This window comes from Myodes glareolus, chromosome X, assembly GCF_982192425.1.
Source record: "Myodes glareolus chromosome X, mMyoGla1.1, whole genome shotgun sequence".
In the NCBI taxonomy this organism is placed as follows: domain Eukaryota; kingdom Metazoa; phylum Chordata; class Mammalia; order Rodentia; family Cricetidae; genus Myodes; species Myodes glareolus.
Window position 1 is genome coordinate 28,377,965 of NC_142053.1, and position 144,179 is coordinate 28,522,143.

At 44.0% G+C, this 144,179-nt stretch overlaps 4 protein-coding genes, 1 long non-coding RNA gene and 1 other non-coding gene across 9 annotated transcripts in view; 4 read left to right on the forward strand and 2 right to left on the reverse strand.

Moving 5' to 3' along the window:
• Positions 1 to 30,875: 30,875 nt before the first annotated feature.
• Positions 30,876 to 65,292, forward strand: Slc25a43 (solute carrier family 25 member 43). Of its 3 annotated transcripts, none has more exons than XM_048450405.3 (5): positions 30,880 to 31,225; positions 36,950 to 37,191; positions 42,536 to 42,708; positions 62,611 to 62,745; positions 64,005 to 65,292. In XM_048450405.3, the coding sequence occupies exons 1-5, from the start codon at positions 30,951 to 30,953 to the stop codon at positions 64,137 to 64,139; spliced, it is 960 nt and encodes a 319-aa protein (XP_048306362.1). In that variant the 5' UTR covers positions 30,880 to 30,950; the 3' UTR covers positions 64,140 to 65,292. The 3 variants fall into 3 exon arrangements, with proteins under 3 accessions (XP_048306363.1, XP_048306362.1, XP_048306361.1); XM_048450404.3 differs by having other exon boundaries at positions 30,882 to 31,225; positions 63,939 to 65,292; XM_048450406.3 differs by lacking the exons at positions 62,611 to 62,745; positions 64,005 to 65,292 and adding an exon at positions 60,144 to 62,582 and having other exon boundaries at positions 30,876 to 31,225.
• On the reverse strand, positions 56,130 to 78,120 carry LOC148117241 (uncharacterized). 2 transcript variants are annotated; one of them, XR_015737085.1, is made up of 3 exons: positions 77,975 to 78,120; positions 56,959 to 57,100; positions 56,130 to 56,592 (listed from the first exon to the last, which is right to left on the reverse strand). It is a non-coding gene; the product is annotated as an uncharacterized LOC148117241 (long non-coding RNA). The 2 variants fall into 2 exon arrangements; XR_015737084.1 differs by having other exon boundaries at positions 56,130 to 56,600.
• Positions 63,339 to 63,465, forward strand: LOC125410748 (small nucleolar RNA SNORA36 family). The gene has a single exon (XR_007235175.1). It is a non-coding gene; the product is annotated as a small nucleolar RNA SNORA36 family (small nucleolar RNA).
• A 100-nt stretch (positions 78,121 to 78,220) lies between the features above and the next one.
• Slc25a5 (solute carrier family 25 member 5) lies at positions 78,221 to 81,757 on the forward strand. Its single transcript, XM_087903200.1, has 4 exons — positions 78,221 to 78,422; positions 79,374 to 79,860; positions 80,665 to 80,805; positions 81,336 to 81,757. The coding sequence occupies exons 1-4, from the start codon at positions 78,312 to 78,314 to the stop codon at positions 81,491 to 81,493; spliced, it is 897 nt and encodes a 298-aa protein (XP_087759326.1). The 5' UTR covers positions 78,221 to 78,311; the 3' UTR covers positions 81,494 to 81,757.
• Positions 81,758 to 107,239: 25,482 nt separating this feature from the next.
• Positions 107,240 to 107,551, forward strand: LOC125410671 (histone H4-like). The gene has a single exon (XM_048450303.3). The coding sequence runs from the start codon at positions 107,240 to 107,242 to the stop codon at positions 107,549 to 107,551; it is 312 nt and encodes a 103-aa protein (XP_048306260.1).
• A 24,623-nt stretch (positions 107,552 to 132,174) lies between these two features.
• Steep1 (STING1 ER exit protein 1) overlaps positions 132,175 to 144,179 on the reverse strand; it is a 12,785-nt gene continuing 780 nt past the window's right edge. Inside the window, exons 3-7 of the mRNA XM_048450408.3 lie at positions 139,319 to 139,360; positions 137,246 to 137,384; positions 136,329 to 136,418; positions 135,563 to 135,655; positions 132,175 to 134,469 (exon numbers count right to left, since the gene is read on the reverse strand). Of these exons, the coding sequence (XP_048306365.1) occupies positions 134,407 to 134,469; positions 135,563 to 135,655; positions 136,329 to 136,418; positions 137,246 to 137,384; positions 139,319 to 139,360 (427 nt within the window). The 3' untranslated portion in view covers positions 132,175 to 134,406. The remainder of the gene's footprint in view (positions 134,470 to 135,562; positions 135,656 to 136,328; positions 136,419 to 137,245; positions 137,385 to 139,318; positions 139,361 to 144,179) is intronic.

Genomic DNA, 144,179 nt, shown 5'->3' on the forward strand with positions numbered 1-144,179 from the left:
CAAGCTCCCAGAGGAATGCATTAATGAATCATTTCTAAAGCTGGACAGTTGCGTGTGTAATCTGTTCAAGGCATAGGAACAGTGTCTTTTCTCAATTATAGCTTTCTAAAATGAATATAAATACCTCATTAGTCTGTTCCCAAAATGGAAATGGCCCGTTGACATTATAATAATCAATGTTTGTTGGAAGAAATTAACGCATTAACCTAGTGTGAAAAGGAGAAATGAGACACGGAGTTTCAATTTTGCAAAATTAAAGATGTTCTAGCAGGGAGATGAGTTGCAACTCAGTGAAAGGCACTTGCCTAACGTGTACAAGGCCATCAATACTGAGAACACAACAAAAACAAGGTTCCGTGCCATGGATGTGGTAATGGTTATACGGCTAGGTAAATACATTTAATGTCACCGAACAGGGCACTTACAGTAAATAAAATGGTCAAGTCTCATAGTACCCATTTTATTACAAATTTTAAAACATTTATTTTAAAAGGACCAACAGTTTGGAAGCTAAAGCACCAGGATCATAAGTTCGAGGCCAGTCTAGGCTATATAGCAAGACCCTGAAGTTAGGAAGAAAGAAAATTAGGAGGAAGGCAGACAAACAGACCCTCTGGGTATGGAAAAGGACAAAGAAAGAGAAAGAGAGACAAAGAGAGAAATATCATCCTCTGGTTCCACTGCGTATATCATGTAAAATTCATCCATCCATCCATTCACTCATTCAATAGGCATTTATCAAATGCCAGCAATATGCAAAGCCTATGTATTGGTGCTAAGAATAAAATTTTTAAAAAGCTCTTTTGGTGCTTACTTATACTTGTAAAGATTTGTTTTCTTTTTATTTATGTGTATGCATATGTGTCTGTGTGACTCTCTCACATGGAGAAGGGTGTGGGTGCCCATGGAGAAACAAGTGTCAGGTCCCCTGTAGCTAAAGTCACAGGTAATTGTTAGCCGCCCAGTGTGGGTGTTGTGAACTGAACGTGGGTCCTTTGCAGGAGCAGCAAATGCTGAGTCATCTCTCTAGCCCCTGGAACTAAGTTTTAATGGTAGAAACAGAAAATATACAAAGAAAAAGACAAATATGAAATGTCTCAGATGGTGGTGTAGAAAAATAAGACAGAAAAAAAGACGTAATGTGATGGGGAGGTTGTAGGTTTTTTTGGAGTGCTGGGCATCAAATCAAAAGGCCTCGACATTCTAGACAAGTGCTCTAACACTAAGCTATGTCCTCAAGCCAGGGATACTCCATTTCTGTGGGCTTCATATCTGCAACATCAATCAACCACAGACCGAAAGTATTCCCAAAACATAGCATCTAGCTTGGCTTGATGATGTACAGACATGGCATTCCAGCACTGGGCACCTAAAGTCAAGAGGATAACAACTTTACAGGCCATTCTGAATTACATAGATACCCTGTCTCGAAAGCCAAATAACATGAAATGGAAAACAAGAAACGATGGGGGGAATGTCACATTGCTACCCAAAAAGTCCAGTTCTTTTTTATTATTTTCTAAGCAATATAGGATAACTACTCTTCAACTAGCAGTTATATTACACTGAGAATCATTAGTCATTGAGAGATTATTTGGAAGCACACAAGAAGATGCCTATACTTGTATGAAGACACTGTTGTTTGCTATGGTGGACTCAGTCATGGATGGGTTTTGGCGTTCTTGGGGAGTTGCGCAATCAGTCCACTGCATACTAAGGGATGACAGCATGAGGAAGGATTCATTGACTAAAGGGCATTTGGATACAGCTCTGGACAAACAAACAAAAAGGAGCAGGCCATGCAGACATCATCAAAAAGAATCATTTTAAGCAGAGGAAAAAAGTAATGATGGGTTTAAATGGATCTCTCTGGCTGTTGTGTTGGGATTAGACTAAAGTGGGTCAAGGAAAGAAGCAGGACAGAATTAAGAAGGCATCACAAAGCCAGGCAGTGGTGGCGCACACCTTTAATCCCAGCACTTAGGAGGCAGAGGCAGGTGGATCTCTACCAGCCTGGTCTACAGAGAGAGTTCTAGGACAGACAGGGCTACACAGAGAAACCCTAACTCTAAAATAAAAAACAAAGGAAAGAAAAGGAATCCATGACTTAACCCAGGCAGAAAATGATGATGGCTGGAACTAATGTAGTGCCAGTGAAGATGGTGTACATATATTGAAGATGGAGCCAACGTAATTTTCTCAAGAGCCGTGTTTAGAGAAGGGTTGAATTTGGTTGGGTGTGTCCTGTAGATGAAGATTGCTTGTTTGTTTCCCAGCTGCCTAGACCCAAATAATCACACAGAAACTATATTAATTACAATACTGTTTGGCCTATTAGCTCAGGCTTCTTATTAACTAACTCTTACATCTTAAATTAACCCATTTCTATTAATCTGTGTGTCGCCTTGAGGCTGTGGCTTACTGGTAAGAGTGCAGCATCTGTCTCCTTCAGCAGCTACATGGTGCCTCTCTGACTCTGCCTACTCTCTCTATATATCTTGGCTCAGATTTCCTGCCTGGCTTTGCTCTCCTAAGCCACTGGCCAAAACAGCTTTATTCATCAACCAATAAAAGCAACACATATACAGAAGGACATCCCACATCAGTGTCCTTCTTACATAGCTTACAAGTTCTCTGTTAAATAGACTACAAAATGAAGTGCAAAGGTATTTGGGGTGAGTGGTAGAATATTTGGGTAGCTTATATAAGGCCCTGAGTTTGAGGCTCAGCACTAGAAAAAGGGTAGGGAGATACTTATGGAAATGGAAAAGGCAAGCAGGAATATAATATTTATTTATAAAAAGCTTCAAATAGGTCTGGAGACATGGCTCAGTGCTTAAGAGTGTGAATACTACTCATAAAAAGGGCCTGAGTTCAGTTTCCAGTACCCATGCCAGGCAACTTAAAATCATCTGTCAACTCCAGCTCTGAGAGATACAAAACCCTCTCTGTAGGCACCTACATGTATGTCACACACACACACACACACACACACACACAGAGAGAGAGAGAGAGAGAGACAGAGACAGAGAAAGACAGAAACAGAGAGGCAGATAGATAAAAATCACAAGATTAAATCTTTTTTAAAAGTTTACAGCTATCACAAATATCAGAAAATGTTGAAGAATGGCCTAACTGTCCTGGTACACCCTTAACATAACATTTTCTATATTTGGGGATGTATACTATTTGTCTCTCTGGCCATATGATGACTTTATAATATATTTAAATGAAAAGAATTGAAAATTAATTCTACTTTTCCCTCTGTCATAGTTTATCCATATTTGTACAATTGATGCTTTGGTCTTGTTTTCTTCTTTGCTATGATGAAGTTTTTAATTAATGCTGCAATGATATGAGAAGCTTTTGACAGGTTCTTCTTTTTGTTTATATATTTGGCTTTTTCCTCTCGTATTTCTATTTTGGTTCATCAATAATTCTGGTAGATAAAACACAAAATTGATCTGAAAATGAGACATTCAAAAGAATGGGCAGATGTATTTAGCAATTAATATTGCATTGCATTAAGTCATGCAATAACATAAGAAAATTGCTATTAACAATTCAGACACCGAGTTGATAATATTTTTAGGCTTTTTGTGCCTTGAGCATTTGTTTTTCCAGACTATTTTCCTGTGTCCGTGATAATTTCATCTATCATTTAATCAGAATCTGTCAGACTTCATCAGAATAAGATGAGTCAGATACACTAAAATATAACCTAATATGCTCAAACACATAAAACATGCAAATTCACAGACAGGCAAAAATTACTATTTGCAGAACTCTTCCTGGCTTGGCTCTGTAAACACAAGGTCTCTGATAAATTGTATTTTATAAATTTTCTAGAAAAACTGTGCAGTCGTTATGAAAAACTGTATAGAGTTTGAATTATCATATAAACCAGTAATTTAACTTTCTGCATATTTATCCAAAACAACTAACGTTGAGATCTGAAAGCAATGTTTGGCCCCCATATTCATATCTGCATCCTCCACAACAGCCAAAGTATGGAAACAACTGTGGATAAACGGACTTAGAAAAGGTGTTGCATTTATATGGTGGAATGCTCTTTAGCACCAAAGAGGGTATTACCAGATATGTGACAACATGGATAAACCTGGGCTTGAAGATAAGATACATAAACCAGCCACAGAGGGAATACTGCAGGATTCCACTTATATATGGAATGCAAACTAGTCAAATGCATAAAAGCAAAGGCTAGAATAATGGCTGTCGGGGGTTAAGAATAGTGGATGCCAGGGACCAGAGGGCAGAGGATGTGGGGAAATGCTGTTCAATGGTTATAAAGTTTCAAATATGCCTGAGCTATAGAAATTTATTATATAACCTTATAGCTACAATTAACAATACTATATGTACTATGTGCTTAAAACTGTTTAAGAGGGTATATCTCACGGTCAGAAAATACTTGTTCTTACTAGACAATACTGAACCCTTCATATATAGTTTTACATGTCCAGTGGATAATTTTTCACAGGCTAGTTTCTGGGTGTGTTGATTCTGGACCTTATTTCTCTTCAGTTACACATTGGAAAATGCAAAATTCTGGCTGCTATGCACTTGTTAGATCAAGATATGATCTTCCATCCTGCACCATTAGTCGGCAAACTGAGAAATAGGAGCATTTCTGGAAGCCATTTCTATGCTAAAGTGGCTGGCCATGGCACAGAAGTAACTGCCAGTAATGTTAATGTATTTCATTAAATCCCTCATAAATGCAAATTTGATTCAGTTTGTCCTCTGAATGGCCACAAGAAATGTCCACAGCTACTTCAATGACAACCTCACCATGAGCAAAGACCAAAGGAGCAGTTGAAATGAAGGGAGAACTTGGGGGCTGATTTCATTCTGTTTTGGTTGATCTTTTGGTTTTCTTTTGAAACAGTCTCTCACGTTGCCTGGTTTCACCTTGAACCTGCTTAGTAACTCCGAATGACTTTGAAGTCCTGTCTCCAGCTCCCAAGGGCTGAGATTATGGGTGCACACCATTACATCTGGCTCTGCTTTGACTGATTTCCACTAAACTGTTTTATTTTTGCAGATTTTACAAAAACACGCAACCACGTTTGTGCACTACCAGGACCTCGTAGGGAGCTGCTGTAGGGAAAGAGCTGTGCCGTTTGACTCCTTAGCTTCCTAGTAAATTCAGTGCTAGATATAGTGTGTGCAAGAAAGAGAGCAAGGAAGTGGGTGTGGCTTCCTGGTAGAGAGCACTTGCCTAACGCATATGAAGCCCTGCATTTGATCCCCAAGTCCAAATTGTAAAATAAAGGAAGCAGTTAATAATAATTCCAAGGTTTTTAGCCTGTGCAACTATGTGGGTGGAGTTACCATTTACTAGGACACAGAAGATTAAGAAAAACCTTCAGTTCAGATCCAGCTTGAATCTTCCTAGCCAAAGTACATGGTATCCCATGATACTTCTGCAATAGGGCTCCTTAAACAAGACCTGAACGATGACAACACACATAGACATGCTAATGTGGCAAGGAGAAATTTTGAGGTCCCCACTCCTAGACAAAGAATGACAGGCAAATAGGACTGCTAAGAAAGAGAGCGAATTAGCTTCTCCCTGGGATGAGTCCCCTAATTGGCCAGCCAATACCAAGTGGTCGGCTCTAAAATCATAGACACACAAGCAACACTAAACAGACTCAGCAGGTTATAGTTACATATTTATGAAGACATGTAACAATAATCAAAGAAAAGGAGGCCATGAATTTGAAAGGGAGTAAGGGGGTCTGAGAGGGATTGAAGGGAAAGGACACTGTAAGGATTGCCAGAGGAAAGGGAAGGGGGAAATGATGTAATTATAGTTTAATTGAAAATTTTTTGATTTTTTTAAAGATTTATTTATAAGAATCTTTATATATATATAGTATATATATATATATACATAGTATGTATATAGGTGCTTTATCTGCATGTATGCCTGCATGCCAAAAGAGGGTAGGGTATCAGATATCATGATAGATGGTTGTGAGTCACCCTGGGAATTGAACTCAGGACCTCTGGAAGAACAGTCAGTACTCTTAACCGCTAACCCATCTCTCAAGTCCATTTTATTTTTTAATTTTTAAGAAAAAAATCTTCAGGATCAAAATGAGAAAGCCATGACGGCACATGCCTTTAATCCCAGCACTCAGGAAGCAGAGGCAGGCAGATTTGTAAGTTCGAGGCCAACGTGGCCTATACAGTAAGTTCTAGGACAGCCAGGGTTACACAAGAAAGCCTGTTTCAAAAAACAAGCAAGTAAAAACCTTAAGGTAGGGACTAGAAAGATGATAGTTCTATACATAAGAACACCGACTGCTCTTCCAAAGGACCCACGTTCAATTCCCAGCACCTATGTAAGTATGTATAACTCCGTTTCCAGGGGATCCAACCTGTCCTTGGCCTCCAGAGGCACTGTACATACCTGGTATATGAACATGCACATGGACAAAACACTCCTAAACAAAATATAAACAAATTGTTTTTAAAATCTAAGGCATCCATTGGACAGCTAAGGGGAAATAACAAGTAGGTAACTGACTATGCGTTTGAGAGAAGTTGGTTAAAGGAAAAAATAGGAAGATCATAGCTGGAAATTGCTTTTGAAAACATGAAATTAGATATGGCAGAGTTACAGGTGTGGCCCACACCTGTAAAGCCAGCACTGACGTGGCAGAAGAATCACAGCCTGAGCTACATAGTGAGACTCTCAGAAAGTGTGGGGCAAGAGGTTGTCGGGGTCCAACCCCAACATAAATTATCTCTCTGGACCAGCGTGGAGGCGTGGGAATAATTGAGACACAGTTCACACAGCAATATCGGAAGGGAGTCTTGGGGCTCATTCAAATTCTGAAGATCACCCGCGTTTATTTTCCAAACAGCTTTTATCCCCAAAGGTAAACTGAGGGGGGAGTTCATTAGCATTCTGTTTCCAGGGTAGCCGGACTAAAGTCCTGTCCACTGCTCTGTCACTAGCTTGGCTTAACACCTCTTTCCAGGCGATCTCCTTAATTACAAAGAAGGGAGCAGAACAACATTAGCATATCCTGACCCAGGCGGCAGCCAGTCTGTGAGTGCTATTGTGACCACCTCAGGTTCGACTGCGACTTGAGCGCAGAAATGTGTGGCCTGTATAATATTGCCCCACAAGAGGTTGGGGAGATAATTAAATTGGTAAAGTATTTGCCACACAAGGTTCTGAGTTCAATCCATTCCCAGCACTGGCATCAAAAAACAAGACACTATGGTATAAGTCTGTAATGCCAGCGCTGGAGTGGCAGAGACAGAAAGATCATCCCTGGGGCCTTATGGCCCATCAGTGTCTCAAGAAAAAAATGAATAACAATATTAAAAGACATAAGTCTCAACCTCTGTCCTCCATAGGTGCACATATATGTATGCACACACATACAGGACAACAAACAAACAAAAATAAGCAAATGAAGAGAAAACAGGCCAGAGCCCTTGGGAAATTGTGTAGGAATTGCAAATGGAGCTAAAGAAGATCAAGAAAGGTAGTGATGAGGTCCAAAGAAGCCTGGAGAGAACAGATGTCCTGTAAGCCAAGCAAAACAGTGTTTCAAAGTGGAAAGAGTGATCAGCTATTCCCAATAATGTGAGGAAAGAGAGTTGAACATTGGGATCGACTGCTGTGTATCAAAGAAAACAAATAAGAAAGCTGGAAAACAGTGATCACGTTTCGTGGTTTGGAACCTGCTCTTTTGCCCTCGAAATTCTTCCCTGTATAAGTTTGTTTTAACTTATTGAATGTAAGTGTTGCCATCATTTATTTACCCAATCACCAACACCAGTCCCTTTTTTGTGCAGTACTGGGAATAGACTGAGATCAAGTCACACGCTAGGCAAGCACAGTACCACTTAGCTGTATTCCCAGCCCCGCACCCAGTGCCTTTCGGTGCACACTTAGGTTGTTCTAAGTAACGCTGTGATGATCTCCAAACACACTTTTGTGCAAAATACAGATTAGGTTTCTGAATTCTGGAGTTGCTAAATAAAGACTATGGGTACTTTCAGTTTTGATGGGAATTGTTATATTGCCTTCAATTTATTTTTTTTAAAGTAATTTTATTAAATTATAAAACTTCAATTTATTTTTTCATCGATAATATATAAAAATGCCTCTCCCTCCATCCCCCACCCCCCATCTTTGTGGCCCTGGATGCTAATCATCTTTTAGTCCTCACCAATTTGACAGATTTTAAAATAACGACTTAATTTGCATCACTTTGATGACTGAAGGAACAGACGGGTTTTTTTCTTTATTTCCACTTGTGTTTCTTCTTTTGTATGACAACTGCGTCGTTTGCCAAGTTTTCCATTTGAAAATGTGCCTTCCTTTTATTTTAATCAATTTGTTAGAATCATCCTATATAAGTTGCAAGGCTTTTCTCTGAATGCATTGTTTGGCTTTCAACATTAATTATGGTGTTTTTAATAGAGGGTTTTTTAAAATGTGATCTAAGCTTTCATTAGTCCCTTTTAATGGCTTCTGCCTTCAATGTCCCATCTGATTGTTTTTTAACAAGAGCTACAGAAATGGATTTTAAGATTATTAACCCAAAGCTTAAAGAGGACACGTTTTCTTTTCATAGCTAATCAGGCATCTGCAAAGAGGACAAAATTGCTTTTCTCTACTCCCAACTTTATATTATTGGCAAAAACCATTACCTAATTGAGACTTCTGTGTTTTCGGTGAATGCTGCTGTGTGTTCACCTGACAATGCCCAGGGACTAATGGGACTGTGTGTGCTCTCTAAGGGAAATGAGCACAAACATGAGTAAGGCAGCCTGATAGGAGACCGTGTGTGTCTTTTGTAAACTATAACATTCTCAGCATATGACGTGCATGAATAGGTGGAAGCACAATTTTCTGGCTTTCAATGCATTTTGGTTGATTACACTGAAAAAGCAGTATTGAAATGAAGCGATTATGTTCCACAGCACTTTGAGTCATGAGTTCTTTAAAAAAAACTCTTTAGGTAAGATGTTTCTTCCTTGCTTGAGTCACTAGGAATCTATGGAATGAAGTAAATTCCAAAGTAATTATACATCGAAAGTCAAACTTTCCTTTCATCTAAAAGCTCACGAGTGTCCATTGCCTGCATTCTGGCCTTCCTCATCACCCAATACTCCCCCCGTTCCTGTTCTCTTTTCTACATGTTATGCTATACTCACATGCATTTTTACATGTATATATACATACTGAGATCTCCCTATGAGGGAGAACATGCAGGGTTTTTTCTTGGGTACTTGAGTCACGAAAGAAGATATAAAGTTCATTTTTTTCTGGCTTTAACTCACTCGTGCGTTTGAGGGTGGTAGTGCTGGACAGGCGCATGGAAATGTGTTTGATAGTGGAAGTGTCAAGTCTATTGTGAAGCTCCACGGCTTCAGAATGGCTGTTCTCAGAGTAGATGTTTAGAGACGGCGTCACTGTGTAATATCTTTGTCTCCAAGTTCTTTATAATAAGGTTTTAATAAATACAAAAGTATGCCCAAGAGAATTTTGCTGTGAACTAAATGTGACTTTTTTAGTGATTAAGATGTCAACTTAAAAAACAATGTTGTCAATTACCTGTGGAATAAAGTTCTCAGTCTTTGTTTTCTCAAAGCAGTTAAGATTATAATACATAAATTTTGAATTCAATAAGCGTCTAAAACAAGGAAAATAAAATGGCGTGTCCAGCCTTCAAATAATACAAAAGAAGCTTATAAATTTAAAAAAAGTTTGTTAAAGTATCACAGTGCTGAAACAGTGCCAGCGAGACGGCTCAGTGAATAAGTGTGCTTCCAAAATTTGAGTTCAATCTCCAGGGCCCATATGGTGAAAGGAGGGAACCAACACCCACAAATTGTCTTCTGACCTTCATATGTGTACTATGGCACACAAGTACACAGACAGAGGGGAGAGGGGGAGGGAGAGATGGGAAAGGGAGAAATATAAATGTAAAAAAAAAATAATCCAGAGATACTTCAAGCATTCCTGGTAGAGGAGTAGAGCAATGTGGGTCTCTAGAATTGTTTCCTTTATCCTTAATATCAGAAATGGAAAGTTATGAAACTACCATACATAAAACTGATAACCAGCCAGAACTGATGACAGAACAAATTATTCCATTCATAAGAACCATAAACATCTAGAACTAAATAAAAAATATACTTGGTAAGCTTTGTGAAGAAAGTTTCTCTGTAATTCTACATGGATCCTGGCCATGTGTACATATGTATGTATACATGTAAGCTATATAACACTACTATAGGGCAGAAAACAAGTCTACACAAGCATATACCTTACAGACATAATTTTGGTTGTTGATTTGTTGTTATATGAGACAAAGTTCTCACTATACTGTCCCAGCTGATAACAATCTCTTGTGCTCAAAAGATCCTCTATCTTAGTCTCCCCAGTGGTTGGGACCAGTTAATGGCACGCCTTAGTCTTAAATAGGAAGATTCAATGTAATAATGATGTTAGTTTTCACAAATTGATCTATATGTCCAATACTGACCTAACCAAATTTCAAAAAGAAATTCTCTGAAGGGCTAAATGAGGGACTGGACATCATTATCATTAAATGCACTAATTTACGAAAACACCAGGGTAAAGAGTGAACTGAAACTACCTATTCTCTCAGTGAAACGGGAAACGATGTCGGCAGCTGAGAGTGAAGCTACGGGGACAGTTGCAGGGGCTTGAAGACAAAGTGAGTATCGGGAGGCCATTCCCACAGGTCTAGAATTAGCCAGGGATATTTTACTAAGGTTCTGCATGGCCCTTCATCAAGGCAAGAAATATATGGGTTAGTAATGTTGCTTTGTCACAATAGGTCTCGTGGTGGGTCACACCAGCTTGTAATTATTGTATAGTAACCACAATGAGATTGAGGACTTCCAACTGGGGTCACTGTGACACCTTCCCCACTAAGGGTTCTAAGTTGAGACTGAACTATGCCTTTGTGGCCATCAAAATATTTTTTAACAATTCCATTTTAGACTCTCCAGTTCTTAAGTGTTTCATGGACATTTCTCTAGATTTTAGTACAAGAGAAGTGTCTTCTGTCATTGCCTTTATAAAGGAAGTCATTTGGACAACACACCTTCCCACTGTATCTTTATCCTGAAATAAACTGCACATTTGGAAATATGACCTTTTGGATTCTGTGGTCTCCATGAATTACTGAACCCTGTTTACCTTCAATAATTAATGCATTGTGAAAAGTCATCTGGGAGAACGGAATAGAGCATTAATGGGAATACATCAGGGCTCAAGGGATGGCTCAGTTGGCATGTAAAGCACACGCACGCACACACATCTGCACAAACACAGAGACAAATGTATTAAAACAAAGGGTGCACAGTGCTGTGTCCCAATGACTCCTTCTAGAAGGCTTCCACTATCCTCTACGTGCGCCTATCTATAGGGTTTGAGGGGTGAGTGCACAACTCCTCCAGGTCTGTGCACAGAATGGCTCACGTCCCCCACCCTATGCCAATTAGATCAAAGGTGAAATCCTGGCTCAAACTAGAGGAGTTAGAGTCTCTTCCCTGATGGAGAGCTGGCATCACGGAGGGAAGAAATTCCAAACTTTAGTTGATGGATTGTGATAGGGCCAGCCTCCACCAACAGGACCAAGTGGCAGAGAAATCCAACCCCCAAAGAGGAATGAAGTCAGTTCCCAGAGACAAAGCACGGAAAGAGCCTACTCTGCATTCCTGACACCACTTCCTTCTCAGATGCTAGCCTCTCTGCAAACTGACTTTCATCCTAGACCTGGAGACTCAGGGAAATAATCCACAGATTCATAATAGATACCCGTCTTTTCTCAACAGGTTGGTTTGAGTTAGCGCCTTCATTAAGAACTAACTATCCTTGACTTGCTCACCTTAAAGAAATAGAGCTGCCTGGGCATGGCGCCATTTTCCTTTAATCCCAACAGTCAGGAGGCAAGCAGATCTCTGGGAGTTCAAGATCAGTCTGGTCTACAGAGCAAGTTTCAGGCTAACCATAGGTACATATAGAAACCCTGTCTCAAAACAGAATGAGAAAGCTGGATGCCTATTTCATTACCTACGCAAAAATATGTTGCAGCTAGAGGAAAGAGTTCAATTTAATGGTAAATCAAAATAGCAAGTAAAATAAAATATCAAAGGCTCATTCTACCATCTTGGGATACTGGAATACAGACTTCCAAAAGGAAAGTTTTAAATATCTGTCCCTGTCCCGTTCTAGATAAAGAGCTACAAGTAATTAACGATTGCTGAGAGAGGGAAATTAGGAAGAATCCCACTTGGTTATTTTATACCAAGTGGTCATCCCTAAAAACAAACATATTAAGAGCAATGCTGAACAGAATCAGCAAGTTGCAATCATATATGTATTTATATGTAACAGCAGTTATATATGAATCTGAGAAGGAGTTAGGGGATTATGGGAGGGGTGGATGGAAGGATGTTTCATATAATTATATTTTAATTAAATAAAGCTCAAAATTATATATATATATATATATATATATATATATATATATATATCCCTGGAAATGTTAAAACCTGACAACAGTCAAAATGCATTATAAACAAAGGTAAAAGGATGATAATTGAGGAAATATTTATAACAAATATGAAAAGAAAATGATTGGTATTAGTAATTGCTATTGTTTCATCCTGCTTGCCTATAAAAACCCATATACTAAAGGCTCAGTTATAATCTTGGGACACTATTAGGAGGTAGGGCCTAGTGGGAGGAAGTTAGGTCATTCACAACATGTCCTTGAAACTGATATTGAGAACCTGGCTCAGCTCTCCTCTCTTCTCTTTTCCTCTTCCTCTCTACTTCACTCTCTTCTCTTCTCCCTCTCTTCTTCCCTCCCTCTTTCCATGTCGCCGTATTGCCTTCCAGGCTGACATGAAGGAAACAGGTTTACTCCAGCATTCATTCCCCATCAAGGTGCTCTGCCTTGCCTTAGACCACAAAACCATAGCACCAAATGACTGCTAAAACCATTAGGGAATCTTTCCCTCTTAGAAGCGGATTATCTTGGGAATTTTGTCACAGTGATAAAAAGATAACTGACAGTAATATAGAAAGGACTATTACAAATCAATTGTCTCTAGGGGACATTTTCCATTCACTCCTTTAAGCTCATCAGATACGACGCCATGCAATAAGCAACTAATGCAGCAAGCAAGCAATCTTTTCACTATGGACTCAGTTCCAGTTTTGCTGCTACAGCCTTAGTCCTTTGTCTGGTCTGGTCTACTACCTTGCACTTCATAAGGAAAATCCTGACACAAGCCATTCACTCTAGTCACTCTGGGAAAGCCAAGATCCAAATCAGAGGTATTTGACTCTCAGTAACAGACTCCCTGTCTGGGCTCTAAGTTGCTACCAGTTCCCAATACTTTTCTCTGATCTCAATACTCTGGCATGTGTTTTTCTCAGTGCAAATTCCCCCAATAATATTTCAGACTAACAATGAACTGCTGACAAATTTCCTTGGGATCATCCCTTCTCAAGACCTAATGACTCCTGGGGAAGCCAACAAAACAAAGTTTCTATATCCTCAAATGAGAGTAAGAGCCACTAGACCCCTTTACAAAGAGACTCTGGGCCTGGACAGCTCTGTGAAACAGCCAGTGAATTTCTTTCTTTAACATTTCATCACCGCAACAGAGGCTAAGGAGTGATTCCGAAATACAGGAGCCTGTCAGAGAAGGCAGACATAGAAAGCCCTCCAGAAATGGTTCTAGACAAAGCATAAAAGGTGTGTGATCAAACATGGCTACGAGAAGGGGCCAATGGAAAGAAGACAGGTGTGGACTAGCACAGCAGTTAAGACCAAGTTCAACAACTGCAGACACCACTGCGGAGCTCCCTCACACAACTAAAAATAGTTCCCGTAGAGAGCACTCAGTGGCTAAGGGCACCTGATGCTCTTCAGAGGACCCACAGTCAGTTTCCAGTACCACGTGGTGACTTACAATCATCTGTAACTCCCACCCGATGCGAGCCAAAGCCCTTCTTCCGGACTATGAGGGCACACTACATATCACACACACACACACACACACACACACACCACATACCACATACACAATAAATAAAAGCAATTTTTTTAAAAAATCTAAAACTAGAACAATCATATGATCCAGCTATGCCACGCCTGAATATATGTCACTAAACTTTAGACAGTTACACATCTATGTTTATGGCACTATTCACAATACCCAGGCTACAGAATCAACCTAGATGTCTACAAACACACACACACACACACACACACACACACACACACACACACAAAGAGAGAGAGAGAGAGAGAGAGAGAGAGAGAGAGAGAGGGAGAGAGAGAGAGAGAGAGAGAGAGAGAGAGAGAGAGAGAGAGAGAGAGATCATTTGCAGGGAAGAAATGGATAGAAATAGAGTTAACTGTAATAACTAGAATATGCCAAGCATATTGTTACCGTGACTCTTTCAAAACCTAGCAGTGGGAGCGGTGAGACTGGGAGAACTATGGAGCAGACCAGGGGTGCAATGCTGCCCTATAGTAACACAGCTCCAGGCCGTCTCTTCATGAATGTCATACCCCATGGACACAGGTCTACCTTGTACTGCTGAACTGTTGTTTCTAAGGGTCCTACCTGCTTTTATATGTCTATTTCCAATTTTAAAAGTTTAGATACAGCTCTCTGAATTGCTTATTTAGCAACTTATTTAAATTATAAAAATTAATGCATGATATATCAGATATTTGGAAATATGAATTGCCAATAGATTAAACACAACATTCACACTAATTGATGTGTCTTAGGAAAGGCCATGCATATTTATCAAGTAGTTAGGATTATACAATCAAAGGAATAAAGAATACTTCCTTGGGAAATATAAAATAAGTAAATAACTACAATAGCTTCATTAGTTGTCAATGTTCCTTTGAGCCTCTTTGAGTGCTAGCAATTGATATATAAATTAAATGGTTCATATTTGGTATTTAAGAGTTTTAGCACATTAGAAGGATTTTCTAATATTGCTATGTGGGCGGGAGGGGATGCTAGTGTTAGAGCTTGTGTTAAGGATGTGTCTCCAGCACCAATAATTTTTAAACACATGTATGTTTGGAAAACCCCTGTGATGCTTACAGTACTATATGAAGAAAATGACCCATAACTCCTTTCAGATTCTGAAGAGAATGTTTGGAAAAACTCATTTCCAGACTAGTGAGACATGAAAATTTCTCAAAAGTTTAAAGAGAGTTTGACCAAAGAAAAACACACCAACTCTTAGATCAAGAGTATCAAAACTATTCGTACAACTCATAGTCTGCATCTCTCTTACTGCTGCTTTTTGTTCAGCCCATGAGCTAAAATTAACTTTTGTATATGTATTAGTCAGGGTTTAAGGAGTAACAGAACTCATAGATTGAATCACTCTCTCTCTCTATATATATATATATATAGAAAGCGGATTTATTAGAATGATTTACTGGATGTGGTCCAGCTAGTCCAACAATGGCCGCCTATGAATGAAAAGCCTAAGAACCCAGTGGTTGTTCAGTTGTGGAGGCTGGATGTCTCAGCTGATCTTCTATATATATACACCAGAATCCCAACAAAGGAGGCTCTAATACCAGTGAAGGAATGGACTTGCCTGCAGAGTGAGGAAGCAGGCAAAGAGCAAAAGCTTCCTTCTTCCATGTCCTTTTAGACATTATTACCAGAAGGATAAGATTTAAGGTGGTTCTTCCCACCTAAAATGATCTGGATTAAAAGTGGATCTTCGCACCTCAAAGATCTGGATTAGAAGTGGGTCTTCCCACCTCAAAAGATTTAATTAAGAAAAAAACTCCCTCACAGGTGTGGTGCGGGAGAATAATCTGTATTCTGTCAATCATATTTTAATAAAACGCTGATTGGCCAGGCGGGAAGTATAGGTGGGAAAACCAGACAGGAAGTAGAGGTGGAACAATGAGAACAGGAGAATTCTGGGAGGCAGGAAGCTCCCTCCGCCATTCCTGCTCAGACCACAGAGAAGCAAGATGTAACCTGCCCCGCTGGAAAAGGTACTGAGCCACATGGCTAACATAGATAAGAATAATGGGTTAATATAAGCTACAAGAACTATTAAGAAGTCTGAGCTAATGGGCCAATCAGTTTATAACCTAATGTAGACTCTGTGTGATTTTCCTTGGGGCTTGCCGGCTTGTTGGGGTACCAGGCAGGACAGAAACCCCAACAAGCTGACCCCTCATTTGGGTCACAGGTGTACCCAGACATTTGGGTTTTAGTTAATTCTGTATGTAGTCAAGTTGACAACCAAGAATAGCCATTCCATATAAATAATAAATGACTTAGAAGTCCTAGAGTTGAAAGAAGTGGATGCATGCTCCCATCCTTAACACAGAAGCAATCCCCAGTTAATAATCGTATGCAAATGAAAAATTTAGTTTTCTCCAAGGAAGTCTCGCTGGAGAAACCAGCTACTCTTAAGGGTAGGCTAGCGCCCAGCAATTGATGGCCAACAGAAATGAACTGAACAGCATCTTCAAAGGTTCCTTGTCTCATGTCATGTCAGGGCTCTTCCTTTTTGTGTTTTGTTTTTGTTTATCTTACTATTTTTATTTTATTTATATATTTTTCTTCTCTCTTATACCCTGAAGACCCTTTCCATATTTATTACATCCTCCAGTTCTCCGTTTTTATGGGATTTTTGAATGTGTAGATAGATGAGTGGATCTCTGTTTCTCGTACCTTCTCTTGGACTGTTTTCTTTTTCTGTCCAATTCCAGTGTGGAAGTTTTTGTTTTGTCTTACTATAGCTTATTATTAGCCCATAGGAGCCCGTTTGTTTTCTAAGAGACAGAAAGAGGGTGGATCTATATGAGAGGGAAGGTGGGGAGGAGCTAGGAGGAATAGCAGGAGGGGAAATCATAATTGTAATATGAAAAAAATCCATTTTCCATAAAAGTGACTGTCTCTTACTCACTCATGTATTGGTATCTGTTCTTATCCATTTCCTATAGTATAACAAATTATCACAACTAAGTGGCTCAGTACAACACGGGTTTATTATCTCACTGTTTCTCCAAGTCTCGGCAGGATTTAGCAGAATACTCTTCCCAGGGTATCACCAGGCTAACCTCAAAAGTGTCACCTGAATCTCAATGTATCTTTTTTTTTCCTTTCTCCTTTTTCTCTTTCTTTTATTTCTTTGTTTTCTTCTCTTTTATTTTTTGGCACAAGGTTCATTCTGTACCTTCCTCAAGCTGTCCTTAAACTAGCAATCTTCTCACCTCGGTCCCCCATGTGCCAGGATTAGAGGTATGTGCCAGCACACACTTCAAAGATGAAGTTCACATAGTTGTTTCCAGGAAGTAGCACCTTGCGCTGGTACCACTGAGATGCACATTCTCATATTGGACTTCAGCCCAGACCCACTCCGAACTCTTGAAAGCCACCAGTCTTCCTTGGCATGTATCACTTTTACCTTCTTTAACAATTTGAATCTCTCTTCTTGGGAGAAAGAGAAAATCTTATTTCCTCTAAAGATTAAGATATATCAAGCCTACCAAGGACAATGTAGGTCAGCTGATTGGGAACCTAGTCACACTTCCAAATGGTCTTTGCGGCAGTACCTGTATTATTGTTTGATTTAACAATTAAAATAAAGGATGCAGGCATCAGGGGTCAAGAATCTGGGGAGTCATCTTAGAATTCTGCATAACACGTTATTTTACCATACAATGAGAGTTGTGAGTAAGTGTAGTGGAACCTGTATTAGTTACTTTTCTATTGTTGTGATAAAACAGATGACCAGGCAACATATAGAAAGAAGGGTTTTTTTGAGGGGACTTACGGTTCCAGAGGGATGAGCCCATCGCCATCACAGTAGGGAAGCATAGCAGCAAGCAGGCATGGCACATGGAGCAGGAAGCTGAGAGCCACAAACAAAAGGCAGACGATGAATTTGAAATAGAGAGTCTTTAAACTCGCAAAGCCTGTCCCCCATCAATGTACTTCCTCCAGCAAGGCCACACCTCCTTCCCAAACAGTGCTACTAACTAGGGACCAGTATTCAAAAACCGAAGCCTTGGAGGATATTCATTCAAACTACCACAGAGTCCATATAGCCTACTTATTATCTGGTTCTTTAAAATATGTCCCCCTGCTTCATGGGGTTTTTGTTGTTTTGTTTGTGTGTGTGTGTGTGTGTGTGTGTGTGTGTGTGTGTGTGTGTATGTCTGTGTGATGATAGCTATATGGAGGGCAGAAAACAACTCTCAAGAGTTAGAGTTCTCTTTCCACCATGTGAGTACCAGGAATGGAACTCGGGTCATCAGACTTGGCAGCAAGCAACTTTACTCAATGAGCCATCCCACTGACCTACAGCATGTATTCTGACCCCTGTCCCAAGTTAAGCTGAGATTCAAACTCAAGAACTGTGTGATCCCTGTTGAGCAAATAACACTAAGGATAATATAACAGAAAGAAGATAGCATAAGAATGTGGAAATAGTATCAAACCGCTTAGCTTCTTTATTTTTATTTGTTTATATACTTATTTAATTTCACAACAGGGTCTCATTAGATAGACTAGACGAACCTCAAACTCATGATTCTCCTGACTCAGCCTCCCAAGAGCTAGGAGGCATGTGCTACCACACCTAGTTGTGTTTAGACTCTTCACAACCCACACACTAAATATATGATACTGAACTGATGAAAACATTTGAAATGAATCATTACCAGCACACACTTCAGGGAATAATAAAAGAAGCCATGTCCTAAAGTTATCTGTGGCTATCCTTATTGACTTGTGATCCATTTGCTTCCCTGGGTCATTTCTATTTGTTAGTACTGTTGCTTGCTCGCTTGAAGAGCTAGGGATTAAAGACAGGACTTTGCTCAGACCAGACAGACACCCTACCAGTGAGATCTGTCCCCAGGCCTGTTTTGAGGGACGGTCTCCTATGTAACCCAGGCTGGCCTTGAACTAGTCATCATCCTACTTCCGCTTCCCACGTGCTGGAGACACAGGCATGTTCCACGTCCAGCTCAAATACTGCCTTCTTCCTGAAGTGCTAAAGAACATTGACTTCCCATTCTACTGGTATTGGGCATTAGGGCTCTACCCAGTCATTCGCCACTACAAACAGTTTCACTGTAAACAATCCTGTCTACTCTCTTCACTCAGATATGGAAAAATGCCTCTATCATATTTTCCAGGAAGTGCAATTTCCATTTCCTTTTATTTTGGAGCTGAGTCTCTTCCTGTAGTCTAGGCTAACCTAGAACTCACAATTGCAGGCCCATATTTCTACATGATGTGAAAAATAGTTTATGTTGGGTCATGGGACCCTGACACACAATGTAGCCCAGGCTAGCCTCAAATTCATAATCCTTCTGCATCTGCCTCCAGAGTGCTGGAATTAAAGGCATATGCTTCCATATACCACCTTCAAAGTAACATTTCTGGGTCTGAGAAAATATATGTAAGTTCATCTTTATTATATGCTACCTGTCAGGGCCCACAGATGTGCGTCTGTTCCACCTTGACTAGAGGTCAGCGAGTTTTATTCTTTCAAAGTTGACAAGTGGCTACAAAACAAGAGGCTCTGACCTAGAGTGGTTGATTAGTATTTTGAGTACAGAGGTATATCAGCTCCATCTTGACCAAAGGTCAGAGATGTTCTGTCTATTCCTTTGGTCATGTTGCCTTCCCCTCTCCTTTAGGACTGGGGTATAAAAAGACATGTGGAAAATAGAGGGGTGGTTCAGTAGTCCCTCCTGATGCTGTTCTGTGTTTCATCTCTTACTTATCTGTTCCTTTTATAATTTATTTTATGTACATTGGTGTTCTGCCTGCATGTACATCTGTGTAAGAGTGTCAGATCTTGGAGTGACAGTTTCCTTTTCCCCAAAGTTCTTACAGATAACAAGCATTATCAGGTTTTGATTTTTTTACCAATCTCATGGGTATGAAGTAGTTGTTATTATTTAATTTTCATTTTTCCTGATTATAAGTCATATTAAATGTTTCCATATTTTCACTGTCCCTTCAGATTTCCTCTTCCATGAACAGCTTGCCCACAGCCCTTGACAATTTACCTCTTAAGGCACTTGTTAGTTTTTAATTGATGCAACTCTTTACATATTCTGAATACTAATTATTATCGTGTATATTCATGCATTCAATCTTGTGACAAGTATGTATTTCATTAGTATATGCTATGTGCTGGACATTATTTGAGAATCAAAGGATATGGCAACCAGAAAAACAAAGCCCTCCCTCTCAAGGGGATGATTTCTAATGCAGAGACAGACAACAAATAAAAGAGCAAATGGGTTACGGACAGTTAGCATAATAAGGGCTACGGAGACGAAGCAGGGGAAGAAAGGGAAGCAATGGCGGCATTATCAACAGGCTGCTCAAAGAGGGATTCTCCGAGGTCGCATTTGGACAGAGAAAGCAATTAACTGAAGGAGAAAGTCAAATACATATTTAGGTACCGACTGCTCTATGCAGAGAAAGATGGAGTGTCAAAGGGCTTGCACTTGGGATGTAGCTCAATGGTAAGAGTGTTTGCTTAGAAGGCACAAAGCCCTTGGTCCCATCCACAGAACCACAAAAAGAGAATTGTAGGTAGCAGCCAGCATCTTCCAAATGTCTTTTCCTAGTCTATGGCTTGTTTTTAATCACTCATTATTTATTTCCTTATACACAAACGTTTAAACTTTCTAATGTAAAACAATATTTCAAGAGCTTACTTTATCTATTTGCATTGTATGAAGCCTTTCCTAACACACAAGGTCATAAAGATGTTTTCTTATGTTTCTTTGCTTATGTCTTCCAAAGTTCACAAATAGTTGTCACATTTAGGTAATAAATCAGTTTGAGAGGCCTGTCAGCCCAGCTGGTACAGGCACCTGCTGCCTGCCGAGGCTGATGACGTGAGTTTGGTCCCCTGGAACCCACATGGTGACAGGAGAGAACTGATTCCTACAAGTTATCCTCTGACCTCCACACATGTGCCATAGCATGTTGGACCACACCCACAAGCAGACAGAGATACATAAAAACATGATTTCAAAAACTTAGATCTAATGACAGTTTACCAAGGCCAGTTGGACTGCGACTGAACGAGGACGCAATCCAACCAGATTCTCTGAATGTGGCCGGACTCTCTGAATGTGGCTGGCCCGGAGTCTTTCTGAAAAGCCATTGACAATGGCACTGGGACTTGTTTCCTCTGCATATACTGGATTTTGGGGATCCAGTCTGTCTGGACACTCACCTTCCTGGACCTGGAGGGAGGGGGGAGGAACTTGAACTTCCCACAGGGCAGGAAACCCTGACTGCTCTTAGGGATGGAGAGGGAGGAGGAGAGGGAGTGGGGGGAGTGGGAGGGTGGTGGGAGGAGGGGCGGAAATGGAAACTTTTATAATTTAATAAAATTAAAAAAAACTTAGATCACATTGCACTTGCTTCTGTCAATGATTTGCGATTAAGATGGAATTTGGGTTTTCCATGGGAATAACCAATGGTTCCAGGAATAATATCAAATAATTCTTCATTTCTGTACAGCTCATGTAGCAAGTTGCTATTTAGGTGCAGGTTTGTTTTGGGGCTCTCTGTATTTCATGGACCTCTTTTTCTCTGCACTGTCTTAATTATGAAAACTTATAGAAAGTAGCCAGGTGCTGGGGGCACAAGCCTTTAGTCCCAGCACTCAAGAAACAGAGACAGGCAGAACTCTGTGAGTTCAAGGCCAGCCTGGTCTACAAAGCGAGTTCCGAGTTCCATGACAGCCAGGATAGTTTCACAGAGAAACCCTGTCTCGAAAAACTAGAAAAAAAAAATTTCATATTGTCTTCACTATCCTTGGTCTTATTTGGAACATCAACTGGAATTGCATCAAATGTCTAAATGAATATAGAGAGTCCTAGACCATTACATTAGTAAGCCTTTCCTAAACATGAACATATTTTACCCCTCCATTAACTGAAATTGTCTTTAATATTCTTAGGATTTGAATATGAAACATCCCTCACGGACATCCCTCACAGGCTCATGGTGTGAACAGCTGGTCCTGAGGCCATGGTGCTACTTTGAAGGTGGTGAAGACTTTAGGAGGAGGAGTCTGGGTAGAAGAAATAGGGGAATCCAAGAGAGCCACTGACTCCATCCTTGCCTGCTGCGATGTGAAAAAGCCGCTATCTTAGTCACCATGAAGCTGCTCTTCCCAACCACGGTGGATGGAAATGCATCTGAAACCATGAAGGGAAAGAAGCTTTTCCTTCTTAAGTTGATTATGCTGGGTATTTTGCCATAGCAATGAAAAAAATAACAAAGACCAATATTTTTCTGAGAGAAAATGTATTGTTTTTTGCATCTAGGACCTGCACATCTTTTGTCTGGTTATTCCTGGATATGGTTTAGTTTTTGTGACTATTCTAGGTTCACGTTGTTGCAGTATTGAATATTTTATATTGCTCCTATGTATCCCCAAGCCTTGCTAACTATTCCTTATTTTTCAATCATTAATATATATTCTCTTGTGTTTTTTACATAGACAATACATCATTTGTCATTTCGATCAATCCTTATATTTTACTTATTTTCCCTTTTTGTTGCAGTTATTATGACTGCCCCTCTGTTGTAGAAAATTATTTTAAGGTGTGTTGCTTTTGTTTATGCTGCATTTGTTTAACTCTGTGGAGCTGTGAGTCTTTGCCTGCCTAGAACACCTGATGTTCCTGATAAAGAGCTGAACGGCCAAGTGCAAGACTAGGCAGGCCTGGCAGGCAGAGAGAATAAATAGGAGAAACAAGGAAGAAAAGGAGCAACAGAACAAACAGAGGAGGACATCCGGGGCCAGTCACCTCTACACAGCAAGCCACGGAGAAAGAAGTAAAGAAAGGTAAACAGAAATAGAGAAAGATAAAAGCCCAGAGGCAAAAGGTAGACAGGATAATTTAAAGTTAAGAAAAGCTGCCAAGAAACAAGGCAAACTAAGGCTGGGCATTCATCACTAAGAATAGCCTCTGCGTGTGATTTATTTGGGAGCTGGGTGGTAGGCCCCTCAAAAAGCTAAAGTGCAAAAAAACAACCCACAACACCCCTCAATACAGAATAAGATCGGAAAAAGGAGAGATAGCTCAGTGGTTAAAAAGCATGTACTATTGTTCCAGAAGACCCATGTTCAACTCTCAGCACACACACAATGCAGTTCATGAGCACCTGTACGTAACTCTTGTAATGCCTGTGTTATTCTGGGTACAGTTCATATGTCACTGTGCCGTTCATGAGCAGGGCCAGGGCCTGGAGAGTAAAAGAACACACAAGAGACCTAGGTCATTTGAGAGGAGATAAGCCGAATGCCGTTTATTCAAACCTTACAGACCTAGCTGCTGCACAATGGAATTCCCCCCAGGCAGGTAGGAAATTACCACACCCAAAATGGAGTAAACACTGGCCCTATAACTAACCACCAGGGGCGCAGAGGGAGCACAGGAACAAACAGAATGTTTAGCAGGAAAATGCAACAAGATGTCTGGCCAGAAGCTGTCCTCAAGATGAACCCCGAGAGGAGGGGTAGACCCAAGGGCCCTACAACTCTAGCTTCAAGGGACCTGATACTCTCCTCTGGCCTCTCAAGACACCTGTACTTATATGCAGATATCTACACATATACACACATGTGCGCGCACGTAAAATTAAAAATAAATTAAGATATTTTAAAATTTTTTTGAGATTATAACATAATTCTATAATTTTCCCCTTCCCTTTCTCTCTTCAAACCCTCCATATACACCTCCGTGCTCTCTTTCAAATTCGTGGCCTCTTTTTCTCATTAATTATTGTTACATAAAAAGAGGAGCTAGTTTGGGCTCCCTTATTCTATTATCCTAGTTTATTAAATTAATAGCTTTTTTCTAATATTAACTATGTTTATTACTAAACAAATGCAACTCTATTGCAAGCATTTTATTTTGGAATTCTTCATGTATGCTCATGACAAAGAACACTCTATAATTTTCTTTATTCACAGTAGCCTTATGAGTTGAATGGATATTTAACTGACTATCACATATAATATTATAACTGTTCCCTGATTATTTCATAGAATTTACCTACAGAACCAGTGATATAGGGATGATAGTGGCTTGTTTATTTGTCAATCTAGTGGATGATTTACTTTTTAAAGTTACATTTGTTAATTTGGGGGAGTATGCATGTGTGTGGAGGTCAAAAACAACTCAGACAAGTCCGGTCCCTCCTTCCATCCTGGGGATCAAATTCAGGTTGCCAGGCTTAGTGGAAAGTGCCTATACCTGCTGAGCCATCTCACCAGCCTTATTGGTTGATATATTTGGGGGAGCATGGCAGCAGGAAGGCAGGCATGTTTCCAGAGCCCTGAGAGCTCACATCTTGAGACACAACCATTAGGCAGAGAAAGTTGACTGGGAATGGAAAAGTCTGCCCCCACTAACACACCTCCTCCAAGAACGACACACCTCCTCATCTTTCCCAAAGAGTTTCATCACCTGGGAACCAAGTATTCAAATATATGAGCCTATGGGGGCCATCCTGATTCAAACCACCTCAGGGGGGGAGTATGAGACTTGACCCCCAGGGAGTCAAGAGCGTAAATAGCATCTGGTGTCCATGGAAACAAAATAAATGAATGGCAATGATGGTTAACCCTGATTGTCAACTTGACAGGATCTGGAATCAGCTAAGAGAAATGCTTCTGGGCAGAAAGGATTAACCAAGGGAGGAAGACCAACAGTTTAGAGAAAGGACTGTCAAGGAAGACACATGCTAAATACTGATTTCCCGGCTCAGTTATTGGGAGTCAATTTCGTGGGGTAATTGGGTGTCAGTTATATAAAACTAGAGCAATTCATTGAAGAAAAGGAAAAAGAAAGAAGGAGAAGAGTAGAGTGCGCTAAAAGCTAGGCAGTGAGCTGAAAAGGGACAATGCAGTAATCTGAATGGGGACTTTATAGACTGTGGTCCGACAAGTCCTCTGAAAAGAGATGACATTTCAACTTATCTCTGAAAGAAAGCAAGAAAGAGCAGGTTCTGCAAACATAGGTGGACAGAGCATCCCCAACAAAGGCAACAGCTTGAGCAGTGGTTCTCAACAGGAATGGCATTGCCTCATAAAGGTACATCTCGGGAAACTCAAAGGGAGGTGCCATGATAGGGTATTCTGCCAGCATTCAATAGAAAAGGGCCAGGATGGTGTCCTGTAATGTACAAGACAGTCCTATAACCAGGGTTTTCAAAGAACAGGAAAACCTGTTCAACCATGATCTGAGTCAAAAGCTTAACTCTGCTTTGCTCATAAAGATAAAACAAGTCTTACAGGGTGTTTCTATACTCAGTATTCGCCAGGAATGTAAGCAGTGTGTTGTCTTAGTTTCTCAACCGTTGCTGTGATACGATACCCAAACAAAAGCAATTCAGGGGAGCTGGAGAGTTGGCCCAGTGGTTAAAAGTGCTTGCTGCTCTACCAGAGGACCCAAGTTTGGTTTCTAGCACCCATCTTGGGCAGCTCACAACTTCCGGTAACTCCAGCTCCAGGCTCTTCTAGCCTCCGTGGTCATTGCATTCATGTGCAGAAAACCACACAGAGGCACTCACATAGCACATAATTAAAGGTAATACTTTTAAATTTTATTTTTTTAAAAATATTTATTTATTATGCATACAATAGTCTGTCTGTGTGTATACCCGCAGGCCAGAAGAGGGCACCAGACCCCATTATGAGATGGTTGTGAGCCACCATGTGGTTGCTGGGAATTGAACTCAGGACCTTTGGAAGAACAGGCAATGCTCTTAACCTCTGAGCCATCTCTCCAGACCCTAAAAGTAATATTTTTAAATTTTATTTTTATTTATTGCGTTTCATTTGTCCGGCTCTCATGTGACATGGTATGTGTTGAAGTCAGAGGACAACTTTTGGGAGGTAGTTCTCTGCTTCTACTGTATGACTTCCAGAAATAGAATTCAGGTCATCAGGTTTGGCTAGCAAGTGCCTTCAGCCACTAAACCATCTTACCTGCCCAAAAATCTTTAAAAGAAAAAAAGAAGTGAGTTCGAGGCCAGCCTGGTCTACAGAGTGAGTCCCAGGACAGGCTCCAAAGCTACACAGAGAAACCCTGTCTCGAAAAAACAAACAATAAATAAATAAATAAATGAAAAAATAAAAATAAATAAATAAATAAGCAAAAGAAAAGAAAGCAATTTAGGGGAGAAAGTGTTTCTCTGGCCTCGCAGTTCCAGGTTCCAGCCTGCCACAGGTGGAAAGTCCCAGAAATAGAAGGTCGGGGGAGCCGATTGGTAACATCAACTCCATAATCAGAAACAAAGAGCGAAGGGGACATGCAGTGCTCAGTTCCCTCTCTCCTGCTCATTCCGTCCATTCTCCCAGGAAAAACTGTCACCCTCATTCAAGGTTGGTCTTCTCACGTCAATCAAACCAATTAAAATCTCTCATGGGCATGTCCATAGACCAACCTAATGTAGACAATTCCACTTGAGATTCTTTTCCTAGGTGATTATGTCAAGTTGATGAAACTTCACATTTGTTTAGGAAAGATTGTATCTTGTTTCATTCAGAACTTCATTGAGAATTGTTCGACATTGAAAAATGAATCAGCTCATCAAGGGCAAGGTGGTGTTGCAGAAAACATTGCATCTGATGGGAACGCTTCAACAAAAACTGGGGGAGAGATGGCTTTTGTAATTCATGCCTATGGTGCAAGGAAAGGAGAAAAAAGCAAACAGTATAAAAGGGCACAGAGTTCAGATTTAATTATTCTTTAGTGTACAGGTTTTCTTCTCCACAGAGAACTTGATTATAAAAGGATGGCTTTAAAAAATCATTTCAGAGTACTGATTTTATGTCTCTTTAAAGGGAAAGAAGGGGGCAGAGAAAAGGGCAGGATAGAGGGAGGGAGGGTGGGAGGATAGCAAAGAAAACCACTCCACATAAATGGATATTTGAGCACAGAGGAAGCAAGAAAGGATACAGAGTGAGTCAGACAGACAGACAGACACACGCAGACACACATGCAAGCAATTACAGAAGCACGCGCGCATGCATGCATGCACACCTCTTAACTGTGGTTCCCTGAGAGCACAGATCAGAGAAGTTCAGCTTCCTTGATATATTTCCATTCCATTTGTCTTAGGACAACAGCTCTATACTGCTTTTGCAATGTATACGATACAATTCCACCAGAGTAAAGAATGCAAGAAAATGTAGAAGAACAGGAATCAACTAGTGTTGGTCCCAACAGCAAGATAAACAAACCATCATCTAAGAAGCTCCTAGTGAGCGCAGCTGAGAGGATGTGCTGAGGGAGGATTTCTTCAGAGAGAAGAGAAACTGAAAGGTGACAGTTGGAGTGACTGGGGTGACAGGAGGCTCCCTACCGACTGGCATCAGTGGGCCACCCATCTACTTCCTGCCACAACATTACTTCTACAACTTTTAGTTGTATGTTTGCTTTTGGTATAATATCTCAGTTTCACGGGCCATGCACTTCCCAAGGCTGGAGCGCTCAAGGATCGTTGAAGAGGTTTTCTTTTTTTAATAGGTATTTAAAAAGAGCAAGAAAAGTTGGAGTCTACACGTCACAATCTGTTTGCCTAGGATGTGTGAGACCCTGGGCTCCATGCCCAGGACATGATTTAAAAAAAAAGAAAAAGAAAAAAGACTGGCATGTATCACACACCCAGTGCTTAACAGATGAGCGGGGCTCTAGCTCGGGCAAATCTGAGCACATCTTGTGAGCACACTATCCTGAAAACATAGATGGCATCCAATACACACTTTGCTGCTTGTCATTTTACTGTTCACTGTTAACTGCAGAGAAATGTGCTGTGGAGGTTAAAATAGGCCTCATTAACTTTCTGGGCCTATAGCTTCCTAGACTTAAAATCCTTCCATCTCTGGCTCATCTGAACATCTTATTGGTGCTAAAAACAAAAAGAACCATAAAGAAAAAGAAATCAAGAAAACAGAATACCCAGTTCCAAGAAGGTACATTTGAAATTCCCATACAAGCTGACTTGAGAAAAACAAACAAACAAACAAACAGAGCTAAGAACATAGCTCAATGGTAGAGCACTTGCCTAGTATGTACAAGGTCACAGGTTCAACTCCACAGCACCAAAAGAAACTAGTTTTCTTTTTCAGTTGGCACTGCTCAATTGAGCCAGCTCTCTGTGCAATGTGGTATGGCAGCAGCAGCTGCGGTCCCAGGGTGATGCTTCATGACAGCTTTGGGGCCCAATCCTGCTGGCAACAGAGTGCTTAGGACAGAACTGGGACCTGAACACATCCTTATCCCGAGCCAAAATTCAATTCCTGCCGTTTTTACCATCCTACATCGTCTGATCTTCAGACTTGTAGAGCTACATTCTGCCACTTTCCACAGCTAGGAAATTCCCTCACCACAAGACACAAGAAGTCACAAGGCAAGACAAATAAGCATTCCCCAGCTGCGTAAGGCAAAGGAGTGCTCCCCGTGGAAACCCTGCCATGCTCAGCTGAACAGATGAGAAAGACTCTAGCCGAGGAAAATAAGAAAGCGGCTTGTCGGTACTGTATCATGAAAACACAGAAGGCATCGAAGACATGTTTTGCTGCTAGTCATTTTAATGTTCCGTGTGTCTGCATAGAAAAAAAAATACATTTGAGCGGTTAAAATAGACCTCACCTTCTTAGCCTATAGCTTGCACAACTTGAAATGGTTCCTTTTTTAGCAAGTTTCTTTGTCTCTCTGTGTTGAAAACATTCAAAAATCCTCTTTTTGGTTATTTGGAAATCCACAATATATTATTGTAAATGTTTAAAGTGATGGATATGCTAATTGCCTTGATTTGATCACTGTACATTGTATCCATGTAACAGGGGCCCCGAAGGATTAGAATTTCCCCTGGGAAAATTCATGCTGGGGTGAGGATAAGCCACCCACAGGAGCCCTGGTACCGGAGGATAAGCTGGCTTCTCACGAGAAAAGACTTATCTCTGGCTTCTGGTAACTTGGACTCACTGCTAAATTTATATATGCATTATTTCCAGCCCATTGCTTCATCTTTATAAACTGTAACCCTAAAATAGACAAAGCCAAGAGGGATTCAGAATTTCTGTTTGTTCACTTCTGGCCCTTCACTGATTTTGGCGCCTATGTGTGCAAAGAGGAGAGAAGGGTTGGGGAGCAAGAGGGAGGAGAAGGAAGCAAGTTTATGCATGCTTGTACACGTGGAGGCCAGAGGCTGCCATCCAGTGTCTCCCCCATCACGATCCTCATTCTTTTTCAATGCATTGCTTTCACTTATTGATTTTAAATTGAAAATGAAGGTCCCCAGTATTTGGTCTCATTTGGACATTTTCTCCTGCCTATCTTCTCCCCCATCGCTCTGGCACCACCACCTTCATTTTTGAGACAAGTTCTCTCAGCAAACCGGAAGTTCACTATTTTAGACAGACATGGGCCACTGTGCCCAGCATCTACTTGGATGCCAGGGATCTTCATGCTTGCCCACCAAGCACTTTACCCACTGAGCCTTCCTCCCAGTTTCTTAGTAGTGAGCGGGGACCCAAGAACCTGAAATTCCTATGACACATGTTCCAATAATAGACTGTATCCCATAAGTATGTACAGTTAGTATGTGTCAGCTTGGATGGATATGTCTAACTTAAAAGGAAAAGGTTCCATTAGCATCATGATAATCAATATAGAAAATAAGATGCCAACCTAAAGGCAACTACCAACCTGGGATGTCTTATAGTAACAGTATGCTTGCTAACTGTTCCTTTCTTTGTAATTATTATTGTTGTGACCCTTTAAAAACAGAGAAAAAAACAGGAAAGTTTTTAATTTATTAAAATCCTTTTTAGATTCTGGCCAAGCCACAGTTAGCACCTTTTTCCTGTCTTGTCCTATTCCTTAAGTAACAGAATCACCGAATGTCCATACTGCAGTGTTACTATGCAATCCTTGTGTGTGGCCCTAAGTAGATGTAGGCCTACATCAACCTATGTATGAACCCTGCTTCTGCCTTGCAGTGGCCACTCAGCTTTAAGCATCTCCATGTCTTAGTTTCCTCTTCTATAAGGTAAAGTCTAATCATAACCTCAGAAGCAACACAGACAGAGACTGGTTATCTGTCCTGGTCAGTGTTGATTTAGTCCTCTCAGTAACTTCTAGAAAGTGTCACCTCCAGGGTACAGGTGAAGCACCTGAGGCACAAAGAAACCCAGTGACCTCCCTACCATCACGCCATCACGTGACATCTGCAAGGCCAAAGAATCTAAGGCAGGTAGGATCCAGAGCCTGCAGTCTTAACCACACCCACACCCACAGCCTCTGCAAATGAGGCCAGATCTGCTAAAAAGTTGTTTTGAACGCACCGCCGAGTGTTTGGCAAGTGTTGTTATCCAAGGTCTGTCATTTCTGCACGCTGCACAACCTTTTAAAAAATAAAAGAGACTGATGGAAGACAAGAAAGTCAGGGGAGGGGGAGGGGAAGATAGAATGTGAAAAAGGGACAAAGAAGCAGCAAGGTAGAGGACGGGAGAATACCTAGGAAACAAGTCTTGCTGGCTTGGCCTTCAAAGAACAGGGGGAACTGTTCGCCACAGGAAATGGAAGCCCCAGTCTTGCCAGTAGTGTTGCAAATACACGCTGACTGGGCATGCCTCAGATACCTGAGAAAGTCGCCTTCGATCCCACCCTAACCCGGAGGCGCAGCTCGGGCGTGGGCCCAGCTTCCCTAGTTCATCTAGAAAGTCCGCCCCACGCCGGGCGGGGCCTGGCCGGACCACTCTACCGGTGGTGGCCCGCGAGCCCCGGACACCAGCCACGAGGTGGCCCGCGCGGGGCAGGGTCCCGATGGCTACGTGGAGGCGGGATGGCCGGCTAACCGGCAGCCAGCGGCTGCTGTGTGCAGGGCTGGCGGGAGCGTTCAGCCTCAGCCTCACGGCGCCCCTGGAGCTCGCCACAGTGCTGGCCCAGGTCGGCATGGCGCGAGGCCACTCCCAGGGGCTGTGGGCCACTGGACGCCGAGTGTGGCTAGCCGAGGGGCCGAGGGCCCTGTGGAAGGGGAATGGCGTGGCGTGCCTGCGCCTCTTCCCCTGCAGCATGGTGCAGCTGGCTGCCTACCGAAAGTAAGAGTCCGGAGGGAGGGGTCGGGAGGTAGAACTGGGGTGGCAGAGACGCCACCCTGAATCCGAAAAGGTCCCCAGCCTCCCTTCCTTCCGGATAATGGGGGGGGGGTGTGCCTTAGGGTCTTGGGGCCACAAGGCTGTATGTGTGGCCCCTAAAGCACAATACCAGTTTTTCACATGCTTTTGAGATTCCTGCCTTGCGAGCTGCAGTTTTGTGAAATCTTTAGTCTTTTCTTGGGAGAACAAGGGGAGGAGGTCGAATTGGCAAATGATATCTGGAGGTCAAGCAACGAAAAAGCTTCCCAAAGAAGTGAGGTCTGCCCATTACTAATATCCAGTAAATTGGAAATGTTTGCTTTCGCTGGCTTAGGAGAGAATGCTCCAAAAAGTGTGTCTGTGAGCCCAGTGTACTAAGGAGTAAGTGCTCAGGACAGAAAGAGGGACCAGTCGTTTGCCTCGGGAAGATTCCTGCCCATCCCCGGCTCCAGTTGCAGCCTATCTTGGCTTTAGGATCCTAGGGGGCCTGCAGTTTCCTTTTCCCCAGCAGGGACCCGGCTCCTCAGCCTACCGTTTACCCCACCCCCAGCCACTCACTGATCTCCTCCTGTGGACTCTTCTCACCTCCTCCCACATCAAGCACTGCTACTTAGGGAAAGATCTAGAGATGCAAATGATGGGTACCTGTGGAGTGACCTTAAGGAGAGCCCAATAGATTTGCATGGCAGCTGGGAAGGAAACCTAAAAGAAAGCAGCCCGTGGTGGCAACTCTAGAGGAGGGGCTACTTCTCTGTTGGGGAAGACAGTCCCTGGGTTCCTCATTAGAGAGGCCCGGTGCCAGCTCTAAAGACTGGCCTTGGCTCTGAATTAAACAAACAAGCTGGTTAAGCTACTTTTTGTTTTGTTTCCAGTGCTAGAGGTGAAGGCCCAGGCCTTGGAGCAGGCAAGTGAGGTGTCCTGCCACTGTGCTCGCAGCCCTAAGAACTGCTCAGTCACAACACGCCACCTTCTTTCCGCATTCACTTGACATTAGTTAGGACACAGAATAACACATATGATCCTGGAGACGCTGCAAGGATGAAAGCAGTGTGGTCCTCGCCTCAGTTTACAAGGTAGTTTTAAAAAGACTGGCATACCTCAGTCCACAGACATAGCATTGAATTTAGAGACTATAAATTGCCAGTGGCCCAAGAGCGATAGAAATGTACACTTCGGGTGAGGGGTGAGAAGATGGGACGGCTTCACAGAGGAGAACAAACCGTCTGAGTTTGGCCTTGGGAAAATGAGTAGGAGTCTCCTGGGCAAAGATGAGGTGTTGCAGGTAATGTCAGCACAGGCCAGAAAGAGGAAAGGCATGCAGCACAGCCAGCTGGGTAAGCGGGTTGGAATGGGATCTTGAAAATCAGACTTGGTATGTGATGGGGGCTGTGGGAAATGCTTGTGCAGGGTCGGGGCAATGCTGTGATTAGAAATTCAAGGAGAATGAGTGTCTCCTAGTGGCACGGTAGGGTAGACAAGGGGAAAGGCCGTGGGTGGTAGTAGCAGCTAGGAGCCTGGCACACCACGCAGCAGCCCAGAGTATCTGAAATGGGTTGGTGACAGAAAAGATGGAGGAGAAGGGCAGAGACTTACACAGACTAGGTGTGCTGATGTTATTTTCTGACAGATTATTTTCTTTCGGAAAGCTGAAAAGAAGCATTCTCGTGAATGACAGGGTATAGTTAGAAAGGTTAATCAGCCGTGAAGCCATCCTTCCTCCAGAAAGATGGTAGGCATGGCTTATCATCATACCAATTCATTTGCACTCTCTCCTGACCATGAATTTGCAAAGCAGGTAGCAGGGAATAATGGTACACTGTCTGATCATGGCTCAGAACAGAACATCCAGCATCCTCAGTGAATGGAGTGGCTGAAAAATTCTCCACAATTGCAGTGGCAGAGCTAGAATTTGAAAACATCCTCTGGCTCCTGAGTCCAGGGTTCTGTCCACTACTACACAACTAAAATATCTGCTTAATTGAATTGACAATTCAAAGAGATTACTGAATAGAGTGTTGGGTGCTATGTTTCTGTCACATGCAAATGATAGCTGATACAATGGGTGGCTTTCAAATGCATCAAAAAGAAGGTCCTCCTCCAACTTTATTGCACAACTGCTCATTTGTCTGACTATATATTGGTTTGGGTCCCTGCAGTTGTGAATTGTTCAGAGCACCCCCATTTCCTTATTTCAGAACCAATCGAGAGCTTGTGTTAGCATTATCAGTACTGATCGCATACATCTGGAGTGTATGTAGACTCTGCACTAACTGAAAGGAAGGGGTTCCTGCAGATCACCAGGGCCTTCAGTCTCGGTCTCACTGAGAAAAAAAGCTTGTATGTACATGAGGAAGAACAAAACCGGAACACTGCCTCCCCAGCCAATCAGAGTTTTAAGCTATAGGGACCACAATGATGTCATTGGTAGCCTAACAGGGTTATCTGCATTGACTATTTTTGAATGTGTATGAGTGTCTGCTTACATGTACATATGTGCACCGTGTGCATGCCTAGTACCAAAAGAGGTCAGAATAGAGCACCAGATCCCCTGGACCTGGAGTTACAGATACTTGTGAACTGCCACATAGGACCAGACTGCCACGTGCAGACCAAACCCCAGTGCTCTCAACCACTGAGTCATCTCTCCAGCCCCTTCACTTTACTATTCTAAGGGAAGATTAGAGGTGAAGAGGCATAGAAGAAAGAACTCCGTTCAGTTCTTCTCTTTCATTTGCTACAGTCGATAGTTAAGAGTACTTCATACAACAAACCATCATAATAAGATAGGGTTTCTCTTCCTAGCCCAAGTACTTGAGTAAGCCAAGGGCCTGTTTCCCTCTAGATGCTTCTGTCAGTTATTTCCTTGCTAGGACAGGGGAGCTCTCCTATGTGATCTATGCTGAGAACTAGCACAGTATCTGGTGCATTATGGCTCATCAACAAATGGACAATAAATTGGCCTAAGTCCTAGAATGGCTGAATGGGACAATAAGAAAAAATGGTGCTGCGTTTTGTATTCTAAACTCCAAGTAGGTTTTTTTTTTCCCCAACTTGCTGCACACAATCATTTGTATTTCATGTGTCTGCTGTCCTTCTAACTTGACTGGCCAGGGCAAGGAAACAGTATGCCAGCATTAACACAGAAGCAGGCCAGTGGCTCATTGGTGAATGCCAGCTTTGATTGTCTGCATATCATTTTCCTTCAGTGCTGGGAGCACAGCCAGGGCTCCAATTGAGATGCACCAATAACCCCTTGAAGGAGATGTTGCGAATGAACTTCAGATGGCTTCACCTGAATGCCCACTCATTATTCATCAGACCAGCTGTCATCTGAACAACAGGAAACCTCCCTCTCCCCTGGAAGCTTGAGAGCCAATGAACTGGGAGTGCTTTCATTTTGAAAAAGATGAAAGTCTTATTTTAGCCCAATTCTGTTCACTTACTTTTACTCCAAACTCAGGGTATCCTCCTTGTACCATTCTATGGCAAAGGTACTATTTTTCCTAGTTTCCCAGCCTCAGCACTAAGAAATTAACTTGCTTTTTTTGTAGCCTGGAAGGGTGTGCTACGTAGAAGTACCCTTATAAAATTTCTTCTGGGGGAGGCACTCATGACTGAGAATGCCCTGCCCCCCACCAAAAAAGGCTTACAACAGGGTAGTTTATGGTTTGCATTTAGAAAAGTCCATGCAAAGTAATTTTAACTGAATTGTAAAACTACTGAGAAACACAAAGAATAGTTTGTCAAACACTCATATACCTACCATCCACGCTTTACATACTATTTTTAGACAGAGTCTCTCTTTGTATTCTAAATTGACCTTTAACTTGTTCTGTAACCCAGACTGGCCTCAAACTCAAGATCCTCCTGTCTTACTCTCCCAAGTGCTGGGATCAAAGCCCATACCACCAAGCCCAAAATGTCTTTGTTGATGTAGAGAGGGGTGGGGGTAGGGTGGATGGTTAGCTTTTGTTTTTGTTTTTTGCAATGCTGGGCATTAAACCCAGGACTTTGAGTGTGCTAAATAATCCTACTACCACTGAACTCCATCCTCAGTCCCCTTGTTTCATTTCTGAGTTCAAGTCTTGGCCAAGCAGCCTCAAAATACTGGGCTCAAGTGCTTCTTCTGCCACAACCTCCCACGAAACCATGACTACAGGCACGTATGACAAGCCCTGCCACCCATGGATCTCTCTTAAACATAATAAAGCCTGGGTGAAGGTAGCGTCGTCCTCCTTTTCGTTCTTGGTCCTACTCCGTTTTCCCTTTCCCATGGGAAGCTTTTCTACTTCCTCCTAAGTACCTGCTTACCTTAAACAGTCCTTATGGGTTTACTGTTTGTGCCTGTCATCTACTCTAGATCACTCTGCAGCTTGTTTTGCCCGTTCATCATCATGCTTTTATGGCTCATTTCTTGTGCTTCTATGATTTGTCTAAGCGCATTCATGTTAACCAAGTGGGATCCATTGAATGACAATGCCATCATTTTTTCTATTCCCCTACATTTTGACATTAGATTGTTGGCGTTTTTCATTCTTATAAGAAATGTTTGTAGTGTGTCTTCACGTGTAGATCTCTAAGCGTGTTCCTCTAGACTATGAACTGCGAAATGGAGTTACAGGGTAAAAACTTGTTTCTCCAAATTTACTAGATACTGCAAAGTGACCCTACCAGTTTTATGGTCCTTCCTTCTAGCAAAGGGCGAGGGTGTCAGTTTCCTTCCATTCTCTCTCCATCATTCGATATGATGCCAACCTGCTGGATGAGATGTGGATATCCCATCACTGTTTGTATTTGTTACTTTTCTGATAACTAGTAAAACAGCAGCTCCACTTCTAATCTCCATTATAAAGGAAAACTCATTCTTTATACTAAGTTTAGCAGAGCTTATTCGAGCCATACCAAACCAAACCAAACCAGACACAAGTCTCCAATCAGATATCTCCCAGAACCGAGGAGTTTCCAAGAAGTCCAACCCACCACGTGACTGTAAGACAGCTTTGCGTGAGGGGAGCAAGGTTTTGAAAACAACTTAATTGGTGGCAACCTCGTCATCCAATCAGCCAGTGTTGTAGGTTAGTTAGTTAATCATTACAGCCTAATCAGCTAGCTGGATGTAGGGCCTTCTACAGAAAGCCAAAGCCCTGTGGCTATAATTAAAGTTGATACTGGCTTGAACTGTTGAGCTCAGAACTCAGTTTCTGGGATGCTGGACTTGGCATGCTCAGTAACAGAAGTGTGTACCTAATGCATAGAAGACTTTGGATTTCCTTCCCAGTGCTGGAAGAGAGTGAAATTTCTGGATTTTGCAGTTATTTCAGGAAATTCTACTCCCTTTCGATTTCAAGAGCATGGAACGATTGCATTCCAGAGAGGCAATCTCTCTGTGCCTTTACAGCCCACCAGCAAGTTAGATGCTTGTGCAGATAAAAGGGGAAAATGCTGGAAATGAAGTGGGAAGAGTTTGGGGAAGTTATAGATCAGAGGTTGGGCAGCTCCTCCTTATAGCTAGCTAGCGTTATATGAGGATAGTGGAATTTAAACTTACTACCCAGTAATCCCAGTATAATTCTATGATATTTTTCACACTGTAAAGCACTTCCAAATGCCAGGAAATATTTGAAGTGGTGGAAAGCATGCCAGCATAGTCCAAAGCTCATATCTTGAGCTTTCTCTGTTTTCCCCCAGGTTTGTTGTGCTGTTCATGGATGACCTGGGCCACATTTCCCAGTGGAGCTCCATTGTGGCCGGAAGTCTTGCGGGCATGGTCTCCATGATTGTCACCTACCCTACGGACCTCATCAAAACCAGGTTGATTGTGCAGAATATGCTGGAACCATCTTACAGGGGGCTCAGCCATGCTTTTTCTACTATTTATCACCAAGAAGGGTTTCTGGCCCTTTATCGAGGGGTGTCCCTCACCGTTTTAGGTAAGGTGGAACTTGACACCCCTTCTTGATACAGGTATTATATACCTTAGTGAACACTTAAATCGATTTTAGAGGCTTCAAGTGACTCAGAAAAGCCTGGCTTCAAAGCCCCCCTCAAAAATGCCCAGCTGACAGGAGTCTTCGGTGTGGATATCTTGAGCAGGCACAGCAGGATCTCGGTGCTATCTACAGCCTTTGACAGAGCTACACACACAGAGGCCTCTGTTTGTCGAATTCAGAAGGATTTAGTCCATCATGTAGTACTAGATGAGGTTAGTCACCCTGTCCTCTGGAGACTTGGCTTCTAGGTGCCACTGTCTCCTGGGTATCTTCACATCTCTCTGACAGCTCTCTCTTATACAATATACCTGGCCCATTTGGGTCACTTCCCTCTATCTGGGCTTTCTTTTTGTTGATGTTTATGTTTGTTTGTTAGAGAAAAGGTCGCACCTCTGTAGCCCTGACTGACCTGGAACTTACTATGTAGACCAGGCTAGACTAAGACCTGCAGTGATCCTCGTACCTCTGCCTCCTGAATACTAAAGCACATACCACCATGCCCAGCCTTCTTTATTGGTCTTCTTGCCCTGAATCCCCTGTCTAGATGACTCTGTCCTAAGCCAGTAGCTTCAAAAAGCACGAATATATTTTGACTCCCAATATCTTTAATAACAATGCTAACATTTTTAGGAGTGCTCACTGGGCACTAAGTACATTTCTAGAAGTTTTTATTACAATTTTTCATTCAAAATTTTTTATCTTTATTATTAGCTTTTAATATAATATTTTATTAAGTCTGAGAAGTTCATATAATGTATTTGATCATTTCCCTATGCCTCCCCTAACTCCTTCAAGATCCAACCCCTCATTGCCCTACCCCCTTCTCAACTTCATGTCTTCTTTGCTAATAACCTACCCACAGGATCAACCTAGCACGACCACACTCTTGAATACTCTCCCACCCCCACAAAAGTTTATTCTTATTGTTTATTAATCACATGTATATATCCATATCTTATGCAGAGGTATGTGGTCAGAGGTATGTTGTCTGAATTTGGTTCCCCACCAGTCCAGAAGAGGACATTAGATGGTGTTCTCACATGGGTGCTGAGAAACAAACTCATGTCCTCTACAAGAACATAGCACACTAACTGCTGAGACATCTCTCCAGCCCTCTGTGTCTAATTGATATATACGTGTCCACGTTTATGGGCTGTCATATGATATTTTGATACATGCATATATTCAATAGTGATCAAATCAGAGCATTTAGCATATCCATCACCTCATATCATCACCTTATCGCTTCTTTGCTGTGAGGTCTCCCATTCTCCTATCAAGAATCTCTTTTCTAGCCACTCTGAAATGTACAATACATTGTCACTAACTATAGTCAGCATGCTGAGCAATAGATCACCACAACTTATTCTTCAGGTCTGACATATCACTGTTTGTTTCATCTTTTTTTTTTTTTTTTTTGAGACAAGGTCACATTAAGTAACCCAGACTGGCCTGGAACTTACTATGTAGTCCAGGCTACCTTTTAACTCTTGATCCTCCTGCCTTAGCTTCCGAGTGCTAGAATTACAGATGTGCGCTACCTTCCCAGGGCTGTCTAACTTTCTGCCTGTTGAACAACCTCTTAGACTTCATTTTAAATATGTAGGTGCTTAGCTACATAACTGGCTCAAGGTAGCACAGGCAGTGGGATGCCCTGTGATTATGTGATTCTGGAGCCTTTTCCCTTAGCTACTGACTTAGGTCAGTTCCTAAAGGAACTTACCTCTATTGAACATGCTGACCTCCATATTTCGTAGGTGCAAAATCTGGTGTCCTCATTAGTCTCAAACTTACTCTTCTTTATGCATCTCCTAGTTAATAAGACTGCCTTCCTTCCTTCCAGTGGCCCAAGCTCGAAGAAACTCAGGAATCACCTTGGTTCCTCCTCTTACTGTTTCCCCTTTAGTCACTAAACCTTGTCACTTTGACTTCTTTTTTTTTAAAAAAAAAAAGTTTATTAAATTATAAAAGTTTCCATTTCCGCCCCTCCTCCCAACGCCCTCCCACTCCCCCCACTCCCTCTCCTCCTCCCTCTCCATCCCTAAGAGTAGTCAGGGTTTCCTGCCCTGTGGGAAGTTCAAGTTCCTCCCCCCTCCCTCCAGGTCCAGGAAGGTGAGCATCCAAACAGACTGGATCCCCAAAATCCAGTATATGCAGAGGAAACAAATGTGGCCGGATTTTCTGGATATGGCTGGCCCGGAGTCTTTCTGAAAAGCCATTGACTTTGACTTCTTTTAATGCACAAACCTGTGCCCTCTTCTGCCTGAGCTCACACCCTCGTCATCTTTCCTGCTGACTCTAGAGAGTTGGATTCTCCTGAAGACTCGTGTTCCCATCTCTGGCCCTCTGCCCAGTGCACCCTGTGTACTGCTGCCAGCCTGGGATGATCTTTCCTAATGCTCTGCCCTCATTCCACTGCAATCCTTAAAAGCTAAGAGGGAAAGCCAGCATTTCTGGGGCACTCTAGATCCTTCAGAGCTGGCCTCTGCTAGTCTGTCCTACAGTCCTATCCTGTAGCGTGCCTCCACCTGCTCTCACGTTCAGGTCATGCAGAAAGAGTGTGCTTGCTAGAGCTACACACTCATCGTACTTGATACGGAGTGCCTTTCCACTCTCTCAGTGCCTAATGAACCTACTCTTTGCTCACAACCCTTCAAAACTTCAAAAAGTTCTCTGCAATCCCAAGACTCTAGAGGTTACAGCAGGAGAATCAGGAGTCCCGGGCTCATCTTGGCCCGTGTTCCTATCTCAAACAACTATAGACTTGCCAGGTCTGTAATCCTCCCTTCAGGAGGTGGAGGCAGAAGTGAAAGTTCAAGGCCCATCTGGGCTTACACCGTTCAAATAAAGCCCAGGCAATTTACTGAGACCTGTGTCAAAGAGTTAAAAAAAATGGTGGTGGGTAGAGCAGGGTCGCGACTCTATGTTCAATCCCTAACATAACACAGAGAGATAGAGAGAATTCTTTTTTCTGTCATTCTTTCCTGGTTCTTCTGGGCAAAATCGATCACTCTGATACTTGTGTGCGTAAAGCATCTTGTACAGCCCACTATATGTACATATCATGGATGGCATATGATATGTCCCTAGCTATGCCCTGTACTTAATGGTAAATATCTATAGAAATTAGCTTGCTCTGAGCTGTCCCAGCGCTTAGGGCCCAACACACAACAAACGATCTCTCGATTCCTATTTTGGAGATGAGGTCTAATGTCACGTGGGCTGGGCTTGAGCTCACTACGTAGGCAAGGCTGGCCTTTAACTCCCGATCGATCGTCTTGCCTCAGCCACTCTAGTGTTGGGGTTACAGACATGTGCTACCACTTCCAGCTTCCTCAAACGTTTTTGAAAATAGAAAGTTGGTGAGTCTTTTCAAATAGATTTTGTTTATTAAATAGTACCTTTGCCTAAAGATAAGCGATACCCCACCTATATTCTGCCTGCCGTTTTGCAGCACTCGGGATGGAAGCTGGAGCTTTGTGAGCTCTCTGCCGCGGAGTCACACCCCAGCCAAATCCCACCTACTAGATCTCTTTTTGCACTTCCTCTTTTTACTTTATATGTAGGGGTGTTTTGCCGGCGTGCATGTCCATGAATCACATGTGTGCAGTACCCATGGAGGTCAGAAAAAGGTGTCAGATCCACGGAAACTGGAGTTACAACTAGTCCCGAGCCACAGTGTGGGTGCTGGGAATTGAATCTGGGTCCTCTGGAAGGATGACAAGTGCTCTGAACCACTGAGCCATCTCTCTATCTCATTATTGAGGGACAAATTAGTTCATCTGTTAACCAAAGATGGTTCGGAAAGTTCCCGGAAATTTGTGGGAATACCAAATAGTATGTCCTCTGATCGCCATCTTAGTTACTAGGAAGGTGAAAGTACCATTGTGTATGATGCTAACTGGACCCTAAGACATCTCAGCAAGGTCAGGTAACCTCCATGGCCACAGAATGCTTCCTTCTGCACTAGGGAGCGGTCCCTTTCTAGCCTCCCAAACTGGATCAAGTACTGCCTACTAACTTCTTTTTGTTGTTGTTTTGTTTTTTGAGACAGGGTTTCTCTGTGTAACATCCCTAGTTGTAGCTCTTGTAGACCAGGCTGGCCTTGAACTCACAGAGATCCCCCTGCTTCTGCCTCCTGAGTGCTGGGATTAAAGGTGTGCATCACCACTGCCCAGCCTAGTATCTTCTTTTATGGAAGTGATTTTTTAAAGAATTTTATTTTCTTTGTAAGTGCACGTGTGTGTGTGTGTGTCTGTGTGTGTGTGTGTGTGTGTGTGTGTGTGTGTGTAGGTGTGTGCACATGAGTGCAGGTGCCTGTGGAGGCTAGAAGATGGTGTCAAATTCCCTGGAGCTGGAGTTCCAGGTGGTCGGGAGCCACCTGATGTAGGCGCCCCTCTGCAAGAGCAGTTGGTGTTCTTATTTTCTGAGCCAGCTCTTCAGTGCTATGGAAATGACTCCCTGCAATGTTTCTTTTCGTTCTTTTTTCCTTTTTGTATTTCAAAAACACAGTAAAGCCCTAAAAATTGTAACTAACTGTATACTCACTGAAGACCCCAGTTGATTTTTTTTTTTTACTTGTCACTTGTCTATTCATCCCTCAGAGCCATTCATCTGTCCATCTTTTTCTTTGGTGACTTTTTTGTCTGATTTTTGAGACAGGGTTTCACTGTGTGGCCTTCGCTGTCCTGGAACTCACTCTGTGCATCAGGCTGGCCTTGAACTCACAGAGTTTGACCTACCTCTGCCTCCCGAATACTAGGATTAAAAGTGTGCACCGCCACCACCACCACCTGACTTCTTTGGCGATTTTAATGTAAGTTACAGCATCTGTATCACAAACCCAAGTTCAGCATCTAGTTGATTTTTTTTTCCTCTTCTGCCTGAAGCAGTGTCTCATGCAGTCAAGTAGCCCAGGCTGGCAATAAACATTGCTATGTAGCTGAGGATGAACTTGAACTACTGATCCTACTGCCTCCTCCTCCTCCTAGGTGCTGGAATTATAGGTGTGTGTCACCACACTGAGCTCTCAAGATTGGCTTATAGTTCTTTTATGTACAGTGTATTGATGGTAAACTGCACCAACCTTGAGTGGACCAATTCAGGCTTTTGGTGACCATATGGTGTTGTCGCCCCACCCCTAGAACATTCCCTCTTGCTCCTTAACTGGCAGGGCTTTAAACAGCCCCAGACCCCTGCTATTCCCATCATACAGCCCTCGGGCATTCCTTTGCTCCAGACAGTGGTTCCCCAGACAGCAACCTCTCCTTGTACTTGATCCCAGGTGCTGTTCCCTTCTCCGCTGGCTCCCTTCTAGTCTACATGAACCTGGAGAAAATCTGGAATGGACCCCGGGACCGCTTCTCTCACCTGCAGAACTTTGCCAATGTCTGCCTGGCTGCTGCTGTGAGCCAGACACTTTCCTTCCCCTTTGACACCGTGAAGAGAAAGATGCAGGTGCGGAGCACTGGGAGGGAGGGGGACTTGAAGCATTTGAACTTAGGTAGCCACAAAGAATGCTCGATTCCACCCACCCCCTCCTGCCCAACACCCCCACCACGGATGCCATGTTTCTACAGAGCTCAGGGCTGCTCATGCAAATCTATGTAGTCTCTTCTGCTAACCTCGGGGCGACTAGGTGTCTTCTAGAAAGCTTCCAGATGAGACTCCCTTTTCTTTCCTGGTCCCCAAATACATTACTTATGGTCCTACTGCCTGCAACCCCAGAAAAGGGGGACACTGCAGAGTGCAACCTGCTAACTTGCCCTCCTGATGTCACCACAAGGAGAATGTAGCACTCTTTCTTCTCACTGTGCCTTCTCTCAGTAAAACCAACTGGCCAGGACTAAAATAAACCAAGAACCATAAAACAGCAGAAAGAAACTGCATTTCAAACGGGTGCTATCTTGGGTGCTGTCCTAACAATTCCCGGGGGAAACATCCGATAGGGCACAAAGGCAAAAGAAAACAGTAAAGAATACAAATTGAAGAGCCAGCTTAGTCTAAATTGTTATCAGCAAAACCAAACCTGACCAGTGATATAACACAAAGGCCCCTGTGGGTAATCAGAACTAAGCAAGACTGGCAGGTTTGTGCCTTCCCCTAACCCTGCTCACTCCATTGGCTTGTCTGCTTCTTTGGCCTCTTTTATATAATCTGTGTGTCCCTGAAGCTCTGGGTGGAAAAGAATTTGGGGTCATTTGCATTTGCAACTTGAAATGAGTAGTCCCACTAGTTGGTTTTCCCTTGTGACTCTGACTTGGCCCTCAGGTTTTTCTACGCTCCTCCCCACTTCCTGTTTCCCTGCTACTGTATCCTTTGACCAGTCTGGTCAGTGCCAAGACCCCTGAAGGTACTTCACTTACTAACGCTGTCTTCAGACGTGATGACACTCCACTCTGCCACTCTGACCCATAAACCATCTCATCTGTCTGGGCTGCCTTTTTCCTGTCCTTGTCCAGATGAACCACTGCCACATTGGTGTGACTATAGTGCAAGTACACAATGAAGTCTCCTTAGTGCTACTTAAAATGAACAGAACTTCTGTTTTCAAAAATAATGAACATACTAAAACATGGTTAAAACGCAGTGGGATTTCACATTATGTATGTTTGGCCATAATAAAAAAGTAATGTACATGTTGCAGAAATTTTAGGAAATAAAGTGGGAAAATAATAAATTATTATTAGGCCAACATCCTTAGATTATAAGTTACTAGTTCTTCTACTATGTATGTTCATATATTGGTATATACATTTTTTTAGGAAATTGTTTTTAGACTATAAATAAAAGTTAGTAGCTTGCCTTTTTTCATTTATCACGTAGCAGATACAGCTCCAGGTCATTAACTGCTTAATTATCAAGTGTTAGTTCACCATATAAGTGTGTTAGAAATAGTTAAAATTTCTCAGGTTTATTTTTTTTTTCTTTTGGTTTTTCGAGACAGGGTTTCTCTGTGTATCTTTGGCTGTACTGGAACTCACTTTGTAGACCAGGCTGGCCTCAAATTCAGAGATTCACTTACCTCTACTTCCCGAGTACTGGGATTAAAGGTGTGCACCACCATGCCCGGCAAACTTCTCAGTTTTAAATAATGAGACTATTACTAGTTCTTAAGTATAACAACACTGTAATGAATCTTTGTGGTTTTCACGTTATATTCCTAGAGATTGACTTGAGGTCACAAAACTTGAGTAAGTCTAAAGCATCCTATTTTTAGGTATTGAGCATTGAACCCAAGGACATGTGTGAGTTAGGCAGGCATTCTCCTACTACTGAGCTACGTCCTCTGCCCTTAAGTTTTTTTGTGAGTGCCAAGATCTCCCTAAGTTACCAGGGCTGGCCTTGATCTTCTCATGTAACCCAGGAAAGGCTTCAAACTACTTGAGAGCGTCCTGTCCCAGCCTCCAGGGTCCAGGGTACTGGGATTTTAAGCATGAGCTACACACACACACACACACACACACACACAGAGAGAGAGAGAGAGAGAGAGAGAGAGAGAGAGAGAGAGAAAGGGCTCTTGGTTTTTTGTTTGTTTTGTTTTAAGACAGTGTCTCTCCACATAGTCCTGGCTGTCCTGTAGACCAGGCTGGCCTTGAACTCACAGAGCTGTGCCTGCCTCTGCCTCCTGAGTGCTGGGATTAAAGGCGTGTGTCACTAAGCCCAGGCTCTTAATGAAATTTACACTCCAAATAGAGTCTTTGATCCGCAGCAGCAGTCAGAGAGTGTAGCCCAGCTCCTATCACTGCCGTCAACTGTCATTTCTCAGGCCATTGTGAATCCAATAGTTGAAAATGTACTTACATTGCTTTAATTCTAATTCATTGTTTATAAGTGGGGCTCCACAGTTTTCAGTGCTGCCCCTTGCATTTCTTTATAATTTTTATTTGCCCCTTGCCAGTTTTGGGGGGATGTCTAGATTTTTCTATTGACTGGGACCGGGTCTTTACATATTAAAGGTATTAACCTTTGTCATGTATGGCACATTCTCTTCCATATCATATCTTCTAACATTTAGATTAATGCTGCTTATGCGGGGATTTTTTTGAGATACAATCTCACAATATAATGCAGGCTGGTCTGGAACTCACTATGTAGCCAGGCTGGCATAAAACTTGTGGCGATCTATGTCAGGCCTGAGCATTCTTGCATCAGCACCATCCTGTTTCAGTTCTCACAGCGTTCTAACACCCTCTACCTTCACTGCCCTTCTTTGCAACATCTCCTTGATTTCTCCAAGTTATTTGCCCCCCTTGTAAGCATCAAATTTGCCAAGTGTTTAGGATTGGAATGACAGTACCATACAAACCTACAATGATGTGTGTAAAACAGCCCATCTTCCCTTCAGGACCACAGCGTGTACCCCTTCTTTAGCTTCACGTCTCTCTCTTTTTTAAAGGTGTAATCACATAAGCTTGCCACTCTCCAACCTCTTTATCATATTCAACCCTTAGGAAAAGATTTTCTCTTCAGAAGTTATTTTCCTCATAAAAATCTTTATATTCTTTTCAGAAAAGACACCTTTTTGCAGGGCTGAGGATGGACTCTCGGGTCTTGTGCATGCTAGGTGGCTGTGCTGCCGCTGAGTTACAGCTCAAAAGATGCTTTTTAAAGCTTCAGAGGAGGGGCTGGAGAGTTGGTAGCCCCCTCTTTTTATCTCCTTGGGTACCCAGCACCCACGTGGTACACACACATATGTGCAGGCAAAGCAGCCGTACACACAAAACTATAAAATACACCGCTTAAATTTTTTTCAAGAGCTTGTAAGAAGTAGGAAGAAAGTTTGGAAAGTATGGCAATATCCTAAGGTTTTACTCATTATTAAAAATCCTAGATTTAGGGCTAAGGATGAAGTGTAGTGATAAAACACTTGCCTAATATATACAGAGTTCTGGATTCAATCTCCAGCAACACACACATACAGAGGCTTTAAGATTCTCTCTCACAGGTGGTGGTGGCAGCACATGCATTTTCTCAAGGCAGATCTCTGTGAGTTCAAGGCCGGCATGGTCTACAGAGTGAGTTCCAGGATAGCCAGGGTTACATAAAGAAACCCTGTTTCAAAAAAAGAAAAAATAATCTCTTTCACTTTTCTCACCTCTTATGATTCTAGCGTAGCTTATGTAGCATTTGGCAAGTTTAGCCACCTATCTGTAATGGACCTACCTAAAACCAGAACCTGGAGACCTAGGAGTAGGACTATTCACCAGAAAAGGTTTCAGGAGAAGTTCAGTGATGCCTGGATGTGAAGGAGTGAGATTTCAGTCTTCTCCATAAGTCTTCAGCTTTCCTTACTCTTCCTAGGAGCTAAAATAATGTCTTCCTCTAGGAGACTTGTCTTAGTCGGGGTTTCTATTGCTTCAACAAAACACCATGACTAAAGTAAGCTGGGGAGGAAAGGGTTTATTTGACATACATTTCTACTTCTTGTCCATCACTGAAGGAAGTGAGGACAGGAACTCAAACAGGGCAGGAACCTGGAGACAGGAGCTGATGCAGAGGCTATGGTGGGGTCCTGCTTACTGGCTTGCTCCCCGTGGTTTGTTCAGCCTGCTTTCTTATAGAACCCAGGACCACTAGCCCAGGGATGACACCACCCATGGTGGGCTGGGCCCTCCCCCATCAATTACTAATTAAGAGAATGCCCTACAGCTGGATCTCATGGAGGCATTGCCTCAACTGAGGCTTCTTCCTCTCTGAAGACTTCAGATTGTGCTAAGTTGACACAAAACCAGTTACTATAAGACTCTAACCAGTACTTCATTCTATACTAGAACATACCCTTACCATAACGGTCTGCCACTACTGAGGGTAAGACACACTGGCAGTGAAACTTTGAGTGCAGTCCCAATCATTTTTTCCCTTTATGTGGGGACCTTGTAGACAATGCATACATACATAGAACTTCAGATACTGCTGAGTATGGCGGTACATCCCTGTAATCTCAGTACTTGCGAGATAGAGTCAAAAAGACCAAAACTTCAAGGCCATCCTCATCTACATAGCCTCAAGAAATCAACAAAAACAGAGAAAACAGTTTTCAGATAAATGCAAAATCATAGTGGTTGTTTTAAAAGATACAACGTAATCAAGCTACAAAACAGGATTGGCAGTTAATTATGAATAACATCGTAAATACCATAAATACCATAAACTATAGTAAGTCAATTAAGAGGTATGTTAGCAAGAATGTTATTTTATGGGTTAATAAATATAATGCTTTGTCCATACTATATATTTTTTTAAAAAAATTAATAGCCAGGACGGAGCCAGGACCTTTCAAATGCAAACATGGCATTACCATCTCTGACCACTAGGTGGCACTGCAGTAAATGCAGAGTATCTGAGCCGTGGAAAGGTATATGAGCCCACAACTCAATGACAGTTTCCAACCTCACAATCCCAGCTGGAAATTATTTTCAGTTAGGAAGATAAGGAGCCAGAGGCAACCGGAAACACCTCAAGTGTTGTTTTTTTTTTTCTTGTAAAGCACACAATACAAAAAGAGAGCACCATAAAAACCATCTGCCCCCACTGGATTCGGCAGGGTTTACCAACTTAATTTGTCACAAGGGACTTGTACAGGGCAACCTAGCTGCTGTGACCTGAACACAGTTAATGGTAACATTTACATTCCATTGGTTTTCTCCATGGCACTGCCCAACAGGAAGCAAATCAACAGCAGGTGTCTGGTGGATCGCCAACTGCACAGGGACTTTTCCCCAGCACCCACAGAGGCTAGCGCCTTTGTCTGAGTGTCTGGTTGTCTTAATAGGCTTTTATCCAGATACTCACGCATGCTGTCTGTCTGTTTCATACCACCCCAGGTTGGAACTCTTCTGAACATTAATGACAATAATCAGAAGTCTTGTTTAACCACCTGAGCTTACAGTCACTATTGTTTTTCTTTTTCTTGCTTGGCATGCTAGAGGATGGAGAGGTAAACAATTTATGCATGTTCATGTTTTGAGAGAATGTTTCTGGCGGCGGGGGGGGGGGGGTCAGCTGCACGCCCAAGTGGAATGAAGTGCCTCTACCTGGTGTGGTTTCAGACTCTAATGCCACCCTGCCTGAAATCTTCTCCATGCTTCTGAGCATTTTAACCCAAGCTTTTCCCAGATACACCCTGGCCCTTCTGTCTGGATCACCACACCTGACTAAGAGCCCGGGCCAGAAGATACTGGCAGTACCAAGTGTATTGAAGAAACAATATGCTGGGCGTAGTGGCATGACTCTTCAATCACAGTACTTGGGTGGCAGGGGCAGGTAGATTTCTGTGAGTTTGAGAATAGCCTGATCTACCCAGCAAGTTCAAAATCAGCCAGAGCTACATAGCTACATAATGAGACTCTCTCCCCCCACCTCTTTCTCCTCTCTCTCTCTCTCTCTCTCTCTCTCTCTCTCTCTCTCTCTCTCTCTAAGAAAAAGGAAGAAAGAAAGGAAAAGGATTTAAGAAAAGAGAAAATAAGAAAATGGGAGAAGTGTTGACAAAAATGAATTTATGTGCTTACGTATTAAGGCCAGCTACACAGAAGCAGTTCTCCCAGCTTCTCTGGACTGCCTGAGACTTTGTGCTGTGTGGGCTTGCAGTGCAACATGGCTGCCTTGCCTCTGAGCATCCAGGACCGAGATTCAGCCAGGGGAAGTGGAAGGAAAGGTGCCCTGGAGCAAACACTGAACCTTAAGTTCAAAGGAAGAAATATCCAAATGATGATCTTTTTTCTAATAAACTTGATGGCCAGCTCAAAAACAAAACAAAACAAAAAACAAAGGACTAAAAATTCTGAAAATACATAATGGTTCCACAGGCAGGGTATGTGAGAGGGTAACACAGGCTGGAGAACACTGTCCTGGGAATCCGGGGAGCAGCTGCTGACATGGCATCTGCAGGCCGATAGGCTTTCTGAAAGAGGCAGGAGGGAAGGCCATGTGCACCGGCCCCGGCTCCACTCTGCCCACGGCCCCCTCTGTTCCTCATGCTGGGTATCTCTATTTCATCAAACACAAAGCCATGTGTCAGCCTGCTGGTTTGTACCCCGGTGGACTTTGCCCACATCCCAGCTCACAAGGTAAGCAGGATTGGGCCAGGTCAGCATTTGAACTGAAAGTGCAGAAAATGAAGGACAAAGGTAGGACCCAAGGGGCACAGCTGAGTGAGCAGAGCACACATGGCCCGTGAATAAACAGAGGCCCCATCCTGCTCAAACAGAGTCCAATCTGGCGGCGATGGTCGCCACCTCGAGCAAGCTTTGCTGAGTAGGACACGGTCACTTCTTTCATCCACTCAGAGTCTCTCGTGGTCCATGCTATGTCTTCAGCCCCAGCCTTCCCCCTCAGTCCTAAGCCCATGTTTCTCCCAGCCTGCTGATCAGTACCGCTGGCTATCACATCTCCATGGTCACTTCCAACCCACTGTATACCAAGTTACTATTCTTCCCCTAAAACTGTCTGCTTAGAGTTTTCCCTCTCTGAGCCATCATTGTCCCAGAGAGCCAAGCTAAGCCTCCAGAAGTTAGGTTTGGTTCTGTGGGTCCCCTCATCCAATCAAGCCAAAGCCAAGTCTCTTTAATGCTCCTGAGTCTCCCATAGGGGCCCTTTCTCTTCCTGCTCTGACGCCAATCGAGGACCTTATCAGCTCATACTATAGCACACACTGTTCTCTAGGATTGATTCGGAAAGTGATCATTAGCACTGAGCAGGAAGACATAGTAGGCACTGGGCCAACCATATATGGTCATTATGTCATCCAGGCCTTAAGAGTCTCAAAGTGCCAAGTGAACACGCTTATTACTAAACCTGTTTTATTACGGGCCACGGTGCACTCGGAGAACTTTAGGAAGTCGGTGCTCCCTGTCTACCATGCAAGTTCTGGAGCTTTCTGGAGCTTAAAGTCAAGCCATCAGTCTTGGCAGCAAACACCTTCACCTACTGAGCCATCTTGCTGATGGAGATGGGGAAACTGAGGCACTCAAAGGTTCTGTAGCTTACAAGTTCTTCTTCGAGTAGCTGTGCTGGGGTAAAGGCCAGGCAGTTTGCCTCCAGGGGCAGCGCGCATTTCGGTCCCAGCAGCCTAGTCCGTGGGCTTCTTTCAGAACAAATGTTCTTTAGCCCTGTCTGTGTGGCTCCTTCTCTATCACCTTTAGAGAATAAAGGACAGCCCATTAGTCTGGCATGTTTCCCTCACCAACTTCGCTGTTCTTTTGTATAGAGGCCCTTTGTGTAGGGAGTTGCAAAATTAAATGTCTGTAGGAATTCAGAAGCAGCACAGACAGGAGAGCTAGGGGAAACCCAGATAACAGGCACTCAGCCCCCAAACAATAAGCCTTCAAATGCATTCTCAGCCGTCGTGCCTTTTGAAAGCTTTCTGGAGAGCTAAACTCTGTGCTCGCAGAATGTGATTAGCATTTAAATATGCATACCAGAAAAGAGTGAAATGAGCCAGTGCGGGCTGCAGCTGAACTGCAAGCTTCTCTTCTGCAAAGGATGGTTGCCATTTAGAAATGCAATCCCAGTTTTCCAGGGAGCTCCTAAATCCAGACTTGGATGTAAAAATCTTAATATCTTTCAAGGTTGCAAATAAAAACTACTGACAGGGCAAAGCAAAACATGCCTTCTTTTGGCCTCTGTGCAGTTCAAGCATCCAGTTGCAATAGTGAAGAAGTTCCCCTCCCCCAAGCCCTGAAGACCAAATGTATTTTATATTCCGGTCAACAGGCCTTTGTTCCCGCAGCTACCTCTGCCTCGGCCTCCTTTCTGTCTCTAAAGGTTCAACTGAGCTTGCCTTGCTAGTAGTATTTGTTGCTTTTGTTTGCTGGTTTTTCCCATCTCTAAGGCACTTTCTTTCAGATAAAGGAGAAAGACAGATATTTGACCCTTTGAGAACCACAGTGCAGGTACTTCAGACCACTGGGAGGGAGTTCTGGGGAAGAAGAAACTGAATTAACTATAGGGTACCTTCTCTGAAAAGGTAGATGCTGTTTTTCACGAACTCACACTTCTGCCCCCGTGTCCAGGGGCATAGTAGCTGTATTCCAAGAAGTTTGTGGGTGTATAACTGCTTTTAAAGGATACTGTTAGCCTATCCATGGGTCCCCTGATTCTGACCATTTCCATTCCATAGCATTTTCTCCTATCTCAACATCATTTTCTGTCCCTTCCCTGTCAAAGCTACCTCCTGATATCACTTCTTATTTTCCCAAGCAGGAGTAATCTCCTCCATCCCAGTGTTCTTAGCTCACTTAGCTCTGAGCTCTGAAACTCTGAAATCCAAAATGCTCTAAAATCAGGAGCTTTGAGCATCCATATGATGGAAAATTCCACAACTGACCACATATAAAAGACTGCAAGCAAAACACAGGCACACTAAAAAGATTGTATATGGGACTGGGGAGACGGTTACTACATACGCACAAGGGCCTCGGTTTGAATTCTCCAAGCCCATATAAAGCTAGGCATGATAGTGTACATCTACATAATTCTAGCACTCCTATTTGACATGGGAGACAGGATTAAAAGAAACCCCAGAAACTCATGGCCTAGATAGCCTAGCACACACCGCAGTAAACAGGGTCACTGTCTCAAATAAAATGGAAGCAGGGACCACATCTGAGATTGTCCTATAACCTCCACATATAAGCCATGGCACACATGTACTAGCACACATACATACACCATATACACATATACATATGCAAATAATAATAAAAATTAAAATTGAATACATAATAAAAATTTATAGACCCACATAAAATTACCTCAATGCTAATAAGGTATATATGAAGCACAGTCAATTTCATGCTTAAACTTTGCTCCCATTCAAAGATCTCTCATTATGAACAACTATTCCAAAGTTAAGAAATGTTCAAAATTCGAGGCCCTTTTTATCCCAATCATTTTTAAACAAAGGATACTCAACCTATGTCGTGCTCTTAGGGAGCATGTCACAAGAACCCGTATATTATAAATGTCTGTTGTTTCCTTTCTCTAAACGGCAAGCTCTTTGCCTGTGGGAGTAGATGGTACACTTTTGTGTATCCCTGTAGTGCGTAGCCTCACGTAACTGGCACTTGATACTTGTTTAAAAATGAATGCTGCTCAAGGCAGGCTTAGGAGAGCTCCCTGTGAGTACAGAGTTGAACCTTTATGTCACTGAGTGACCCTCAAGTCTGTGTGCTAGTCCCTACACAAGCTGAAAGTAAGAACGCCCAAGCCTACCTTCTCCCCAGCCTGCTTCCCTAAAGAAACCTTCTTAGCTCTAATGCTACCTTCATGTGTCGTTCTGAGAATGCAATCCCCTACTCGGGGCCACCCAGGGCCCAAGCTGTGAACTCATCACGATTGGCAAATGTGCTGAAAGGACAAGGAGGAGCCAGGCAGTGTCAAAAGTTTGTAATAACAGCATCTGGGAAGCGGAGGCAGGAAGATCAAAGTTTTTAGATCAAGCTTCTCAGTCATGCCTAGGCTACAAAGCAAGTTCAAAGCTATCCTGGGCAATTTAGTGAGGCCGTTTCAGTCTAACAAGAAAAGTTGTTCTCCCTACATTCTGACCTCCCATCACTTCGCAAGGGCCTGGAGGCACTTTAGTTATCACCACCTCATCCAACTGATAGTCCTTGGGTAACGGGACTTTGGCTTTCGGGAAATGCAGGGCTGTATCTGAATCTGTGCTCGTCTTTGCTGAAGGTTTTGTCAGGGCTAGACACTGAGGACTTATCAGAGATAATGACAATAAAAAAAAGCCCGCCCTGAATTAAGGAATTGTAATGACATACCATTTGCCGGTCAGATAATATATACGAGGCAAATTCTTTAGTCCTCTTTATCGACCTCCAGAACAAATACCGTCACGACTCTTATTTCATGGGTGGGGAAATGAGGCCCAGAAAAGGGCAGCTGCCTGCCCAGGAGTCACACAGCTAATATATGTTAAAGTTGCCTCTCTCCTTCCTCGGGGCTTTCCTTTGTCCACCAGGAAGTACAGAGCTCTTTCCTAAATGCTAGACAATTAGCTAATTTAGATGTTAGTTCCCTTACCTCTCCAGAGAAGGAGGAAGTTGGACCTTGAGAACTGGCAGTTCGAAATTTCAGTGCATGAACAGTTGAGGAAAAAAATAACAGTGGGAAAAGCCCAGAAACTGACAGGCGGAAGCCTGAATCCATTCGAGTCGCTCTACAACAGTAAGGAAGTGGCTTCTGAATGACAGAAATGGATTCCTCGTACTCCTGGAGGCTGGGAAGTTCAAAGTCAAGGCAAATTTGACATCCAGTGAGTGCCTGCTTCTCATTGTTAGATGGCACCTTCGTGCTGTGTCCTTCCGTGGTGGAAGAAGCAGGACAATTCTTGATGTGGCTTTCTGGCCACAAATCTCGTTCCGGAGGGCTCTGGCTTCGTGATCTTATCACCTCCCAAAGTTTAATGGCTCTGCCTCCTTGAGTGTCTCCTGGATGCACAGCATCTATTCTTAGTAAGAAGGAGGCTTTCCCAGCAGACCACTGACCTGCCCTGCAGTACAGTGCTGAGCTCTCAGGGTGGTAAGGGAGACTGTGACCCTTGCCTTTGTTGCAGCCTCACTGATGTCTGGCTCTCTGGAGTGTCCCAGGTGAGTGTCCCTGCCTTAGCAGTTAGAAGCAAAGGATGCTCTGTGAAGCCGGGTGGATGTCTGAGCATCTATTAGGGCAAGATGGGCTTTTTGGAGCATTGGTATTAAAATGAAGGGAAGGAAAAACTGCCCCCCACACTCTTGTTTGCTCGAAAAGTATACAGTGCCCTAAATATTTTGGGGATAGCAGTTGTTGATCAGGGGAAACAAGACTGTCCCTAGAGGGCAGGCAAGGAGGGACTAGGGAGGGCCTCCCCAGTTCCACTGACCTGAACTCTGCCCTTTTCTCCTGACCTGAGCAAGCTTGTTCCTTTGAATCCATAAAACTCTGTGAGTCAAAACAGCCATTCTGTGCTAAGCTCTGTCCAAACACTAACAGCAGCTAAGATAAAGATGCTCTCCCACCTCCAGCCCCCAAAAGAGCAAGTGAAGATAAAGGAAAGGGAATAAAGGCCCTCCAGGAAACACCTGCTGTCAAAGGAGACGGTCACCTGGGAAGCCTCTGCTCTCCCAAGGGTATGGAAAATGGAATTGACTGACCCCACTGCTTGCTTGCAGCAGATCTGGAGATGAGGCACCTATTTTCACCAGCTTTCCAACCAGATAGCTGTCAGTTACCTATTTGCAGGGCTGTGTCCCCTGGAGTCTTCAATTAACAGATAAGGTCACGGGGATGATGGCTTGGGCACTGAGACCCAGCATGGCCCTTAATCCTGCATGTGGACAGAAACACGTCACAGGACCTCTGAGCCCCATCTATCCAGCATGCGGCAGAGAGCTGCGCCTTCTTCTTGTGCTGACAGACTAAATGACATTATTGAATGTTAGCAGGCACATTGCAAATGTTGTTCTCATTGTGCCTGCAGCACCTCGTCCCAGTCTATGCATAGACAGCGAGGGAGGCCTGATTAGAATGCTACAAAGCCAGCCCAGGTGTGTTTCTGTTTTCTGAACTTACTGTCAATACATACATGAAACATCTACAAATGGCAATACATGCAAAACCTTAGTAACCCCTCCATTTGATAGCTAATACTGAGTGGTGATGACAGAAGAGTTCATTATGCTTTTGTTGAGTTTGTTTAATGAGCATTTATTAATCAGGCCCAGTGGTACAAACCTGCAGAGACTGAGGCAGGAGGCAGGAAGATCACCAAGAGTAAGTTCAGAGCCAGCCTAGGTAATTTAGTGAGAAAGACTCTCAAATTTTAAGACATGTTCTCTCTCTCTCTCTCTCTCTCTCTCTCTCTCTCTCTCTCTCTCTGTGTGTGTGTGTGTGTGTGTGTGTGTGTGTGTGTGTGTGTGTGTATCATGTCATTCATGTGGTGCTCAGAGGACAACCCACAGGACTCAGTTCTCTCCTTCCACCATGTAGGCTCCAGGCCATCAGGCTTGGCGTCCTGTGCCCTAACTGGCCGGGCCATCTCATCAGGTTTTAAAGCAAAATAAAAGGAGTCAGGGATACAGCTCGGTTGAAAAGTGCTTGCCTGACACACACAAGGCCCAGATTTCCATCCCCAGAAAAACAGACATTCAGTGAGAGGCCACCAAGCACCAGTCCTGCATGTAACTGTATCTCCTCAGCCTCCTGGAAATTGCTATCTCCCAAATTTTGTTTCTTCATGTACATTCTCCCTCCTAGGGAAGATGTCACTGTCAAAGTTTGCTCTTAGAAAATTTAGTCATAGCTACTGGTTGGTGTGGGGCCACTCTGGCTCAAGCCCCTGGGCCTCTGCAAGTCTACCCATACTTTCTCACAAGCTGCTCGCCTGCATCCCAAATGCTTTCTCTTGGAGGCTCAGCTGTGCTCTGGGCTTCCCCACACCAAGTCCTCAGTAGCCACACTGGCCCTGACTGTTCCTCTCCTCTCTTCCCAAGCACAAAACTAATCCGCTGTGTTTGCTCGCTTTTCCTGCAATGATAGCAGGCTTTCCGGGCAGCTCATCGTCCCTCAGGCCTGATGCTGAAATGCAAGGCAGGTACACTGGCAGAATCGAGATGCACTCATAGGCACAACACTGCAGGGCAGCTGCCCATGCCCACTGTGTGACTCCCTCTACTGTAGAGCAAGGGCTTCCCCGCTATAGGACAACGATATGGGGCCTGGCTACACCAACAGGGATATGAGTCATGTGGGTCACAAGACAGAAAGATCTGTCACTGCAGCATGGTTGCCTTGCTATTGCTGCTGTTGTTTAATTATTGATTCTAGTTTCATTTTTATTATTGATTCTAGTTTCATTTTTGTAATGATAATAAAATATTCAGACAAAAAGTAACTCAGGAGAACGGGAACATTATTCAGCTTACAATTCCAAGTTCCAGTCTGTTATTGTGAGGACACTAAGGCAGGAACTTCAAGCATCTTATCTACAGTCAAGAGCGTAGAGGATAAACCCATCAGTCCTCCTCCCTTCCCTTCCATTTGAGGTCAGCTAGCTTTCTTTACCTCTGTGCAGTTCAGGGCCCAGCCTAGGGAATAGTGCTGCCCACGGTGAGGTGGTTCGGTGAGGTGGTTCTTCTGACATCAGTCAACAATCCAGACAGTCCCCTGCAGACATGCCCACAGGCCAATGTAACCCAGATAAGTCTTCAGTAAGCCTCTCTTCCCAGGTGATCCTCGTTTCTTTCAAAATGTCAGTGAACACAAAGCAGCACAGTGCTATTCACCAAAGGACTCGAGCATCTTTACCATTAACTGCCTTCCACATATAACGGCACAGCTTTGCATTCAAGTCGAATCCTACACATCTCCAGAAAACAAAGGTCATTTCCAAGTGACAAGTTGAAAAGTTCTGAGCTCCTGTTTGCTACCCTGACAAACCGTCTTTTGCCTACTTATTTTTCCCTTCTCTTCCCTGACCCACTGATCTTGAACTCCTAGCTTCAAGTGATCCTCCTGCCCACATCCCCCAAGTATCTGGGACTGTATCTTGGTCGTGCTATCTTAAAACTCCTACAACGAAACGTGCTCTTTTCAGCAGGCAAATGCATGCACACAAAATCCAAATGGAAGCATACACACACAATGGAAACCAAGTCTCCTCACCCTGTGCCCTCTCCATCCAGTTCCCTCCAAGACACAGCACCATAGTTCCCGTGTCCTTACCTGTATCTTTCCAAAGATGATTCATGCAAAAGTCGCATTAATGTGAAGATTTGTGTTCTTTCTGGTTGTAGGGAGTCAGCAGTATACGGTGTGTAGTCTTCTCCACCAAACAACCCTTACAAGGGGTTGCATAGCAGATATCCTGCATATTAGATGCTTACATTATAATTCTTAACAGCAGCAGAATTACACTTACGAAGCAGTGATGATGATGGTTTTATGGTTGAGGGTCAGCACAACATGAGGCACTGGATTAAAGAGTTGCAGCATAGGGAGGTCGAGAACCACTGGTCTACACCCGTTCTTTTTCACTAAAATATGTCTTAAGAGTGACACCCTATCCAAGCGATGGAGAAGCCACATATTCTTAATTGTGGCATAGTATTCTATAGCATAATGTCTTATTTTCTACCTGTGAGCATCCAGACTTATCTCCAGTCTTTTGCTGTTACTAACACTGCAGTAGCAAATATCCTTGTAACATACATCATTTCATATATATGCAGATATATCTGCAGAATAAATTCCTTAAGGTAGTAGTATTTTGACAAAAAGAGTTCATAGTGGACTGGGTATATATAGTCATTTTGTAGAGTCTTTGACATGCACAAAGTCCTAGGTTCCATCCCAGCACTCACGAAATAGAAGACAGGAGAATCAGAAATTCAAGGTCATTCTCACCTACATAGTGAGTTCAAGACCAGCTTGGGTTACATGAGACCCCTGTCATCAAAAATCATGCAAGTATATGTGGTGATTTGAAAGAAAATGGTCCCCGTGGGCTTTAGAGAGTGGCACTATTAGCAGGTGTGGCCTTGTTGGAAGTAGGTGTGGCTTTGTTGGAGGAAGTGTGTCACTAGGGAGTTGGCTTTGAGGTCGCAGAGCCGCAAGCCAGGCCTAGTGTGGCTCACTATCACTTTCTGCTGCCTTTGGATTCAAATGTAGAACTCAGCTCCTTCTCCAGCACCAAGTCTGCCCGCATGCCACCATGCTTCCTGCCTTGATGATAATGGACTAAACTTATGTAGCTGTAAGCCAGCCCCAACTAAGTGTTTTCCTTTATAAGCGTTGCCAGGGTCATGGTGTCTCTTCACAGCAATAGAACCCTAACTAAGGCAGTGTCTTTGTAAATATTGCTTAACCGTGTCAGTATTCATGGAAAGAATATTTAGCCAGTGCTACCTCTTCTGAAAGGTCTGGGAAGTTTAGAAACTTTCAAATGCTTAGCTTTGAAGTGTTTGGTTTTTTTTCCCTTTTTTTTTCAATATATAGTAAGCACCTACAGTGTGAAAGAAATGTTAGTAGACATTTGGGAAAGACCCATGTCAAGAAAGATGTGGTCCCTGGTCATGTGGTATTTGCAGTCCCCGCAGGACAGGGAGCTAGCAAGAGAACACAAGAAAGAAAGAATTATACCCAACAGATCACTACAAAGCCTTACCAAGTGTCATGAAGAACATGGTGACCAAAAAGCATGTGATAATCTCAGTCTAGGCATCTGAGAAGATTTCCCTGAGAAAAATGCTATTTCTTCCGATCCCTATGACAAACTTGTCAAGACAGAGAAAATGGCAGGAAGGCACGTGGAGTTGGGCCTGCTGCAAGGATTACATAAACTGGAAAGGATCTTCAGGGCCATTTCATTTCAGTCTCCTTAGTAGCCATGGGAGGAAACTAAAGTCCAAAGATGTCACTGACTTATTCAGGTTATATCACTAGTGGCCGAGCCGGGCCTAGTTCTCCTGATCTCTTTAGGTGATGGTATAGTGCAGGATCCAGCGTGCTCCCCCTGAGGGCTGGGGACCTGAAGCCGGTGGCTACATCTTACTTAGCCTAGAGAGTTGCCTGGGTCTGTGTAGAAGAAACCTTAAGTTCAGGCCCTTGTGAGCCGTTTACTCCATTCTGTTTCTCTTTGCTAGTAAGATATAATTTAAGAACAAGGCAATCTAGCATTCCAGTCTAGCAGGTTGGTTTGGTCTTCAGCATACTTGTCTCTTCTCCAAGTTTAGAAATGGTAATAATGACCTTAATGATGGTGGTTACTTATTTAGTGCCTGCTCTATATCAAGTACATTTCTAAGCACTTTGCATGTGCTAAATTATTTAATATGAACAACAATCCTATAAGGTACATGTTATTGTTACTCCATTTTACAGGGGAAAGGGCAGGCCTCAGACAGATCAAGGCATTTGCTGGAGGTCATAGGCTAGTGAGCTGTTGCAAGCTATCTAACTCCAATGTCTTATGCGTGACATGAAGGTAGCAAGCCCTGAGGGGAGGCACAGTAAGGATGTAGATGAGGAAATGGATGGGACAGGAAAGCTGAATGAAATCAAGGACTGGGCTATTAACGGAAACACAAAAGAGGGCTGAAGGAACCCAGAAGAGGACTTGCTGAGTGTATCCAAGGTCCTGAAATCAATCCCCAGCACTATAGGAAAAAAAGGTACCAAAGAATCAACATAAGATCACATCAAGGACAAAGATGCCTTATGGTCCTGTTCATCACAGTCCCTCGGATTGTTAATGCCTCTGCTCGCTTGCCTCCTCCTTTATGTCCAGGCCACCAGCATCCTGTTGGCTTCATGTTCCTTTTTCCCATGTTCTCTGTGTCCCTTCCTCCCTCCCTCTTCCCCCACTCTGTGAGTTTGTCTGTGTTGGTGCATGTCACAGGTTTGCCCATGTGTGTGGAGGCCAGAGGTCAGTGTTGGGTGTTGCTCCACTGAAGCCATCCACCTTGTTTTTAGTGAGAGTCTCTCACTGGGACCTTGCACTAGGCAAGTAAGCTGTACTAGCATCAGCAGCAGTAGAAGAGCATGCATCACCACGCCCATCGTTTTCCATGGGTGCTGGGAATTGAAACCAGACTTTGTACAACAGGCATCTTACTGACTGTACTTATCTCTAGCCCCTTATCATTCTTTCCTTTGACAGGGTCTTTGAACTTGGTATTAGCTGAGAATGACCTTAAAGTTTTGATATTGCTACCTTCAGTTCCCCAGTGCTGGAATTATGGATGTGTATCCCCATGCCCAGTTCATGTGGTGCCGGAGATGGAGCCCAGGGCTTTGTTAGAGTACCAAGCAAGGACTCTACCAACTGAGCCATGACTCCAGGCCCCTTGTTTTTCATTCTTGTGGCTTTCTGACTCCCATTCTGAAATCCATGCCACTTGTCCCCTCAGCTTATCCTCAACCCCACAAACTCCCTCCGATTCACATGGCTGAAGACGGACGCCTGGGAGAGCAGCTGGGGGAGCGCAGAAAGTCCATGGCCTCAAATCTGCACCGCTCCTCCGTCTGCAGAGCTAGTCTTCAAGTGTCCTTGGCACATCTTCATAACAGCTTTTCCAAATCTTACCAGACTCCTCACTGCACACCCGCCACCTCCTCCCTAGGCGAGTAACCTGGTTTGGTCTTTCATGGGGAAAGTGGGGTGATAAAGAAATTCAACCTTTTGCTTCTTTACGTGCTATTCCCTCCCTCCTGGTGGTGCCCTGGGTGTCACACCTCACCTTGGGCACCTTTCCTCCTTAACAGATGACTACATTCAAGTCCCACTCATGGAAAACACAATTTCTTCCTCCAGTTCTAACTGGGCCTTTCAGAGCATTGCCCCCTCCCTTATTCCCAAACAGTCAAATTAGCTTGTTTTGGTGTGGCATTCTAGAAGTGTTGGGTGGATGTAAAGATTTGTGTGATGCCACCACAATGAAGACCTAGAACTGTTCAGTCAATCCCCAAACTCTCATGCACTCCCCTTACAGTCAAGGCCTCCAGGAGCACCTCTAAGATGGTAACATTCCTGTGTTCTCCATCCCTGTGGTGTTATCTTCTGAAAATAGTGCACTCCGTGTCATGCCTCTGGAGTTATTCATGCTGTTGTATTCAGTGATAGCTTTATGATTTCTATTTAAGTCTATGCGTGTGTGTATGTCTGCGTGTGGCTATGTACACATGAGTGTAGATGCCTTCGGAGATCAGAAGAGGATATTACATTACCCAGGAGCTGGAGTTACAAGCAGTTCTGAGCTACCCGAAGTAAGGTTCTGGGAATTGAACTTAGCCCTCTGCAAGAGCAACAAGTGCTCTCAACCACTGAGCTATCTCTCCAGCCTCCAGCCTGTTTCTATAGATTTTTTTCATTTAAATTATGTACATGGGGGTGGGTATATCCACCTGTGGGGTAAGCTTGCCTCAGCCTCACAAGTACCATGACTAAAGAGACAAGAGCGTTCCTTTCAGGAATTGAGCATTTTGATGAGGACAGAATTTTATCAGTAGGAGGACAGAATTTTATCAGCAGTTCTGGGGTGGTTATGCAACCCATGGAGTGCCTGAAGGAAAGATGACCAAAGTTGTCAAAGTGAGAATGAGGGCCAGACTGAAATTGGCAGACTGTACTTTTTGCATTCTCTTATTCTTTGAAAAGTTTACACACATATACAAATATCGTGGTCGCATCCACCCCTCCCTCCCTCCTTCCAACACCCCCTGGGTCATCCCCGCAGCATCTCTCCCTCCTCTACTTAACATCTTCTTTTTCCCTTTTCTTTTTAAAGTTACCTAAGATGATGGTGAGGCTGGGCTAAACCCAACCACCAGGTGTCAGTCTCTAGTAAAAGTAGAAGGGTGGCCAAGGGGTCCAGAGGACAGCAGGACGAGGGTGTGGAGTAGCCTGGGCCCCAGATGGGCACTTTTGTCAGGATAGGGAAGCGGACAGCAATAGACAACTGGAAGAATGCCACAATCCCTCTGTTCTCAACCCTGTGACATTTGTGCTGTCGGGAAAAAGCCCCTACTTGGTGGCTTCCCAGGAGAGGACACCAAAAAAAGGTTAAAGTCTGGGGCTGGGGAGATGGCTCAGTAGTTAAGAGCACTGACTGCTCTTCCAGAGGACCCAGGTTCAATTCCTAGTACTCAATTTGCAGCTAGCAACCATCTATAACTCCAGTTCTAAGGGGATCTGATGCCCTCACATGTACATGGTACACAGACATACATGCAGGCAAATCTCCCATATAGGTAAAATAAATATAAATAAATCTCAAAAAGGTTAGAGGCATTGGAGTATGTAACAGGTTCATTGGACATAGGCTAGATGGGATATAGATAAAATATTGAGTCTATCCAAAATACCTACTTTCTTTTAAGCAAAATACACCACAAATATGTGAGCAAGGCATCATGGTTCTATAGCAAATCAATTATTTGTTCTAAATTAGGCATGGTGGCTCATACCTGTAATCTCCACATTACAGGCTGAAACAGAAGTATGGTGACATCCCAGCCAAACTGGGTTACATAAGAAAGACTTTGTCTCAAAAAACTTTTATTCTAGCCGGGTGGTGGTGGCTTTAACCCCAGCACTTGGGAGGCAGAGGCAGGCAGATCTCTGTGAGTTCGAGACCAACTTGGTCTACAGTTCCAGGACAGCGGACAGTCGGGGCTACACAGAGAACCTTGTCTCAGAAAAAATGGTTTTTTTTCCTTCTAAGGCAGTGGAAGAAGATGAACTCTGAAGTTACTGTTTTTTGCCACCATCTAGACACAGAGCATCCCAAGTCCATACCCGAGACCCTGCTCATTTTGTGTCGGACATTAAATTTTGAGTACTTCAACCACTCCCTCATACCTTTCATTTCCTGTCAGGCTCAAAGTCCTTATCTTCCCCATCATGGAGGAGTAGATGTCCATTTCTCAGGAGCAGTGGACTGCTTCCGGCAGATAGTGAAGACCCAAGGGGTCCTGGGCCTCTGGAGCGGACTGACAGCTAACTTACTGAAGGTGAGAAGGGTGGCCAACCTCCTGCTTCTCTGACTCTTCCGCTTCTTTCCCTTCCTTATCACGCTAGTACGATTCACATGAAAACACCCCATCTACCACTAATGGACACAGCCCTGATGGATGCAATGGGGGAGAATCTAACACCCAATCCTAGAAGAGCTGAGCATTTAGTCTGATCTAGAATTTTCCAACAGTCGGACATATGGACCCCTAAGGAGAATACAGCCCCCATCTAAAATTGTTTGCAGAAATACAAATACAATCCATGAATGAATCATATTTCTATAGACTTCCATCACCAGAATTAAGAACAAGAACTCTGGACTAGCTAGCTCACATGTAAATATGCAGTCAAGCCCAGCATATAGTGGTGAGCAGTGCCAATCAATGACATGCATATTCATGTAGACCCAGTCCTTGCCCAGAGCATGCCCTTCAGGGGCTCTGCCATCCTTCTACCCCTGCCACACAGTACCAGCTTTCCTCTTTCAACATTCTTTGATTCCATGTAGTGCTGTCCACAACTATTATCTTAGTTTACCCTGGTGCAGCCCCACCGCGGAAGAACCTTTTCTTATTAACTTGCTACATGGCTCCAAAGGGTTGGGTTCAGCTCAGGACAGCTTCCCTGTTCTGTTAATCAAACCTTGAGACACTGAAATTGACTAAAGGGAAATAACTGAATAGAGTATTACTCACCATACTTCCTAGTGCACACCAATAAAAAAAAAATAAAAATTAGCCAGGCAGTGGCGGCGCAGGCCTTTAATCCCAGCACTCAGAGACAGAGGCAGGTGGCTCTCTGAGTTCAAGGCCAGTCTGGTCTACAGAGTGAGTTCCAGGACTCCAGGACAGCCAGGGCTACACAGGGAAACCCTGTCTCCAAAAAACAAACAATAAATTAAATTAAAATTCATTTTGTAATTTCAAAAAGTTGTTTAACATGCAGGCTGGAGGGATAGCTCAGTGAGGAAGAGTGTTTGCTGCTCTTCCAGAGAATTGAGCTCAGCTCCCCAAACCCATGTTGAGAAGCTCACAACCACACATAACTCCATGTCCTAGTGATCCAGTGCCCTCTTCTGGCCCCATGGGTGCCGAGCCACACACACACACACACACACACACAGATAGGGGAATAAACTAAGTTTTTTTGAAAAAAGAATTTAACACAGCTTTCATTTTCTGTTTAACAGGTAGTTCCATATTTTGGAGTTATGTTTAGCATGTTTGAGTTCTGTAAAAGAATTTTTCTTTATCAGAATGGTTACATCCTGTCCCCACTGACCTACAAACTGACCCCAGGGGTGGACCAAAGTTTGAAGCCCCAGGAGTTACGGGAACTAAAGAAGTTCGTCAAGCCCAGAAGACTGGAATCTAAAAAACCAACTCTGTAAGGGTGAATGGACGGCGGGCAGCAGGCGCAAGTGACTGTGCCCTCCTAGCTGTGCACATCAGGAGGAATGAGAGGGTCCTCTGCCTGCTGCTCTTGGAGATGCGACCACGAGGCCATGCATCACATCAGAATCCCAAATTTTCCCTGTGAATACCTGTGCCTTGAGAAGCTTTTGTGACACTGCTCTGTCACATGGCGCTCCATCAGACTACGGAAGCCTAGTGGCAATCAGGTGCGAAGGATACGGCATCTTGTAGCCCAGTCACCAGAGCCCAGGTGGAGTAGGCCAAGTTTCTCTCACTGTGACCTGTGGCTTCCCCATTCAGACCTCCTTAAACTTAGACCTTTGTGGGCTTCTGAGAGCACAAACCACCATGTAGGTTAGGCCTTAGCAAAAATCCCAAATGAAAAGTTTTGTTTTGTTTTGTTTTGTTTTTCCAAATGATCTTGCTATGGCGTGCAGGCTGCCCTCAGTCATGATCTTCCTGCCTAGACTCCCAGACAGCTGAGATTCCAGGTGTATACTGCAATGCTCATCCTTGGAACCCTTATTCTTTATTGAAAACTCAAGCACCCCAAGCCTAGAAGCTTCTATTTCAAGAAGGCAGTTTCCCCCGTGACTTCTTAAGGATGCACTGACATCCCTGACTGACGTCATGCACAGTTCCAGCAGCCTTAATTATCTGCCTTTTTAACGTGCTTTGTAAGCCGACCCTGAAAATAAATTATTCAATCATTTTCTGTTATTCTCACAAGATGTCCTAATTGGCTAGAAAGGACAGATAGAACATATGACATGCGTACTCCCCCCCAAATGGCATGAAATAAAAATCTTTTAGGCTAATCACCCATTGGAGAAACTTTTGCTTGTTTGTTTTTTGTTTGTTTTAATGTAATCAAATGGGGATTCCATGTAAAATTCATATAGCTATACTTTCCAAATAGTACCAATCATGCATTTTAAATGCATTAATATGTTAACAAGATGTTCTGGTGCCCATCTGCAGTCATAGCCCTTGGGAGGCTAAGGCAGGAAGATCGTGAGTTCAAGATCAGCCTTAGCTACGTAGGTAAGTTCTAGTTCTTGTATGTAGTGAAATCTCATCTCAGGAAACAATAAGGAAATAAATAAATAAATGTATTTCTGACATGAATTCACGTATGTTTTCTGTTCCTTCCCTGCCATATACATGAAGGTTTTCAGAATTTTGAAAGTATTTTTCCATATTAAACTTATTTTCTAAAGGAAAAAATGTGACTGGAGAGTTGGCTCAGCAGTTAAGAGCACTTGTTGCTTCGCAGAGGACCCGAGTTCGATTCTCTGCACCTACCTGCATGGTGACTCACAACCATCTGTAACTCCAGCCCCAGGGGTCTAACACCCTCTTCTGAACTCCACAAGCACCAGACATGCACACGGTGTACATACATACATGCAGAAAAACACCCACATACAGAAATAACTCTGAAATTTTTTAATTTTTTAAAAGGGAAAAAATCAGTTATTTATTCCTAATCAAAATTATAAAACTATGGTTAAGTTCTCAGACCTTTGCCTTGTTTAAATATACAAACTAACTCATTTTTCCCACTCTGCGGCAGTCTGTTTTACAGGGAATGAAGCTGACGTGTAGCCTGATCTGGTAGTATTCGCGGGGAGGCAAATACTGCATCCAGTCAATAATCCATGTTTGTTTATTGTTATTTTCTTTAAAGCAACAAAACAAACGTTCAGAAAATGTTGAATTCTACAAGTGTGTTTTTGACAAGAGTTGCCATCTAGCCTCAGATTGTTCTCATCTAAGCGTTTCTTCTGTGCAGTCTTCCACAAATGTCGCATAAATGCTACTTGGCACAGAGATATTCTTTGAGCTGAGGGGGAGGTTGTTTTGATTTGGCTTGTTTTCTAAGAGTTACTCTTAGTTATTTGTGTGATGGAGTGAGGGGGTGTGTGTGAGCACAGGGGCTGTAGAGGTTCACATCCCTCGGGTCTGGACTTGCAGGTGGTTGTAGGCTGCTGCCCATGGTTGCTGGGAACCAGAATCAGGTCCTCTTCTAGATCAGTATGCGCTCTTACTAGTTGAGCCATCTCTGAATTGTAATTTTTTTTCAATAAAATCAAAAATATGTCTCATTTTCCTGTAGTTTCAGAACAACTCCTTAAAATTCTAGTTCTGTTCCTAAAATGAACTTAGAGCTATTTTTATTTCCTTAGAGGTGAAACAAGATGTTCTGCCTTCCTAACTTCTGGTTGCCAGTGTGCACCTCCCAGCACTAAGAACTTCAGAAGAATCATAAAGAAGATGAGGTTGAATAGAGGGGCACATCATCTGCATCTGTTTGATTGCAACTCTGGAGACAGAATCCGGTGCCTTGCACATGTCAGGCAGGTCCTCTGTCACTGAGCTACATCCTCCGCTCTAAAAGCCAAATCTTATATGGTCACATAGGCCATGTATAATGAGAAGTACTGAAGATTTTTAAAAAGAAACAACACGATCTGGTTTTCAATTTAACATACAATGCTAGTTGTTATGGGGAGGACAGAGTAGAGGGAGACATGGTTAGAAATGAGAAGACCAAGAAAGAGCTGACTCCAGAGTTATGAACAAGAAGTGACAGCTTGGCCTAGAATGGTGGCAAAAACAAAACTGGGTTCAAGGACTGAAGAGATGGCACAATGGTTAACGCACATGCTGCCCCGCTAAAGGGTTGGAGTATAATCCCTAGCACCCACTCTGGGCGGCTCACAACTGCCTGTAACTCCAGCTCCAGAGGGAACGGACACTTCTAGCTTCCGGGAGCATCTGCACTCACATGCACACACCCACAGACCACACACACAAACAAGTTGAAAATAACAAAATAGGTGATGGGGAGATTGCTCAGTGGTTAGGAGCATGGGCCTAGGTTCCATTTCCAGCACCCATAGGGTGATCAAAATCATTTGTAATGTTGTCCCCAGGGAAATCTGATGCCCTCTCTGGCCTCCTTGAGCACAGCATGCACGTGGTGTACAGACATAAAAAATAATATTTGTAAAAAGAAAAATGTTAAGACATAGTTTGCAATTGAACTTAAAGAGACTTGCTGAACAACTGAATCTAAGAAGTAGAATGGGGACATTGAGGCTGGGACCTAAGGTTTTAGCATTTCATTTAACAAACCAGATGATGTTGTCATTTGTTGACATAGGAACAATGGAGGAGGGTAGGAGTTTTGCCAGAGAAGAAATTAAAAGTTCCATTGCTAATATGTTAAATTCAAACTTCTCCAAATAAGTCCAAGTGAAGAAATAGATAGTTGACTAGAGCCTAAATTGTCCCTGTGATTGCCCAATTTGTAGTAGATGGAATAATAACCCCAAAGTGTCCATACACTAATTCCCAGAACCTTTCAGTGTGTTCCCCTACACAACAAAATGAACTTGGGGTTGGGCTTGTTTTGTTTTTTTGAGACAGGGCCTTCCTGTTATAGTCCATAGCAACCCTCCTGCCTCAGCTTCTCAAGTAGTGTGATGACAGGCATGAGGCCTCATTCCCTGAGACAAAAAGAGATCTTGAACAAGTGACTACAATTATAGCAGTGAGACAGATAGTTCTGGCTTGTCTGGGTGTTCCCAATCTATCCAGAGTCCTCAAAAACTGAGGAGATGGACTCAGAGCGTGGGGAGTAAGCTAGAAATGCAAGAACAAAAGAGACTTGACAAGGACTAACTCTGAACACAAAGGTGCCCAGGAGCCAAAGAACGGGGATGGCTTCAAAAAGTTAAGAATGACCTTCAGCTGAAAGCCAGTAGGGAAGCAAGAACCTCAGTCCTAGAAGCAAAAAGGGCTAAAATTTGTCAGTAACTTTAGTGAGCGACAAAATGGGTTTTCCCCTGGAGATCTGCATCAGAGTAGTGACTTACAGAATTGTAGCACTGTAAGCCTGCGTTGTTTAGCCCACTGTGCTATGGTAAGTCATTACAACAGCAACAGAACTCTAATGATGTTTGTTTTAAGATAAAAGGGACAGATCAAAAGTTCAGAGAAGAAGGATGGTGAAAGACAGAAACTTGGTTGTTGTCAACAAACAAAGGGCATTTAAAACAGAGATGGCCTGGTTAGGGTGGCAGACAACTTTAATCCAGCACTCCAGAGGTAGAGGGCAAGCAAATCTCTGAGTTTAAGGCCAGCCTGGTCTTCAGGGTAAGTTCCAGGACAGCCGGAACTGCACCAGGGAGTGGTGGCACACACCTTTAATTCCCCCCACCCCACCTCCACCCTACACTCAGGAGGCAGAGGCAGGAGGATCTCTGTGAGTTCAAGGCCAGCCTAGTCTACAAGAGCTAGTTCCAGGACAGGCTCCAAAGCTACAGAGAAACCCTGTCTCAAAAAAACGAAAAGAGAGGGAGAGGGAGGGGATGGAGATTTGGCTCAATGGCTAAAAGCACTAGTTGCTCTTTGAGAGTACACAGGTTCAGGTTCAGCTCCCAGCACCCACATGGTGGCTCACAACCATCTATAACTCAGGTTCCAGGGATCTGATGCCTTCTGGCCTCTCCAGGTACCAGGCATGCAAATAGGGCACAAACATACATGCAAGTAAAATACTCAAACATTTAAGATAATTTAATTTAAAAATTAAAACAGGGGGATCAAACAAGACCACTTAAAGAGGGGACAGGAAGGAAATCCTGGAGTGGGAAAGAAACAAGAAATGAAACTGAGTAGGCAGAAGCTAAAGATATGGAGAAAATGAAATTCGTGTGCCCTGCTATTAGGGCTATATAATGTATGGTGCAGTAACTCTAAGGGGGAAGGTTTAAGACAGGAAAGAAGGAAGGAAGGAAGGAAGGAAGGAAGGAAGGAAGGAAGGAAGGAAGGAAGGAAGGAAGGAAGGAAGGAAGAAATAGGAAGGAAAGAAACCTATTCTTAAAATAAGCAAAAAGCAGAAATGACCCAAATATTTACCAATTGATAATATGCCAAGAAAAGCCAGAGCAAAGGAAAGCATATATGCTGCATGGTTCCATTTACTCAAAATTCTAGGGAATGTAAACTAAACTAAAGTGACAGTATGCTGAAAACTGTTCGCTTGGATGGAGGGGCTACCAAGGGACACGTGAAAAAAAATTAGTAATGGATCGGTTCACTGTGTTAGCTGCCATGGTTTCTTATGTGTACACATTCTCAAAAATATTATCAAATTGTGCCCTTCAGATATGCGCATTTTTAATGGGTATAATGGCCCAAGCCTGGAATCTCAGTACTTGGGAGGCTGAAGCAGGAGAGTCAGGAGTGCGAGGCAAGCCTGAGCTACCTAGTAAGATCCTGTCTCAATGACAAACAAAGGTTGGGAAGCTGCAGCTCACTATTTGCCTTGCATGCAGAACGCGTGGGCTTGCACCATTCAACAAGAATGAGCAGTTCCACTGTGTGACAGCAACACTGCAGTAAAACTTGCCTGCTTTGTTTGATTGGCTTAATCTGGAGCAGTCATCCATGGCTGAAATCCATCAAATGCTTTCTCAACCCTCCAGAAATCAAAATCCTTCCAAGTACTGGGGTAGACGGAGAAAAAGAAAACAAGGGTTTCGAATGCTAATCTGAGTTCAGGTTTCATCCAATAAGCAAAGGGGAGTCAGGAGGTTTAGGAGCAACATATGTGATATAAAAAAAAAATACTATACAAGCCAGGCCTAGTGGCACATGCCAGTAATCCTAGGGGCAGGAAGATCAGGAGTTCAAAGCCAACATCAGCTATATAGTAAGTTCCAGGCCAGCCTAGGCTACATGAAATCCTGTTTCAAAATAATAATAATAATAATAAAAGAGCAAACAAACTAGGTAAAAGCAAGAATATTCTAGAAGGTCATATACCAACTAACTAGGCAGAAAGAGATTCTTCCTCAATAATTACACTGCAAACATAACGGTGACAATCAACTCCCACTGGAAATGTGACCAGATCTGAAAATGAACAGCATCTTTTCTGGGTGCCAACTAGCAATTCAAGTCCTAGCTATGTGATCTCACACATTATTACTAACTGGATTAAATACATTACCAGTACCTTGCTTAAGTAAAGTTCGAATGTTTGCTAAAATTCCGATTTGGAGGGCTAAGGGTGTGGCTCTGTGATGCAGTGTTTGCCTAGCATGCCCAGGGTTTGGGTTCTATCATCAGCAATCAAACAATATTTTCAGGATTTCTCTGTAACTTTGGAGCCTGTGCTGGAACTAGCTCTTTTAGAGCAGGCTGGCCTCAAATTCACAGAGATCCACCTGCCTCTGCCTCCCGAGTGCTTGGATTAAAGGCGTGCGCCACCACCGCCCGGCCTCATTCATATTTTAGAAAGTAATTTCTTTCTGTATTTCAATTAATTTTAGTGTACAAAAGTAATCGATTTCTTCTTTTACTTTTTTCTTGTGTTTGCCTCAAACTGTGTAGGCTAGGCTACCATTGAACATCTGATCCTTCTGCCTTCGCAATTTAAGTGCTGGGATGACCGGCATATATCATCAGTCTAGCTCATGCAGTGTTGGGATCTGAACCCAGCTTTTGTGCATGCCAAACCAGTACCCTTCCAATTGAACTACATCCCCCAGACACATAGAACAATGAGCGTTGGGTCCCCTGGGACTGGAGTTACAGGTGCTTGTGAGCCACCACGTGGGTGCTACGAAGCAAACCTGGGTCCTCTGCAAGAGCAGCAAGTGCTCTTAAGTGCATTTAACTGCTGAAGCATTGAATACAGCACTCCCAGTCCTCTCTTGCACAAGCTTCCATTAAAGCCTACCTCTGAACCCTTAAATGTCTTGCTCTAAATAGAATATTAGAATCCTTTATTATGGTCCTTTCCACTTTGTAAGCCTGTGTCTATTCAGAACTTTGCCTTTTGTGAGTCAGCTCCCAGAAGTCTATGGTATGTTGGTCTTTGTCCAACTGTGATCATAAGAAAACAATCTATGTGGACATTGTATTTTCCCATCAGAACTTCTCAAAACTGTGCAGATGTGAATTTCCTCTTTGGGCTCCTCTCCCTTGTGAGTTGTCTTTCTCTTTTGGTATCTGACCAGGACATCCCATTATGTTTTCTCTAAAATCTACCATAAGCACAGACACACGTGTGTGCACACACTTTACCTAGCCTATGTGACCATGCTCTGTTTGTTGAGGAGAGACAGATGGCGCAGTCGCGTTCTTCCAGATCCTTGCAGCTCACACCTTACTAAGCAGCTCTTTACTTATCAGCAGCCTTGAGTCCAGCCTAGCAACATGCCTCGTGGCTTCTCATTAGTATGAGAGCTATTAGTAATCAGGGAACGGGCCAAGATTTAGTAGGTGTGGACCTTGTAAAGGCACTTGCTGCCAAGCCAGATGATCTGACTTTAACCACTGGGACGAACATGATGGAGGAAAGAGCCTTCGGCAAGCTGTCCTCTGAGCTCTACACACACATACGTCATAGCACATACATGCCCACAAACATGTGCACATACATATAATAAATAAACATAACAAAATTCTGAAAAGAATGTATCCGATATGTTGCTATCTAAATAATGAAATGTCCATCAAATATTTGGATGGCTTTGTCTGTTGTCGCAATGTCTTGCCTCTGACAGCTACCTATATACAGTATTATTCATATATTTTATCTAGCTGACCAGTGTCTTATACATATCTACAACTACAGATTTGTATCTCCCTTTCATTCTTTGGTTCTATTTTTGAGACAGATTTTGGAGGTGGAGGATCTCCCAGTATAGCCCATGCTGACCTGAAGTTCACTGTTTACCATAAGCTAGCCTGAAGCTGCCATCTTCCTTCCTCGGCCTTCTGAATGCTGAGATTACACGGTATTGCCACCATCCCTGCGGGGGTGGGGAGTGGGGGGTTCTTAGTAACTTTTTTTTGAAGAACTAATTTTAGCTGAATTCAGTGCCTTTAATCCCAGAACTCGGAAGGCTGAGTCAGTTGGATCTCTCTGAGCTCAAGGCCAGCCTTATCTACATAGTGAAGACCCTTAGTAAAAGAACTTGTTTTATTACTGTGTGTGTATGCACATCATGTGTGAGAGTGAATAGGGGGACATACATGCCATGGTGCACGTGTAAAAGTCAGAGAGCAACTTACTGGAGTCTGTTTGCACCACTGCCCCGTCTTACTTGCCCTCCTTTGGTTATTTTGAGCCAGCTTCTCACTATGCAGTCCCAGCTGGCTTCAGACTCCCAGGCTTACTGCCTCACCCTCCAGAGTGCTGGGATTCCAGGTACATACCCCACGTCCAGCTTCCCCCTTGATGAATGCTTTGCACATTCCAGGCACTAAATTACTAATGACTCCCTTTTTGATAAATCATTGTGCTTCACTTCCCTGTGGCATCTCTCAGCCAGGTTTCCCTTTCCTTGACCACGTCAGCTAGAAGCTCCATCCCACAGTGTCTGAACAATGTGTGTAGTATTGTGTTTTCTGTTTGCATAAAGCTCATTTTATTACCTGCCTTCTAGGCATTGGTACATAGAAAGCCAATGCCCTCGGTATTGCTTGACCTTTTTCCTGTTTTCTTTCTTCAGAACTACTAGCCAGGGCCTTAGCTTTAGTTCCTGTTTCTTTATCACACTTGTGTTTTCCGTAGCTGCCAGAGACACAACTCCACTAACATAGAACCCACCGTGTCTCACTGGAGAAGTGAATTTTTAATGAACTGACCAAATATAGATCATCAATATACTCATCATCACTGATATTATTCTGTTCTCCTGACCTCTTGTTCCTGGGTTTTTTTTCTTTTGATAAGTTTTAACTTTCCGACTTAGAAAAAAATGTTGCAATCCAGGTGGTAGTGGCGCAAGCCTTTAATCCCAGCACTTGGGAGGTAGAGGCAGGTGATCTCTGTGGGGCCATCCTGGTCTACAGAGTGAATTCCAAGACAGCCAAGGCTGTTACACAGAAAAACCCTGTCTCAAAAAACAACAAAAAATGTTGCAAAAATAGTACAAAGGGGCTGGGAATGTAGTTCAGTGGTACAGAGCATGCCAAGCATGCATGAGGCCCTAGGCTCAATTCCCAACTTTGCAAAAAGGATACACCTAAGAGTGGGTTGATATCCACAATGCAAGGAACTCCTAATCTCAACAGAAACCCAATTTAAAAGTGAGCAATTAACCTACACTTGATCTCAACCAAAAGACTACAAAGTGAGAGCAATAAACCTAATCAGACATTTCCTAAAAGAAGATATGTAAATTGGTCAATCATCATAAAAAAAGATGTCCTACATCACTAGTTATTAAGGTAGTACAAACAAAAACCACAGTGAGGTGTTAACTGCTCATAACACTGGTGAGGGAGTGGAGAAAGGGGCATTCTTGCATGTCATTGGTCAGGATGCAAATTAACAATGCCACCCTGAAGTACTATGGAGATTCCTCCAAAGGTGTGTGTTTTGTATAATTCAGCAATCTCACTGGTAGGTATATAGCCAAAAGAAATGCAATCTGGCATGTTCAAGAGACATCTTCTTTCCCATGTTCATTTCTGCACTATTCACAAGAACCCCAAAGTAGATACAGTCTGGATATCCATCACCTGACAAGGAGGCAAAGAAAATGTGAACCATACACACAACAGAATACTACTCAGCTAACCAAATGATGAAATCCTGGCGTTTGCAATAACAAAAATTAAAACTAAACAAATGCTAGGAATGTAGCTGCATAGTAGGATGCTTGTCTAGTATCTACAGGGTCCTGAATTCCAGCCCTGGCACTACAGAGAAAAACAAGAACTGGAGCTACAGAGGTTGCTCAGTGCTTAGGGGCACTAGCAGCTGTTACAGAAGACCTAGGTTCAGCTCCCAGCACCCATTTCAGGCATTTCACACTGCCTGTAACTCCAGTTCCAGGAAATCTGACATCCTCTTCTGAACTCTGTGGGCACCTGCACATATGTGGTACACAGAAGCACACAGATATACACATAATAATAAATAAATAAATCATTTTAAAAAATTGTTCAGCTGGATATAGTGGTATATATCTTTAATTCTAGCACCCAGGAGGCAGAGGCAGGTGAATCTTTGTGAGTTAAGGCCAGCCTAATCTACATGGTAACTAACTACCAGGCCAGTAGAGTTACATGGTGAGATCTTGTCCTAGAAAGAGAGAGGCGGGGGGGGGGGGACATCAACAAAACCCACACTATTCAAATAAAATTCTCTATATTGCCTAGTATGCACTGATCCCCAGCACAGTAATAATGTTTAACTCCAAAGTTTACCAGCTAAACCTTGTTTTAACTGATGTTTCAGCAGAGGGGTGACTGTGGTTTTCACAAGACTTGCCTTACCATTATTTGACAAGTACAGGATGCTCATTTCTAAACCTGAATCACTGATACAGTCAGCTAGTAAAGAAACACTGTAGCGTCCATCTCACACATGGATACAGTCAGCCAGTAAAGAAACACTGTAGCATCTATCTCACACATGAATCGAAGATTTTCCTTAGGATCAACAAAGCTGGATCCAAAATAGCCCCTTTGGCCAGGCAATGGTGGCACACTCCTTTAATCCCAGCATCAGGGAGGCAGAGTTAGTCGGATCTCTGTGAGTTCGAGGCCAGCCTGGTCTACAAAGTAAATTCCAGAACAGCTAGAGATACACGGAGAAACCCTGTCTGAAAAAAAAAACCAACAACAACAAAAATTGCCCCTTTGGAAGAGGTCAATTTATCTCTTTATTTGTTGATGATAATACCCCATACTTAAAAGACCTAAAGACCCCACCAGAAAATTCTGACATCAGATAAACACTTGCAACAAAGTTTTAGGACACAAAGTCAATTAGTACCTTTGGGTCCACCAAAAGCCTGTGCATGAGGACTGGAGTTTAGTAGGTATGGCAACCCACCTGTACCTTGCAGGAGGAAGAGACCATGGAATCTCTGGAGCAGTGGTTTTCAACCTTCCTAATGCCATTACCCTTTAATACAGCTCTCCGCTGTGGTGACCCCCAACCATGAAATTATTTCGTTGCTACTTCATAACTGTAATTTTGTTGCTGTTATGAATCATAATATAAATATCTGATACAGAGGTTATCTGATATGCGACTCCAAATGGTCCACAGCCCTCGGTTGAGAACCATTGTCCTAGACCAATCTAGCCAGCTAGACTAGCCAGGTCAGGGAGCTCAGGGTTCCAGAGACCCTGCCTCAATATATAAGCAACCGAGGAAGAGGCACAACATCAACCTCAGGCCTCCATATGCATGTGCACATACATGTACCGTCACACACACATGGGTACACACACATCACACACACGAGAGAGACAGACAGACAGAAACAGAGACAGAGAGACAGAGAAAAAGAAGAAAGCTTTTCTAAATAGTAATAGCAAGCTTCGTAAGAACTCTGGGGGCCAGGGATCCCACTGGCAATAGCTTCAAAAATATAAGGCTAGGTAGCTTGCTCAGTGGGTAAAATGCTTCCCAAACAAGCCTAAGGGCTAGAGTCAGGATCACCACAACCCACAGAAATGTAGTGCTCAGGAAATGGAGACAGGAGATCGACTAGGTAGATGAACCAAACCAGTGAGCTCTGCCTCAGTATAAAAGGTGGAAATCAGCTGGGCGATGGGTGGCACATGCTTTTAATCCCAGAACTCGGGAGGCAGAGGCAAGCGAATCTCTGTGAGTTTGAGGTCAGCATGGTCTACAAGAGCTAGTTCCAGGACAGGCTCCAAACCTACAGAGAAACCCTGTCTCGAAAAACAAAAACAAAAACAACAAAAAAAGATACAGAAAGCCATCCCATGCTAAAGATCACCAGGATTAACACTATAAGACAGCTATATCACAAAACTAACCCATAGATTCAAAGCAAGCCCTGTAAAGATTAAAGTGGCATTTCTTTCAAGGATCCTAAAGTTTATACGAGTGCCAAAAAGACTCCAAGTGCCCAAAGCAATCCTGAGCAGAAACATAAATGCTGGAGGGATCTCAATACTACATTTTAAGCTAACTACAGAGCCGAGCCACAGTAACAAAACCACCACGAGACTGGTACAAAAACAGGTACATCTACCAATGGAATGGAATAGAGGACCCGAAAAGGAAGCACAAACAGCTACAGTCAAGTGATGTTTAAAAAAACGGGCACCATAAGCAAACCTTGAGGAAGAGATAGTTTCTTCAACAAATGGTGTGATAAAACATGTCTCAGACGCATACGGTAGATATACTGGGTTCAAGTAAGGGAGATCAATGAATCTTTTAAGAAAAACCACAACGCTCCTTCAAATGCCTACAGTCTGTGCCCATCATTTTTTTTTTTTTTTTGCATTGCTAGGCTTCTTGGGAGCTAAGAATGAACCAACTCTACTCAGAGAAAGGCCTAAAACCCCTGGAGGAGGCTGCACTACACAGACACGGTTGATGTGGGAGAAGGCATGAAAGGGAGTGACGTACTCATTACGCTGACTACTTTTCCGGCAACTTGACCCAAGCCAGAGTCACCTGAGAAAAGAAAACCTTAGCTGAGAAAATACCCGCACAAGATTGGCCTGAGGGCAAGCCTGTGGTGCTTTCTTGTTTGATGATTGCTGAGGAAGGGCCCAGCCCATGGTGGGCGGGGCGACACCTGGGCCGGTGGTCCCGGATTCTATCAGACAGCAGGCTGAGGCAGCCAGGAGGAGCAAGCCAGTAAGCAGCCTCCCTCCATGGCCTCTGCATCAGCTCCTGTCTCGACTTCCTTGGATGGTAGACTCCAAGCTTTAGATGAAATAAACCCTTCCTCCTCAAATTGCTTTTGGTCATGGTGTTTTGTCACTGAAATAGGATCTCTAACTAAAGCGCCCACTATGTCTTAGTGTAGACAGGCCTGCTGGCGTTTTGCTGTGGAATTTCTGAATATCCTAAGGCTCAGATACAGGGAAATTTTCTCAACTGTCACCTTTATTTCTATAAGTAGGGATTATTTAGAAGCAGGGTTGTGATCGCATTACCTGCTGCCGTTCTGAACCTGAGGGAGCACTCCTGATCTTAAGGTCATTTGTGGCAAATATTTACTCAGTTCCTGGATTAAGGGGCTCAGGGAACACAGATCCATTGGCACTGTAGATGGAGTTCAGCAATCTAGTCAATCCAAGAGCACTTTTACCTGGAGTCCAGAGTCAAATGTCAACTGCATTCTTAACCTTTTTAAGCCTCTTACCCTTCTGGATACTGTATTTGGCTTCCGGTTAGAATCATTTCCTCCCCTCGAGTTTGGTGCTTTGGACTCTCCTAGGTCAATTCCCTGAAAGATCTTTGTCACAGTATTTGTAGTCTGGGGCATGCTGACAGGCTCACACCCTGCTGGTACCTCGGTTTTTTCTGGCTTTGAGGACAAAGCTTCAGGGTAGTGCCAGGTCTAGGGTGAAGTTCACAGAGCTTGACACAGGACAACTCACCAACCAAGATAAATGAATCTCAATGCAATGGTTTTAAAACACAAAACAATGCAAAATCCTTAGGTTATGAATGTTCAAAACTCTACGAAGACAGGATCTCATCCTGTACTAGGATGACCTTGATTCATGAGCCTCACTGTAATTCCAGTCCTGGGTCCCCAAATAATTTTCTTTACAGAAACGGATAAGTGACCTGAAGTCTTTAGTGTGTCTAAATGGAATTTTTTAATATTCCATTTCATATTTATCTTGATTCCTGAGGTTCGGGGAAGTTTTGTCTGTCTGGAGCGTCTTCACCCTAGGCCTGGCCCTAGGCCTGGGTTTGGGGTTTTGTTTGGTTTTTTTATCCCCCCCCCCACACTTTGGATACAAAATTATCTTCAGCCTTCCTCACCTTTCCCTGACCCTTCTCAGGGTCGAACACCCAAGTTGTAGGTTCTGCCGGCGGCTGCCCCATACTCGGGCCTGATCAGGTGCCAAGGGCAGGCGAGGCAGGGAGGGCGACCTCCCCGGGCTCCTCCCGCAGGTCCCCAGCCACTCAGCGGCTCAGCCATTCTGCGCGCCTGTGCTGGGCGCCTGCCTCGGCCCGCCCCTTACGCCGGCAGCTCAGCGCCTGGCTGCCACTATATAAATCGGCCATTTGCTTTGCTCCGCCCCAGAGTCCGGGAGTCAAAGCCGGTTGTCAAGTCAGTCCCGTTCCGTGCTCCTCTGCCTTTTCTTTCTCTTTCAACATGACAGATGCCGCTGTGTCCTTCGCCAAGGACTTCTTGGCAGGTGGAGTGGCCGCGGCCATCTCCAAGACGGCGGTAGCGCCCATCGAGCGGGTCAAGCTGCTGCTGCAGGTACGTCCTGAGATCGAGGGGCCCAGGCAGGAAGTGGGGGATCTGCACAAAAAGGGGGGTACTCTAGCGGGAGAGTGGGGCTCAATCATTAGACTTGGGGCGAGGTGAAGGCCGGGCCTGGCCAGAGTCAGACCGAAAAGCAAGCTGGAAGAAGGCGCCTTTAAGGACTTGGGAGTTTGAGTGTCGCAAGTGGTCGGGGCCAGAGGGAGCGGAGGCGCTTGGGGCCATCCCCGGCACCGAGAACTAGGCTAGGGCAGCCCGAGAGACACCGTCCACCCCGGCTTTCTGGGGAAGGACAGTAGGCCTGAAAGCAGGCGCTGGCGAACAACACCTGGCCTTACCGAGAACCTCAAGGTCACGGCAAGGAGATTACAGCTCGGGGCGCAGGCCACGCGGACCGGTTCGGCGGCCGCGCCGCCTGCGAACAACGCGGTCTAACCTCGCCGGCCGGCGGGCCGGAAGTGGACGCCGGGAAGAGCATGTGCCTGCTACGTCCGCCCCCGCGCAGCCCCTCGCCGGCCTTCCTGCCGCGCGCTCGCCGCGTTGTACCTCTAGAGGGCACTCGCGAGTGCAGTTTAGTCACCCCCCTCCCCCCCCCACCGAACAAAAGTGGGGGTGGGGCGGAAAGGAAGCAGCTCAGGAGACCTGAGAAGTTGACTGTGGTCACCAAGGTGACCGTGTCCTATGCAGGTCCCATCCTAGTGCCTCTGAACCTCACGTGGAGGGAATGACCTTTCTTCCAGGTCTAAAGGTCATAGGTCCCCTGAGGGTGCCTCACTCACAGAGGTGGAGGCTTACCCCTGTGACGGTGTCAGCACTTAGGAATCCGTGTGATTCTGAAAGCTGGATTTGGGGAAAGGGGAACTAACCTTAAAGATTATATGTGTATGTTCTTCCTTTGTCCCTTCCTGTGGTTGTAACTGTCCCTATTGCCTTCTTCTTGTCCATCAGGTGCAGCATGCCAGCAAGCAAATCACGGCAGATAAGCAATACAAGGGCATTATAGACTGCGTGGTTCGTATCCCCAAGGAGCAGGGAGTCCTGTCCTTCTGGCGTGGTAACCTGGCCAATGTCATCAGATACTTCCCCACCCAGGCTCTCAACTTTGCCTTCAAAGATAAATACAAGCAGATCTTTTTGGGTGGTGTGGACAAGAGGACCCAGTTTTGGCGCTACTTTGCAGGGAACCTGGCATCAGGTGGTGCCGCTGGGGCCACATCCTTGTGCTTTGTGTACCCCCTTGATTTTGCCCGTACCCGTCTAGCAGCTGATGTGGGCAAAGCTGGAGCTGAAAGGGAATTCAAAGGCCTTGGTGACTGCCTGGTTAAGATCTACAAATCTGATGGGATTAGGGGCCTGTACCAAGGCTTTAATGTGTCAGTCCAGGGCATTATCATCTACCGAGCTGCCTACTTTGGCATCTATGACACTGCAAAGGGTAAGTATGCTATATGCTTAGAGGTTGTGGGAACTTTGGATATGTTTGCAGCACTGCGAACTCCACCTAAGGGCCTTGTGCACACTAATCCAGTACTGAGCTGTATCTCCAAGCCCTAGTTTCTTTCTTTCTCTTTTTTTTCTTTGAGGTGTCTCACTGTATCCCTGGCTGGCCTGGAACTCCCTGTGTAGACCAGGCTGGCTTCCAACTCAGAGGCATCCACCTGCCTCTGACTCCTGAGTGCTGGGATTAAAAGGTGCAAGCCACCACATCCAGCTCCTGATTTGTTTCTTTGATGAGGTCTCTAGGTAGCCCAGGCAGACTGACCTTACACTCAAGGTCCTCCTGCCTCAGCTTCCCAAGTACCTTTGATTTCAGGCTTGTACTGTTGTACAATCACACTAAGCTATAAAGCTGTTTTGGGGATGGGGTTGTCTTATTTATTTATTTATTGGTTTTTTTGAGACAGGGTTTCTCTGTACAGCCCTGGCTGTCTTAGAACTAGCTTTTGTAGACCAGGCTTGCCTCAAACTCAGAGATCCACCTGCTTCTGCCTCCCAAGTGCTGGAATTAAAGGCGTGCACCACCACTACTCGACCTGAAGCTGTTAAGAGATAATTTGAAAGATCATTGTATCTACCTAACATTCCAGCAGGCCAACATTTTTTTGTTATTAATTCCTGAAAGAAGCCAAACTCTTTCAGTATAAAACTTCTGATAGGTACAGTGTTGATTAAGTGTAGAAAATAGGTCGGCAAAACTGCATTTTGATTAAATATATATATATATTTATCTTATTTTCAGGAATGCTTCCAGATCCCAAGAACACTCACATCTTCATCAGCTGGATGATTGCACAGTCTGTCACTGCTGTTGCTGGCTTGACTTCCTACCCCTTTGACACGGTTCGCCGTCGTATGATGATGCAGTCAGGACGCAAAGGAAGTAAGTTCTGATAAAAGTTGTGGCCACAAACGGGTGATGGCTGCCTTTAAGAACTGCAGGCTGAGGAGGCAGCTCAGTGGTAGAGTGCTAGCCCACCATACTCGAGGCCTTGGATTCAATCTCCAGTGCCATAAAACACTGTAGACAGTGTAGAAGGGATGGAGGTGGTAGCATCCATGTTGGCTGCACAACTGCCTTGGGAGCAAGCAACCCTTTAGGTGCCTATCACTTGGGGTGCTTAAATTATATTAAGAGGTCATCCCTGTCCTCCTAGCACAACAGTAATACTTGAGCGTTGCCTGTGCTGTTGTAGAAATACTGGATTTAAAACTGGCACTGAGTGCTTGGAATGGCTCAAAGTAGAGAGCTTTCCTAGCATGCACAAGACCCAGGGTTCCATCCTCATGATCCCCCTCAAAAAACAAACCTGAAATTGCTTTATAAAGGTGGGACTGGTTTTCTTTAATGTTCTGAACATGGGGGCGTTCATTGGTCTTCAGTCATCAACTCCATGTCTTTATTCTTTGCAGCTGACATCATGTATACAGGCACAATCGACTGCTGGAGGAAGATTGCTCGTGATGAAGGAAGCAAGGCCTTTTTCAAGGGTGCATGGTCCAACGTTCTCAGGGGCATGGGTGGTGCCTTTGTGCTTGTCTTGTATGATGAGATCAAGAAGTACACATAATTATGTCATAGGTGTTCTCCCTGAGAACAGGCATGTTGTATAATACACCATATCTTGAACATTCTGGACAGATTCTCTGGGCTTGTCTGTTTTATCAGTGGCAACTATTTACCAGTTGAAAAGTGGGAAGCAATAATATTCATCTGACCAGTTTTCTCTTAAAGCCATTTCCATAATGACAATAATGATGGGACTCAATTATATTTTTTATTTCAGTCACTCCTGATAATAAAAATTGAAGAAATAAAAAATATCTAAAGACAATTTTGTTTGTGGTCTCTTTCCATATAAAAATCTGCTTTGTGTGTGGATAAGCACTACATTTGAATAGAGTTCAGTATCTCCCCAGGTGAGGAAATCTTTTGTTGAGACTGGGTCTGGCTTCTCTGTGTAACAGCCCTGTCTGTCCTAGAACTCATTATGTAGACCACAGTGGCCTCGAACTCTTGATCTGCCTGCCTCTGCCTCCCAAGTGCTGCAATTAGAGGTGTGCCACCACTGCCCAGCTGAGATGAGCTGCGTAACTTCTAAAACAAATTATCAATTTTTCAAGGAATACCTTGGATATGTACTTGTCAATATTCCCAATTGATTAGCAAAATAAAATTGGGACCTGTGTATCCAAACACTTGGGTCTTTGCCCGTAGCCTGGCATAGGTGCATGAGCTTTCTTCCCAAAAGTATGTACCTGCTTTTCCTACTCCTGTGGTTGTTACACAAGAACCATAGCCAAGTTCGCTTTCAAATGACTGTTAAATGAATATCACCTCATTTTAATGATTTTTTTTAATCTAAGGTAATCAAAGTTCTCAGTTTTTGTCCAATTGCCTTCTTTCATCTTCACCTGGCTCAAGCCGTTTTTATTTAATCTCATTCAAAGCAGAGGATTAAGGCTGGCACTGCTAGGTAGTGCTGAGACTGCAGTGCTCTTTAAGGTTATGGCGAGCCACAACCTCGGAACTCCTTTTACAAAGGAGAACCAGCACCCACATCTTGCCTGCCATGCTCACAGCCCCTCCTCCGGGGCGGGGGATGTTCCTGTTTCTATTGAATAAGCTCTTATTTGGGGTCCGCAGGGGAGCATGTGCAACTTCAGGAACTCTTCATTAGGGCTCAGGAATAGTGAGATTTAATTGAAGAATAAGTATTCTATCCCGTTAAGTCTCATCAAGTACAGGAAGTAAGATGGGTGCACACACACAAAGCACAGAAACATGAACTCCGCTCACTGGTGTGTGCTAAAGCTGTTCACAGACAAATAATGGAACCTACTAATAGTCCCTGGAAGATGGTAGGGTTTTTGCAGTGCACCTACTGGCCAAGCACCTGAGTCACGGTGTAACTCAATTAAGAGCTCTGTATTGATGATGAGGCGACAGGGTTCTCTCCTGTGTGAAGCTGGAACTTGGTGTTGCTTTGCCTCAATTTATTCCTTTCCGGTGGTCGTTCTTTGTTCGGGCACAAGATGAAAAGAACCATCATCTGAGATGTTTTTTAGAGGGAAATATTTTAAAGGAAATGCTGTTCTGGTATCACTGAGGCCCCAGCTAAAATCTGGACTCTAGGTTTGACAAATTACTTTTATTTTTCTAAGCCTCCGTTTCCTTATACATACGATGAGGATAATGCCACCTGTTTCGGGGGGTACTTGCAAAGGCTAACCAGATACCCCAGAACATATGTAATAAGCACCCCCTCAATAGTACCTGTGATCATCAGGAGGAAGTTGAGCTTCCAGAGTTCTAGGATCAGAAGTACCTGGATTTTCATACTATATGAACTCAGGCAAGCCAGTTAAGCTCCCGGAGGAGCCTCAGTTACCTCACCGGCAAAATGGCCATATTTTACCGGTGACGTTAGCCATATTTCTTGGAAGATGAAGAGCCCTGTTGAGTAATAGGTATGATACATGGCATCGAATCAACATCCCAATATGAGGTTTTATTTTGCCATTCAGCACCCATTTCTATTGAACAAAGTAGAGCAGTGTTATAAATCCAAGCCCACCTTTAAAAACAAAACTAGACATACCATATTGTGCAGCATTGATACAAAATAAACTTCAACCTGGGTCTACCAGTTATAAATTTTGTTCCTGACAGGGAATAAGAGGCTCTCCACTTAGGGTTGCAAACACAATACAAGAGGACCCAAGCCCCCTTTATGGTTCTTTCAATAGATGTGTACTTACTGAGCTGCAGCTATTAAAATAAACGTAGGTCTGGGCACTAATGATCAGGAAGCAAGAAGTGGCGCCTCCTGTCATGGGGCGGCTGACACAGATGAGGTGGGAGGTTTCTGTTGTTGTTGTTCCTGCTATTCTTGTTGTTCAATGATTTTTGAAATTTAATTTAAAGACAAAGTGATTTTAATCTCTCCAAGCTGTGCAGGCTAGTGCTATAGAATTCATTACGTCCATTATGCTCACGCAAACATTGGTGGTACACAATCTTAGCAACACCCTAATTTATGCTGTTGTTTAGTTACTATTCAATGCATAACAGGATCTGTGGAGCCTGATTCCAGGTGAGAGAGCCAGAATACAGGTCAGCTCGTGAACAGCGCGCTGCCTATTCCAGAGGGCCTCTCCACTCAGTCAGTCAGTCTCTGGAAGCGGTGTGCTGCGGGTGCTCCAGAGCGCCGGGAAAGACAAGGGCTGGTTTCCCAGAGGGACTGCTTTCGTGGAGGGTAAGTCATTTAAGCCATTATTTTTGTATTAAAAGAGATGCAGATGTTTTAAAAAAGAGATGCGGATGTATTAAAAGAGATGCAGACTAGGGGTTTATTAATTAGAAAGTATTTTGTAAACCTAAACTGCGAAGTGAGTTCTTGTAAACAAGGACCGTTGCTGGCTCTTCCCCAGACTCCTGGGGAGAAGTCCATTCCGTCTCCTCTGCTGTCACGGATACTTTGGGAGAAAAAAAAAATATTTTCAAAGTCTTGACGGACCAAGCAATGGCTTTTCAAGCGTTACTAGAGTGCATTCTATTTTTCCTTTGACATTTGTGGGTATGGTGTTTGCAAGTTGCCCTTTAGTTTTTCAGTGTAATTAATGTCTGCACGTCGTAATCAAAGCGAAATCGTAAAGACAAGGTATAGAATGCAAAGTAAAGCTCCCTCCACCCATCTGCCTCTTGCCCTCTCCATTCATCTGCCTCTTCCTCTCTCTGTTTATCTGCCTCTTCCATGCCTAGCATCCTCCTCAAAAGTCACCATTATTGGCAGTTTCTGGTCTGTCTATCCATCCTCATCAAATTGATGCAAATTCTTACAACAGTCGATTTATCGGAACCATATTCTCACCAGTTAGATTTTAAAATGTCATGTGTTTGGGGGTTGTTTTTTATTTATTTATTATTTTTTTTTTAGAAGGGTGTCATTCAGTTAGAACCAAGACTCCCAGATGTTGTCGAGGCAAGAGCGCGGGGAGGAGGTGGCTTCTAGGCTGAGCTCGGTTTGCTGAGTGTGGCCCCCGTATTAAAATCCCAATCCAGTCAGGCCTTTCCTTTGGGGCTTTAACCATGATCACTGAGGAACCTGGGGGCAAATCATCAAACCATGTCTAACATCAGCGCCTTAGTTTGTCATCCATGAGAGAAAGAGTCTGGGAAGGAGACAAACTCTAAAGTCCCTTCCAGTTTCGACATCCTCCGGTGCCATCATTTTTACATAAAACGCGGAGGCAATGAAAGGACTTGGGTTAGGTGATTTAATCCTCCCAGAGCACAGTTGAAAATGCCTAACACAATTGTAGCTGCATCATTTCTGGCTCACAGCAGTCATTTACAGACTGTGTGGGTGGGTAAGCAAAATTACAAATGTAAAGATTTACATCAATTTCGGGACCAAGAAGCAGAGCCACAGAATTACGGCTCAGGGTTGCAGGTCAGAGGTGATCCGATTTACCGCCAAATAATTAACATCTGTCTTTTCAAAGCCTTGTCTTATTATGTGTAATGCTCACTTCTGTATTCAGGTTGAAATTTATTTAAACAACAAATACTGGATGCTGCAATTTGGGAATGCCTTGTGTTACACTCCAAATGTTTGGAGGCGCTTTCCTATCTATTCTGGCCATTATTTGCTGTGTGTATGCAGGTGAACAAGGTCAGAGGCACAGTGCCCCTCTTAGCCAAAGGCTCAAAAGAGCCTTCGGTATCCCAGCAACAGTTATAAACACCATTCAAATGACAGATTGGGCGGTCGCTTTTACTGGACCCTTTTCGGAGACAAAACTGAGTTGAATTAAAGAAGCCTATTAATCTGTGGTTTTCCTCATGGACAATGGAAACAGGTTTTGAACATCCATCCTGGGGTTGGGGCAGAGGAGTTGATCTCTTAGGCCAATCCAAAAAAGACATTTAGTTAGATTTAGAACCTGATTGTATTAAAAGCATTTCACGGCCTCTTCTCTTACTTCCAGAATGGACATACCCAAAACAAAGTCTGTTCTAAATAGCTCTTGAGAGGTCAACTTCCAAGGGCCCCACGTTTGGGAGTGGAAAGAAAACTCTTCTGTCTGAGTGAGCGTCAATGCCTGGCAGTGGAGAAGGAAGACATGTTAACAGCACAGGCCTGCCGCTAAGGATGCTAAGGATGCATCCTCTCCACAGGCATCCCTTACATGGGCCCCTTCCAAGCCCTAGAAACTTGCTCAGACGGTTTGGTAAAATTTTCTTAATTTTTTTTTAAAGAGGCTGTCAAATCCCGTGAGGTAATATTTCTGTAAAACCTGGATCCGTTCCCGCTGTGGAGTTGGAGGAGGTGAGGGGGTTCAGAGCACAGTACACCAGGGCAGTGGCAGATCTAGGCTGGGACTTCCTTGTTGATCTTTCCCAGAGCCCAATACCACTCCTAGGTTTCCTGCTCATGACTGCTCACAAACTTTTGGGCTTTTCAAAGGCTACAGTGTTTCACTTGATATTCAGCTTTTACCTAGGGGCTTGTTTACCTCAGTTTCTCCATGTGGAATTCAAGAATATTGGTAGATCTTACCTAGGGAAAAATATGTAGCTTAGATTAAAGGAATTAACATGTAGAAAGTCATTAGAACAATGCTAGAGAAATATTTTTGAACAACTTGTTTAACAACTTGTTTTATTTTTGTGGTCATTCATTTGTCTTATTTAGGTGTGTGTGTGTGTGTGTGTGTGTGTGTGTGTGTGTGTATGTATTTGTTTGTTTGTTCATTTATGCTGGGGATCAGAACCAAGGTCTCACTTATGCTAGACACATGCTACCAAACTAGGCTGTACTTGTAAGCTTCTGTACAATTTCAGTATTATTATAACTGTTAATTGCTTTATCAAGATATTTTATTTTCGCCGGGCGGTGGTGGCGCACGCTTTTAATCCCAGTACTCGGGAGGCAGAGGCAGGAAGATCTCTGTGAGTTCAAGGCCAGCCTGGTCTACAAGAACTAGTTCCAGGACAGGCACCAAAGCTACAGAGAAACTTTGTCTCAAAAAGAAGAGATATTTTACTTTCATATCGCTGATGGGAAGCTAGTATAAACGATGCATCCTTGATCTGTACATTTTTCTTTTCCTGCAGTACCGGAGATGAACTTAGGGTTTTTGTCCATACTAGGCAAGAATTCTTCTGCTAAGCTATATCCCCAGCCAGATTTGCACATTTTTAAGACCAGTCTCAAGAAAATTCCACATGTGTTGGATAGAAAGTGAATCAGACAAAGGTTGCAAAGAAAGAAGCGCCGTTCCTGGAATGGACTGAACAGCGGGCCCATGTGGTTTTCTTTTACAACACTGATTATGAAAGGGAGCAAAGGCCAAAATTATATCCGGCTTGCTGTCCAAGCAGGCTGTGCTGCTCAACCGGCCAGCCCAGTGCCATCACCAGAGCCCTTGGAGCTCTTTGCTCTCAGAGTATTTCAAGGAATCTGTGAGGTCCGCACCTGATTGCCCAAGCCTGTGATTTCACTCCCCAGAGAAAGAAGCCGCTGCGCAGAGCCCGCCCCTGGGACCTTTAAAGGCAATAATCTCCTTTCACTTTTGCCAGCAAGCTCAGGGTTCAGGAGTCCTTTCTCGGGAGGAGCTGAAACTCTGGGAGACGTGGCAATGGAGCTCGGTGGGGAGAGTGCTGGCCCTGGTAGCCCAAGGCCGGGGTTCCATCCTCAGCACTGCAAAATCTTTTTTTTCAAAAAAAAAAAACCTTGTAGTAAGTAGCGTCGGGCTACTAAGGAAGGTCTGGATAAAAATCGCTTGACCGTAAGGGTAAAAGCACCCTTCTTGCCAATTATATAGTTAGGCACAGAAATTACAATCCTACTTCGGGCCGTGTCTGTCTTGAGTCATGTCATAGTCCATCAGTTTTTCCAACAAGAGAATTGGAAACCCAACTTTGTACGCATGTGTGTGCGTGTACATGTGCGTGGTGTGTTTACATCCAAGAAAGCAACTTTTTTCCAGGAAGGCAAATCTTATATTGGTTGATCAATTGATTGATTAGTTGGTTGGTTGAGGCAGGGTCTTGCTATGTACCTTATGTTAGGAATTTTTCCTAACGCAAACTCTCGGCTGACACAAAAATCCCAATCAAGCCAAATCACAAGCCAAATTAAGAAATATTCAGGTTTAATGGGATTCCTGCACTCAAGGGGGTACTGGGAGACTGCAAATGCGACGGGGGTGGGGACTGGGGGCTGTGGGGGGGAGTTGGGAGCTTACTTAAATACCCTGGCATGCTGGGATTCAACTCCCAGGCCTGGGGGCTACACTCCCAAGTTAACACCCCAGGTTAATTCGGAATTGACAATCTTTGTGATTATCCTGTCAGTTTTCTGAGCGCTGGGGGCGCGGGGGGGGGGGGGTGGTGGGAAATACCGGCATGTACCAGCATATCCAGCTCATTTCTTAAATGGGGCTATAGCCCTTTTGGGGGTTTCTAGAGCAAGACAGATGGAAGGAAGAAAATGTGATTCTGGTGACAAAACGCTTGCTGCTACTACATACCAGGGATTCCTCTCAAGCTTCAGACTCAGGATCGTGGGCCCATTATTTGGACCTCTCCTGCGGCAGGTGTTTCACTAAGCACACTTCCCAGGTATTCAACTCACGGGCCCTGAGACGTAGGTGCTAGTATTTGCTCTATCTCACAGCTGATAAAACTTAGGCGTAGCAAGGTGAAGGACTAAGCTCTCTCCTTCAGACTCAGCAGAAGAGTTCAAGGAGAACTTTCAAGACAGTCCGTCAGGGATGAGCCATAAAATGTTTCTGAAATGTGACAGCCAGCAAGGCCTGGTGGTGTGTGCCTGGAATTCCTCAACTCTAGAGTCTAGAGAATCCTGAGTTCAAGGCCAGGCTTAGGCTATTGCACCGGAGAGCCTGTCAAAATAAAATAACAATGAAAGCCAGATAATTTTAGCATTCACCAACAAAGCCCTTTTGACAGCTACCAAATAGAAATTGAATCACAAAGAGCATTGCTTACAGAGTCCATCCTTAGCCTGTGGGTGGGTTTCTATTTTAGCCAATGTAGGAATCATCCACCGTTGCACCAAATACTCAAACATCAAGCTCTAGATTTAAGTTTTATTTTATTCAGATGCCTTCAGCTTCTCCAAAACAAGCTTTTCTTTCAAAATTATCTATTTGTATATGTGCAAGTCCACAGGATGGAACTCAGGTCAGCAGACTTGGCTGATAAATACCTTTACCTATCAGCGGGTAAAGGCCCAGGCTTGCTTTGTAAATGAAGGGTCTTAACCCAGAATGCTAAATACCTCTGGGTGGGTGGGTGGGGGGCAGGAGACAAGCCTGAGGCTAAAGTGATTAGCCTATTGGGTGAGGCCCCAATTAACAAGCACAAGCAACTGAGCAAAGGACATTGGGTGCCTTTCCCTTTTAGCCAGGGTGACACTCAACAAAATGCTAAGGCTTTAGCTTTGGACTATTTTCTCTGACTGTAGCTCTTTTTTTAAAAACATGTATGTATGTATGTATGCATGCATGCATTTGTGTTTTTTTGGGGGGGGAGTGCATGCATGTGTACCTGTGGAAACCAGAGAAGAACTGGTAGTCAGTTCTCTCTGTTCTTTTCTTCAAGCACCCGGGATGAGAGCCATGGAGGACAGGGCAGCAAGTTCTTTTATCCACAGCGGCACAGCACCAGCACCTGACTGCATGCCTGATAGCCCTCTGTTCTGTGGCTTGTGCACCTGTGCTTGGTCCCACTTGCCAGTCCCCAGTCATGTCGTCCATTCTTATTTCTATTAGCTTTCTTTTGGGGTCGATTCCCCAGCATGTTTTTCCTTGCCTCTTTACCAGGCAGGGCATGGATCTTCATGTTCCAGCTCAAACCGCATCTCTACTGCTTCCCTACCCTCTTGCAGCCACGAATCACTGGTCTTTCCTCTGGACTTCCAAAGCACTCCATTTATGCCAGTTCCATGAGGGAGGGTAGGGAGTTTGTTTCATTCATGGTTGTGTCCGCAATGCCTAGGAAGTACAGCACTTAGCAAGTAGTAGATATTTAAGAAACATTTGTTCAACTAATTAATTATTGGAACTGTTTCATTGTATGGTAACAGCATTTCCTTGTCTATCCCCATTAGATGTTCTGCCTTGTTCCTCTTTATGTTCATAGAACTTAATACACACAGTAGCTGTGTGGAAAATGTTCCCTGGAGAAAGAAAAGAAAGAATGGGTGGATGAATAAATGAATGAATGGATGGATTGCTATGCGGTTTGTTCCCTTGGTTATTGATTGACATGCATGAGTTTCAGCAGTATCCAGCCCCTTGATACTTGGAAACAATTCTGCAAGGAAATGTTCAGAACCTTTCTGACTTGCATCTCCTATTTTTAAGCCGATTGCTTAGAGGGAAGATCTGGGTACAATAGGAGTTTGGAAATGTCATGGCTTCTGTCCTGTTGTTGCATTGTGCAAGCTAGATAATCCGAGAGGCAGGAGGATGAAGTGGCCTCCTCCCATACCTTCTGTAAACCACAGATGACTCCACTTCAAATGCTTTTACCACCCTCTAAACATATGCTGGCCATTCCTTCATGAGCTCCTAACGCAGAGCCCTCCATGTGGTACTTGATGGGCATCTGGTTGTGATGGCTACAATAATGAACACAGACTGTCACATAAGATGATTCAAGCCACTCCAAGAGGAGAAGAGCAATCATATTATTGGAGCACCTGAGGACATGGCCATTAGAGCTATACCAAATGCACACCCATGTGACTGATGAGGGCTTATTAGAGCAGGCATGTTCCTAGGCCCGAACCTAAAGTGCCCTACTCTTAAACCCAGCCACAGAAAGCAGATGAAAACCTAAAATGGATATGAGGCTCTGACCTACTTAAAAAGCCAGGGGAGTCTGATCTTTCTTGTATGCTGTCCCCTCTAGCAATGACATGCCTTGTTATTTCTTCAGCTTTTGCTGTAGGGCAAACCTTCCTCTAATTGTATGTGGCTTCTATTTAATCCTCCCCCCCCCATACACAGCCTTACAATGCAGGTTCTGTGATCACCATTTCCCAGATTGGGAAACTGAGGTAGCTGGTAACATATATAATACTCATAGCTGAAAACCCAAAAGTAAACTGTATATCAGTCAGGTTTGTTGTTGTGATAAAGTGTGGTGATATTTTGTTTGTGATCTAACAAATAAAGCTTGCCTGAAGATCAGAGTGTAGAGCTAAGCCACTAGTTAGCCATAGAGGCCAGAGGCCAGGCAGTGGTGGCACGCACCTTTAATCCCAGTACTCCAGGAGATAGAGGTAGCGGGGGTGGTGGTGGTGGTGGTGGTGTGTGGTCTCAGTTTAAGGTCACCCTGGGCAGTGGAGGCTCACACCTGTAATCCCAGTACATGGGTGTGACACACCTTTAATCCCTGCACTGGGGAGGACAGGAAGGGACATGGCTGGGTGGAGAGAGGAATATAAGGTGGGAGGACACAGAAGCTCAGGCCATTCAGTCTGAGGATTTGCGGAGAGGTAAGAAGTCTAGAGCCACTAGAAGTGGCTGCTGCTCTGCTCTGATCTTTCCGCTGTCACCCTGATATTTGACTCAGGGTTTTTATTTAGGATTGCACTACAATAAAAAAAAAATCATGACGACGACGACGACGACAACAACAAAACCTTCAAAAAGGGTTTATTTCAGTTTACAGTTTAAGCCCACGGAGAAGGGAAGTCAGAGTTAGGAACTCGAGGCAGGAGCTGATGTAGGAGGTTATGGAGGAACAGTTTACTGGCTTGCTCAGTTTACATTCTTCTACACCTTAGGATCACTGCCCAGGGATGGCGCCATCCATGGTGGGCTAGGTCCTTCCACATCAATCACCAATTTAAAAAATGCCCCACTGGTTTACGTTCAAGGCCCATCTGATGAAAGCATTTTTTCAACTGAGGTTTTCCCTTCTCCAATGATCCTAGCTTGGAACAAAACAAACAGATAAACAAACAAAAACCCTAATCATCACAGATGTCCACTTCCAGAGGGATCAGGTGGTGTCTGGAAAATGACCAGGACTTAGGAGTGAGTGGCTCAGACCAGGAAACATGGGCCTGTTTGGGTACCAAACATACATCAGGATTGCCTATGGCGAGGTGCTTGTGCAGTGGTCCTGCTCCTTTCCAGATGTGAGACACTGGACAAGACACTAAACTCTCAGCAGCACTTCGTTTGTTCTGTTGTAAAATGGCGATTGCCACCTGTCTAGTGTAGTGATCAGGATTAAACGAGTTAGTATTTTGCCAGAAGCCTGTTAAAAGACGAAGTGCTTAAGTGTTCCTTCAGTATCCGCCCATCTGGTCTCTTCAGGTGCGGGACTTTCCCTGGGAAAGTTTGTCAGGGAGCTTTCAGCGTGGTGGCGGACACGATCGCCGCTGGGAAAGTGGCGAGTAGTTGAAGGAAACGCCCCGCTCGCCACGCCTAGAACCAAGGACGAATAGGGGAGAAGGCTGGGAACGTCCCGAGCGGAAATCGCAAGTGTTTCTGGCCTCGTGGGGATTGGAAGCCGCTTAGCTCCGGATAGGACGAGAGAGCAGAGAAAGGGGCGGCAGCACAGCGTGGTGCACCGGTGGGAGCGGCGGCAGCGGAATACCCGTCACTTCCGCCTCCCTTCGGCCGTCTCCGGGCGGAAGTCTAGCCGCCCTTCCCAAAGCTACCTGCAGAGGGCGCGCTTCTTCGCCGCGCAGCCTGTTCCCCACACAGGCTGCCTGCCAGCTTTTGCTGTCCGACCACCTCTTCCATGAAGCCTTCCCAGCACTGCTCCAGCCATTCGCTTGCTCTCCTGAACCCTCACAAACGTCATCAACACTGTATAATTTAGAATTTGGGCATGTGCTGGCTGGTCGGCTAAGTGTGTGGGTTGTGTTAGGCAAGTCTTAGTTCCTCAACAATAGCATACCTAGTATTTCTTTTAATGGCACGTGTCCAACAAACGCTTGGCGCGCCTCAACTTGCTGTAGAAGCTGCTAAAGGAGATTTTCAGGGTCTCAGTGGCATAATGCCTTGAGGTGTTAAAAGAGACACCTACAAGGATGCCTGAATGGCCTCAATTGCTCCTAGGCGCTGTCACTGACCAGATGGGGTCAGTGTAACCCACCTCAGAAGGCAATGGCTGGTGCAAAACAAAACCATGTTCAGGGGAGTTCATCCATTTAAAAGACAGCTTTAATGTAGGAGCCCTGACAAACCCTTGCCCTCTGGAAGACAGCCCAGGGAAGATGAGAACGGCAAGGGACTGAGTCTGAAAAATTCCTCAGACACACAAACTGTGTGACCTTGGGCCCACCACGCCTCGTCTCTGAGCATCATTTTCCAGCTCTGTAACATAGAGTCTGAAACGGGAGCAGGGCTGATCAGAGAATACGGTAGTCATATCTGTCACTCTTTTGCTTTCCTGATGAGAATATATCCAGGAAGTAATTTGAATTTCAATTTTCTGTTGAAAGATAGAGTGCAAGTGGCTTTTGTGACAATCACGTGATAAAACGGCTGCCATGGCTCTTTGTCAACTGCAAGAGCCTCTACAAAGGTCTGCCCACTCCCCCCACCCCCCCACCCCCCGCTGTTGAAGCCCGTAATAGACACTCAGCAAATGCTTCTTGGGTCAAGAGAGAAGATCCATATATAGACTGGAGAGTTATGGACAGAGAACACCCAATGTCTGGTAAATGCATTTATCCAGACACTTGAGTTGCCCACACAAGTGTCCAATGAAATTCAGTGAGGGGAAGAAAGACTGTGCCACTATGGTGACAAGATTTGGGATGGGCCCTTGCTACTGACTTGAATTTTAGCCCAGGAGCATGAAGAGGACAAGGAGGAACTCACGGCACCGCAGGGGTTACAGTGCAGAGGCAGAATGGCACAAAGGCCTGGGAAGCGCAAGTGCCGCCAGACACAGTGTCTAATTGTGGAAAAGGCTCTGCCCTGGGCCTATTGTGACCTCTGGCATACGGTGGGTTCTCAGTATGTGTTTCTGTAATTAAGTAAAAAGGGAGGAAGGGAGGAAGGAAAAGATGGTGGGAAGGAGGGGAGAGGATGAACTTGGCTAACTGAAATCAAAACTTCCTACAAATTATGAGGGTTGGGACAAGCAGACCAGCAGAAACTAGAATACAGCAGCTTGAAGCAAAAATAGCCTCTTTCCCAGGAGATTAGATGTTCTAAAAGAGGAGACCAGAGGCTGCCTGGTTTGTTCATCCCTATAAGTTTAGCATAAAGAACAGTAGCCAGCACCAAAGAGAAAGAGAGGAAAGTAGAAAGGGGGGGCTAGTTGATAAAAGGATTAATGGAAGGGGGACAAGAGACAATAATGGGAATGAATATGATTTAAATGCATCATGCATATTTATGAAAATGTCATAATGAAATCTATTACTATGTATAATTCATATATGCTAATAAAACAATTTTTAAAAAGAACAGTAGCCATCATACAGAGAAGGTTCTAGAAAAAAATCTGATGGAGAATGTGGCAATGGTGGAAAAGGCAAAGAGTGTGGAGTCCGAGGGCCCCAAGTTTAAGTCCTAGTTGTTATTTAGTGCCTGTGTACTCTCGGACAAGCTGCTTAATGTATGTAAACCCCATTTTCTTCCCCCAAAATATATCCATCTCAGAATCATCCTGAAGATGAATGGACAAAACATGTAAGTCTTGGAGACAGTGGATGGTGGTATTTTCTTTTTTCCCCCCTCTTCTTTTAAAAAAAAATTATTTATTGTGTATACAGTGTTCTGTCTACATTTTGCTTGCACACCAGTAGAGGGCATCAGATCTCATTGTTGATGTTTATGCAATTTCTAGGAATTAAACTCAGGACCTCTGGTAGAGCAATCAGTGCTCTTAATCTCTGAGCCCCTTTTGTTTTTATCTTTTTTGAGGGGAGTTTTGAGACAGGGTTTCTTTGTATAACAGTCCTAGTTGCTCTGGAACTCACTCTGTAGACCTGGCTGGTTTCAGACTCACAGAGATCTTCCTGCTTCTGCCTCCCAATTGCTGGGATTAAAGGTGTGTGCCACCACCGCCTGGCTTGTTTTCTTTTTAAAAATATTTTTTTTAGGGCTGGAGAGATGGCTCAGTGGTTAAGAGCATTGCCTGCTCTTCCAAAGGTCCTGAGTTCAATTCTCGGCAACCACGTGGTGGCTCACAACCATCTGTAATGACAGAATATTGTATACATAATAAATAAATAAATATTTTTAAAAAAAATATTTTTTTTATTTTTATTTTTAGTGCATTGGTGTTTTGCCTGCATGTATGCCTGTGTGAGGGTGTCAGATTTTGGAGTTACAGAAAGTTGCTAGCCACCAGGACTAGGAATTGAACCCCAGTCCTCTGAAAGAGCAGCCAGTGCTCTTATACTCGGAGCCATTTCTCCAACCACTGGATGGTGGTTTTAGTTGACTTTCTATTGCTATGTTAAAGGTCATGATCTAAAGCAACCCGGAGAAGAAAGGGGCTTATACAAACCTATTACAGTCCATCCTTGAGGGAAGCCAAGGCAGAAACTCAAGCAGGGCTGGAACCTAGAGGCAGAAACTGAAGCAGAAACTAAGGCAGAACCTATGGAGACACACTGCTTAGTGGCTTGCTTTTCTTTTCTCTCTCAGCTTATTTTTAAATACAGCCCAGGACCACCTGTCCAGGGGTGGGGCTGCCCACAGTGGGCTGAGCCCTCCCACATCAGTCAAGAAAATGCCTCCAGGAACTTGCCCACAGGTCAATTTGGTGAGGGCATTTTCTCAATGGACATTCCTTCTTTCCAGATGACTCTATCTGTGTAAGTTGACAAAACAAACAAAATAAGAAACAAAACAAATAAGAAAAACCTATCAAGCACAGCAGCCTTTGTGGTCACACCTTTCTGAGCAGAACAGATTCCCGTGGAGCACTTGGGTACTTTCATTGTCTGACAGGTAGGTGCGGTGGGGGATCTTGAATCTCTACTCCCCGTAGGCAGTGAGAGCTTGGCGTTCAAAGTAGAGAATCGAATGACTAACGTGAAGGTAGTGAATCCTAAGACCTGGGTTGAAGCAGAGGGGCAGGAGTCAGGGATGAGGCTGTTGCAACGGCCAAGGGATTTGCTCCAGGCTGAGATGGTGGCCATAAGGTCAGCAAGAAAGGAATGGCAGGAAAGAGGGAATTCATAGAACAGGGTTTTATGTTTGTTTGTTTTGTTTTTGAGAATATGATTGAAAATTAAGAAAAGGAGCTAGCAGGATGATGGTGGCTCACCTTTAATCCCAGCACTTGGGAGGAAGAGGCAGGTGACTCTCTGTGAGTTCGAGGCCAGCCTGGTCTACAGAGCAAGTTCCAGAGTAGGCTCCAAAGCTACACAGAGAAACCCTGTCTCAAAAAAAAAAAACCAGAAAAGATAGAAGGAAAGAGAGAGAAAGGAAGGAAGGAAGGAAGGAACGAACGAACGAACAAACGAACGAACGAACGAAGGAACGAAGGAACGAAGGAACGAAGGAAGGAGCTAGAATGCTACGAACAACTGCTAAGTGTGATTTACTGCCAGGGCCAAGTGTTGAGTGCCAGCTCCGACACCCTTGTTACAAGACTAAAGAAACCTGGAACATTCGAGGCGGGTGGGGCTAGTCAGTAAAGTCAGAGTGGCCAATCCCCAGACTTTGCAAGGTTGTCAGCAATGATACTTGCTGGGCAATTTTGGAATTTGCATCTACTTCTCCATTTCCTCAAAGTGTCAGGAAAGCACTGCCCACAAGGGGGCAGATGATGTCTGGCTAAGTCCAGTTTCAGCAGCCATCCCTCAACTCTTCCGTCAGCTACTCAGGCAACCGTCCCTCAGACGTTCCAGCTATCCGAACAAGCACAAAAATGGACATGGAAGACATTCCTTCTCCTGCCTATTTAAAGTAACGCCAGTCACAGAGGCATTTGAATTGAGAGGTGGCGATGAACTAAGCACTGGGAAAGCCCTGGCTGGAGTAGGAGACATAAAGATTATTGATGAGTTAGTCTTCCTCCTGTCCCTTGCACATGGTTACCTTGTTGCCTCATCCCTCTAGCAAGGCAGAGTGATGTCCAGTGAACCTGAGAGTGGCTCAAACAGATCCCACAAACAGATCCACCAGGCGAGGGCACCTTGTAATGAGAAGCCAGGCTAGTAGAGTGTTATGGAAATGCAGGAGAAATGGAAATTTTTTTTTTTAATTTTTATATGTTTTATTTTTATATGTTTGTCATTCCATGGATGTTGGATCCCCTGGAACTGGAATGACAAACAGTGTGAGCTGCCATGTGGGTGCTGGAAATTGAACCCACATCCTCTGGAAGAGCAGTCAGTGTTCTTAACCACTGAGCCATCTCTCCAGCCCCAGCATCAGCTTTTTAGAAGAGCAAGGCAAATCCATGAGAGCAATCTAAGAAAGAGGTGCCCTATCTAACACTTCCTCCTGAAGGTATGGTCACTGGAGGAAAAAGAAATCTAAAATAAAGCAGTCTGAAGGTTTCTTTGGTCTGCACCTTGAGCATATACAGTTATCCCGTCATTTTCGTGTGGTTTCGATTCCAGGACCTCTTCCTAACCCAGGATACTAAAAACTCATAGATGCTCAAGTCCCCAGGGTTAGGCTAAGTGTTCAAACACTTGTGTAGCATGAATGGTGCCAGGCACACAAGAACAGGCACAATATCTGTATGTAATGTACACATATTTTCCAGAGATACTGTAAACCATCTCTTGGTTTCTTATTACATTTTAATCTTTATTTTGCTAAGATAACTTGGGGAAGTCAGTTCTCTCCTTCTTCTATGTGAGTCCATGGGGTTACACTCAGGCCAATCGGCTTGTTAGCCGCCCAGGGCCATCTTCCAAGCCCTTATTGCTGTTCTCTTGGAGGGACTACGATTGCTGCTCTGGATGGGGTGGGGGCAGTCGGGAGAAGTTTTAGCTGAAGCTCAGGCCAGATTCTTGGCCAAGGCCCCAAAGAGCCCTCCCAGGAACCATGATCTGAGCTAGATTTCCCATGCTACCTAATTACAATGTAGATGCTGTGTAGATGATGATTAAACCGTATCATTTAAAGAAAATGACCAGAAAAACGTCTACCGGTTCGGTACAGATGCAATTAGAGGGTGGGGTTGAGACAGGGTCCCATTTTTATGCCGTAGGCTGGTCTCAAACTCACTATCTAGCTCAGACTGACATTGAACTACAAGCAATCCTCCTGTTCAACCTCGCAGGTGTTGGGATCACAGATATGAGCCGCTGTGCCCAGTTCATATGAAACCCGGGAAAAACTATTTTCCGTCGACAGTGGCTGAGTTTAGGAGCCCCAGATACAGAAGGCCCATTTGCATCTAGAATTCCAAGAATATGGTCCAGTGGGGCCCAGAGGCCAGCCCACAGACATCACAGGTGCAAAACTGCCATCCCCAGGCCTGTGACTATGTCCCTGCAATTTCCTCTTCCCCAGGAATAATAAACTGGGCGGAAATTCTCTTTGTATAGCTCACTGATTGATTGACCGATATTTTTTGTGCATATGTGGTGCACGTGTGTGTATCCACACGTGTACGCAGGTGTACTCACTGGGGCATGCACCCGTGGAGGCCAGATGTCAACATCAGGACTCATCCTTTCTCACTCACCAACGTTATTTTTGAGACAGGATTTCCCACTGAACCGGGAGCCCACCATTTGGCTGGCCTGCAAGTCCCTGGGATCTGCCCATCTCTATCTCACGCGAGACTAGAATTACAGACACGCGTGGCCGTGTCCAGGCTTTTCTGCAGCTGCTGGTATCCAAACTCAGGCCCGCAGGCCTGCACAACAAGCTCTTTACCCACTGAGGCCACGTCCTCATCCCTGGATTTTTGGTGATGGTGGTGGTTTGGTTTTCAACATTTATTTATTTGTTTGTTTATTTATTTGGTTTTTCGAGACAGGGTTTCTCTGTAGCTTTGGAGCCTGTCTTAGAACTAGCTTTTGTAGACCCGCCTGGCCTCTGGCCTCAAACTCACAGAGATCTGCTTGCCTCTGCCTCCCGAGTGCTGGGCTTAAAGGCATGTACCTCCCACTGCCCGGCCTGGTTTGTAAATTTTTTAATTTATTTATTTTAGGTATGGGTGTTTTGCCTATGTGTATGTGTTCATACCATGTGCATGCCTGGTGCCCATGGAGGTCAGAGGAGAGCATCAGATCCTATGACACTTGGAGCCTGGCCTTCCAGATGTTTCTGAGTCACCACATAGGTGCTCAGACCTGAACCTGGGTCCTCTGAGGGAGCAACAAGTGATCTTTACCGCTGAGCCATTTCTCCAGCCTCCCGTTTAGTTTTTGGAGACAGGGTCTCACTCTGTGGAAGGCTGGCCTCAAAGTTACAGCTGCCCTCCTGCCACTGCCCCCGCTGCTTGAGTGTTTTCCCCACCATGCCTGATTGGAAAGGCGAGTCTCTTCATTTCGTGGGTCCAGGGCCTGCCCTGAGGAGTTCATTTCCATTTATAAGTTTCCCTTTTCCTGTTGGCAGATCCTGTTAGAGCCCTGACTGGGATATCATAAAGTTGGGACCCTTTCCTCTCTGCCCAAATGGGTTACTCCTGGGTAACCCTTGCTTACAGGCCTTAGTGGGAAGCCTTGACCTAACAGCACCAACCAAGAGATAATAGTAGAAGAGTTTTTATATTTAGCTTTGGGACATCATAAGTGACTTTTTTTTGGCATTGCGTTTTCTTTCCTAAATAAGGTTGGCTTAGGAGATATTAAAACTCCCTTTCTGGGAGGCAATAGAAGAGAGTGCAGAAATAAACGCCTTTCCAGCTCAGTGGTTATGGGCTTGTAACTACGGTTGGATTTCTGTTCCAGTCACCACCTCTTACTGTTTGTCTTTCTGGGGCTCAGTCTCTTGTGTGCACAACACAACCAGCATACTGCACTGCGTGTTTGCGTAGCCCATATGAAATCTAAGTCAGTTGATGGTCTTAGTCCAGCGCTGTGCCCAGAAACATTGCAGAAAGTAAACTTCAGCAAGGGTGTCTGAAGGACACAGTCCAGCCAGGAGTGAAAAACCTTTTGCATACAATTCAGAAGAAAGCAGCCAGCCTTCAGAGCGCAAGTCATACAGGCTGGTACCCTAAACCCACTAGTGGCTGACCTCTTGGCTGTCTTCTCAGGGCTGGGCGAATTCCCCAGAAGGTTTAGGCAAGAGTAAGCAGGTGGTGTTGGCCTGAGACCAGCTGACCAGACAGAGCCTGTTGGGAAGCACTGCTCTATGCCAAGGGCAGGGCCAGGAACAATATGTATTTCCAAGGTGAATGGCTATTACCCGTGATGAAGCAAAGACAACTCTTACCTCAAAGCGAACAAGAGAGAGTTTATGAGTGACCATAGGCCAGGAACACAGATTCAGGTTATTGCAAATAAAAATGAGGTGAGAGTTTTATGGAAGTTTTATAGTAGCAGAATAAAAGCCATAATTTTCCAGTACATTGGTGGAAACATCAGGTCAGTGGTTACAGCAATATGGGGTAATCTCTGCTGTCAGCCTCATGTTATCTGATGGTGTTCTTAGCTTTGGGTTGGCGTAAGCCAGTCTGTCAGTCTGTTCCCAAATTTTTCACGTAAGTCAGACAGACAAGCAGGCAGAGAATGACTCTGAAGGAGGCTAATGATAGCTCGTGATTATTTGGCTCTGTATCTGCTACAAGCCAACTCCAGTTCTAATGAGTCAATCGAATCTTTTTGTGGTTTTTCGAGGCAGGGTTTCTTTGTAGCTTTGGTGCCTGTCCTGGAACTTGCTCTGAAGACCAGGCTGGTCTCGAACTCACAGAGATCCACCTGCCTCTACGTCCTGAGTGCTGGGATCAAAGGCATGTACCACCACCGCCCCGGTGAGCCAACTGAATCTTTAATAGCAAGTACTCTTCCCCACTGAGTCCTCTCTGGGGCTCTCTTGGGTCTCTTGTCCTGCCCCTCACCCCTGCCCTGCACAAAGGTGGGAATTGGATTTCCCAGAAGAAATGCACCCTCTGTTAAAGACCGACAACCTGGTGGAAGAAGAGAGTTGACTTGTAAAAGCTGCCCTATGGCCTCTACACACATGCTGTGGCACACATGACACACACACACACACACACACACAATAAAAATAAATAAATGGAAGAAAGGAAAGAAGTCCAAACTTGTGGAAGGACACCTCTTTCGCTTTCAGCGGGTCTCACATGCTGAGCATTCTTGGCTAGAGGACGAAGCTTCTCCTTCATTTCCTTCCTCAGACACTGGGAAAGCAAAACCACATGAAAATGGCTGTTCTGACTAAAACCTGCTCTCGGGCCCAAGTCAGGAAGAGAAACTGTCAATTTGTTTCCTCTGTCGGCAACAACCCCAGCACCTTAATCACACCTTTGGGGAAACTGAGGCAGAAAAACTTTCACAAGTTCAAAGTCAGGTTGGACCACGTAGTGAGTTCTAAAGAAGCCCGGATAGAGTGAGACCTTATCTAGAAAGAAGGGAGGGAGGGAGGAAAGGAACCGGAAAAGCAACAGCTAACTTGCCTACGTGTTTACAGAAGCATCTCTTCCTCCTTTTCATTTCTCTTTTTGGGTGTGAAGCAGGGGATTATTTATCCTTGCATGGGTAATATATATATGCCCACAGTGCCAAAGTCCCAAAGCATAAATGGTTTACAGGCCGCTGGTACCCTTCCTCCCGACAGGTCTTCTGTGTCACCAGCCCCTTCTGGCAGCCCCTCTCAGAGGTCATCCATGCATACACAAACAGGTAGCATTTTAGTCACAACGAAAGCATTCTTACTCATGTCTCTATTCTGGGCACCCAGCAGAGTGCCAAGCCTAAGAGTGCCTTCGAAATAGTGGGTTGATTGCATGTCTGTTCCCAGGTGTGTGCCCTCAGCCTAGCCACAAACTGTCCTGTCCCAGAGAAATCGCCACAAACTTAGGAAAGCAGAAGGAGTTCAGGCTTCTGGCTCTGGTCTGGTCAGGATTTCCTAAGGCTGAAATTCACAAAACAAAATAAAACCTCCAGGTCCTTGCTTAACATAAACAAGCCATGACCTTGCAGGAGAGAACTCAAGAGCACCCTGTTTCTATTTTCTTCCCTACTCTGTCCAAAGCTCAGCTCTGGCTCTTCCGTGGTTGGGTGATGATTCCCAAAGGGGAGGGGTGAAGAGATTTGGGTGTTGCTCTCACCCACAGGAACTCCCTAAACACATCTGGAAAATAAAACGCAGCCATTTAACAAGTGCTAGATTCCAGGATTCCTCAGCCCCTCCCAGGGCTAGCTAGCTTTTCCAGACAGGAGCGCCCACGTTCTCTCTCTGCCCTGCCCCATTCCTCCGCCCCTCTCCCTTTCTCACCTCCCCCCTCCCCCGCCACTACCACAGCAAGAGGAAGGGCTGGATTTCTGCACGTGATCCCCAGTAAAGAGTCCAGAGAAGGAAGGAGGAGGCGGGAGAGACAGCTGCCCCTCCGCCAGCCCTATTAAGATGACAAGACTTGACAGCTCAAGGAGGCAGCAGGGCACAGTCAGAAAGAGAACAGAGTCCTGAGTCTCCCCAGGCTGGAATTCTGATTCTACCACTTACAAATTGTGTGATGTTGAGCACACTGCTTGGTTTCTTTGTGCTTCCATTTCTTCCACTGGAAGGCATAGATGCCAGCTGTATCCACTTTAAAGAAACACGATAAGGGGAGGGGGCTGGGGAGATGGCTCAGCGGTTAAGAGCACTGCCTGCTCTTCCAAAGGTCCTGAGTTCATATTCCCAGCAACCACATGGTGGCTCACAACCATCTGTAATGAGGTCTGGTGCCCCCTTCTGGCCTTCAGACATACACACAGACAGAATATTGTATATATAATAATAATAAAAAGAAACATGATAAGAATGAAATGAATCAATAGATTGTGAAGCATTTGAAACAGTGCCTGGCATGTGGTGAATACAATGGAAGTGCTAATTTTAAATATAATAGTGTTATTAATTCTTTGAGACACCTCCCCTAACTCTATGCCTTCTAACAGCCTCCCGGATCCATCTATCCTATTTCCTCCCTCCCTCCCTCCCTCCCTTCCTTCCTTCCTTTCATTCTTTCTTTTTTGAAACAGTTTCTCTTTGTAACAGCCCTGGCTGTCCTGGAACTTGTTTTGTAGACCAGGCTGCCTCCAACTCATAGAAATCTACCAGCCTCTGCCTCCTGAGTGCTGAGATCAAAGGTGTGAGCCACCATGCCCAGTACTTTTCTCCTTTTCTCCTCGCCCTCCTTCTCCTCCTCTTCCTTCTCCTCCTCCTCCTTCATCTCCTACCCAATAAATCCAGTTTGCACTGCCCAAATACTCATGGATGGAAGGAAATGCTATTTATTTATTTATTTATTTATTGAGGCAGATTCTCTCTGTAACTCTGGCTGGCCTAGAACTCGTTCTGTAGACCAGGTTGACTTCAAACTCATAGAGATCTGCCTGCCTCTGCCTCCCAAGTGCAGGGTTTAAAGGTGTGTGATGCCACACTCTGCTATTAATTTTCAATGCAATATTTGTATTAATTATTTGAGAAGTTCATATATGTATATAATGTATTTTGATCAGTCACTCCCACTCCTCCCCCTACTAATTCCTTCCGGGTCCATCCCTACTGCTCCGCCCCTCTTCCCACCTTCTTTTTATAACATGCTGAGTTCAATTTGTATTGCCCATATACGAATGGGTGTGGGTTTTTTGTTGTTGCTTTTTTGAAGCTGCAGTCTCATATAATCCAGCTTCACATTTACTAGATGTAGCTGAGGATAACCTTGAACTTCTGATCCTTCTGGTTCCACCTCCTGAGTGCTGAGACCACAGGGCAGCCCTCCTGGTTTATATGGTGCTAGATCCCAAATGCAAGGCTTGGTGCATGCCAAACAAGCACTCCACCAGCGGCACTCCATTCCCGGTCGCCTTCTGTGGCATATATCTTCTACGGAGAGGACAGAAGCTAAGGCATAGCCTATATATAGGCTAAAATTCCTGTCTGATGGCAGAATTGTGCAGACTGCGGGTGTAGCTCAGGGACACAGCATTTGCTGTGAATGTGCGAGGCCCTGGGTTCCATGCCGAGAGCTAGGAAAACACAAACGTCACAGGGGTTTCCTTCCTCACTTCTCCCCACCAGTACTGGTATTGAGATGGGGCATAAGGGGAGCCCCCACACTTCTGCAAACCAGAAACTTTTAAGTTAAATTAAAAAAAAATTCATGCATACACTCAGGAGCCTGAGGCAAGAGAATTGTGTTGGAGGCTAGCCTGAGTTATGTACTGAGTTCAAGACGAGTCTGGACTACACAATGAGACTCTGCCTCAAACAAAAATATTACCGAGGTTGGGAATGGTGGTGCACCCCCTGAAAAACACTCGAGAGAGGAGGTGGATCTCTGTGAGTTCAAGACCAAATTGGTCTACATAGCATGTTTCAGGCTAGCCAGAGCTATATTGCAAGACCTTGTCTCAAAGAATTAATTCATAAAAATTCATTTTTTTAAAAAAAATGGGCTCCATGCTAAAATACTTGCTTAAGCGTGCATGAGTCCCTAGGCTCCATTTCTAGCACTGTAAAACAAAACAAACAAAACGATAAGGTTCATACTTGGCTAACATTTTTTCTGGGGCTGCTCTTACAGCCTGATTATGCCTCTGGGGTGCTGAGAAGAATCCTTGGAGAGTTTCTCCAACAGTGTCTTCTGGGAAGAGTTGTTCTGGCAGCCAAGCTGAACTAAGCCCTCGGCTTCCCCAAAGATGTATGCGCAGCTATGGCAGTGGGCCTGAGGTGACATGCAGGCTTGCCCAGCAGGCATCAATCTGGTATCCATCAGAACTCTCTCAGCCAGAATGACACTCTGCAAGCAGGACCCAAAAGGTGCCCCATCCTCTTCAAATTTGGGGCTGCATTGCCACCCTGACCCCTCATAACCTGACACAAATACCCTACCTTCCAAGTGACACCGTCCTAGAAGGACTTCTGTAGTCAGCTCACCTAGGTCAGATGTCAGAGGTGAGTCTGTGGGAGAAACCAGAGACTATCAAGTAGGAAGGCTTTAGAGCTTCAAGAGGGGGCCTTGACAGTCCTCCATGTCCCTTAGAGGTTTACCCAAGTATCCTGATGACCCTGCTCACATACAAATGCATTCCCTTGGGTGCACTGCTCAATCAGGGTTGGATCTAGGTGTAGAAAACAGCTGGAGTTCAGAGGGCACCCTGGGGCTCAGATCTTACCTACACATGCTTTACTGTGGTTCTGAAGAAATGGGGGGGGGGGAATCCCTATCAACCAGTATACACATGTGCGTTCGGCAAACGTTTGTTGAGTGCTATTACGAACAAAGTCCTGTACCACGTATTGAAGGGGAGGGGAGGGAACACAAGGATGAATCAAGCATATCCAGTGCCCTTCTGAACTTCGTCTTCTGACAGCAAAGCATTCTCTACTCCCTCATCCTCTCTCTCTCTATGTATAAGATGACCCGCCAAGTAAAACTATGACAACCTGAGTACCTGAGTTCAGACCAAAGATCCCACAGCGTAAGGAGAGAATTGACTCCTACAAGTTGTCCTTTGTCCTCCACATGCACACAGTGGCACTAGTATGCTTGCACTATGCTGTGCATGCATTACATATACGTGTGTGTGTATGTGTGTGTGTGTGTGTGTGTGTGCATAAAGGCATTGGAACTAAACATTAATAGCAACAATGCAAAAGATTATTAGATGTCCCTTATACTATTTAAGTCTTCCAATGTTGTAGCAGTCTGAACAATATATCTGTATGTATGTACACACACACACACACACACACACACACACACACACACACACGAGACAAACTCATTCATTGATTTGACATTCCCTGAGCACATACTCTGAACTGGGTATTCTTAGGTGCTGCGGATACATACAAGAGAAGAAAGAGAGTCCTTTACCTTTATGGAACTCAGAGCCCAATGAGAGAGGCATAGAAATAGGAAAACAATTATGGTACAATACCACAGGGGTGACAACAGGGGTCTGCAGACAAAGCCTGGGGAACAAGCAAGGGACAATCATTAACCAACATGAGGGAAAAGTCCTTAGGAGCCTAGACCCCTGTTGTTGCAGCACATGGCTGCTGCGTGGGTGAGTGGCGCCCCCTACAGTTGTATACTTCAATTTATGCCTTGCTCCCAGACTGGAGGATGAGCAAGACTTGGTCGGCACTGGAAAACCAAAGGTGGTCCAAACTGGCTGGAGTACAAAGGTCAAGTGGTAACTACAGATGGAGTGTGGAAATTAGAAACACATTATTTTACAATGATAAAAGACACGAGTGGACAAGAACTCTATCAATTTAACTAAGTCCGGGAGGGTGGGGGAAAGAAGGAGAATTCTGCCTGATTTTTAAGTAACTCCCATAAATTGCTTATTATGTACCAAGGGAGGAAGATGTAGATAAACAGTAGAGAAATTATGCACTACTTTTTAAAAAAAGATCTTATTTTTATTTTGTTACGTATATATTTGTATATCATCTGTATATGGGTTTGTGCATATGAGTGTTGGTGCCCACAAAGGTCAAAGATGTCAGATCCCCTGGAGCTACAGTTACACACAGTTGTAAGCCACCCAAGGTGTGCGCTGAGAACTGAACCTGGCCATTCTACAAAAGTAGCACACATTTTTAACTGCTGAGCCATCTCTAAAGCCCCCACTACTCTTAACTGGTGATCAAACTGACCTCATTAGCTAGGCGTGGTGGCTCACACCTGCAATTTCAACACTTTGGAGTTCAAGGCCAGCCTTGCCTATGTAGGAGTTACAGGTAAGCCTGAGTTACAGAGTAAGAGCCAGTCTCAGAAACAGAAAAGGAAGGAAGAAGGAAGGAAGGAAGGAACATATGAACAAAGGAGCAAGGGAAGGAGAGAAGGAAGAAAAAGAAGAAAAGAAAAAGAAACATTGGCATCACCGATGAAACAGATACAGAAGAAATAAATGTGAAGCAGAGACGCCTTGTTCCAATGTAGTCAGAAAGTGCCACAAGCTCAAAATGCTAATGGGAAAGACAGCTATAATCTTCAAGAGGAATTCTCCTTTTGTTATAAAAGACCCAAGCTATGCATGCTATCAATGTGTTTCACATTAAAGAAGTTAAACAACTAAATTCGGCCTCTGACCACAGTATAACTTCTGTCATTGGAAGAAAATCTTCTAAAGGACACACTTGTGTCAGCTTAAGAAATTGCAGTCACAAGCTAGTGTCTCGAGACCACAGTCACCATGTGTGGTAGAGGAAAGGGTGGAAAGGGCCTGGGCAAGGGTGGTGCCAAGCGCCATCGCAAGGTTCTGCGCGGCAACATCCAGGGCATCACCAAGCCTGCCATCCGCCGCCTGGCCCGACGCGGTGGTGTCAAGAGCATCTCTGGCCTCATCTACGAGGAGACCCGCGGTGTGCTGAAGGTGTTCCTGGAGAACGTGATTTGGGACGCCATCACCTACACAGAGCACACTAAGCGCAAGACCGTCACCGCCATGGATGTGGTCTACGCACTCAAGCGCCAGGGCCGCACCCTGTATGGCTTTGGAGGCTAGACTGCACCGCCACTGCCTCATTACCCATCCCTAAGGGCCCTTTTTAGGGACCCCCCAAAAAACAAAACAAAACAAAAAACAAACAAACAAAAAAAAGAAATTGCAGTCAGTGGAACTGGAGAGATGGCTCAGTGGTTGCCACGGACCGGCTCAGGGGAGCCACTCAGACTGTGGGAGAAGCAGGGTCTTGGTACACAGGAAGGCACAAGTTCAGTGAATGACAGACAGACACAACACACAAGAGAGTGGTTGGAATCTGCTGCGATTTTACTGAATTCGTGTTTTCATTATATAGTATTCAAACGAAGAATAAATCAGAAGATCATGTATCATTGGTTGGCACAGCATGAAAGCCTTTTTTAGTTACATCAGCGATTTTTAAGAAAAGCATATTATCAGGGACAGGTCTTAGACATAAAGCATCCTTAGAAGAGGAAATTTTGTTCTTGGGAACGTAAACCTCAGACAAGTGGTTTCTTCTTATTAACAGAAAGTTTCTGTCTCATTATCGCTATCATGGCCCTTCCTCTTTCTAACCCTTTCTTTATCTCATCTAGTGACCAAATATACCTAACAGCTCTCTGCATCTGCTGAAATATACTTTCTTGTACCTTCTTATGCAGCGGACACCATAGGGGTTGGGATCTAGCAAGCCTATTCACAAAGTTCAGAGTATAATATAATAGTCTTTGTCCATCAACATTAACCCATCTATTCCCTTGCTCATCACACACCCCGTGTATGACAAGGGTTCTGCTGTAGTCTTATACATTCCCATACTGTGCTTCCCTATCCCAGAGCTGTTCCTGAAGAGATAATCCTTGTCTTGTAGATGTATAGAATATCATTACTATGAAAGAGATTGTGCAAAGCCCATATCCCGCATAGCTAGCTAATCGAGAAACCCGTCTATGCCTCAAGAGCCACCAATACCGGGCCATCTGCCATTGACTTCCAGGGAGCCTGGTCCCATAGGACATGTAGCTCCTGTCCAGCATAATGACATATGTCATGTCACACAGACGACACTGGAGTTGATGTGGCAAGTGGTTAAGAGCACTGACTGTTCTTCCAGAGGACCCGGGTTCAATTCCCAGCACCCACATGGTAGCTAATAACTGTCTGTAACTCCAAGATCTGACATTCTCACACACACATGCAGGCAAAACACCAATGTACATAACATAAGAATAAATAAATTATTTTTAAAAAAATAAGGCACGGTGGTGCACACCTTTAATCCCAGCACTCGGGAGGCAGAGACAGGCGAATCTTTGTGAGTTCAAGACCAGCTCTGGTCTATAAGAGCTAGTTCCAGGACAGGCTCCAAAGCTACAGAGAAACCCTGTCTCAAAAAACCAAATAAATAAATAAATAAATAAAATAATAAAAAGCTTCAGTATAGTTGATTAAAGCATTGTAAGAGTTACACATAGGAAACTGGTACTTACATAAGATTGACTATGTAAAATGAAATCTCAATTCTTTGTTGGTGGTGTTATTTATTTGTATGCCTGTTTGCTTTGGGTTTTTGAAACAGGGTTTCCTTTTTTAGGTTTATTTAACTTTTTATTTTATGTGCATTGGTGTAAAGGTGTCAGATCCCCTGCAACTGGATCTGTAGACAGTTGTGAGCTGCCATGTGTGTGCTGGGAATTGAACCCGGGTCCTCTGGAAGAGCAGTCAGTGCTCTTACCCACTGAGCCATGTCTCCAGCTCCCTAAGACAGCGTTTCTTTGTGTAGCCCTGACTGACCTGGCACTTGCTCTGTAGACCAGGCTGGCCTCAAACTCACAGAGATCTGCCTGCCTCTGTCTCCCAAGCGCTGGGATTAAAAGCATGCATCACTACTGTCTGGCACTGAATATCTCTATTCTTAAGAAACACACATAGGAGAGATGGTTCACTGATTCGGAGCAAGTGCTGCTTTTTCAGAGGACCCAAGTTTAATTCCCTCTAACTCCAGCTCCAAGGGCATCTGACCCCTCTGACTTCTGTGAGCACCTGCATTCCCATTCACAGACAGACAGACAGACAGACACACACACACACACACACACACAAAATCTTTAAAATAATAAAAATAAATATTTTTTAAAAGAAACACATATAGAAGAATAGGGGTAAAGGACCATAATATATACAACTTACTCTCTAATGTCTCTAAAAATTGTGTGTGTGTGTGTGTGTGTGTGTGTGTGTATGTGTAGGATACATATAAAATGCATATACAGTGTGTATGTATTGCATGAATGTGTACACACACATAACATAAATACAACACACATTCATCAAATGTATATACATGCTTATGTGAGTGTATCTATTTGTGGCCTTATTTATATTTCTATTATCATGTCTGCAAAGTGAACAGAACGTGTAAACACAGATGGCAAAGACAATGGGATTAAATGTTAACAGAAAGTGACCATAGGAAAGATTATGAGGTGTACCTTATACTGTTTTAAGCCTTGCAATGTTTTGTAAATTGGAATTTGTTCCTAATTAGAGGATCTTTAAAACATAGCCAGACATGGGCTACAAAGGTTCTGGGTATGAAGGGAATGAATAGGGTGAAATGCAAATAAGCTGGGCAGAAGGGCAGAAGGGCAGAAACGGCCAGATCTCTGTGAGTTTGAGGACAGCGTGGTCACCATAGCTCCAGGCTGGCCAGGGCTACACAGTGAGACCTTGTCTTATGGAGGAAAAATGAAATCAAACAGAAAAATGGAAACAGTGAGGAGATCCTGGAGGTTGCTACACCATGGTCAAAACCTGAACCTCTGGAACATTCTATGGTTCAAGGGAAGGGCTGCCTCAGAAGATGAACAAAGCATCCCAGCCGGGGCAAAGGGTGCATTGTGATCATTTTCTCAATACCTGCCCTGTTTGAGGCATATCACACTGGAGGTAGCAAGATAGGGAAGGCACAATGGGCCAGGCGGTGGTGGCACGCGCCTTTAATCCCAGCACTCAGGAGGCAAAGGCAGGAAGATCTCTGTGAGTTCGAGGCCAGCCTGGTCTACAGAGCGAGTTCCAGGACATCCAGGGCTGTTACACAGAGAAACCCTGTCTCCAAAAACAAAACAAAAACATTTATTTTGAAACATAATCTTGCCAAGTTGCCCAGGCAGGCCTTGAACTCATGATCCTCCTGCCTTAACTACTTGAATGCTGAGATTGCACATGGGTGCCATCACAACTAGCTCTGGCCAGTGATTTTACAGCATCACTTTATTATTATCCATAATCATAAGGACAATGAGAATCAAAGTTCCAGACACTCAAATGCAGAGTCATGACTTTCTGTAGACCCCTTAGGCCTCCACTCTTCCAAATGCCCTGAAACATTGGCAAAGGCATGTGCTGGAAGACCGTGTGAAGGCTGGGTTGCGTGTGTTGGGTTGGTCTTGGCAGCCAGTGAAGGGCTTCTAATTTCTGCTGAGGTTTGAGGCTTGCCTTTTGGAGCATCGCTGACCCCTTACCATCTGCATCCTCACCCTGCTCACTTCCCATCCTGTGTGCTGCCTAGAGGGCAGCGCCACCCTCCCAGCTGCACAGGATGTTCTCGGACTAACGCCAAGAGCGAATCACGCCCAATCAGCACTTCCGCCACTCTCCGGAGACACCCGGTGCAGTAGTGTGCCTGGGAGGGGAAAGACTGGGAGAAAAAATTATTGGCACCTGAACTTCCTGGTTACAGAGCATCTGGCTCATAAAAACCTGATTGTGTGTGTGTGTGTGTGTGTGTGTATGTGTGTGTGTACTAGTGAGTGTGTGTGTGGGGGGGGGTGTTGAGGTTCCTCTTCCTCAAAGAGTTAGTAGTGAAAAAGGGTCTAAAATGACAAGATGAAGGCTCCCCTGCAGGACTCACACCATTGCTTGTGCTTTGCCAAAAAGAAATCCTGACTTGCAGCCAGGCCTGGCCTGGTTGATTCATTCAGTCACCAGGGGCTGATCTTTGTACTGAGTGCTGTGTAGGGTGGAGCTGGGGACTATGCCAAGGGAGAGCTTTCAGCCTAGGTGCCAACACTGAGCGCTCATCTGGGCAGTAACCTGGCCTGAACTGCACATGGAGTCTTCAAGTAGACAAAGTTCATACAAAGCCCTCACACAGAACATGGCCAGAATGCTGGGTGGTTTTCCACCAAGAAACATTAGGCCAATCCTGACTCAGTCAGCAAGAGGCCCAGCTATAGATCCCAAACCTCATGGTTACCCACTCCTTCAGCCAAACATAACCAAGGCCTGACATGTAGACTCGGACAGACATGGTGGTTTGTACCTGTAATTCCAGCACCTGGGAAACTGAGACAGGAGTGCTGTGAATTCCAGGCCAGCTTGAGATACAGAGCGACCCTGTTTCTACACAGCAAAAATGAAATAGAACAAAAAGGTACTCTCCAAGGGCAAACATGGAAACACCCTCAGAAGTAGGTTCCTGGGCTCTGGGTAACGCCTTTGAACCAGAAAAAGGACTCGCATACTTCCTCCCCTGTGCCCTATGGTCTTCAGTACTTCTAGCCTCTCTGGAAAGCCTTCAGCAATCAACTACAGCCCAGCCTGGAGCAGAGCCAAGCCGACAAAGGGCTAAGCCGCTGCGCTCTCAACTTCCACCTACATCTTTCTTCTTCCCTTTAGGCTTGAGGGCTTGCCAGATATGCCCTCCAGAACCAGGGCAAGTGTCTTTGACCCAGTCAGAAAGGGACCAGAAACCTATGAGAGGGAGGACCACTGGTGCCAGTTGATGCCCAGCACCCTCATATAGGGTGGCAATGTTGCCCTGGTGCCAGCTAAGGTGAACTCTAGAATCTAAGCCCTGTCATCTAACGCAGTTGGCTGAAGGGGCGTGAATGAGTGGTGATGGGAAGTTGGAGCAGGAAGGAGGGTCACTGGGGATCCAGGAAAGCAGTTGGCTCGGAGTGTGCTTCGTCCTCCTGACCCATGGCAACTGATTGCTATTTTTCAGAAATCGTGTTAACCAGTTAAACATAGTTTATATATTGGTTAAAGATACACGAGGGCGGGAGAGATGGCTCATCAGGTAAAGTGTTGGAAATGAGAGCTCGAATCTCCAAAACCCATGTAAATGTTTTGGTGGGCCACCTGGAGTCCCAGTACACAGAAGTCAGAGACAGGAACAAGTTGGCTCACCTGACTAGACGAGCCTGTGTGCTCTGGGTTCAGTGCGAGCCTCTGTCTCTATGTATTCAATACAGAGAAACTGAGGAAGGCATCAGATGTCAACCTCAGGCCTACACACACACACACACACACACACACACACGCTCCCACACAAATGCAAACATGTGTTTACACATGCACAGATACCACATATACATATGTAATAAAAGAAGAAAAATCCATGGAATTGTTTGGGAAAGTACTTCAACAGCACGTTCAAGGCTCAATCTCTAGTGTAAAAATAAAAAAAACCAAAAAAATATAAAACTAAAGTCTTATTGAAAACTAAGATTATTAATATTCCCAACTTATCACTTCCTAATCATTCTAGCATAGTGTCTAATTATCTAGATATCTGAAATTATTTACACCATGATGCCTGAGAGTTGGAATGTATACTGGTGGGCAATCACCTCTTTTTTAAACGTCACATTGAAGAGGGCAGTTTGAAATCAGCGACGGTAGTAAGATTTAAAGCTCAGAAATCAGCAAGCACTATAAACCAGAACCTGACCCAATGCTCTGCCAGCAAAATCTAAGAAAGTGATGGGGGAACATTATTCAGACTAAACCGAAAGGCTTGCCATGTGTTTAATACCCTGAATAAAACAACAAGAAAGAAGAGGAAATTGGCATACACTGTTTGAAAACCATTAGCCTAGTTAGCAAAGAAATCACCCCATTGTCGACAAATGATGTTCCGCCATCTTCATCAGTGCACACATAAACACAGCACCAGCCAATATTCTCTCTGGAACTGTATCGGTCTATTGCAATTACAGAGAAATGAGCCGGCAAAAAATGGAAGCATTCTGTGAGAATCCATTTGTTATACAAAATGCATAACAAAGAATATCACATGCTTACTATATGAGATTTGTATATTATCCATCTGGTATACCAACTCCATTTGTGATTATGCACACACATACATACATAGATTTTCCCCCAAGAGAGCTGACTGTTAAACATTTAGAAGCACTGGATAAGCCCAAGGTTCAAAACCACTTTGGCACCAGAAATACAAAGTTCAAAGGTCCTAGAGGTATTTCAACCCTGACCAAAACTAGAGAGGACAGACATGTGAGGAGAAAACACGTGTGTGTGTATGCGCATGTGTGTGTTGATTTTTTTGAGACAGAGTCTCACTATATAGCCTTGACTAGCCTGGAACTCATTATATAGACCAGGGTAGCCTCAAATTCATAGACGAGTGTGTGTGTGTGTGTGTGTGTGTGTGTGTGTGTGTGTGTTTAAAGCAACAGATGAACACTTTTTAAAATGTCACTAGGCTGTAAAACCCAAGAATGCAGAGACTTTGCCCTTTTTATTCCTTGCAGTTCCTTTGGCACCAAACTGGTCCTTGGCAGACTCCATGAAAGGCAAGGACCCTTTCCATTTTTCTCGAAAACTAAATGAAACACAATGGTTCTCCTAGTCAACTGACTTTGCTCTAACTTCATCACAATGTCACCCAGAAATGGCCCTGATTGGAGAGCCAGGCCTGTCCTTGCTAGCCTAGAAACTGCTACAGCCCAGGACCCTTGCTCTAGGTGACAGCGCCCCGACTCTCTCAGCCTGACCAGTGGGTCCCCTGTGGAAAGTCTGATGGCTCTTCTGAAGGCAAGTCACCTGAACAACAGAAGGCCTCCACCTCCTAACTCGGCATGGGACACATCACTCTTGTCTAACTGCTAGCTGCAGCCTGTCTAGATGAAAGAAAAGAAATCAGGGGAGGATTGCAAGGAAGGTAATGGGGAAGTCCAGAAAACCTTCATCAAAGTGAAAGAGGTCGAGCATCCACCGGACTGCCTGACCACAAACTTCTGGCCTTTCCAATATCGTAGAGAGACCTTGAACAAGTTGCTGCGCCTTTCTGAACCTGGGTCTGCTTATTTGGGATGTGATAAAGGGGTCTACTCCAGAAGGCTCCACCCTCCAGTGTTGCCATGAGAGCGTTACTGCTACCATAGGCGCCGGTAACCTGAGAAGAGAAAGAATTACGATTCTTGAAACCACTTGAAACTTGGGAGAGGAGGGTTTTGAATAACAGAATTTCTCTTTTAGGGGAAGCAAAAGCATGTGTGAGACGTCCCTCTTGGTGAGGCAGCCTGAAAGGATGCTGTAGCTTCTGAAAGCCATGGATAAATTCCCTTTGGCTCACTAAGGGTCTCAAGGATGGTGCTTGGGACTGTGCACCCATGGTGCAGCCCTCGAGAAGTGTAGCTTCTTCCTTCTGTATTTGCTTACATTTCACCTTGTGTGTGTGTGTGTGTGTGTGTGTGTGTGTGAGAGAGAGAGAGAGAGAGAGAGAGAGAGAGAGAAAGAGAGAGAGAGAGAGAGAGAGAGAGAGAGAGAGAGAGAGAGAGAGACAGTGAATGTGTGAAGAACAGAAGACAACTTTCAAGAGTTGACTACCACATTCACTCTTGTTTGAGGCAGGGTCTTTCTTGTTTCTCTGTATTGCTGAGTATTCCACACTAGCTGACTGACCAGTTTCTGGATAACTTTCCTGTCTCTGCCTCTTGAGTATATTGCAGGTGTGGGCCACCCCTCCATATGTTTTATGGTGTTCAGAGGAACACTTACGAAAGTGATAAAGCAAGCATTGCTGAACCCTGGCTCTCCAGCAGAGCCTCCTTAATGACAGTTCCCTCCTCCCACTTGTTTGTTCAGGACGCTTCCACCTGCCTATGACTGTGAGTCTAAGTTCATGGCCTGACCTTCAAAGAGAAGGTGTCATTAAAACAACATTTGCTACGTGCCAGGCACTGGGCCTAAACGTCACATCCACTTGAGCCTGGTAGCAGCCATAGGTAGGACAGGCACCCAAAAATGGTTGTTTCAATGAACAAATAAATACATCTTCAGAACAACTTAAAAGCAGATATTATTCTTCGTGTCACCAGTGGGAGATGGGTGCTTGGAGAAATTAGCCAAGTTGCCAGAGGATCCACTTAATACGACTCAGGATCCAAATCCAGATCTTTGGGATTCTAAATCCAGAGGATGTTATTCTGTGGCTCTTCAAGCTCTGGGCCAGCAGACACAGCAGTATGATATCGTGGTTCATTATTCCCAGGGTGATGCAAGAGCCTCCGAGGAAGAGGACCAGTATGCCAGCTCCTTCCCCTATTGGCACTGCCCTCCACAGGCGGCTCATTATACTCTAGGGACCAAAAGATCAAAAGGAATTTGCACAGACTTCCTGGCACCAGCAAATCCTTGGCCACCCACCACTCTGGAATGTGGAAGAACCTCCTGGAAGTCCTGGTCATATCAGAGGTTACTTTCAGGAAGCCACTGTGACAGAGGACTCCCTGCCTTCCATTGTAGTGGGAGGTTGCTTGTTGGTTCCCTGCCGCCCAGCTAGTTTAGATCCGAAATAGTATCTAGAATTTCTTTTTAAGCCCTCTCAGGTTTTATGCCACCGTGCAGGCCTTTCTGTGCCCACTCTGCTCCTGTGGGACCTACTGACCTCTTGTGGGCAGAGTATAAATTCACTAAGTTGGACAGCCTTCCAGCACTGGAACGCAGCCAAGTGCCCTTTTGTACGAGAAGCTAGCTATCCCTAGTCAGTTGGAGTTGGCTCTGACAGTGCTGGACTTGGTTAGTCTCTCGATTTCATGGCACCTTGGCTTCCTCACCTGTAAAATAGGCGTGCACAAAGACTCCAGACCTACTTTAAAATGCAGGAAGTCTGGGAATATAGCTTGGTTGGTAGACTGGCTGCCTAGCATGCATGAAGCCCTGAGTTGGATCCCCAATACTACACACAATGGATGTGGGTGTTCACATCTATCATCCCAGCACTCTGGGGCTTGGAAGCAGGACAGTCAGGAGTTCAAGGTCGTCCTTGGCTAGATAGTGAGTTTGAAGCTAGCCTGGGATATATGACATCCTGTATCAGAAAGAGAAAAAGGAAGGGGGAAAAACAACAACAATAAAAAAGCTTGAACACATGGAAATTTGTGGAAACATTCAAGATTTCAAGGCCTCAGTTAGACACTCATGACATCCTTGGTATCTGATCATCATTATTAGGGATTCTGTAACAGTGCTACCTTTTCTCGGGTCACAGAACACACAGAAAATATGTGTCTAGCAAAACTGAATTAGAGAGAAAAGTCTGAGGTAGGTGAGAGAGCTGGTGCCTTCTAGAGCTTAGGAGATGGAGGCAAGAGGCTTGTCATGAGTTTGAGACCAGCCTGGACTACATAGTGAATTCCAGGCCAGCCTGAGATACACAACAAAATCCTGTCTCAATTACTTAGCCAGTTAATCAGCCAATAGAAGAGGCTGGTAGAGGAGGCTTAGCTCATCATAGAACACTTCCCTAGCATATATAAGGCTCAGGGTCCTATCCTCAGCGCAGGAAGGAAGAAAGGAAAGAAGGGGGGAGGGGGAGTTCTTGTGAGCAGAAAGGCTTCAGCCACTGCCTAGCTACTCTAAAAGCAGAGTTCCTGGCATCCTCCCGTGGCAGGTGGGATGACAAGTTGGCTGTTCTATTAGAGAAGCAGTTGCAGAGGCAGCAGTAGCAGCTTGGAAAGGTGTCTCTGCGTTTTGGGTACCATGATATGTAACCCAAAGGGCCAGGTGAAAACGGTCACTGCGCAGTTGAGGAAGGGCCTTCCATGCCTGTCCCTGAGCACAGGGAAGAGCTCTCTGAGCTCGGCTTCACTTCTTTACATAGTGGAGACAAACGGAGAGCTCACCGTCACAAGCGGTGGGCAGAGCGCAGTAGCAAAACCCTTGCCCAGCAACTAGGAGACCCTGGGTTCCATCTCCTCCTTAAAAAGAGAAGGGGAGAAGAGGAGGAGAGAGACAGACAGACAGACACAGACCACAGTCACATTCACATCTGGAGACGAATTGCCCCAAGCCTTTGGGATCACTTGAGTCTGTCACGGGCCTTAGGCAGGATATTTCCCTCCAGAGCTAAAGTGTGAGACAGGGGGAGCATCTGCCTTCCTCCTCCCATCACATCCCTGTCTCTCCTCCCTTCTGCTCCTCCTCATTCATACTTCAATGACTCACTCATGCAGCAAGCACTTACTGAGCAATGCAGCACATGCCAAACCTTGTGCTGGGTATGGGGATTATGGCGTGAAACTGCTGGCCTCGAGGAAGTCAGCTTAAGAGGTTCCAGGGAGGGTGTGGTAGGTCCAATAGATGTCTGCGAAGAGGAAGGACAGGACAGGGTAAGGGTCTAAATCAGTTTAGGAGATTCTGGAAAGCTGGTAAAGACACTTGAAGCTCAGTAGCAGAGATGTGAAACAGGAAGGAGCCAGCAACGGGCAATGAGGTACTTTCTGAAATAGGGGGGCATGTACAAAGACACCCTTGGGCATGGCAGAGGAGACATGCTCAATGACTTCAAGCAGTTGTTAGAGTGGCCGGTGTGGCGACGCCAGGTAGGCGAGGTAGGTTTGGGAGAGGTGGCAATTGAAAGAAACCCTACTTCGTCCTGAAGGCAGCAGGAGGTCGCGGCAGAAAGGCGCTGGAGACAATTTGCGCACAGGAACACTATAATCCACATTGCTTTAAAGCGGTGGCTCTCAACCTTCCTAATACTGCGACCCCTTTAATCCAGTTCCCCATGTTGTGATGACCCCCAACCATAAAATTATTTTCATTGTTACTTCATAACTGTAATTCTGCTATTGTTATGAATCACAATGTAATATCTGATATGCAGGATATCTGGTAATGTGGCCCCCGTGAAAGGGTTGTCCAACCCCCAGGTTGAGAACCACTGCTTTAAAGGGATGTAGCTCAGTCTGGTCTAGAAGTAGCTGCAAGGGCAGGGCGTTAAGGCAGGAGGCTGTGGGAGTCATCAAGGGTCACGTGGCTTTAAAGCCTAACTAGGGCACCGAGGAGAGAAGAAAGGCAGGAATCCGAGAATGCTTGAAGAAGCAGAGCCAACAGCACACGGTGCTTTGACGAAGTAGGTGATAAGGGGGAGGGGTCATGCCAGGGAAATCTGATTTTTGGCTTGCATCAGTGTGTACCTGGAACTGAGAAGACCCTCAGGGACAAGGGATCACGAGAGCTACTGTGGATGTGCTGGGGTTGCAATACCTGTGGGACATTGCAGTGGAGACGACAAATTGTCGCTTGGACATGAAAGTGTCCGCGTCAACAGCAAAGCCCACACTTGATCATCTTTACTAAGGTAGCTGAGGTTACCTCATGAATCTTGAATAAGATGAATGAGAAGAGGGTTAGGAATGGATCCTTGGTGATCACAAGTAGTTAAAGAATAAAGCCAAGTGTCTGTAATCCAGCACTAGGGAGGCTGAGGCAGGGGGATTGACGAATAGAAGGTTAATCTGTGCTACATGCTAAGACCACTTTCAAGAAACAAGCAAAAAAGAACAGTTAACAGGCAAAAGGGAGAAGATGGCAGAGGGGAGAAGGGGACTCTTGATAATGTATTCAAATCTGCATGTCTAGAGGACACGGAGACATTGGCATTGCCAGAAAGAGAGGAGATAAGAGATCAAGTCCAAGAGAGGTAAGGGGACCCATATCTGAAAACACGGATGAATACTGTCCTTGGGCTTTAGAATGACTTCATTAAGGAGCAGACTCTTTTTAAACATTTATTCATTTTTATTTCATATGTAGCAATGTTTTGCCTGCAGACCAGGTGCCTGCAGTACCAGTGGAGGCCAGAAGAGGGCGTCAGATCCTCTGGAACGGGACTTAGAAATTGTTTTTAGTCGTTATGTAGCCGCTGAGAACCCCAATCCAGGTCCTCTGCAAGAACAGCAAGTGGTGTTAACCACTGAGCCATCTCTCTACCCCCTAGGAACAGACTCTTAGTTAATATCAGCCACAGGAGGTTTACCAGGGAGGGAGTTCTCTGGGATCACCTGTGGGAAGGAAGGCATGGAGGCAGGCCTAGAAGAGATAGGGGGCTGTGGTGCACGTTCTAGCTTCTGGAAAGCTCTGAAGCCAGGACACTGTGGCAGGCCTTTCTATCCCTGCATCAGTGCTTGACCTGTCGAGAAAGCACCGCCTTGGGAAAGCAGTTCTCTTCAGCCAAAGCAATCCACCACACAGGCAGAGAAGTCCCCCAGGGGTCTGAGAGCTTGAGGCAGCGCTCCTGAGAAAGCAGGAACAGGAAGCGTCTCCGCGTCCGCCACAGGAAGGAAGAGGGCGCTCTTGCGCTGCCGTTGGTATGGGACGGAAGGCTTTCATGCTGTTAGCCTGAATTCTGCTCTGAGGAAAGGGAAAACAATCTTTCTGATGAAAGCTCCGGTGTGCTGGGGGAGGAGCATGAAATGTCTGCTTCAGAATACTGAAGGGGAGCTGACCAGGAACACAACAATGCGTTTGCCAAGTGGTGTTGGCATTTCTGTTGACTCCAAAGAACAAATCCTTCTAGCAGAATCAAGCTGTCCAAATTTCTAGGCCCCTTGTCCTTGGTTACTTAAGATTTGTCGCCTTCCCTCGGACTTCATTAATTTGTACCAGGAAATATTCTATATTCTTTCAAGGACAATTTATGAGTCTGTGTTCCTAAAACCTCTCAAACTTTTACCTAAGCCATTTCCTGAACAAGAATTAAATAGAAAGCCATGACTAGGGATTTTTTTGAGACAGGGTCTTCTGCATCCCAGATTAGCCCCAAACTTGCTGCTACGATCTGTGGAATGACCTTGAATTTCTCATCCTCCTGCCTCCACCTGAGTGCTGGGATTACAGGCACGGAGCAGCAAGCTTTGTTTGATGCTGGAATCAAATCCAGGGCCTTGTGCCTGCTGGACAAACACTCTAGTAAGTGAGTCTCATCTCCAGCCCCATGATGATTATTTTTTTTGTTGTTACAATAGTTACTGATGGTAATGGTAGAAATCTTACTACTGGAAAACAAGACCTGCGTGGATATTACAATATTATAAACTGATATTAAAACTACTCCAGGCTTGACAATGAAGAAGATAAACACTTGCCTAGTTGGGGACAAATAAACATGGCAGGAGTCAGGATTAACCATCCACAGAAACGGCATGCAGGCAATGACAAAGAAACACTAATTACAAAGCTACGACGAGAAACTGCACACCGGGAGGCTCATCACCAACAAGAACGACAAAAGCCAGGAACTCTGCCTAGACAGGACTCATGTGCATGGTCATTCAATGCCTCAATCTTCTGAGAAAGTTCCCCACATAAGGAGGCATTGTTTTAATGAGAATTCACTGGGATTGAAGCGCGGCCTGAGCACCCAGCTGTGCCTCTTTAAACTAGGTAGTTAGTGAGGTGGTGGTGCCACATGCCTTTAATCCCAGAACTCATGAGGCAAAGTTGGGTGGATTTCTGAGTTCTAGGTCAGCCTGGTCTACACAGCTAGTTTCAGGACAGCCAAGGCTACACAGAGAAACCCTGTCTTGAAAAACCAAAACAACCAAACAAACAAACAAAAAACCTAGCCTGTCACCCATGAGGAGCTATGAGCAAGTAACAATAACTTCTTTTTAAAGTATGTATGCGTGTTTTGCCCGCATCAATGTCTGTGAACCACACGCATGCCTGTTACAATTCAGGCAATCTGGCCTGCAGTGTTCGTGTTCTGAGCCACCATGTTCTGCATCTAGTATGCCAAGGGACTTGTCTAATCACGGCCAATGGCACAGTGAACAAGACAGATATGGTCTCTGCCTTTGAGGCATTTATGATTAAGAATGGTCAATGGACAATTCCATCATGGCATGAGGAGTTAGTTCCATGACAGAGGCCCAGGAGGCTGTGCCAAGGCTCCAGAGCATCCTGAGAGCTGGGCTCGAGAGGAAGCCAACAGCTTGCAGGGGTATAATCCTTGGGCACTAGAGCAAAGACGCCAATCAGAGCCCAGCATGGTGTTGCATACCTGCAACCCCAATACTTCGGAAGCTGGGGCAGGGAGATTATGTGTTTGAGACAGATAACACCTGTCTGGACTACTTGAGGGCCCATTGCCCTGAAGCAGAACAGATGTGGGGAACGCGAATCACTAGCTCCAAATTGGGTATACTAAGGTTTTTTTCTTTATTAGAGGGGAAAATTCACGGAACAGGAATGGGGGTCCAACATCCAGGTGTGGAGTGCGAGTGCGGAAAGAGAGGGGTGAGCGGGCGGGACCACGGTTTTTTGGTACCCAAAGCCACGCCTCAACCTGGTCCAGCATCTCAAAGGTCATTGGCTGAAGGAGGGTCCCCATCACCCCCCTCTCTGTCTCTGTGTCTTTTTGTCTCTCGATCTGTCTCTGTCTCTCTCTCTCCTAAGCAGGAGTAGAACCAGTCCCTCTGCAAGTTAGCTCTAGTCAGCTCCCACTATTGAATCCTGGAACCCAAAGAGCTATCCATGACTGTCTCACAGGGATGCAGGAGCACACAGGTTCCGTGGAAGTATATGAATGTGACTGCTAGTAGCCAAGGTATCAGAACATCAGGCCCACAACCCTGTCTCCTTTTCCTGGAGAGACTGTGAGCTCTCTGAGGGCAAGAATGAGACCTGAAGCATTCTTCCCTTTATTCTCTTTGAATGTATTGATTGCCGGATAATAGCTACGCTTACGGAGGGTTGATGCACTTCAATACACATTCTCAAATATGCAATGACCAAGGTAATTAGCACTGCCATCTTTTTGGTTATTATTATACCCACATGCTGGGAACCTTCAAACTCTACTCTCAACCCGCATCTTTCTCTAGCACACAGATCACTAAGCATCTGTCTGTTGTAGGCGGAGCCCTTGAGTCCAGAGAAGGAGTGGAGAATCACATCACACTGTGCAACACAGGGAGGGTGCTGCTGCACCGCATTGCTCAGCCATCGGTAAATGTTTCATTCATTCATTAATTCATTCACTTAATATTCATTGAGCATCTACTGCATTACCAGGAACTCTATACTCTATCTACACACACACACACACACACACACACACACACACACAATCATTCCTATTCTTACTGTACTCTAAGCTTTTTAGGACACTGGGAGAGCCAGGTAATAAATGACATGAGCCAGAAAGATATGAAGGGTCTTATGTGAGGAAAGAAAAGCAAGAGAGAAAGCAAAAATAGGAGGTGATAAAATTTTAGATATAATGGTCACCAAACACTACAAAAAAAAAAATCAAGACCCAAAGAAGTGAGGGAACGGGCCGTGCCAATTGATACCTGTGAGAAAAGTGCTCTGGACAGAGGGAGCAGCAACTGCAAAGGCTTCATTCTTTTTTTATATATTTTATTTAACTTTATGTGCATTGGTGTGAGGGTGTCAGATCCCCTGGAACTACAGTTACGGACAGTTGTGAGTTGTCATGTGGGTGCTGGGAATTGGACCTGGGTGGAAGAGCAGCCCTGCTCTTAACCATTGAGCCATCCCTCCAGCCTGCACCATTCATTCTCACTTCCCTCTTGGATTTTTTTCATCAGTATTCAAATATGCTGCTCTTTCTCCTGTCTTGAGAGTACGTGTCAATCTTACTTCCCCCTCCACATGGCACTCCATTTCCCTCCTTTCCTTTACAGGAATAAAAATATTTAAAAATCTGTAATCAAAGCTTGCAACTCCTCTTTGCCCTTCGCTCTTGAACTCAGTTCTGTCCAGCGTTGCTGACACGGCTCAATTCCAACTGTTCTTGTCCAGGTCACCAACCTTTTCCTTGCTGCTAAATGCAACAAGCATTTTCAAGTCCCCGTCACATTTCTCTGTGGCACTTGGCAGTCGGTCATTTCCTCTTCCTTTAAGCATGGGCTGGCCGTTTGCCTATGTGCCTCTTCCTGCTGTGTTGAGGGTAGCAGACAATGACATTTCCCAGGCTCCTTTCTTCTCTGATTTCCGGAGATGTTTGGCTGATGGGAGTTACTGACAGGAGACTGGAGGAGAGAAGGGTAGAAGCCGGGGCATTTCCCTTCCCTTCTCTCTGTTATTAATGATATCTCCAGCAGTGACTATTCCCCCGTGGTTTCCGCTGGGTAGCTGCTCCCTCCATGGACCAACTTCCTACTGGACTGGCATTTCTGCTATACTGGGTAGTCCCTGATCCCATGCTAGCATCCTTCCTCCAAACTTAGCCACAGCTTCTGGCCATGAAACAGTCCCAAAGAACTCAGTTCTCTAGGACCTATTCTCTTTGCTAGCTATTCTTTTATCTTGGCAACCTCATCCTGTCTCATGGCTTTCATTGGCATCTATACACTGACAACTCTTATTTATTTTATGTGTATTGGGTGCTTGCCTGAATTTCGGCATATATGTATATATGTCACATGTATACGCATGTACATGTGTACTACATGGCCAGGTTCCTGTGGAGGCCAAAAGAAGTCACCAGACCTCCTGGAACTAGAGTTCCAGACAGTTGTGAACCGCTGCATCGCTGGTGGGAACTGAACCTGGGTCCTCTGCAAGAGCAAGTGCTCTTAACTGTTGAGCCATCTCTCCCCAGTCACAGACAACCCCCAAACATATCCATAGCAAGTCTTCCACAACTGGACTGAAAGACTACATCTCTGTTATGATCAGTCTTGGCTTTCAGTTTGATTAGACTGAGAGATGCTTGGAAGATTAGTAGAACATCCCCATGGCTGTGTCTGTGAGGTCACTGCTTTTAAAACAGGACCGTAACAGACCCTCCAATAGGAAGGTAAGGGCAGTTAAAGGAGAAAGGTCATTGGGAGCATGCTCTTGGGGCTGTGTCTTGCCTGCACGTAATCTCCTTTAAAACTGTTTCTCTCCAGCTTTGGCTTACAGTGACAAAATCCATCAAGTGTTCATCTGACATCACCACTCAGATAGCCAATAACCATTTCAGAAATATGTCCGGTACATAGTCACTGGTTTTCTTACCGCGCTGTTGCTCTGCATCGAAGAAAATGGCACTTCTGGCCATTTTCATAGCTCAGTGGCAAAAGGCATTTGCTATGTAAGCCTGGTGACCTGAGTTTGATATCCAGGAACTCACATGGTGGAAAGAAAGAGCTGACTCCACATGCACACAATGGCACCCCCTGAAAGAGAGAGAGAGAGAGAGAGAGAGAGAGAGAGAGAGAGAGAGAGAGAAAGAGAGAGAGGTTTTTAAAAAGAAAATGGCACTTAATCACTAAACTATTCTATACACATAATTCAAGGAGCTATTCTTTTTTTTTCTTTTCTTTTCTTTCTTTTGAGACAGGGTTTCCCTGTGTAGCTTTAGAACCTTTCCTGGAACTAACTCTGTAGACCAGGCTGGCTTCGAACTCACAGAGATTCGCCTGCCTCTGCCTTCCGAGTGCTGGGATAAAAGATGTGCGCCACCACTGCCCGGCAAAGGAGCTCTTCTTGATTCTTCCTTTGCCCTCACTTCCCATATCTCATCCAGAAACTGGTCTTGAGAGCCGCCCCCCCCCCATCCCAAATGCACTTCCTTTCCTTTCTCCAGTTTCCCCCTTACTCTTACCTGACACTGGATAGTCTAAATGGACTACTAACTGGCCTCCCTGCTTCCATTCTTGCTGCCCTACAGGTCGTTCTCCACATTGCAGTTATGACTTTAAAGATGAGTCAGGACTACAGGGTTGGCAACAGTGAAGAGCACAGATCACTCTCCCAGAGGAAAGAGAGCACCCAAAACCAGCAGCCCACCGTGGCCTGTAACTTCAGGGTATATGACATCTTTGGCCTCCATGAGCACTTGCACACATGTGGGCACACCCACACCTAAACACGGATGCACACACGTTATTAAAAATAAATAAGACAAAAGAAAACCTGAATCAGGGGACCCAGGGACACAGGTTAGTGGTGGAGTGCTTGTGCAGAATGTGGAAGACCTGAGGATCAATTCCTAGCAGTGCAATTTTTGAGAGTTTTTTTAAAAAATTATTTCTTTCATTTTTGTGATTACTATAAGAAGGGCATAACAAGGGCCAAAACAATAGACAAACTAAGGTGAACAAGGGAAAGCCCACGAGGCCTCAACTCTATGCAATGAACTACAGGCCACTAAGGAGCGTTGAGAATGTGAGAAAGTCTTCCCCAGGGAAGGGCGCTCCAGTTGGCTATCCAGTGCCAATGCACAGCTCTGAAAACAGGCACATTTTAAAAAATGAAAGCCATAAATTGTACGGTGTTAAACCTTGACTTTAAAGCTTCTAACAGCCTCCTACCATATCTATGATTCCAAATCCTTATTCTGGCCTGCAAGGCCTACTGCTGATTGGCTTCTGTGGACTGGCTTCTGCTTGTGCCTTAAGCCCCACTGTTTGCTCTCCTGCACGCAATCACACTTGCCATCCTTCTGGTTTCTCCGAAGTTTCTTCCCTCTGTGTTTTCCAATGCCATCAGCTGAAATGCTGCACGAATAGCAAAAGCCCAGAGACAGATATTGGGGTCAAGCTGAAGATCAGAAAAGCAAAGTAGTTAGCCACTGGCTCTTACTGCTACCTCAGACTGAAATGGGCAACCGTGTCTCCAAGAATCCTCAGACTGAGACCTATCTCCTCCCGTTTTATAGTCCTCTCTAGTACTGGGATTAAAGGTGTGCACTACTGCTGCCTGGCCTCTATGAGTAACTAGTGTGGCTTCTGGGATTAAAGGTGTGTGCCACCACTGTCTGGCCTGCACGGCTGATTAGTGTGCCTGCTTGGCACGCTGATCTTCAGGCAAACTTTATTTATTAAAATACAATGCACCACTATACTGGAATGCTTCCCCTTGACCTTTATGTGTGGGCCCATTCCGCTTTTTAGATACCACATGGCTTAGAAATAGGCCCTCCCCAGAGCCCATCTCTGATGACCCATAATTCTCTATGCTATCACACTAATTTTTAAAATCTTCGTGTGTATGTGTGCGGAGTGTAGGCAAATGCACGTGGAGATCAGAGGACAACTTTGCGTTCTCTCCTCCCACCACAGGTTGTGGGAAATGAACTCAGGCTGGCAGGCTTGCTGAGCCATCTTACTAGCCCTTAACTCACACTTTATTCAGTAGTTCCTGTCGCTTTGAAAACTGTGAACCACTTTGTTCACCACTAACGTCCCCTGCTCCACAGAGTTACTAAAAGGGAGTGGATTAGCCTTGAACTTGAAGACACGCATCTTTACCCCTGAGACTGCAAAGCCAAAAGGTCAGAAGCATCTAACTATATTCCTCTGCTGTTGGTGCTTTGGAGAGAGAAGTCCTCTGTTAGGGGGTAGGGGGTCTTGCAGGGGAAAATAAAGGTTGGGAACAAAGTGGTCCTAATGTGATATGGCGGGAACAGGAGAGCTAGAGATGCTAGTCCAAAACATTGCGTTGAGCAATTGACCATCTGTGGTGAGATCTCATCTGACACAAGAACCATACATTCAGCCTGGCAGTGGTGGCGCACGCCGCACGCCTTTAATCCCAGCACTCTGGAGGAAGAGGCAGGCAGGTCTCTATGAGTTCAAGGCCAGCCTGGTCTACCTAGCGAGTTCCAGGACAGGTTCTAAAAGCTACACAGAGAAACCCTGTCTCAAAAATCTAAAGAAAAAAACAAGAATTAGAACTTTAAAAAAAGAACCAGACATTCATGGCATCAAACACCTCCTCATTGACAAGATGAGGTCACTCAACTATCGGGGTATGAGATCACAGAAAGCAGACTGACGGTATGGCTGACTCTAAAATTGAGTTTGCAGGATGGATGCTGTTATATAATCCAGTCTCAGAAAGACAAATACTACATTTTATATCTCATATGTGTATGAGACACATATATATGTATGTGTCTGTGTGTGTGTGTGTGCATGTGTGATAAAACCAGAAAATGGGCCATGAGAGGGGGAAATTGTTTTGAGGAAGGGGACAGAGTAACAGAATGCATGTGACATAAAGCCAAGAGTGAGATGGCGGGGAGTTGACTGGTACAGGAGGAGCAGGGGAATGGAAAAGAAGGGACAGGGAAGATCAACAAAAATAAATTATGTAGAAATGTCATAATGAAACATTACATCTTGCTTGAATTTTTAAAAAAACAAACAAAAAGCCAGGTGTGGTGGCCTGCACGCTTAATCTTTACTTGGGAGGTGGAGACAGGCAGAACAGAGGTTTCAAGGTCGTCCCTGGCTACACAGTAAGCTTGGGGTCAACCAGGGCTCCAGGAGACCCTGAAAACAAAACAAAAACAAAACAATTGGGCTGGAGAGATGATGTCACTGGCTAAGAGTAGATGCTGCTATTGGAGAGGACCTGGATTTGATTTCTAACACCCACACGACAGGTCACAACTACCTATAATTTCAGCTCCTGAGGACATAAAACCCCCTCTGGCCTCTTTGGGCACCAGGTATGCATTTGGTGCATATATCTACACACTAGGAAAATACTCATATACATGAAAGATAGAAAATTAATTTTACAAAAGAGAAAAAAGTGGCATTTATAACAGCATCAGAAAAAAGTGAAGAACCCAAGTATAAATTTTAACCAATTATCTACAGGATCTGTACATGAAAAATAAAGCACTAACAAAAAGAACCAAACACCTGTACAGATGCCAATTTTCCATAAAATGGTCTTCAGATATTATAAAATCCCAAAAATCCTAGAAAGAATACTGAACATAGCAGCAAGTTGATTTTAAAATAAAGGAAAGACGAAACTCCATAATAGCCCAAAATAATTACAAAACAGGACAAAGGTGGAAGAATCATGACCAAATGTTAAAAACTGTCCCTAAAGCTGCAATAAGCAAATCAAGACACTCTATATAGCTAGGCAGAGTGGCATATGCTTATAGTCACAGTTACCTGGAAAGCTGAAGCAGGAGGATCACTTAAGCCCATAAGTTTACAACCAGTCTATGAAACATAGCAACACTAAGAAATGAAAACTGGAAAGGTAGTAGAGGCTGGGGCTCAGTGGTCGAGTGTAACATCTGTGAAGCTTCACAATTAAAAAGGAAAACAAGTACTATGTGGGTAAAATAACAATGGATGAAACATAGTGAGCTGGTGGTTTTGTTGTTGTTGAGCCAGGGTCTTGATTATGCAGTACTGGTTGGTCTGGAACAGGCTGGCCTTGAACTCACAGAGATGCAAAGTGCCTTTGCTTCCTGAGTGCTGAAATTCAGGGTAGGTGCCACCACACCCAACCATGAACTGACATCTGAAAAACTATAAAATAGATGAAGGAAAAATAGTCTTGTTAATAACTAGGTGTCATAGACAGGTGACGGTGGTGCACGTCTTTAATCCCAGCACTCAGGAGGCAGAGGCAGGAGGATCTCTGTGAGTTCGAGGCCATCCTGGTCTACAGAGCCAGTTCCAGGGTAGCCAGGACTGTTATAAAGAGAAACCCTGTCTCAAAAAACCAATATAATAATAATAATAATAATGTGTCAAAACTAGACATTTAAAAAAAATAAACTGACACACAACTTATGCATTATACAAAACTACTTCAAAATAGACGACTACAGATGTAAATGTCAAAAATACAACTTTCACAAGTACAGAAGATATTCATGATTGACTCAAGAAAGGTACAACAAAAAGGCTGGAGAGATGGCTCAATGGTTAACAGCACTTGCTCTTGCTGAGGACCCAAGTTCGGTTGCCAGCACTACAGAGGCTCACAATCATATGTAATTCCAGTTCCAGGGGGTCCAATGTCCTCTTTTGCCTTCCACAGGCAGATCCATACAAGTGACAATACACACACATACACATAAATAAAAGGAAATAGAAATCATTTTTGAAAGAAAGACATTACACTCAGCGAAAATGCAAACCAGGGTGGGAGATATTCTAACTCTATATGGACTGAGATCCAGACTATAAAGATCTCCTAATAAATCATAAAACGAAACAAACAAAACAAAACAACAAAAAACTCAAACAAGCAGGTTTAAAATGTGTAGAAGATGACAGGCAGTGGTGGTGGGCTCCTTTAATCCCAGCACTCACGAGGTAGAGACAGAAGGATCTCTGAGTTTGAGGACAACCTGGCCTACAGAGCCAGTTCCAGGACAGCCAGAGCTACACAAAGAAACCCTGTCTCGAAAACAAAAACAAAACAAATAAATAAAACATAAAAAGTTCAACATTAAAAAATGGGTAGAAGAGCTGAATACACACTTTACCAAAGATATACAGATGGAAAATTAACATATACATATGTGTATAGCAAAAAAAGAAACCAATTCAAACTGACAAAGCTCTTGCATAAACATTTCTCTAAAGATGCTATCTAAAAGGCCATATGCCTATGAGAAGATCCCCAACATCACCAGTACCGAAGAAATGCAATAATACAATGAAATTTCAATATGGGTACAGAGAAATTTGAGCCCTTATATATTGTTGGCTCGTGACTGTGAGAGATTTTGAAGCAGTACAGACAACAAGCTAAGGAAAACAGAATGGAATCGCCTGCAAAAATTACAAATAGCCAGAGCTGGTTGTGCAGGTCTGTAATTCTTGGGAGGCAAAAAAGCAGGGAGATCTTGCATTCAAGGTCTGCTTGGGGTAGCAAAACCCCATCTCAAAAACTTATTTAATTTTTTTTAAGGGCTTGGGAAACAGTTCAGTGATAGAGTAACTTGTATAGAATGTGGAAGACCCAAGATTTAATGCCCACTACAAAAACAAAACATACCACCCCAAACCCTAGAACTATCTTACTTCTGAAATCCAAAATAACTGAAACTAGAATGTCCCAAAGTTATTTTTACGCAGCCATGTTGACTGCAACATTATCCAAACAGCGGTCTACTGACACGAGCGAATAAATAAACTGTATACACATGCAGGGAATTATTCCACCCTAAAAGGGAAGGCGATTTAGCACACACCTGGACGAACACTGAGGACTCATGCCATGTGAAGTAGACCCCTCGCAAAAAGAAGTGCTATATGATTTCACATACAATAAGTACCTAAATTAGACAAATTCACTAGAACAGAAAGAACATCATGGTTATCAGGGCTTAGGAGTCCCTTTGTGTCCGGGTTTCAGATTTAGAAGATGCAAAGTTCTATAGATTTGATTCAATCATGCATGATTAACACTGTTGAACTACACAATTAAAAATGGTTAGATGGCCAGGTGTGGTGGTACATGCCCTTAATTCTAGCACTTGGGGAGCAGAGGCAGGAGGACCTCTGAGTTTGAGGCCAGTCTAGTCTACATAGTGAGTGAATTCTAGGACGGCCAGAACCGATAGTGAGACCCTGTCTCAAACAAACAACAAAAAAATTAAAGCTAGAGACTTGGCAGCCCAAGTGAGAGTTCAAGGTCACTGCTGGGAGACTTAGCTCAGCGGTAGAGCACTTCAACTTCAGCCATTAGATACTAGATTCAATCTCTGCTAGCAGCTAAAGAATAAAAATCCCACAGCCATCAGGGTTGCCTGTTTCTAAAGATATGGGCTGGAGAGATTGCTTAGTATTAAGAGCACTTTTTTCAGGGTTGGGCTTTTAGCTCAGTGGTAGAGTGCTTGCCTAGCAAATGCAAGGTCCTGGGTTTGGTCTTCAGCTCGGGGGGGGGGGGGGGGAACAAAAAACAACTCAGCTTTTTGTTGAGCCCTGTCTTGAAAAAAACAAAACAAAACAAACAACAAAAAACACTTTTTGCTCTTGTAGAGGACCTGGTTTCCATTCCCAGCACCTACCCATGACCTCCAGTTCCAAGGGATCTCATGCCCTCTTCCGACCTCTGCAGGCACCAGGCACACATGAGATACACATACATATAATGCAGGCAAAAGGCTCATATAAAAATTAAAATTTAAAAGATCTTTAAAAATCTACTAAAACACACTAAGCATTTAATCCTAACACTCAGGAGGTAGAGACAGAAGGCTCTGGAATTCAAGGTCAGCCGCAGGTACACAGGGAATTTGATGTCAGCCTGGGTTATATGAGATTGTGTTTCAAAAACCTAAAATTAAAAATTAAATCTAAATTAAAAATCTAAAATTAAAAATAAGAGTCAGACACTACATGAGACCACATCTCAAAATCAAAAAATGGTTAAGATAATAAACTTTTTTAAAAACTGTAATAAAAGCACTATGTTCAACATCATCTATCACTAGGAAAATTAATAAAAGTTAGTAGCTAACCGAGAAAAGCACAGGATATATAGTCCGTGGCAATATGAATCTTAAGATGATCAAAACAAGCTAGTTTAGTTTATTCCATCCTATTATTTATATATTTTATATTTTATTTTTCGAGAAAGTCTTGCTTGCTATGGTGCCCAGGTTGGTCTTAAACTCCTGAACAAAAGTGATCCTAAGTGTTAGAACTAGATGTGCATGCCAGGACACCCAACAAGATAGCTTAGTCTTTAAAAAGCTTTTCAAATTCTCTTAAATGACAGTCACAATTACAAATGTCACCATCTATTAGAGTGAGAACATTTCATAACATTTTCATATTTTGTCATAGTTGATCATTTGCAAAAAGAAAAGAGAGTATGACTTTCCAAAATTTCAATATGGCTCTTTTTATTAAAATTAACACATTTGCTTATAAAAACATTAGAAATTAATAGAGAAAGTACATCATATTGTTTCAATACTTTTTAATAAAAAGAGAAAAATGAAATGTACACACTCACTTGATATTAATGACATAATGTTTCATATCGTTAAGGAAGCAAAATTTGTAACTTGAGCCAGAAGTTGAAATGGTTAGGATTTATCTAACAGCAAATATTTCAGAAAACATGTAGAAGTATAATCACAGAATTGCTTTAGGGGGTTCTCTAGCTGAATATTTTTACATTGCACGTCACTTGATTTTTCAAAATGATTTATGTTCTGATCTAACTATACATACATATAAATAAAGATTCCACAGGAGAAGCAGTTCAGCATAGTAGAGCTTGAGTTTTAAAGTCAGATTTTTGGCTTTCCCAATTCCTGGCTAGTGGCTCTTGGGGAACTTGAAGTCTGAGCTTCAGGGGTATTCATTTGAAAAAGGTGATGACAAGAGTTAACTATCATAGGAGGTATTGTCAGAGAGAGCCAATACCTCTAAAGTGCTTTCCACAGCATCTGACACACACCAAGTACTCAGTGGAGAGTAATGAGTATTAATGCTGCTATTACTATTAGGTTTCATTATTACTAACAAAATAAGAGCCCCTCAAGTCTAAACACACACCTAAAAAGGTCTACAAGGAAGTAAGTCCGTGAGACTAGCAATAATCAGAGGCTGTGGCCAGAGACTAGAAGCCTGAATGTCTGAGGAGGTGTAAGTATATCCAAGCTGTGCACATAGGAATGTGGGGATAAAGTGGAGTAAAGGCAGAGGTCATTGTCTGGTGGACACAGTTGGTCATTCATACAATGTCAATTCTGTCTCACAACTAGGAGAGGAAAGGAGGTGAAGAATTAGCCAAAGGAAGATCCCATTCACTGGCTGCGGAGTAACTGGGAAGGTGGTAACATGGTACCAGTCTGTGCATTCCCAGCATTCCCAATCCTCTTTGGCCCAGTTTTTGCGAGCTCAACTGTACATCCACTCTAGCCTACTTTTCCCTGCAAGTAATGAAATCAGAAAAAAAGGCAAAGAAAATGACTTCCCGACAGCACCTCACAAACAAGTCTTAAAAGTGCAATTGGTCAGAGATAACACCAGGAGGGCAACACACTCCATGTTTCCTCACGCCTTGCAATACAGGCAAACAGATAGGAATATGGGAAGAACCACGTGGATACTGACATCACTGAAGGAATGACACACTTCAAACAGGCTTCTGCACATAGCAAATGGAAAACAAGACACCCAACAGATAATCTACTCTCACTATGCCCCCTCCTGTGTACTCACAGTAATTCTCCCAGCTGACTGACTAGCTCCTTTGGGTTACTTAGCAAGGCCATATTTTCATTCAGACCTGAGCTACCCTACCCCTGCATCGGCAATCTGGCTCTTTCTCTTTTTTTGTTTTTGGTGCTGGGGATGTCCTCACACATGCCTAGCATGTACTCCATTACTGAGCTACACCCCCAGCCACATGGCTTTTCCTTCTTTGATTCTGTAGTTTCATATGGCATGGCTCACATATAACTCTACTATTTTAAGTAAAGAAATTTTTCTGCAGATTCGGGTTTCTAACTGATTTCTACTGACGACAAGAGAATGATTCAAACCCTAGTTAATTCTAAGGATAGTTTGAAGATCAGAGACAGAATCTCTTAAAAGGATCCACCTTTTAAAAATTAGAAGGAATTAATTTTAATTCCTGCAACTTTCCTCTCATACCATATTTTTTTTCAAAAATTTTAAAGACGAAATAAAAAATCCACCAACCTTAGAAACTAGAGACTTATCTAGCCCTAAAGACATCATAGAAGAGGACCGACAGGGAAGCCAGGCACGGTGGTGCATTCCTGCAGCTACAGCACCGGAGAGGCTAAGACATCAGGTTCACAAGTTCAAGGCCGTCCTCCAGTGTGTACCAGGAACTTGTCTCAAAGACAAGTAAGACAGAAAACTTACTTTATACAAAGATTTTGAAAACAATCTACCTCCTAGAAAGCAAGTGAAATGGAGTCAAGGATTTCAGTAAAAGACAAGAACAACAATGCAGGGAACTCAATGGGATGGTCAGAAAGATTCTTCCTGGGACACAGAAACGAGACCATGAAATCAAGAAGCTCTTTCATCTTGATCTAAGTGCCGGCCTCCAGTCTGAACTCAGAAAGATCTGAATTATTTGAACTGGTTGTCGATCAGAGTCCCTTTCATTTTTGCTTTCTTGGCTTCCAATTCAGCCTGGAAAGAAAAAAAAGTATGCCCTGATACATCACAATCACATGAAATTCTTAACATTTCTTCTTTATTCTAGCTGTCCCACTCGCCCTAACTGCTCAGTGTATAAGCCAAACGTGGTTTTTACAATCCTTATCCATCAATTCAAAACTCTGGCTCATGAAAGCTAGATATAAAATTACATGTCTATGTGTGTGTAGACCATCAAGGGGAAGGAGGGATGTGTGCTAAGAAAGCAGAAGGAGAAGCAGAATGGAGACCAGTAATCCATGAACTAGGGAGCTAGAGGGAGGAGGATCAGGAGTTCAAAACCAGCTTACATAGCAACTGTCAGGTCAGCCTGGACTAATCCTGTCTTGAAAAAAAAAAGAGAGAAAGAAAACAAAAAAGCAGAGGAGGGAGACTATGCAAACCAACCAGAGGGGGTGGGGACATGGGAAGGCTGTGGGGTGGGGACATGGGAAGGCTGTGGGGTGGGGACATGGGAAGGTTGTGGGGTGGGAACATGGGAAGGCTGTGGGGTGGGAACATGGGAAGGCTGTGGGGTGGGGACATGGGAAGGCTGTGGGGTGGGAACATGGAAGGCTGTGGGGTGGGGAAAGTATGGGGTGGGGAAAGAATGAGAACAAAGATAATGAGACACTTCTTATGAAATGCCATGAAGAAACTCACTATATAAACTAACCTAAAAAATTTAAAAATGTAGGTCCCACCCTACATAGAAATATCATGCTCCAAGTTAATCCCGTGGATGAAGCAGAAAACTAGCAGTGCTTTAAAAGCAATGACAGCCCCAATTTGGGTAAACTGAGGTAGCACAACTGTATGTCATCACGTACTGGAGAGCACTCAAAACCCCAGCCCTTAATCCTGACCCTAGCGAGCAAGTAGCAGGTTTAACCATCACCCAAGTTAGGGCTGGCAAACAAGATTTCTAATTAGTGCTAGACCCCAGTCACTATTTACCAACACAGTCAGAGCCTGGGGTGAGGAAGGTGGCAGCCAACTATACTAGTAACTTCCCAGAGCCTTTGCAAATCACTCAAAGCAAGAAATCCAAGCCAGGAGGCCTGCGCCCTTCCCCCATGCCACTCACCAGCTCTTGCAGTCGCCTCTTGCTCATGCCTTTGCGCTCCAGCTGTTTTTCAATCACTTTGGCATTCTGTGCATAGGAGTCGGCAACTTCTCTCTATAGGGAAAATGAAGGGCCTTCAGATCAGCGCACTTACCAGGAACTGCAATCAAGACCTCAGGAGTTATTTGCACTACTCAAGTCCAGAAATTGGAACTCAAACAGCAGGCCTCCCTACACTTCCAACTCTTCATCTTCTCAATAACTCAGGAGACTTCAGGTTTCCATGGTGATCATTTGATAACATCCCTCCATAAAAAACACTTGGCTTGAAATACCAGAAAAGTAACTGCTGTTACTGCTAAGGACAGACTCAAACCATCAGCGCCTGCCTGGGAGGAACTGAAAATTTTTCAGTCCAGTACCTTATTTATTGTTGGTTTGTTTTGGAGATAGGATCTTGCTATGTAATACATGCAGACCCTGAACTTAAGACGCTGCCGTCTAAACCTCCAGAGCACTGGGATTATAGGCCTGAACTGTCAGGTCTGAATCCAGTTCAGTAGTTTTAAAATTAAAAAGTGATGAGAGAATCCACATTTCTTGTTCTCATTTTATAGATGTCCCTCCCATTCAGGGAAACAGGTACTCCCAATAGCACTGAGTTTCTCACTAGCAGAGCAGGATGTGAAAGCAAGGCTGCCAACTGTTCTGCTCCGCAGAGGCTCTAACCAGAGTCGCCTTACTCCTCCTCCCCGATTCCAATTCCCGTGAAAGCCTAAGCACTTACAGCCTCTATCTCTTCTTCTTCCTCATCAATGGTAGACACAGTAACAGAGCTGAACTTGCCCATGTCTTTAGTCCGCTTGGTCATCATCACCTAGAAGAGAAGGAAAGGTATCAAGCTAAGGTCACCTCACAAGGATCCATGAGCCGTGGAAGCACGTGCATTTGTGTGCACGTCTGTGTACAGGAACGGTGTGAGAATACCTGTCTCTTAGGGACAGGACATGCTAATGTCAGTGTTTTCAAGCATTTCCTTTTGAGGCTTTGGGTTTCTTTTCTTTCTTTCTTTTTTTTTTTTTGAGAGTCAGTTTCTATGTAGCCCTGGCTGTTCTGGAACTCACTCTATAGACCAGGCTAAACACGAATTCAGAGATCTGCTTGCTTCTGCCTTCCTCCTGATTGATGGGATTAAAGGTGTGTGCCACCACTACCTGGCAAAAGGTAGCTGGAGAGACAGCTGCGGGTGCTGGGAACCGAACTCATATTTTTGGTTGTGAGGCTAGCCTTTAATGGCTGAGCTATCTCTCCAGTCCACTATTTAGGGAGTTTTGAGTATATTTAAAAATCATTCTAATTCATTGAGGATTTAATTGGCTTTTCTTCTAAAAAGAAAAAAATCTGAAAAAAGGAAAATAAAAATTATACAATTTGTAACCTTACAAGATTACTGCATATCAAGCAAATAATAAATATCATAGTTCTATAATATCTGCCTATACACAACAATTGCATTTTCTTAATAAATAATATTATAGATGTATAGGTGAAAGTTTCTTTATTTTAAAGCTTAGGGGGCAGTGCTCCAGCTCAGTGGGTCTTGCGTAACATGTTCGAGTACTACGTATGATCCCCAGCATTAATGAAACTCGGGACTAAATGTGTAGCTATATTAAGTCGCCTGTGCCCTCGGATGATAATTACCTTCTTAGGAGGCTCTTGCTTCTGAGTATATATATTGGTTTTCCCGAAGCCTTGACCAAATTTCACTACTGCTCCATCCACGATGAACGTTACAGGTGCATTCTTCGGCTGGGACTGGTAGAAGAGCGGCAGCCCACACCTGCAAACAGGGAGTGAATCTCAGCAAAGCTCTGGTTCTACACCCCAAAGCATGACTTACAAAGGAGACTTGCTTTCTCGGAAGAGCTTTGTTTGTGGCATAAAATGTTCTCCTTTCTCCTAACGGACTGGGCGAGAATCAATTAGGATGCATGTTGAAATTTCTGATCAGGTTCCTAGGCCTCGCCCATAAGATCCTGGTTTGGCAAATGTAGGGGGTGAGTAAGGCCTGGGACTCTGCTCTTTTCAACGGCATTCCACATGGTTATTTTTGACACTAGACAAAATTTGGGAAATGCTATGTAATGCTACTATTGGCTTTGTAGTAAAAAACTGCTACTGTTACGCTCAGGTGTCTTAGCACTGGCTTGGGCATTCTGTCGCCTTTACAGCAGCAGAGAAAACGAACACTTTCTTTGGCTGACCATTATGCTTTTTGAGCTAAAAAGTAGACCTACAAGATATGATAAAAACCAGCCTCATCAATCCAGTATGGTGAGGAGCTCCAAGCCTTCCTATCTTCTACCTGTTTTCCTCTGCTTCAATGCTCCTACTCTGAGTCTTTTGAGAGCTAAGACACAACTGTCATTACATAAAGATTGAACTTAACTGCCAGGCATAGAGGCTGGTCTTTAATCCCAGCACTCTGGAGGCAGAGGCAGGTGAGTTCAAGGCTAGCCTGGTCTACATAGTAAGTTCTCGGATAGCCAGGGCTACACAGAGAGATCCCATCTCAAAACAACAATGACAAAACTTGAACTCACTAATATTCTTACTATTAATAGCCTAAAGCTGGAAGTTTTGCTTTAAATAACATCCTTTAAGATTCTTAGCTTTATAGTCTAATAATAGATTTTATATGTAAACCTGGAACTAAATTATATTGTGTCACATTTTCCATTATGACTCAGACAATTCTACTTCAAAAGAAAATATATATTGACAATAAAATCTATCTAGAATACTCACAGCAACTTTACAGATAATAAATAGCCTACACTGGAAGCAACTCAAATTCATTGTAAATGGGTAAACAAACTGACACAATGGAATGCTCAAAAATAAAAGCCACTGTGAATGAGTAAATGAACTAATAGGATGGGAGAGTCAGCAGTTAAAAAAAGATACATATAACAACCTGGATGAATCCCTAAAATGACAAACTGAGGAAAACTAGGTCTAGAGGCCAGTGAGATGGCTGAGCGGAAAAGGAGTCTGCTGTCAAGCTGGAAAGCCTGAGTTCGATTCCCCAACACCCACATGCAAGAAGGCAAAACTCTTCTGCAAGTTGTCCTTTGAGTCCGACATGTATTCCATGTCATGGACATGTGCAGAGAAGAAAGAGACGGCGGGAGGGAAGGAGGGAAAGGAAAAGAGAAAGACAGAAGGTATAAAGACATGTATTTGTACAGAGATGTTAGGAACGGTGAAAGTACTATGACATAAAGCAGGGACTACCAGGGAGAAGGGTGAAGGGTGCTGGAAATGTTTTCTATCATGATGGGGGTGGCATTATTTTACTGTATTTTTCTGTCAAAACTCATCGACTTGAATATTTAGATGGGTGCATTTTACTGCAGACATATTACATCTTGATCTTTCAAATTATACTATGTTAAAAACTCAACTTTTTGCCTGGTGTGGTGGTGCATGCGTACAATCCTAGTACTTGGGAGGCTAGGGCAAAGGAGCAAAAGCTCAAAGCTAGACTGAACTACATATCAAGACCCTGCCTCTGAGAAAAAAAAAAGATCCTCCTTTTCCTTACTTTTGTAATCAGCTGGTCGGGGTGGATTTAACTAGCATCTTTGGAAAGCATATTAGAATTTGGTTTGAAGGCCTTTGAGATTACCGAGATCAAAAAGAGATTATTTCCCTAACACAGTATGCTTTTACTGATCCATGCTCAGAAAAACCCACACTGTCGATACTTACTTTGCACACTTCTTTCTGTATTGACGTTCAATGCCCTCAGGCCTACACAGAAAATGGAAGTTAAAAAATGAAAACTTACAAGCAAATCTCATAACCAATTAACCTCCTAGCTCATTTTCCCCATCATTCACCTCTTATCATAACTCATGGTAAAAGTTCAGAAGTTCTTCATTTCGTAGATCGACTAATTAAGCATGTATTAAATATATAACCCCAGCATGCAATCCTTCTCTCACGAGCATGTACTGAGCAACTAAGAGGGTTGTGAGCAATTAATGATAATGCTAGCTAAGCAGAGAAACGGGTAGCAGTATTAATAGTCAAAATCATGATTGGTCTTGTAGTATCAACAATGATAGTCACAATAATATAGCAGCAACCAATTATACAGTCAGCTCTTTGCACCCACAGCTTCTGAAATCTGTGGACTCCACCAACTATGGACAGAAAATATTAGACAAAAGTTGTGTCAGGGGATGGGGAGATGACTCAGTGAGTAAGAGTGCTTGTTCTGCCAGAACAAGGACCCAAGTTAGAATCCCCAGGATTCACATAAAAAGCCAGCCATGGCTATGTGTATGCCTGTAACCCCAGCACTGGGAGTTGATATGCAAATTCTGATAGATCACTGGTCAGTCAGCCTATTTGAAATGGCAAAGTTCTGGTTCAGTGAGAGACCCTGTCTCAAGGAAATAAAATGCAGTGACAGAGGAAGACACCCTAGCATTCAGTTCTAGATTATGCATGTATATATACACCCATGCACCTATGTGCATGCAAAAACATACACACACAGCACAAAGTTGTATTAGTACTGAAATGCAAATATTTTCTCATCATTATCCCCTAAGCAATGCAGTATTAATTATTTCTTAGCATTTCATTGGCTAGTGTATTATAAATAATCTGGGTCTGGTGTTAGTGAAAGTCCATTCCCAGTGACATACTTCCTTCAACAAGGCCACACCTCCTAATCCTTTCCAATAGTCTACCAACTGGGAACCAAGCATTCAAATAAGCCTATGGGAGGCCATTCTCAGTCAAACCACCATACTACGAAATTATTCTCTAGAGAACTTGCACCAATTTACACTAGCAGCAATGTATTAAGAGTTCTGTTTCTCTACTGCCTCACTGATAGTGTATGTTAGCTAAGTGCATCCCAGCCAATTTCACACGTGAAAAATTAGATCTTCATGGATGCAATAGCATGTACTCAGGAGGCTGGGGCAGGAAGATTATAGTTTGAGACCCACCTGGGTAACATAGCAATACGCATCTCAGAAACAAAGGGAAAAGAAAATGAGACCTGTCAATTTGCATTTCCTTTTTCAAAACTGAAGGCAGACACCTTAGTGCTAAAGTGACAGCCATTTGTGCGTTTCATTTTTGTGAACTGTTGGTTCATATCTTTTGAGTCAATTTTTTCTTTTACGTTAAGGAGACTTGCACTATTAATAAGTCTTGCAAGTGTTTCTTTCTCAGTTTCTTATTTGTCTTTGATTTTTTGTTTTGCAATATGTGGAAATCTTAGATTGTTCTATAGTCAGTACATTTCTATAGTCATAACTTATTTCTCTTTGCTCTCACTGTCTGCCATGTATGTCAGAACATAGACAGCACTTCTTCAACCTGAATTCCTAATCCAACCACTTATTCTAGAATCTGCTCCCATTAGTTTCTTCTTCCAAATCACTCTCTAAATAGAGGCAGAAGTGGCTTCCCTAGTACCATCTAAGAACATAACTGGTTTCTACAGCATCTTATCCAGTCTCCCTCTTCCACATTCCTGATTACATTTTCAAAGAAGTTCTCATGTGACTTTCTCTACCAATCCTTTGTTTTGTTCATATGGTTTTAATAATCATAATTACTTGCTTTTTCTATTTATTATTTTTTCATCATTTCCATCATCCATCCCCTGAGATCAGACAGACTTTGCCTTATCTCTCTATCTCCAGAGCTGAGCAAAACACTAGATATAGGGACTGGAGAGAGGGCTCAGCAGTTAAGAGCACTGACTGCTCTTCCAAAGTAACTAGGTTTAATTCCCAGCATCCATATGGTGGTTCACAACTGTCTGTAACTCCAGTTCCAGGGATCCAATGCCTTCTTCTAACCTCTGTGAGGTACACATGTGGTAAAGAAATAGACACGCAGGTAAAATAACATACACATAAAATTAAAAGAACTGTACACAGAGAAGATGTACAATAAATAGTAAATGGATTCATCTAAATAAAGAAACTAAACTGGTAATCAAGAAGCTTTTTCTGAGATAAGATCTTATTGACGCTGCCCAAGATGATCTAGAGTTTGCCTATGTAGCCCAGGCTGGCCTTAAACTCAAAGCAATCTTCTTGCTTCAGACTCCCACATGCTAGGATAACAGTTGTAAGCCACTGCATCTCGTTGACAAAGTTAAAAGTTTTCTTTTCTTTTCTTGAGACACAGCATCTCTGTGTAGCCCTGGCTGTCCTGGACCTCACTCTGCAGACCAGGCTGTTCTCAAACTCTGAGATCTATCTGCCTTTGCCTCCTGAGTACTAGGATCAAAGGTGTGTGCCACCACTGCCCAGCCAAGCTAAATTCTTAAGTGGAGCAATCTGTAATAGCAGCAGAGGTGGCAGCACCACACTGTCTGAGAGAAGCCACAGAAACTTCATGAAGAGATGGTGCTCGAGCCACAGCTCTGATAGAAAGTGGGATTTCATTTGAATGAAATAGTCCATATATACATGGTGTATTCATGGAATTGCTGCTATATAGAGAGAATGTCTGAAGTCATCAGGACTTAAAACCCAAGAATTTCCTACCAGTATTATAGACATAAAAACACTGCCAGATTATTCTATGAACAATTATAAGACAATAAATCAGGTAACCTAGAAGTCCTAGAATGAAAAATAAAGACATAGCTGGGTATGGTGGCACTTGTCTGTAAACCCAGCACATGGTAGGCTGAAGCAGGAGGATTGAGTTGAAGGCCAGACTAGGCTGCATAGTGAGAACCTGTGTCAAAAAAAAAGAGAAAAAAATAACACAAATTATTATTCTCACTCAAGAAGTAGGTGGGAAAGATGGGCCATGTGTGCTCAGCAACTGGCGAAAAAGAGGAACACTAAGAAGAGACTAGAATTCTGCCTTGGCTAGCCAAAGAGCACAGAGTAAGCCCTTGGAAAAGCTGCACAAGACTAGAGCATGAACTATGTCAAAGGGGAGTGTGCTTGCTTGTTGGTAAGTTCTAGGAACTCTGAACCCCAAGAGTGGCTTGGCTACAAGTCCCCGGCCTAGGACCTGCCATTAAATAAGGTACTACTTGCTACTAAGTATGGTTAGTACTATAGCTGATTCATCCTAAGGGTAAGGCTGATCAGATTTCAGGGTTTCTACTTCAGTCTAGGGTCACCCAGTAGTTTTCTTGACCAGGTTTGTGATGTTACAGGAGACTGCAGACTTGTTGTATTAAATTGCTGGTGGTCTGAAAGAAAATGGCCCCCAAAGGGAGTGGCACTATTAGGTGTGGCTTTTTTGGAGTAGGTGTGGACTTGTTGGAGGAAGGGCTTTGAGGTCTCCTATGTTCAAACTACATCCAGTGAAACAGTCCTGTTGCTTGCATATCAACATAACAGTTCCTTCTCCAGCACCATGTCTGCCTGCATGTCATCATGCTCCCTGCTATGATGATAATGGACTAATCCTCGAAAACTGTAAGCCCCTACCTCAAAGAAATGCTTTCCTTTATAAGAGTTGCCATGGTCATGGTATCTCTTCACAGCAATAGAATCCCTAACTAATGCAATTGCTTTCTGTACTAACTGAATAATGCATAATACTATTATATGCCTAACTTTCTATAAATATTATATGTAATTACTACAGTGATCCTAAAGCTAGTTGATAGTTTTCAAAACCAGATTTCTAAATAATGGGGGAAGATCAAACACAGCACAAAGTGACCCATGTAATCTGAGCCCCTGAGAGATACAAGCAGGAGGATCAGGAATTAAGGTCATTTTCCGCTAAGTAGCCTCCTATTCCAGGCCTGTGCTATAAAAGAGACTGTCAGAAAAACAAACAAATGAAAATAAACAAAATCTTAAAATAATAAGAGAAGAAGGACTGGAGAGATGGCTCAGAGGTTAAGAGCACTGTTTACTCTTCCAGAGGACGCGGGTTCTATTCCCAGTACCCACATGGCAGCTCATTATCAACTGCAACTCCAGTTCCTGTTCTGGCCTCTGTATGCACCAGGCACACAAATGATACACAAACATGCATGCCGGCAAAACATCCATACAGAGAAAATAAAATTTATAAAAATTAAAAGGCACAGAAAAAGCCACATGATACAGGCAGATAGTGAAGTGATGCACTGATGAGCCATGGAACGCTGTGTATTGCTGGGGAAAAATCCATTCAAGAGTGAGAGATGGCTCAGAAAATAAGGCATTTGCCACCAAACTTGATGACCCACATTCTATTCCTGGGACCCATAGCCTTCACCTACATATAACCTAGGCAACATGAGCATTTTTTGTTTTTTCTTTTAAATTTTTGGGTTTTTGTATTATCTGTTGTGGGCACGGATGGAGCTGCCATGGCCTGCCTGTCTGGAGGTTAGAAGACAGCTTCTAGTACATAGTTTTCTTCTTCTACCATATGGTAGCTTCCTCACTGACGTCTTTAATATAGACTGCTCTATTCATTCACAGATCTGGTACCTAGCTCAGTACCTGGTACACGATGGCATGCATCAGCTTACAGACTGGGAATGTTAACTCTGTAGGAGAGTGCTCATCCTGGAAGACTAAGGCCCTGCAAATAATATCGATAGCAACAACTAAAGTTGCAGGCTGTA

Bases quoted from the DNA above. Each gene is read 5' to 3' on its own strand.
- Slc25a43 (XM_048450404.3), top strand. From the start codon at position 30,951: ATGGCTACGTGGAGGCGGGATGGCCGGCTAACCGGCAGCCAGCGGCTG. The intron at 31,226-36,949 runs GTAAGAGTCCGG...GTTTTCCCCCAG, and splicing joins CAGCTGGCTGCCTACCGAAA to GTTTGTTGTGCTGTTCATGG. The intron at 62,746-63,938 runs GTGAGAAGGGTG...TCTGTTTAACAG, and splicing joins TGACAGCTAACTTACTGAAG to GTAGTTCCATATTTTGGAGT.
- Slc25a5 (XM_087903200.1), top strand. From the start codon at position 78,312: ATGACAGATGCCGCTGTGTCCTTCGCCAAGGACTTCTTGGCAGGTGGA. The intron at 79,861-80,664 runs GTAAGTATGCTA...TCTTATTTTCAG, and splicing joins CATCTATGACACTGCAAAGG to GAATGCTTCCAGATCCCAAG. The intron at 80,806-81,335 runs GTAAGTTCTGAT...TATTCTTTGCAG, and splicing joins GCAGTCAGGACGCAAAGGAA to CTGACATCATGTATACAGGC.
- LOC125410671 (XM_048450303.3), top strand. From the start codon at position 107,240: ATGTGTGGTAGAGGAAAGGGTGGAAAGGGCCTGGGCAAGGGTGGTGCC.